This window comes from Lathyrus oleraceus, chromosome 6, assembly GCF_024323335.1.
Source record: "Lathyrus oleraceus cultivar Zhongwan6 chromosome 6, CAAS_Psat_ZW6_1.0, whole genome shotgun sequence".
Classification (NCBI taxonomy): domain Eukaryota; kingdom Viridiplantae; phylum Streptophyta; class Magnoliopsida; order Fabales; family Fabaceae; genus Lathyrus; species Lathyrus oleraceus.
The window spans coordinates 241,634,862-241,779,040 of NC_066584.1; the positions used below are offsets into that span (position 1 = coordinate 241,634,862).

Below are 144,179 nucleotides of genomic sequence, written 5' to 3' on the forward strand. Positions count from 1 at the left end.
AGGTATAAATGATCACAAACTTTGAATCTATGATGATTTATTATTGCAATGGATGCATTTAATGCATATGACATGAATGGGTGAAAATTAATCTTAAACCAAAAGTTAAACAATAGGTGAAAAGGGGAGGATAAATTTTGGGGTATGACACGAGGGTTTTGGTATAATGGTTGTGTTAATTCGGCGTGGAAATATAATGAATTTATCATTCATGTAATGCATTAGACATCAACAGGGAAGAAATACGAGATCCTGTATACAACTTGATTGCTTTCGTATTATTTCAGAACAACTTTTATTTTTCGCATCCAAACTCACCCCCCCCCCCCCTCAATTGTTACTTTTTATACTTGCATAACTATTATTTTGTTAAATAGAAGTCTCTGTGGGATCAATATCTTTTTATTACTACGACACTATCGGTACACTTACCGATAAGTCATCAAGTTTTTGATGTCGTTGTCGAGGACTATTGATAATTTCAACAAGGCAACACTTGTGCAACTTTTGTTTATTTTGTTTTTGTTTTAATTTTTGTTTTCTCGTAAGTTATTTAATTATAATGCTACCAAGGTATTTCTTGTTTGTGTATGCGTAACTCAGGATTGACATTGACACCATTTGACCCAAAAATTAAAAGGACTGCATGTTCCATCAAGATAGCGGTTAGAGAGGTGACTCTAACTCAAAGAACCTTAGTCGAAGACAATTCACTGGTTTCTTTGGACTCTGAAGAGGAAATCTCCATGAAAGCCATACCACCACACACTACGGGGGACTACTGCAAAAGGACCAACGAAAGACAATTTTCTAGAGGGTTTGTACCGGCAAACCCCGCTAACTTTGGCATAAAGAATTATGTGCTTTTAGGTTTGAGATACAATCCGTTTGACAGGAACGTAATTAGAGATTTGTGGGAGCATCTTGCTTGCTTCTATGAAACAACTTTGATGTGTAGGCCAACTGAGGTCTCGGAAGACCAAGTCAAGTTGAGGCTGTTTGGGTTCTTGCTGATTAGAAGGGCTAAAGATTGGTTGCTTTTCTTTCCAAATGAAACTATACAGACATGGAAAGAGTTGGAGGATAATTTCTTGGAGAGATTCTTCACCACCACTCAGTTTGCTGAGCGAAGAGCTGAAATCACAAATTTTGAGTAGTAGGAAATTGAATCGTTGTATGACTCATGGTAAAGGTTTAAACTTTTATTACGCATGTGCCCAAATCATAACATGAATAACATGGAGAAAATGCAGAATTTTATCGAAGGTCTCAAGAGTCAAACACACATGCTTCTAGATGCTTCCGTGGAAGGCATCCGAACCACATGTTAAAGACATGATCAAAAATATGTGCTTGAATGAATATCGTTCAAAGAGTGAAAGGTCAATAAATATTGAAACTGTAGACACACCAAAAGGTGTGTTATCTATTGATACTTGTCGCATTACGCGAAAAACCGGCGGGAGAAAACGAAAACAACAGAGTCGCCACCGTGCGTTATTTATCCCAAAGGAGGGAAAGGAAACGCTCAAAGTAAACCTGGAAAGAACATGGTCTCGCGACCAGAGATTGGTGGGATCGGGAGTCGGTTATGCGAAGGGAAGGTATTATCACCCCTATGCATCCGTCGTACTCGACGGGATCCACGCTCAGAAAGAATAGAAAGAAGGTGCTAAAAGACTGCTCACAAACTGCACACACGCTGGAAACAAACACAGATGAAAGACGGAAGAAACGGGATACGGGGAATGTGCTCGCTAGGATATCGCATCCTATGCATACGTATCTTCTCTAACCAGAGAAGAATCAGAGCACTCGTAGCTCGACTGACGCACGCCAAACAAACACAAACACAGGAAACCGACTGCCAATCGCTAGACTTACGTCAGACTCCAACACAACGCAAACAAGACACCGGAAACCGACTGCCAATCGCTGGACTTATGTCAGACTCCGAACAAACAACCACACACAAGAAACCGACTGCCAATCGCTGGACTTACGTCAGACTCTAACAAACAAACAAGGCACAGGAAACTGACTGCCAATCGCTGGGCTTATGTCAGACTCCAACAAACAAACAAGACACAGGAAACCGACTGCCAATCGCTGGACTTATGTCAGACTCCAAGCAGAGAAACGCAAACAGAAGGGTCTCGATTGCAACTAGGGCAAGAGAAAGGGAAAGTCTCCATCGCAACGAGGGCGAGAGAAAAGAATTAGTGTTAGTTGTTAGTCAAACTCGACAAGACATCGCATCTCGTGCCTACGTATCTCATCTGGACATGAGAATCAGAGTTACCGTAGTTCGGCTAAACTATTCTTGTTGGTTTGTGTTTTTTAAGTGGACGACGTCACTACGCAATCTACCGGATGCTCAACCTTTGGAGACTTACTCGCCTGTAGTAAAAGGAGTTAACGTGTCCTTAAGAGGGGATAATGTTTGTTTGTGTTTTAGGAAAGCTCACGCAAGAAAGGAAGTCCTAGACGAAGGAACCGTGCTACCTTAATTGACATGCAAACGAGACTACGCGGAGTCTAGCAAACCTAGGGGATACAATCACACCACACAAACACATACAGCATTAAGTAAACATACCAACAAGGGGCTTAATCATCACGGTTGGGCTTTAGTCGAGGGGTCATGTCAACCTCGACAAACAAGCCAACTGGAAAATGGTGTTGTTAGCTCTTAACCCTAACATTGAGAGTTAGGGTGAAGCAAATGAAATGGGAATGAGGGGTGTGCCTCATAGCTCTTATCCCTGGCTTGGGAGAGCTTGAATCAAATAGAAAGTGTGGGAGTTCAGAATGAAGGAACTCTTTTATCCACATATGAGTGACACAACAAAGATCTTTGGTTAATATCCACAATGCATCAACACAAGGTGTGTGAGCAAAGTGGATGACACACTGAGTAGCAGGAGATGGATTGCACATCTCTTTTATCTGCCAATTGCCTCATGGAGGTCTTTCCCTGCTTGGCACAAAGATAAACAAACACAAGCATTGCCTCTTAAGGAGGACTTCAGACAGGTGCCTGCCCAAGTAACAGGACAGGTCTTCCAGACTACATGAAGTCAGAGAGTTATACCTCAAATGGTTAAGCAACCAAGCAAAAGCAAAAGCAAGTTCAAAAGAACTTAAGCAACTTATGTACCTCTTGGAGAAAATAGAACTGGAATTGCTTGATCCAAGGCTTGCAAAGCTCAAACAGATCCTCTACAGTGCTTGTATGATTGAATGGATGAAGAATGAAGGCTTAATCGTGCTTGATCTCTCCAAAACCAGCTTTCACCATTGATGTATCAAAGCTCCAAGTATGAACAATGCTACACGATTTGTTGTGGATCTAGCTTCAATAATGCTCCATAACGCTTATAGATGATGAATGAATCAAGAAAAGCGCAAGGTGTTTGAAGAAAATTGATGAAAGTTTGAGAGAAAAATTTCAAGAAAAATGGATCTAGATCTGAAAAAGTGATTATGGTTATGCAAAAACAGTTATGCTTTAGGCTTTATACTCCCTCTTAATCATGCCTCTAATCAGGTTTAAGCAAAATGGCCAATGGATTAGCAACATGAGAGTGTAAGTGCAAAATGGATATTCTCACCCTATGTATGGAATGATCATGAACAGTGCACGAAATGGTGTTGAATTTCACTCAAAATATCCTTTTGGAGCCAATGGAAGTGTTGCCATGTGTAAACAATGCATCATTTTTAAACTTGAAAATTCCCTCCAAAAATCAAGTGAAAAATCAAATGATTATGTGATGAAAATGCATGGCATGTGATGCATGATTTGGATAGTATATGTCAAGACATGAATGTACAAAAAAGAACCACTCCATTTGGCCTTTTGGTTAAGAAGTTATGCATGTTTGAAGTTCAATGTTCACTTGGCCATGATTGATCCATATCTCTTCAACCACACATGAGGAATTCATGATCTTGGACTTTTTGGAAATGGGAGAGCAAGATCTTCAACTTTCATGTTGGACAAAATTTCATTTGAAGCTTTCTTGATGATTTAATCTTAAGGAGAAAACCTTTCCATTTTTGGCAATTTCAAATTACAGGTCACTTACTATTTTTGGAAAGTTTTGATCTGACCTCAAATTCTTAATTGTTGATGTTTGAAATGTCAAATGAGACTTGTATGGACATGAATGAGGTATCTCTAACCATCTCCCACCTTCAAATCCATGGTTGAATTGACAGTTGACTTCTGTTGACTTTCTAGAGTTTCAGATGAACTGGTCATTGACTGATGAGCTTTGAGCCTTCAATGCTTGACCAAACCACTTCAAAATGATCCTTGGGTCACATGAACTCATTGAACCAACCCTAGGGCTTTGGTCTCATGGACAATACGCTTGCTTGCTTGCACAACTGAATCTCCTGACCAGTCTTGACTGATGACTTGATGGACTATGCAATGAACAATGCAATGTTAATGACCTAAACATGAAAATGTATACAAAATGGGAGGTGCAAATTTGAGGTGCTACAGCTGCCCCTATTCAATCAACTGGGAACCTGAACGGATGAGAGCAACGGCTGTCATACCTTCAAGGTACACAGGGATTGAATACCAAAGAACCGTAGAAATTTGCACTCTGCGGGGATCCAAGAAAGGAAAATTCACCAACGGAAGCTTCCACTGGGATCTGATATTTGTCACTGAACCAAACAAGACGTCCACCAACGACTTCACTGGGGATTTTGATTTTTTTCAGAAAAGGAACCACAACCCGTCATCGAAGGACGATGAATGGGAACGAAGATCACAACTAGACGCCAACGGACGACTAGGAAAAACTCGACGTTTACCAAAACCAACGGAGAGGTGACCAGACATCAACGGATGGCTGGAAAAGACTCGACCAGACGTCAACGGACGAACGGGAGAAACTCAACATTTATCGAAACCAACGGAGAGGTGACCAGACATCAACAGATGAATGGAAAGAAAGGAATACAACCATACGCCAACGGACGAATGGGAAAAACTCAACGTTTATCGAAACCAACGGAGAGGTGACCAGACATCAACAGATGAATGGAAAGAAAGGAATACAACCATACGCCAACGGACGAATGGGAAAAACTCAACGTTTATCGAAACCAACGGAGAGGTGACCAGACATCAACGGATGAATGGGAAAGACTCGACCAGACGTCAACGGATGAACGGGAGAAGCTCGACGTTTATCGACACCAACGGAGAAAGGTGACCAGACATCAACGGATGGCTGGGAAAAGGGAATACCACTAGACGTCAACGGACGCATAGGAAAAACTCAACGTTTACCGAAACCAACGGAGAGGTGACCAGACATCAACGGATGAATGGGAAGACTCGACCAGACGTCAACGGACGAAAGGGAGACTCGACCAGACGTCAACGGACGAAAGGGAGAAGCTCGACGTTTATCGACACCAACGGAGAAGGAGACCAGACATCAACGGATGAATGGGAAAGACTCGACCAAACGTCAACGGACGAACGGGAGAAGCTCGACGTTTATCGACACCAACGGAGAAAGGTGACCAAACATCAACGGATGAATGGGAAAGACTCGACGTTTATCGACACCAACGGAGAGGAGAACCTACAGGGGAAAAAGCTAATCACAACCAAACATCAACGGACGGTTGGGAAAAACTCAACGTTTATCGAAACCAACGGAGAGGTGAACAGACATCAACGGATGACCTGTGGGGGAAAATACAACTAGATGTCAACGGACAACTAGGAAAAACTCGATGTTTATCGAAACCAACGGAGAGGTAACCAGACATCAACGGATGAATGGGAGAAAGGTACAACCAAACGTCAACGGACGAATGGGAAAAACTCAACGTTCATCGAAACCAACGGAGAGGTGAATCCTGGGGGAAGAATATATGTTACGAACATCGGACGATGATGTTTACCGACATTAATAAAGGGACGACCAGACATTTACCAATGACTGGGGTGAGACACGATGTTTACCGACACCGAAAGAATGGTGTTTACCGACACCAAAGAAAGGACACACGCGGGTGCTGACATGACACTAATTGGTATCACGGGTACGACATCTACATATGTCAGGGCAAGGCTAAACACTTGCTGGGGATCTCACTAGGGAGAATCAAACTTTCCTTTCACTTGCGAGTGAGGAAATAAACCTCTCTGGGGAGTTATCAATCCTGAATGTTGTCCGGAGCAACTGTAGCAAACGTGCTGTACAGATGTTGAACAGCGATCCGCCTCTGCCGGGGATATGGTCCAATTAGGTTTGACATATGAATGCATATGTTTGAATTTTCTATGGCGTAATGCTCCATATTGAATGGAAATGCTACGCGATTTGAGGATGCAATGATTACTGCATGCAATAATGCAAAATGATGAAAACTCCTGCTGGGGAGCAAAACTGATCAGATACTCCAACTCTGTGGGGAGACTCTGTCTGAGGAATTCTCTGCGGGGGGTAACACCGACTTCTCACTCCTGCTGGAGAATAGCACTGCCGCTGGGGAAAGGATCTCAATCCACTCGGGGACTCCGCTTGGGACACAATCAAAGTAACTTCTCTGGGGAAAGACCAATCCTCAAGTTAAACTCTGCTGGAGATACTTCACCGAACCTGATCCACTCGGAGAATATGTTGGGGAAAACATCAACACAACCTCTGCTCGAGAGATCTGCTAGGGGAACACATCACAACCCTGATGGGGATAGGAATTCACCACTCTGCTGAGGAAAAGCATAACTCTGGTGAGGAAAGTAATATATCAGACCATACTGGAGATAGACATCCACAACCCTGCTGGGGATAAGCGCTCACGACCACGCTGGGGATAACAGTACTTCAAACTAGACTGCTGGGGAATAGAACTACTCCACTGACACCTTTCGTTCGGGATACAACATCCCTCCATCTCAGTGGGGATAATCCATCTTCAAACTCAGCTGGGAACTCAACTGGGGAAATTCTGATCATGATCTTGACATATGCTGGGGAAGACAAGTCTCGAACTTGCTTCATCTGCTGGGGAACATCCCCATCCTCTCATACTGCTGAGGAATCAACCGTGGCTTATCTGCTTCAGCCAGGAAATCAACAAGTAACAACCTGCAAAACAGTACATCATACATGCCCCAGGGGTTGCATGGACAAGATACGCTCAAGTGTCCTCAACATTCAAAATGATTTTCAAATGTTTTATCTTTCTGCGCGTTATTGTTTAACCTTCATGTTTTTATATGCAATATTTATCAAAAATTCGGACGTTTTTGCAAACAAAACAGTAAAAATAAAAACAAGAGAGCAATTTATCTGAATAACGACTTTTATTGATTGAAAATGGGCCTGAAAAGGCGAATACATCGGGAAGCAATTCCTAGAAAGAGGTAATTGCGTACAAAAGGAAAAAATCTATCCTAATGGCAATGTGAACACGGCATCCACTATTTCCCAATTCTGTTATAACTCACAGATCATCAGTTTCCTCCCAAGTTCCTTGCTTTCTGAGAAGAATGACCGGACCGATCACATCTTTCGAGATGGCAGACGACGAAGCGCGATGAAGTACAGATAAACTCAGACTGTAGTCTTCGCTTTAATCCCTCTTTTGGCTGGATCGCCCTTTCGGGTTTTCAATCCACCAGGATACCCATTTTTGCCTAAGCCGCCCTTGCGGGTTTTCGACTTACCGGGTGTACAAATTCTTTTCATTCTTTTATCCCTAACTTTTGCCCGAACCTTTTCTTTCTGTTTTTGGTTCGCCGGGATGCCCTTTTTCGCCTCAACTCTTTTATTCTTTTTGTCCAGCGGGTCAATTTATGCGAAGTATTTTTTGACTACATTTGAGTTAACAGGGGACGGAAAATCTTCACCATCCATAGTTGTAAGCATCAAGGCTCCACCGGAGAAAACCTTCTTCACAACATATGGACCTTCATAATTAGGAGTCCACTTGCCCCTGTTATCTGTACCGGGAGGAAGGATCCTCTTCAAAACTAGCTCACCAGTTTGATAGCTTCGAGGATGCACTTTCTGATCAAAGGCTCTCTTCATCCTTCTCTGATACAACTGCCCATGGCACACTGCCGCTAGCCGTCTCTCTTCGATAAGGCTCAACTCGTTAAACCTTGTTCGAATCCACTCGGCTTTGTCAAGCTTGACATCTAGCAAGACTCTCAGAGAAGGAATCTCCACTTCAACAGGTAGGACAGCTTCCATACCATACACAAGGGAGTACGGGGTTGCCCCGGTCGACGTACGCACTGAGGTACGGTACCCATGCAAAGCGAAAGGCAGCATTTCATGCCAATCCTTGTACGTCACGACCATCTTCTGCACAATCTTCTTGATATTCTTGTTTGCCGCCTCTACAACACCATTCACCTTCGGTCTGTAAGGAGAAGAATTGTGATGTTCAATCTTGAAATCTCTGCAAAGCTCTTTCATCATCCTGTTATTGAGATTCGAACCATTGTTAGTGATAATTCTCTCAGGAACCCCATAACGACAGATGATTTCTTTCTTGATGAACCGGGCAACCACTTGTTTGGTAACATTAGCATAAGAAGTTGCTTCCACCCACTTGGTGAAGTAGTCAATCGCAACCAAGATGAAGCGATGTCCATTAGAAGCAGTAGGCTCAACCTTCCCAATCATATCAATGCCCCACATGGCAAACGGCCAAGGCGAATTCATGACATTCAGAGGGCTTGGTGGTACATGCACCTTATCAGCATAGATCTGACATTTATGGCACTTCCGAGCATACTTGAAACAATCGGATTCCATAGTCATCCAGTAATAACCGGCTCTTAACAATTTCTTGGACATTGCATGACCACCAGCATGGGTACCAAACGAACCCTCGTGCACTTCCCGCATCAACATGTTTGCTTCGTGTCTATCCACGCATCTGAGCAAGACCATGTCAAAGTTCCTCTTGTACAGCACATCATCCTGATTCAAATAAAAGCTTCCAGCTAGCCTTCTTAGGGTTTTCTTATCATTCTTCGACGCACCTTCAGGATACTCCTGGCTCTTGAGGAAGTTCTTGATGTCATAGTACCACGGTTTCTCATCACAACAGACTCTGCTGCAAACACATACGTAGGCCTCTCGAGTCGATTCACCGCAACATGTGGCACATGATTCCACCAATGAACTTTGATCATCGAAGACAAAGTAGCCAAGGCATCAGCCATCTGATTCTCATCCCGGGGGACATGATACAACTTCACCTTCTTGAAGAATGTCAGTATTCTTCTGGTGTAATCTCTATAAGGAATCAAATGTGGCTGATTAGTATTCCAATCTCCATTGACCTGATTGATCACTAGAGCAGAATCTCCATAAATGTCAAGTGTTTTGATCCTCAGATCGATGGCTTCTTCTATCCCCATGATACAAGCCTCATACTCAGCTTCATTGTTGGTCATGTCAAAAGTCAGTCTGGCAGAAAAAGGTATATGAGCACCTTTTGGATTGATAAGCACTGCACCAACACCGTTACCATTCACATTCACAACCCCATCAAACATCAATGTCCACTTGTCATCAGGATCCGGTCCTTCCTCGACAAGAGGCTCTTCACAATCCTTCATCTTAAGATACATGATGTCTTCATCAGGGAATTCAAACATCATCGGCTGATAATCCTCGATCGTTTGCTCAGCGAGGTAGTCTGACAAAATACTACCTTTGATGGCCTTTTGCGACGTGTACTGAATATCATATTCTATTAAAATCATCTGCCAACGGGAAACACGTCCGATGAGAGTCGGCTTCCCAAAGATATATTTTACTGGATCCATCTTAGAAATCAATAAGGTAGTATGGTTCAACATATACTGCCTCAGTCGGCGAGCAGCCCTGGCCAAAGCACAACAAGCTTTCTCGAGCTGTGAATATTTGATTTCACAGTCGATAAACTTTTTGCTAAGGTAGTATATGGCATGCTCTTTTCGACCAGACTCGTCATGATGTCCCAATACACACCCCATCGAGTTCTCAGTCACTGACAGGTACATTATCAGCGGTCTCCCAGGAACTGGAGGAATAAGGATTGGAGGTTTCTGCAAGTACTCTTTTATCTTGTCAAAAGCCTTTTGACAGTCGTCATTCCACCTGATTGCTTGATTATTTCTTAGCAACTTGAATATTGGTTCACACGTGGCAGTTAGGTGAGATACAAACCTTGCAATATAGTTCAATCTCCCTAAACACCCACGAACCTGCTTTTCTATTTTCGGTTCAGGCATTTCTTGAATAGCTTTGACTTTTGCTGGATCAACCTCAATCCCTTTCTCACTGACAATGAAGCCTAACAGCTTCCCGGATCGCACCCCAAACGTACACTTGTTTGGATTCAGCCTCAGTTTGAACTTTCTCAGTCTGTCAAACAACTTCTGCAAATTAACCAGGTGCTCCTCTTCTGTCTGCGACTTCGCAATCATATCATCCACGTACACTTCAATCTCTTTGTGCATCATGTCATGAAAGAGAGTCGTCATAGCCCTCTGATAGGTAGCACCGACATTCTTCAACCCAAATGGCATCACCTTATAGCAGAACGTGCCCCAAGGCGTAATGAATGTCGTCTTTTCCATGTCCTCTGGCGCCATCTTAATCTGATTATACCCAGAAAAACCATCCATGAAAGAGAAAACCGAGGATTGAGCTGTATTATCAACCAATACATCAATGTGAGGTAATGGGAAATCATCTTTCGGACTCGCTCTGTTAAAATCCCGGTAATCGACACACATTCTGACCTTACCGTCATTCTTCGGCACGGGAACAATGTTGGCAACCCACGGGGGGTAAGTCGTCACTGACAAGAAACCCGCATCGAACTGCTTCTGAACCTCTTCCTTGATCTTAACAGCCATATCAGGACTCGTTCTCCGAAGTTTCTGCTTGACTGAAGGACACTCTTCTCTGAGAGGTAGTCTATGCACCACAATATCAGTATCCAACCCAGGCATATCTTGATACGACCAGGCGAATATCTCCACATACTCTCTCAACATCTCAATCAACCTGCTCTTGACATTTGTCTTCAAAGCAGCCCCGATCTTAATATCTCTTCTGGCGTCCTCAGTACCAAGATTAATAATCTCCAACTCCTCCTGATGAGGTTGGATGACCCTTTCCTCCTGCTTCAACAATCTGACCAATTCTTTAGGGAGTTCACAGTCTTCCTCACTCTCCTCTTCATCTTGGTAGATGGGATTATTGAAATCATACTGAGCCATAACAGAACTGTTCATAGTGGAGTCCGTAAGATCACTTCTGCATGTTTAATGCTTTGTTTTAGAAAAAGAGTTCAAGAAAGTCACAAAAAAAAACAAAAACATTGCCATTTTTATTTTTTTGAAAAAAATGAAAACAAAAATAGAAAGACAGGGATCACAAAATTGTTTGCAAAACGTCCTTTATTAATGATATCATTGAAAACATGATGAGGCCCTACAATGAACCACTACGTCTTGGGCAGAACGTAGGGTTTTGTGCAAAATGAAAAACAAAAGAAAATTACCCTATTTGAAGAGTAACTTGGACCACATCTTCTGCTGTCCAGTTGTTGATCGACTCCCCTGGTGCACACGGGCGAACCCAGTTGTCCAGATCACAATCACTGTCACCATCTTCACTACTGGCCGCAAAGACGTCACCGTGATTCATCGACCCAGCGCTGGTAAAGGTACTCGGACCCGTCTGCATACCCTGATCCGCCTGCAGAGGTTGGTAGCCGATTCCGAATTTGTCTTCTTTCACGGGCAAGTCCACCATCTTGCCCCAGCCTTCAGCTTTACCAGAGTCGACAACCTCCTTGGCCTGCTTATACGATGCAATTGAGGCACTTGGCTTCTTCTGCTCAGCAAAAGCCACCCTCTTAAGAGCAACTGTCTCAAATGCCTGGCATAGGGTTTCATGTATCTCGCCATCCACCTCTACATATTTGAAAGAGGATAGGTGACTTACCATAATATCTTCCTCACCGCACACGGTCACAATCTGACCGTTCCAGACATATTTCAACTTTTGGTGTAGAGTTGACGAAACTACCCCAGCTGCGTGAATCCAAGGACGTCCCAACAAACAACTATAAGCTGGCTGGATGTCCATCACATAGAAGACAATGTCAAATACCTCCGGACCTATCTTCACTGGCAATGTGACTTTACCAAAAACAGATCGTTTGGATCCGTCAAATGCACGCACAATCAGGTCACTTGGAGTGAGGATGACTCCTTCCACATCAATCTTGCCCAAAGTCTTCTTAGGCAGCACAGTCAGAGAAGAGCCAGTGTCTACCAGCACATGTGACAACACTGCCCCCTTGCACTCCATGGTGATATGCAAGGCCTTGTTATGGTTACGTCCCTCAGGCGTTAAGTCCAAATCAGTGAACCCCAAACCATGCCTGGTACTCACATTGGCAATCACACCCTCCAGTTGGTTGACAGAAATCTCTTGAGGTACGTAAGCCAGATTCAGCATCTTCAACAGGGCGTTACGATGAGCCTCAGAGCACAGAAGCAACGAGAGAATAGAAATTTTGGACGGAGTCTGATTCAGCTGATCTACAATCTTGTAGTCACTCTTCTTGATTATTTTCATAAACTCCTCCACTTCCTTCTCAAATGAACCCTCAGGCGCCTCCTTCTGAGCCGGTTCTTCATCGACCACTGCCTGTTTGCCTTTAGCCTTGGCAAGAGCCTCGGCATTGCTGTCCCTCAACGGTTGCGGAGCAAACAAGCGACCACTCCTGGTAAACCCTCCCGGTCCTCCAACATTGTCCACAACTGGACTCACAACCACAGGAGTTCTAGCTGGCACACCAAAAGTCACAGGAGCCTGATTCATCGGCCTTGTCTGATTCTCAGCCCTTCGGTTGCTGCGATAAGCGTTGTCATATCTCCACGGCACAGCCCTACTATCACCAGCCCTTCTACCCGAAGCACTGACAGTAGTCGGAGTACTGACGATTACAGGAGCGGAAATAGCAATAGGAGTACCACTAGCTGTAGGCGCATTAACAACCCTCTGACTACGTTCCTCGGACGGTTTGAAGTAGATAGTGACGGTTGACACCATCCCATGATCTCTAACAGCCCGACTGAACTGCAAACAGCCCTCGTCAATCAGATTCTGAACGCCAGCCCGTAACTGATCACAACCATTCTCTGATTCAGCACAGTCTATACAGACCTGGTCACAGCCCGGGTATACGCCCCCATTCAACAAACGGTCTTTTACCACAAACAAAGAAGTCTGAACATCCTCAACACTGACAACCACATCTTCAACTTCTCCCCCTTCCAGATTGTTCACTCTGTGTGCACCATGCGGAGGCATAGGGTTATTCACAACATTCGGCACAGGAGCAAAATTGATAGTTTTAGCGTCAATTAGGTCCTGGACTTTATGATGAAAAGCCCTGCAGTTCTCAATGTGGTTCCCCGGTGCACCAGAATGGAAATCACAACGTACGTTGGCATCATACCCATGTGGTATTTTTGTCAACGGTGCCATGGTTCTCAACTCCACGAATCCCAATCTGAGCAACTCAGGTAGCAACTCAGCATAGGTCATCGGTAAAGGATCAAAACGCCGATCAGGCATCCTCTGTCTCGGCTGATACGGACGTTGTTGTTGTTGTTGTTGTTGTGGCGGTGGTTGAACTCTTTGTTGTTGCTGTTGTTGACGAGGTTGAGGCGCCGGAATGGTTACAGCAGCAACCTGGCGATACTGATTTTTGTTTGTACTCCTTCGATGTTGCACAGCATTGGTTTCCCCCTCTCTCCGGCGAGGTGCCCCAGCAAATGGTTTCTTGGACGATGAGGAACCCACATCCTGAATCTTACCAGCTTTGATCGGGCTCTCTGTCCTCTCTCCGCAAATTACGACATCTGAAAAACTACCGAATGGGCAACTTCCCATCCGGTCCATGAAAACACCCTGCAGTGTCCCAATGAACATATCAGTAAGTTCCCTCTCCAGCATAGGGGGTTGTACTCTCGCAGCCAATTCACGCTACCTCTGGGCGTACTCCTTGAAGCTCTCTCCAGATTTTTGGCAAAGACTCTGCAGTTGAGTCCGGCTCGGCGCCATGTCCATGTTATGTTTATATTGCCTTAAGAAGGCCTCACCCAGATCTCTCCAGCAGCGGATAGAATCTCTCTTAAGCTCCATGTACCAATCCAAGGAAGCCCCAGACAAGCTATCCTGGAAGAAATACATCCGCATTTTCTCATCATCGGTGTAAGCAGAGATTTTCCGATAATAGGCCTGCACGTGGGTGCGAGGGCAGGAAGTACCGTTGTATTTATCAAATGAGGGCGCCTTGAATTTATAGGGAATCCTCAACCCTTCCACCAAACCCATGTTAGTCACATCAAACCCCAGGGAGTTCTGACATTCCATAGCCCTGATTTTCTCAGCAAGGGCATCAACTTTACGGTCCCTCTCTTCAACTCTTCCAACAACCTCATCATCTTCACTGAGCAAAGTGAACATGTCCTCTTGTCTGTCAACAAGCGGAGCAGGATGACGAATCGGAGCCCGGGTAGCTCTGGCATTAACAGTCTCTGCAGCAAGAGGCTGTCCGTTGATTCTGATCCCCCTCAGTTCATCCCCTACAGCGTAATCATTGACGGGAGCATCAGCAACATTCTCATGAACGGGCACACCCACTGGTGAAGCACGGTTGGACGGCGGAATCACAGCTTCCTGTCTCTGGGCTAAGGCACGCAGCTCCTCTTGCCCCTGAACAACCCCTTACATAATCGTCATAAACTGGGCCATGTTTGCCCTCATCTCATCCAATTCTGCTTGAACCTGGTCCATATTCCTCTGATGATTAAGTCTGGTTGAGTAGCGGTGCGGTCGTTGATCAGCTATCCTGCCTGACACAGGAACCAGAGTGAGAAGTCACGAACAAGAACACCTGTTATGCAAAATGATATGTGTATGATACGTGTGATGCGTATGCAGGTTAACTTTTCTTTTTCTATGCATTATTTTTTTTTTTGAAAATAAACATGCTATGATGCAAATGATGGAGCCATGACTGGTCGGCTGAGTATCACGCGGCACGGGATCAAAGCTTCGGCCTGAATTCGGAACCGCAAAGTCATCTGAGACCCAAAATCATCTGAACCCATACTTCTGAACCACGTCACCATCTGAGCAAGCACCCTCAAATTCAACCCAGGGATCCGAAATAAACGGAACCCTCTGATCAATACCAGGGTCAAACCTCCGGCGTCCAGAAATAAAGATCCATAAATCCGGCTTATGGTCACCAACACAGCATCACTGGCAGAAATCTGTACTTGCAAGAATCAAACCCTCCCCTCACAGATGAATTCTAACAAGGTCATCCTAAGGCGGACAATAGTCTCGACAATCGGGCAAAGATACTCAACGGGTTTGCCCTTTCGGGTGTGCCGTTGTAGCTCTCTTAAGATCATCTAAACCAAAGATCCGGGAAAGAACGGTCACCGAAGTCAATAGCTCAGATGAGATAATCCAACCTGAGTGGAATAACTCCAAACGGAAGGACTCTCTCAAATGAACCTCGTCTGGCTGTGGTATGTCACGTCGCAACAACATGCTGATACAGCAAGTGAGGAAACGTGAGACCACGCTAATCCTAGGTGTATACTCGGGCCTGAGTTTTAGCCCCACTCAGAACACCCACCCCAAATCAGAGAAACCACCTCTACAGAAGACAGCACAATGATAGTATGATGCATGCAAACATTTATGCAAATATATACCCAACATAATAATCATAAATGCAATGAATGAAACAGCAAAAGCAACCAAACCTTATCCTAGAGAGCGCTAGGAGAGACTCGCTTAGGGAAGATGGACCAGCAAGAGGTCAACTTCTCAGAATATCCCCAGCAGAGTCGCCAGCTATCGCATTACGCGAAAAACCGGCAGGAGAAAACGAAAACAACAGAGCCGCCACCGTGCGTTATTTATCCCAAAGGAGGGAAAGGAAACGCTCGAAGTAAACCTGGAAAGAACATGGTCTCGCGACCAGAGATTGATGGGATCGGGAGTAGGTTATGCGAAGGGAAGGTATTAGCACCCCTATGCATCCGTCGTACTCGACGGGATCCACGCTCAGAAAGAATAGAAAGAAGGTTGCTAAAAGACTGCTCACAAACTGCACACACGCTGGAAACAAACACAGATGAAAGACGGAAGAAACGGGATACGGGGAATGTGCTCGCTAGGATATCGCATCCTATGCATACGTATCTTCTCTAACCATAGAAGAATCAGAGCACTCGTAGCTCGACTGACGCACGCCAAACAAACACAAACACAGGAAACCGACTGCCAATCGCTGGACTTACGTCAGACTCCAACACAACGCAAACAAGACACCGGAAACCGACTGCCAATCGCTGGACTTATGTCAGACTCCGAACAAACAACCACACACAGGAAACCGACTGCCAATCGCTGGACTTACGTCAGACTCCAACAAACAAACAAGGCACAGGAAACCGACTGCCAATCGATGGGCTTATGTCAGACTCCAACAAACAAACAAGACACAGGAAACCGACTGCCAATCGCTGGACTTATGTCAGACTCCAAGCAGAGAAACGCAAACAGAAGGGTCTCGATTGCAAGTAGGGCAAGAGAAAGGGAAAGTCTCCATCGTAACGAGGGCGAGAGAAAAGAATTAGTGTTAGTTGTTAGTCAAACTCGACAAGACATCGCATCTCGTGCCTACGTATCTCATCTGGACATGAGAATCAGAGTTGCCGTAGTTCGGCTAAACTATTCTTGTTGGTTTGTGTTTTTTAAGTGGACGACGTCACTACGCAATCTACCGGATGCTCAACCTTTGGAGACTTACAGCATTTTTGATCATTACAAAGAGAAAAGGGAAATAAACATCCTATGGATCCCTAGAAGCTCGGGATGCTGGAAGACGAGAAGTACACAGCTTCTTGATCTCTCTCTCATAGGCCGCTTCCATGTCTGCTTTCTCCTTTGCAAGTCGATCGTACCTCCTCTTCCAGAATTTGGAAGACTGAGGAAGCAGAGAGGTCCAAGTGTCGTTCGGATCGTCGATCACTCGATGCTCGAGGAACTCAATCATAGCGTCCTTCTCCTTAAGCTGCTGAAGCAATTCTTCTCTTTCACGGATCCAAGCACGTGAAAGGTCTTCTTCTCTCAACTCCTCTACACGTTGGGTAGGGAGGGTTGAAGGCCCAGACACATCCAACGGTGTAGGTCTCGGGTGATCATATGGCATCAAGTACACGGCAGCTCTCTGTCTGACCCAAGAGGTGTATGGCTCCAAAGCAATGCAGTTCTTTGGACCCAACTCATTCCTACTCTTCTTGTGAATACTGCGCCAAGCACGGACAAATCTGGCTTTCAGGCCTTGGGGATCTTTACCCTCCTGGAAGAACACACCTTCTAACAGAATGTTATGAGGTTTATCCTTTAGGGGGAACCCAAGCTGACGTCGTGCGAGAATGGGATTGTAGCTGATCCCACCACATGTGCCAAGAAGAGGCACATTAGGGAATTCACCACAATAGTCAATGATCTGGACGGTATCATACACGCGATCATACCAGGTGATATCATCATTAGTGAGAGACATAAGTCTCTGAGACCACCGTAGACATCCCTTGTTCTCCTTGAAAGCAACTGTCTGCGGCAAGTGCGAAATAAACCACTTGTATAGCAAAGGTAGACAACAGACAATAACTCCTCCACCCTTTGCGTTCCTCAGATGCAAAGAGACATAGGCATCGCCCAACAAAGTCGGAACGGGATTAAGAACTGAGAAGATCCTAATGGCGTTCATGTCCACGAACTTGTCGAAGTTGGGGAATAACACTAATCCATAGATGAGCAGCACAAACAAAGCCTCAAAGGCATCCTCACTCATGGCCTTCCCATAAAAGGTAGCTTGAGCAATGAGGAACTTGGAGGGAAAACCCTGAATTCCGCCTTTGGTAGTCAGATTAGCCCTAATCAAATCTTCATCTATGTACAACAAGTTGGCAATCTCTCGAGCAGTCGGAATACTCTCTAGGCCACTGAACGGCACTTGATCCAGAATCGGAATCCCATTGAGATGAGAATATTCCTCCAAGGTTGGCAATAGCTGGAAGTCCGGAAATGAGAAGCAATGATACAGAGGATCATAAAACTGGGCTAGAGTACTCATCAGCCCTTCGTCAACCTGAGTAGTCAACAGAGGCAGAAGCTTCCCATAGCGAGCTTTGAAACCCAAGGGATCTAATACATAAGATGTCAGATTCCTTAACTCTTTTACATCGGGCTGCCTAAAGCTGTACTTCTTCGTATGCCTTTTTGGTCTTTCCATGTCTGAAAATTTTGCAAATAAACCCTTTTAAGCTCCTTGAATTTTTTATTTTTTTTTTTGATGACATGAAGTGCAGATGAATGCGTGAATGCATGAATGCAACAATCACACTCAAGGATCAAACAAGTCACACCAAACAAAGGTCATGGGAAAGCTCATTGTATCCCTAATATCAATCATCCATTTTGGTGGATTTAGGTTTTCACCTTATCGACACCCAAGTTCCATTGATATTAACGGTACATGAACCGGCTCAAACATCCTTAATATCAACCATCTGTTTTGGGGGATTTAGGTTTTATACCTGATCAACGCCCAGGTTCCATTGATATTAAGGTTGTTTGAACGACTCAACCACGAATCACGGGTTTGCTGAGAGTCGCGAGCATGGAGTTTTGGTTAAGAACCACCCAAAGGGAGTGTACTAGGTTTTAAACCTGCCAGACATGTTCTACCAGAGGTTCCCATAGTCATCGTTCCATCTTTCGAATATTATCGGAGGAACGAATACTCGTATTCCAAAAATATTCTCAAGAGAAACTCTTATGAGTGTAGTATCGCGTAACAATCGCATCAGAACTTACATCTGGACGACCTTCGCACTACGTCCTAAAAATAGGCCAAGATGGGTTTGGTAAACTACGGTCCTTGGCTTCTGCGGCACATGATTGAAAGAATAATGTCTAACCACAAATAACTTGTGTGACATTATTAAATCAACATGACCTCCACCAAGTGAATGGACTCGCAAGTCAACTGGCTAAGGAATACTCCACACCAGTCAACAAGACTATGCCATTCTCCTATCCTAGAGTGCACTCGAGTTCGGGTATAGAACTCATCTCACAGAGATCACCAAAGCAAACAGCAATTGTATATCAAGCAATTCAAACATTACAATCAATACAGTTATCCCAAATGGTACAAAAATATGTCATATAACAAATAACAATATATCACACAACAAGGGTGAAAAGTAGGCAATACCACCAAGGATTTATTTCTCCCCAGCAGAGTCGCCACTTTTCTGTAGCGGTGTATTCGTCGCTTTATGATTTATTAATTAAACCATAAGCAAAGCATACAATGAATCGAGTCGCCACCGCACTTTTATTTATCCAAAGGACTGGCTAAAAAGCGAACAAAAGCCTAAGAAGTTTTACACATAGAAAACCAATGAAAAGATCAGAGAGTCTGGGTAAGGGGTAAATTACGCAATGGGAAGGTGTTAGGCACCCACTACGTCCTAGGTACTCCTAGGGAGCCCTTTTCACACTTGTTATACTAAATTGTTATTTGTTATGAAATATTTATTGTGCAAACATGGATGGGATGATGAGAAAAGAATATACAAGTTTTATTGTTTTTGTGTTCGAACGGATGAACCCGTTGCCTACGTACCTTCCATCAAAGGTAAGGATCAAAACGCCGTAGTTCGGCTAAAAGATTTCCAAAAGTTAGTGGATTCAATTTTAAACACAAAGCCTAAGGTCTTACGTTATCCACGGGAGAAAACTCAACCTTATACAATCAACGAGTCCACCATGTGAGAAAAGCTTCAACTTGCTAGTGAGGGGTTAACCCTATAATAAGCAAGGAAGACTTACAATTCAATCAACTAAGGACGAATAGGTGAGATTAACATCAACCAACTAGGATAAATCAAACCTATGGCTAGTGTATGAAAACTTAACAAGAATGGACAAAGCCACAAAACAATTGAATGGGTGAGGTTAATTAATTATGAGTATTTACAAAAGGAGGGTCAAAGTATGATTAAGATTGATTCAAAAGAAGTATTATGAAATGGAGTTTGAAAAGCCAAGGACTTAGGGTCCAGGTTTCTAATTTGAAAGCATGAAGATGTTTGCACAATATTTATCTCAAGTTTTAAAAGCAATGTGTGAAAAGGTTTAGGACAAAATGGATGAATGGATGAAGATGGAGTGTAAAACTTCCTAGAAGGTTCACCTCTTGAAATCATATAGAAGATGACTCAAGTGTGTCCTTTGGAATAAGCAATGAGCAATAATAAAAAGCAAAGCAAAGGAAGAAAGTCAACAAAAGCGGATACCGGATGCCAATCACTGGACTTATGCCAATCTCCTAAGACAGAACTGGATATCAGAGGCCACTCTATGGACTTATACCAATCCCCTCAATAAAGAAATAAAAAGTGGATACCGGATGCCAATCTATCTGGACTTATACCAATCTCCAACAACAAAGCAAACACTTGGATGTCAGATGCCAATCTATCTGGGCTTACTCTATCCTCCAACATATGATCATAGGAAAACAAATGCCAAATTACATGGACTTACAATTGCATCCTCACATACAACAAACAAATGCATCAAGCAAAGAGAAGATGAGTGGCCAATGAAATGGTCTTATATTCACTTCCATATCATAGGACCAATGGCCAATGAATGGTCTTACAATTGTCCTCAATGTGCAAACAACAAAGATATGTCACAAAGACAAATGAAATGATCATGCACTAATGGGCAATTAATGATGATAAATGCACAAAGCATGCAAGCAGACATGTATAACTGAACTAAGTAATCAATCAACCAAAGTCATTCAGCACACTCTATAACCAAACAATTAGGCTCATACACAGGGTTAGGCATTGAAGCCAACTGGAATAGGGTTAATGGTGCTCTTAACCTTGACATTGAGAGCCAAGGTGAAGCAGATGAAAGGATATGAGGGGTGTGCCTCATGCTCTTATCCCTGGTCAGGGAGAGCTTCAAATGATAGAAGGTGTGGGAGTTCAGAAAGTAGGAACTCTCTCCACAGATTATTGACTCGATTGATCTTGGGCTTTTACTCACTATGCATCAACACAGGTGATGTGAGCAAGGTGAGTGACACACAGAATAGTAGGAGATAGGCTACATATCTCTTTTGTCTACCAATTGCCTTATTCAAAGGACTTTTCCTGCTTGGGACAAAAGTAAACAAGCACAAATATTGCCTCTTAAGGAGGACTTCAGACAGTTGCCTGGCCAAGTAACAGGCCAGGTCTTCCAGACTACATGAGGACAAGAGATTCTACCTCAATGCAAATGCTATCAAGCAAAGCAATGCAAGTTCTCAAAGAACTAATAGCAACTAATGGTACCTGAAATCAATCAAATAAAATCAGTATACAACTCAAATTCAAAACCAATATAAGATAAGGATCAACAGTCCACACAATCAGTCAAATGTGCAATGCACAAAGCTCAAAGCATATGAGCTAAGCATCCTACAAAACAAACAAGTTAGTTCATGATAATCAATCAAACTCAATCAATTTGCATTAATCCCCTTAAAGCATTTGCTTCTTAACCTGAAAAACAAACTCAAACATGAGAAACAAGACCACTAGGACAAGCCTAGGGTCAAAAGGAGATAAAAAATCCAAAACAGCAAGTTAAAGCTATCCAAAATCAAGTTCAAACAATTAAGAAACAAACCCAAGTGGTTTCATATTCATATCATTCATCATTATCATTTCACAAACAAATTAGGTCAAAGCATGTCATATAGCACCTCAAAGAAGTCAACAGAAAGACTTCACTCAAATCCAGTCACAAACATTTCAATAAATCCTCAAATAATTCATGATCAAACATCATCCATAACATGATAAGCATACCAAATTTCAGCTCATTTGGATCAAGGGAAGTAGGTCAATGAAAATCAGAAAGTCAAAGCAAGTTCAAGCAAACTCATACAAAGCATCAAAACATGCACCAACTTCAATTAATCATAAAACAGAAACAACACATGATAAATGAATGGGACCAAAGCCATGATAAACTTTAAGATGTCTACATTACTCATGCCAAATTTCACATCCATCCAATTAATAACCAGAATTTCACAAACCAAATACAAACATGTATCACAAAAAATCAACAAATGACCAAACAGGGGAGAAAATTCCAATCAAATAGGAAATGCCATCAATAATTCCAGAACAATGCACATGTATTCTCAACATCCATAAGTATATTCATGCAAAAATCCAGACCATTTTGAGTTCAATAAGCATGGTAACAAAAATAAAGAAGTTGGACATGAATGGTGTGACACAAATTGTCACACCTCTATTCAAAAAATCATATCTCATCAACCAGCAATGATAAATTCACAAACTCTATACCAAAATCACCATGAACATGTCTAGTTTAAGCACAAAAAATTTCAGAGTCATTAGATTAAGTATCATTATTTCACAAGCAAAATGGCATGGCATACACAAAATGGACACACATGAACAAACCCTAGGCATTTTTAAAATCTACACGTGCAAAAAATCTGGAAAAATCACCATAATAAACTAGAGATCATGAGGAGCATTTCACAAAAAATTGCATCAAATTTGGACAAGTATTGGCAGAGTTATGAATTTTTGAAGATTGAAGATCAAAATGAAATAAATATTGAAATAAGAAATGATTTAAAAAAGAAATGAAACACGGCAATGGCAATTTGGTAATTACACGGCCACTTAAGTGAAACGCCGCGTTTCACTTAAGGGCGTGTCAGCCAATGATTGGCTTCATGGCCAAAAACACGGGAATGCATGCAGAATTGGTTCAGCGAAGATCAAACACGGGTTTTAGCAAGGAAAATTAGGGTTTTGACCGTATTCTTCAACATTTTTCCAGATTTTTTCAGCAAGAACAAATTGTAACCAAAATCAACAAACAATATATCATTGTGTTCATCTCATCATGTACATCATTAACCCTAATTCGAACTAACAAGGATGAATCGAGCAGAATAACATCTAAACATCAAATTTCATTTCAACATAACTTCCACAATACTCGATGAAATTTCACGATTTAAAGTTCAGTATAACCAGCAAGGCAAGATCTATCCAAAGCATGTCAACATTTTAAGAATAGCAAGATTCGAAAGTTCACCTGATTTGAAGAACAGTGTTGCTTTCGTGGTTCTTTGGCTGTGTATCGTTGAAACAGATGTTCCCTCAAGCTCCAGAAGGTGTATGGATGGTGAATCGTGGCTCAAACTTGCTTGATTGTGTTCAAATCAAAAACTGCCATGTGAGGTGCTTCTTCCAACAGTCCACGAAACAACTCTACAGTTGTAGATTGGTGCTTGCAAAAGCTTCAGAAATGATGGTAGGTGATGCACCAATGAGCAAGGGCACGAGCTCTTTGGAATTTTTCAGAAGAAAAAAAAAACAGATGAAGAATTGAGAGAGTTTTGAGAGAAAAAGTTTGAATCTCAGTTTGGTAAATTGTGGCTAGCGTTTTTCAGTCTGAAAATGTGCAATATATACTCTGATTAACAATGCCTAAGCTTGGTTAGTGGAATGGTAATTGAATTTAGCTTAATGAAGTGTTTTGGTCAATTGGTGAAATCCACTCATGTTGCATGTGCATGGCATGCTACAGTGCGAAAATGGGCCTAAACAATCTCCAAATGTGGTTTTTGATCAGATGTAATTGGTAGAAAGTGTAGGCAAGGCTTAATTTGAAAGTCCATTTTTTACCCCTCTCTTTTTTTAATTCAATGCACTTGAAAAAGGCCATTTTGATTGGATGATTTTTGGTGAAATGTGATGAAGGATTTGGATAGAGCATATCAAATGTGACTTGTAGCAAAAAACCTCACTCAATTTGGCCAAATGGTTTGGAAGTTATCTCACTTTGAAGTTCAAAAATTCTTGAGAATGATTTGATCATAACTTGCCAACCATAAATGAGAAATGAGTGTTCTTGGACTTTTTGGAAATGGGAGAACAAGATCTTCAACTTTCATGTTGGACAAAAATTCATTTGAAGCTTGTATGATGAAGTAATTTTGAGGAGGAGAACTTTCCATTTTTGGCAAATTCCAATTACAGGTCAACTTACTATTTTTGGAAACTTTTCATCTGACCTCAAATTCTTCACTGTGGATGTTTGACATGTTATATGAGGCTTATATGGACATGAATGAGACCTCCCAAACCAATTCCCACCATTAAATCACTGATTAAATGCACAGTTGACCACAGTTGACTTTGCTAGGGTTTTGGTTGACTGAACCATGTTCTGATGAATTCCATGCCCCTACCACTTGAGATCTTGATTCAAAATGATGTCACAACTCATATGAACTCTTGATGAATGATCATGGTGCCCAAATTCTTCAAGAATGGCCACCATCTATTGCTCAATGACTGTTTTGACTGTTTTGACCTAGCTTGCTTCAGCTGCAAGTAACATGGTTAGATGACAATATTTTTGTACTTTTGATTAGTAAACAAATGAAAAGCAATGATATACAAATGCAATACATGCTTGGTGATCAAGAACCACACTCACAAGATAACCCACCCACTAGGAGGGAAGCAAAGGTGCACAAAGATCCTTGAGGCAATGATATGGTATGATATGATGCCATGAGGGATCTTAGGGACAAAATTGGGGTCTTACAGATGCCCCTATTTAAGGTCATTCTAGCCGGAGAAGTGAAGTTTAGAAATCTTCATCTCGACGCGGTAGAATGGGCTTAAATAACAGTAATGAGACAAATTTTGGTCCCTAAGAGACCTCATGATGCAGATGTGTGCATGCAAAAGACACAAACTCTGTGGGGAATATGATTCACACAGAAGAAAAGACGATCCGTCGGAGTAATACACTCACCAGGAATAGAGACTCTAACAAGACTCTTATTGGGGATAGTAAAAGAAAAAGAATGCGTGAGCAGGACACGACTCTGAGTTGGGGAAAACAAAACTGACACAGCGTGAACAAGACACGACTCCGATTGGGGAATAACAGAAATCAGACTGGAGACCTCACTGGGGAGTGAAGGACTCACACTGGGGAACAGAAGATTCCAAAGGAAAAACATCCATTGGAGAGACACAAACTGACTCCTGGGGAGAAGCAATAGGAAATTCCATTGAGGAAGCACCAAAGAATGAGGTGTTACCGGTATAAGGGTAACAAACTCAGGAAGAATGAATATCTAAGACTGGTATAAGGGTGAGAGATATCAATCAATCCAAACATCTGAGAAAGACCTGAAAAAGGTACATAAACTCAGGAAAATCTGACTCCGCAGGGGACCGAGGTCATAATAGGGAGCAGAAAGGTAGGAACACCAGGGATACCGAGGCATATAATAGGTGACCGACCAAAGCGTGAATTGGTATATATGCCAAAACACTCATCATCCGAAAGGAGGGCTTGAAGAAGTAAATTGACTTACAGGATGGACATTCGAATCCACAACGGGAAAACGAACCTTACTCAACTGGGGACATAAACCCAAAGAGTGCATGAGATATAATATCCATTACCGGCAGACCGTGGATAAGAATACTCGCATGAGATATATTATCTATTACCGTCAGAACGTAGATAATAAACTCGCATGGTAAGAAACACCAGAGATACCGAAGCATATAATAGGTGATCTACCGAACACGTGAATTGGTATATATGCCAACACACTCATCATCCGAAACACAAACTGGTTAAAGGATGGATATTCGATTCTACAAAGAATATGAATCTTACTCGACTGGGGAAAATCAACAAAGGACTCCAACCAAAGAGCGCTTGAGATATACTATTCATTACCGGCAAACCGTGAATAATATACTCGAAAGGAAAAGACACCAGAGATACCGAAGTATATAATAGGTGACTAACCAAGAAGAGAGACAATCGATACCAAGCATCCGGGTAAACGAAAGATAACTCAAAGGGATAAATTGCAAGCATCCGGCAATTATCCAACAATAAAAATTCGATTCCGCAAAGGGAAATAACGAAACTTACTCGATCAGGGAAACACAAAAGGCTTCGACTGAAGAGTGTATAAGATATATTATTCATTATCGGCTGACCGTGAATAACATACTCGCATGGAAGATTATCCACAACCGGTTACTGGGTTAATAAAGGATAAATCAACCGAAAAGGAAGGCACCGGGATACCAAACTAGGTATATAATGATGACCAATCAAAGGGAACAACAACATTACCAACACAAGGGTAAATGAAAGGAGACCCGCTGGGGATAAATTGCAAGCATCCGGCAATTATCCAACTGTATCACAAGGCACAAACTCCGCTGGGGAGAAAAATCAACACCTGGGATTTACAACTACCGAATACGGGGTAGAAGACCACAAAGTCAACTGGGGATAGAAATCACCACAGGGAGACATCAACTCTGTTAGGGATAAAACCACAACAACAGAAATCCACTTACAAACAGGACGAACCACAAAGGTTACCCTGTTAGGGGAAAAGAGATAGGACTTACAACTACCGAATACGAGGTAATAGCCATACTCTGGTGGGGATAACCATGAATTAGGGTTTACATCTACCGAATAAGGGGTAGAAAACCAAAAATCTTGTCGAGGAATAAAAGGTATACAACCACCAATTCCGCTGAAAGGGCAAAGAAAATAGGACTTACAACTACCGGTATAAGGGTAGAGTGTAACACCCCGATAATAATAAAATAATTATTTGAATTGAGTTAATAATTTAATTATTAATTTAATTAAATAATTGGAAATTTTATTATTATTATTATTTTTTTGAATTATTATTATTTTGGAATAATAATTATTGGAATAATTATTTATTGGAATATATAAGTTGGAATAAAAAGTCCCAATTTTGGAAAAAGGGTTTTCACGTGAAAAGGAAAAGAGAAGCGGCTGAAGGAGAGAAAGGGCAAAAGGCAGAGCAAGAGAAGAGGAAAAGCTTGAAGCTGCAGAATTTGCCGGATTAACTCAGGTAAGGGGGGTTTATCATCGGTTAAAGGGTATTATGTGATGATATGTCATGGGTAGTATTTACCATTGTTTTACCTCTGATTAGATTGATGCATGATGAATTGCGAACCTTTTTGGATGAACGAAATTGGGGTAGAATTGAGAGGAAATTCGTAGGAATTTGATGTAAACGTGTTAGATTTTGTGTAATCAAATAAGATATGAATTGTGTTGAGAATATGGACGATTTTTCGGTGTAAACTGGACTGTGGAAGGTTGGATCGGATAGGTTTCGTAATAGAGAAATGCCATTTGCAGATCTGGAAATCTGGTCCTGTAGCAGAGGGTTCTGTTTGCGCGCGATTCGCGGCGCGAAGCCCAGTTCGCGGCGCGAACTGGCAAAATCCAGAGGAGTTCTGTAACGCACCGTTCGCGGCGCGAACCCTGCTGCGCGGCGCGAACTGTGCTGTGCAGAAGTTGATGTTGATGAGTTTTGAGTACGTTGGGTTGCGAGGCTCTTAGTAAGTCGCTGTAATTGTATTATAAATAATTAACAGTGATTATAGGATTGTGTATGGCCAGAGTCGTGAATTTTCTGTGCTGTTGTTGTGCAGTGGTTGTTAGGCTGAGTGATGTAACGTAGCTGAGGTATGATGTAGTGGGGATCATTTCCCGTTGTTTTGAGTAGTGTAGGTATTAGTAGAATATGCTAATACTGTGTTGATTTTATGGCATGATGTGATATGCTTTTGTGATAAAATGTGTTGATGATATGTGATGGTATGCATAATGCTGTGGATGTATCAGTTATGTATGTATTGTGAATAGACTGTTTTATGGCTTAGAGTGTGAGCATGTGTCTATTCTTGAATTGTTGTTGTTGTTGCATTGCTAGATGATTAGCATGCATGGCATAGCCTGTGGGGCTGTAGCTAATTCCCATTGTGAGGAATTAGTGAGTAAAACATGGTGGGGTGTTGTTGATGTTCGCATACTAGATGAGTAGTGTGCATAGTCTAGCCTTTGGGGCTGTAGCTAATTCCCATAGTGAGGAATTAGTGAGTGAGTCATTAGATCTCAATGAGTGGGACTAGTGAGCTCAGTAGCCGTATCTGGAGGGATCGGTGAGCTTGAACTGTATGTTCAAGAATAGTCGGTACCGCATGTGTTGAGTCTCATTGCATAATGAATGTATGGCATATAATATGAATGGATGTATTCCAGTATTATATGTGTGTTGAATGTTGTGTGTTGTGTTGTTGATGTTGAGTATGGTTGAGATTATACATACGCTATATGTTATTGTTGAGTATGATGTTTGAGTTGATACTGCAGTTGCTGAGTGTGTAGTCTGGTTAGGGTGAATAGATGCGTATTTACTTAACATTACATAATGTTGTATAATGCTTATTATCTTGATTGAGGAACTCACCCTTACAACTATGTTTTCAGGTAACGAGCAGTGAATGAGTAGAAGCTAGTCCTTGGAGTCTAGTATTGTCCGTAGTGGTCATGCTCTGGTAGATGTAACATCGGGAGGGGATGTTTTAATTATTTTGATGTTGATTGTTGAATAATTTACATGTAATGTGGTACATGTTATTACATGATTGAATTGATTTCTATCCGCTGCGATTTATGCAAAAGTGTCTTACTTTGATTAAATAAATGAGCATGACAGGATATTTTGATGAATGAAGTGAAATGATTGTGTGACACCCTTCGGGGCATAATTACTCTGATTTATACATGTTTATATATTTTTAATTAAATAATTTGGGGTATTTAGAAGGGTGTTACATTAGTGGTATCAGAGCATAGTCGGTCGTGTCGAGTCGTAATTATTCTGTTTTCCCTGTACGGGATAGGTGTTGTGTAACCCTATCAGTACTTATTGTTTTAGTTTGTTGGGTTTTCAGAATAGAGATGGCTGGAAGAGGTAGAGATGATGCTGCGATTGCTGAGGCTCTGGGTATGCTGGCTGGAGTACTTGGAGGGAATCCAAATGTTGTAGGAATGGGAGCTGCTCGTCAACTGAGTGAGTTCCAGAAGAACAATCCTCCAATGTTCAAGGGAGCATACGATCCAGATGGTGCTCAGAAGTGGTTGAAGGAGATCGAGAGGATCTTCAGAGTAACTGAGTGTGCTGATAACCAGAAGGTCAGGTTCGGTACACATATGCTGTCAGAGGAAGCTGATGATTGGTGGGTTGCTACCCGCACTGAGTTGGAATCTGCTGGGAATACTGAGATCACTTGGGCTGTGTTCAGGGAAAGGTTCCTGAGAAAGTATTTTCTAGAAGATGTCAGAGGAAAGAAAGAGATAGAGTTTTTGGAATTGAAGCAGGGTAACAGGTCGGTTACTGAGTATGCTGCGAAGTTCACCGAGCTGTCAAAGTACTATACTCCCTATAATGAGGCTGCTGGAGAATTTTCGAAATGTGTGAAGTTTGAGAACGGGTTGCGTCCTGAGATCAAACAAGCTATTGGATATCAGAGGATCAGGGTGTTTTCTGACTTGGTGGACTGTTGCAGAATTTTTGAACAGGATTCCAAGGCTAGAGCAGAGAGCTATCAGCAGAGGGTTGATAGGAAGGGTAAGAATCAGATGGATCGTGGAAAACCGTATGCAACTGGCAAAGGTTTTCAGAAGCAGAGTGGGATGAAGAGGCCTAGTGGGGGAGACTCTAGTGCTCCTGTTAAGTGTTATAGATGTGGTCGGGCTGGACATCGTGTTCATGAGTGTACCAGTGCTGAGATGAAGTGTTTCAAGTGTGGAAAAGGTGGTCACTTGGCTGCAGAGTGTCGATTGAAGACTGTGACTTGTTTCAACTGTGGAGAGTTGGGTCATATCAGTCCCCAGTGTCCTAAGCCGAAGAAGGAGAATCAGTCAGGAGGCAAGGTTTTTGCTCTATCAGTTTCTGAGACTTCTGCAGATGATCGTTTGATCAGAGGTACGTGTTATATTAATGGCTTTCCTCTTATAGCTATTATTGACACAGGTGCTACTCATTCTTTTATATCTGTGGATTGTGCTGTGAAGCTTAAATTAGAGATATCTGAGATGCGTGGAAGTATGGTGATTGATACTCCTACAAAGGGTTCAGTGACTACTACTTCGGTTTGTTTGAGTTGTCCTTTGAATATTTTTGGTAGAGATTTTGGGATAGACCTTGTGTGTCTTCCATTAGTGCAGATTGACGTTATCTTGGGTATGAACTGGTTGGTGTTTAACCGAGTCTATATCAACTGTTTTGATAAGACGGTGATATTTCCTGAGATTGAGGAAGGGCAGAGTCTGTTTCTATCAGCCAGGCAGGTGAATGAGGAAGTGGCAGATGGGGCAGAGTTGTTTATGCTGTTGGCAACTTTAGAGGCTAAAGATAAACTGGTGATTCGTGATCTAGCAGTGGTGTGTGACTTTCCTGATGTGTTTCCGGAAGAAGTGAATGAGTTACCGCCAGAGCGCGAAGTTGAGTTCTCGATTGAATTGGTACCTGGTACTAGACCGATATCGATGGCTCCGTACCGTATGTCTGCTGTTGAGTTAGCTGAATTGAAAAGTCAGTTGGAAGATTTGTTGGATAAGAAGTTTATTCGTCCAAGTGTGTCACCGTGGGGTGCACCAGTGTTGTTGGTTAAGAAGAAGGAAGGTACTATGAGGTTGTGTGTGGACTACAGACAACTGAATAAAGTGACGATCAAGAATCGGTATCCTTTGCCGAGGATTGATGATTTGATGGATCAGTTGGTTGGTGCGAGTGTGTTCAGCAAGATAGATTTGAGATCTGGGTATCATCAGATACGTGTGAAAACTGAGGATATTCAGAAGACTGCTTTCAGAACGAGGTATGGACATTATGAGTATTCTGTAATGCCTTTGGGTGTGACTAATGCGCCTGGAGTATTTATGGAGTACATGAATAGGATTTTCCATCCGTACTTGGATCAGTTTGTTGTGGTGTTTATCGATGACATTTTGGTGTATTCGAAATCTAAAGAAGAGCATGCTGAGCATTTGAGAGTGGTTTTAGGAGTGCTGCGAGAAAAGCAGTTATTTGCTAAACTGTCTAAGTGTGAATTTTGGTTAGAAGAAGTTAGTTTTCTTGGTCATGTGATTTCAAGAGGTGGTGTTGCTGTTGATCCTTCTAAGATAGAAGCGGTATCTAAGTGGGAAGCTCCGAAGTCTGTTGCTGAGATTCGAAGTTTCCTTGGTTTGGCTGGTTATTATAGGAAGTTCATTGAGGGATTTTCTAAGTTGGCGTTACCGTTGACGATGTTGACTAGAAAGGGGCAAGCGTTTGTTTGGGATTCAAAATGTGAAGAAGGTTTCCAAGAGTTAAAGAGAAGGTTGACTACTGCTCCTATTTTGACGTTACCGAGTTCGTCGGAACCATTTGAAGTTTACTGTGATGCTTCGTTGTTGGGTTTGGGTGGTGTGTTGATGCAGAATAAGCAGGTTATAGCTTATGCTTCGAGACAGCTGAGGGTTCATGAAAGGAACTATCTGACGCACGATTTAGAGTTGGCAGCTGTAGTGTTTGTTTTGAAGTTGTGGAGGCATTACTTGTATGGATCAAGATTTGAGGTTTTCAGTGACCATAAGAGTTTAAAGTATTTGTTTGATCAGAAAGAGCTGAATATGAGACAGAGGAGATGGTTAGAGTTTCTGAAGGATTATGATTTTGGGTTGAATTACCATCCGGGTAAAGCAAATGTAGTGGCTGATGCATTGAGTCGGAAATCATTACATATGTCTATGTTAATGGTTAAGGAATTGGATTTAATTGAGCAGTTTAGAGACTTGAGTTTGGTGTGCGAGAGTACTCACAAAAGTGTTAAATTGGGAATGTTGAAGTTAACGAGTGGTATTCTGGAGGAGATCAGAGAGGGTCAGAAATCCGATATGCATTTGGTTGATAAGTTGACTTTAGTGAATCAAGGTCGAGGTGGTGAATTCAGAGTTGATGAGAATGGTGTTTTGAAATTTGGTAGTCGGGTGTGTATTCCGAATGTTATTGAGCTTAAGAAGAGTATTCTTGAGGAGGGACATCGTAGTGGCTTAAGTATTCATCCTGGAGCTACGAAGATGTATCATGATTTGAAGAAGTTATTTTGGTGGCCGGGAATGAAAAGAGAAATTGCGAGTTTTGTTTATTCTTGTTTGACTTGTCAGAAGTCAAAGATTGAGCATCAGAAGCCGTCTGGACTAATGTAACCGTTGGCTATTCCAGAGTGGAAGTGGGATAGTATCAGTATGGATTTTGTTTCGGGTTTACCGAGGACAAGTAGGAATTTTGAAGCTATCTGGGTGATTGTTGACAGATTGACAAAATCGGCTCATTTCATTCCGATCAGAATGGATTATCCGTTAGAGAGATTTGCTGAATTGTATATTGAGAAAATTGTAAGTTTGCATGGTATTCCGTCTAGTATTGTTTCGGACAGAGATCCTAGATTTACATCGAAGTTCTGGGAAGGTTTGCAGAAGGCTTTGGGAACTAAACTGAGATTGAGTTCTGCATATCACCCGCAGACTGATGGTCAGACTGAGAGGACGATTCAGTCACTGGAGGATCTTTTGAGAGCTTGTGTGTTTTAGAAAAAGGAGGTGCTTGGGATTGTTATTTGCCTTTGATTGAGTTCACCTACAACAATAGTTTTTCATTCGAGCATTGGTATGGCACCGTTTGAAGCTTTGTATGGTAGGAGATGTCGGACACCTTTATGTTGGTATGAGTCCGGTGAGAGTGCTGTGGTTGGACCGGAGATTGTTCAACAAACTACAGAAAAGATTAAGATGATTCAGGAGAAGATGAGAATTGCTCAGAGTCGTCAGAAGAGTTATCACGATAAGAGGAGGAAGTCACTTGAGTTCCAAGAGGGAGATCATGTGTTTCTTCGCGTCACTCCGATAACTGGTGTTGGTCGAGCTTTGAAGTCGAAGAAGTTGACACCTCGATTTATTGGTCCTTATCAGATTTTGGAGAGGATAGGAGAAGTAGCCTATCGTATCGCCTTACCGCCGTCGCTTGCGAATTTGCATCAAGTTTTCATGTGTCTCAGTTGAGGAGGTACATTCATGATCCGTCGCATGTAGTCCAAATAGATGATGTACAGGTGAGAGATAACCTGACTGTTGAAACATCACCTATGAGGATCGAGGATCGAGAGTTGAAGCAGTTGCGGGGTAAAGAGATTGCCTTGGTGAAGGTAACTTGGGGAGGACCAGCAGGTGGCAACGTGACTTGGGAACTGGAGAGTAAGATGAAGGAGTCTTATCCAGAGTTGTTCGCTTGAGGTATGTTTTCGAGGACGAAAACTCTTTTAGTGGGGGAGAGTTGTAACACCCCGATAATAATAAAATAATTATTTGAATTGAGTTAATAATTTAATTATTAATTTAATTAAATAATTGGAAATTTTATTATTATTATTATTATTTTGAATTATTATTATTTTGGAATAATAATTATTGGAATAATTATTTATTGGAATATATAAGTTGGAATAAAAAGTCCCAATTTTGGAAAAAGGGTTTTCACGTGAAAAGGAAAAGAGAAGCGGCTGAAGGAGAGAAAGGGCAAAAGGCAGAGCAAGAGAAGAGGAAAAGCTTGAAGCTGCAGAATTTGCCGGATTAACTCAGGTAAGGGGGGTTTATCATCGGTTAAAGGGTATTATGTGATGATATGTCATGGGTAGTATTTACCATTGTTTTACCTCTGATTAGATTGATGCATGATGAATTGCGAACCTTTTTGGATGAACGAAATTGGGGTAGAATTGAGAGGAAATTCGTAGGAATTTGATGTAAACGTGTTAGATTTTGTGTAATCAAATAAGATATGAATTGTGTTGAGAATATGGACGATTTTCGGTGTAAACTGGACTGTGGAAGGTTGGATCGGATAGGTTTCGTAATAGAGAAATGCCATTTGCAGATCTGGAAATCTGGTCCTGTAGCAGAGGGTTCTGTTTGCGCGCGATTCGCGGCGCGAAGCCCAGTTCGCGGCGCGAACTGGCAAAATCCAGAGGAGTTCTGTAACGCACCGTTCGCGGCGCGAACCCTGCTGCGCGGCGCGAACTGTGCTGTGCAGAAGTTGATGTTGATGAGTTTTGAGTACGTTGGGTTGCGAGGCTCTTAGTAAGTCGCTGTAATTGTATTATAAATAATTAACAGTGATTATAGGATTGTGTATGGCCAGAGTCGTGAATTTTCTGTGCTGTTGTTGTGCAGTTGGTTGTTAGGCTGAGTGATGTAACGTAGCTGAGGTATGATGTAGTGGGGATCATTTCCCGTTGTTTTGAGTAGTGTAGGTATTAGTAGAATATGCTAATACTGTGTTGATTTTATGGCATGATGTGATATGCTTTTGTGATAAAATGTGTTGATGATATGTGATGGTATGCATAATGCTGTGGATGTATCAGTTATGTATGTATTGTGAATAGACTGTTTTATGGCTTAGAGTGTGAGCATGTGTCTATTCTTGAATTGTTGTTGTTGTTGCATTGCTAGATGATTAGCATGCATGGCATAGCCTGTGGGGCTGTAGCTAATTCCCATTGTGAGGAATTAGTGAGTAAAACATGGTGGGGTGTTGTTGATGTTCGCATACTAGATGAGTAGTGTGCATAGTCTAGCCTTTGGGGCTGTAGCTAATTCCCATAGTGAGGAATTAGTGAGTGAGTCATTAGATCTCAATGAGTGGGACTAGTGAGCTCAGTAGCCGTATCTGGAGGGATCGGTGAGCTTGAACTGTATGTTCAAGAATAGTCGGTACCGCATGTGTTGAGTCTCATTGCATAATGAATGTATGGCATATAATATGAATGGATGTATTCCAGTATTATATGTGTGTTGAATGTTGTTGTGTTGTGTTGTTGATGTTGTGGTATGGTTGAGATTATACATACGCTATATGTTATTGTTGAGTATGATGTTTGAGTTGATACTGCAGTTGCTGAGTGTGTAGTCTGGTTAGGGTGAATAGATGCGTATTTACTTAACATTACATAATGTTGTATAATGCTTATTATCTTGATTGAGGAACTCACCCTTACAACTATGTTTTCAGGTAACGAGCAGTGAATGAGTAGAAGCTAGTCCTTGGAGTCTAGTATTGTCCGTAGTGGTCATGCTCTGTTAGATGTAACATCGGGAGGGGATGTTTTAATTATTTTGATGTTGATTGTTGAATAATTTACATGTAATGTGGTACATGTTATTACATGATTGAATTGATTTCTATCCGCTGCGATTTATGCAAAAGTGTCTTACTTTGATTAAATAAATGAGCATGACAGGATATTTTGATGAATGAAGTGAAATGATTGTGTGACACCCTTCGGGGCATAATTACTCTGATTTATACATGTTTATATATTTTTAATTAAATAATTTGGGGTATTTAGAAGGGTGTTACATAGAGGCCCGAAAAACTCCGCTGGGGAACAACCCACTGGGAAGCACAAGACAATTGACAAATAGCCAATCCGGGAATAATCCGAAAAGACAGATTGAATCAAGACACGTCCTAATGAGGATGTAACTCAAATAGGAAAATCCATCCCAATATATATGTTGGGAGGAAACGGAAGAAACCGTCATCCACGAGGATATATCTCAGTGGGGAACTGCAGAAGGAAAGACAACAGACACTTTCTGCTTATGGGGCTGACTCTATATGGAGAGATTTAACACCCGACATCTGCTAGGGGAGATCTATTGGGGATCTGCATCACCATAGCAAGGAACAATCAACAAGAGATATATGGCGAGAAATGCAACATGAATATCTAAATGTTTATGAATATGCATGAATATGCGTGATCTATGTTTGATGTATGCTGACAAAACAGACATATCTAACACAAACAGGTCCAGGAATCAAACGCCCGGTACTATACTTCCAGGGGAGAACCAACTGGAAAGCCAATATGCGGAGATCTCTATGCTATAAAGCAAAGATCTGTGGGTACTGCTGGGGAAGCAGAGGCTTAGAGATATCAGGAAACACCAAATCTCTGAGTGACAGATCAGCAAACAACCCAATCAGGATACAGAAAGTCACAATGGGCAAAACAGCCACCAAGACGAATCTGTTGGGGAACAAGAGAAAGTCTCGAAGATCCGCAGGGGATCTCAGCATCAACTGAGAAACAAAAAGTTCTGCAACTCCAAACAACTCTGGGGAACAACCCACGGGGAGAATAACATCATCCAAGTAGAATCCAACTGCATAAGCAACTCTACTGGGGAAAACTGCTGCTGGAGAAAACTGAGTCTTCAAAAACACTCTGCTTGCAATTATGCTGGGGAACAACCCCATCACAAGATCTGGAGAAAGAAGATACAACCAAACCAGGAATATGAACCAAATGTCTTACCTGTTGGAGATCATGCCACCCTTGGGAGAGCACTGAGATATTCTTGAGTATCCTTTCAACCTTGTGAATATTCACTTTGTTTAAAACAGCAAATTTTGAAAAATTTGATTTGTTTAAAAAACAATGATATTTTATCAATTAAAACATGCAAAACATTTGTTGAATTGAAACAAATAAGAGCGCAAATAATTGGATAAAAGCTCAAATTCATTTGATGGAATGGTAGCCTGCAAATAGCAAGACTCCATAGATCTGTACAAATTTGAAATCAGTGATATATATTGGAAGAGGGCTACATTGAACATAATGATCCTTTCTCTACCAATTTGAATCTCGATGTATTTGAAGCTTCAGTTTGACGACGAATCGAGAATCCTCTGACGAAATGACAGCTGTGGAACAGAAAGTCTTGTCAGGATGCAGTTACTTGCCAAATCCCTAATTTTTGCCTAGATTGCCCCAGGGTGAGGTACTCAATCTAGCGGGATGCAAATATTCTTTTTTTTCAAGTCTCTAATTTTTGCCTGGATTACCCTTGCGGGTTCTCCACCGAGACGCTCATTTTTGCCTAAGCCGCCCTTTCGGGTTTTCAACTTAGCGAGCTATTCTGTTTTTCATTTGCATATACTTTTTTTTTTAGGCAAAGTATTTCTTAACTGCATCTGAATTCACAGGACGAGTGAAATCCTCCCCATCCATTGTTGTAAGCATCAAAGCTCCGCCTGAAAAGGCTCTCTTAACAACATATGGACCCTCGTAGTTTGGAGTCCATTTGCCCCTGGAATCGGGCGCGAAAGACAAGACTTTCTTGAGCACGAGGTCACCTTCTCGGAACACACGAGGCTTGACCTTCTTATCGAATGCTTTCTTCATTCTCTGCTGATATAACTGACCATGACACATGGCAGTTAACCGCTTCTCTTCAATCAAATTCAATTGGTCGTAACGACTCTGAATCCATTCAGCATCAGTCAACTTGGCTTCCATCAAGACTCTCATTGATGGGATCTCCACCTCTACTGGGAGAACAGCTTCCATGCCGTAAACAAGAGAGAAAGGGGTTGCCCCTGTTGAAGTGCGTACAGACGTACGATATCCATGCAAACCAAATGGCAGCATCTCATGCCAATCTTTGTACGTGACAGTCATCTTCTGGATAATCTTCTTGATGTTCTTATTAGCAGCTTCAACAGCCCCATTCATCTTGGGTCTGTAAGGAGAGGAATTATGGTGTGCAATCTTGAATTCAGCGCACAACTCATCCATCATCTTATTATTCAGATTTGATCCATTATCAGTAATGATCCTCTCTGGCACACCATAACGGCAAATCAGCTGGTTTTTGATAAACTTCACAACCACCTGCCTGGTTACGTTCGCGTACGAAGCAGCTTCAACCCATTTGGTGAAGTAATCAATTGCTACGAGAATAAACCTGTGTCCGTTGGACGCTTTCGGCTTAATCATGCCGATCATGTCGATTCCCCACATAGAGAAAGGCCATGGTGATGAAATCACATTCAGAAGTGTCGGAGGAATATGAATCTTATCCGCGTAAATTTGACACTTGTGACATTTCTTCACATACTTGCAACAGTCAGACTCCATTGTCAGCCAATAGTAGCCTGCTCTCAACATCTTCTTAGCCATGGCATGTCCATTGGAATGAGTACCAAATGAACCCTCATGGACCTCAGTCATCAATAGGTTTGCTTCGTGTCTATCCACGCATCTGAGCAAAACCATATCAAAATTTCTCTTATACAGCACTTCACCACTGAGGTAGAAACTGCTTGACAACCTTCTCAAAGTTTTCCTATCCTTCACAGATGCCCTAGGCGGGTAGACCTGGTTCTGGAGGAAATTCTTGATATCAAAATACCAAGGCTTGTCATCTTTCACTTCTTCGATTGCAAATATGTGAGCTGGTCTGTCCAAACGCATCACAGTAATATTGGGGACATCATTCCACCGTCTGACTACAATCATGGAAGCAAGCGTAGCAAGAGCATCTGCCATCCGATTATCCTCTCGAGGAATGTGATAAAATTCAACTTCTGTGAAGAATGTTGAAATTCTCCTTGCATAATCTCTGTATGGGATGAGACTTGGTTGATTCGTCTCCCATTCTCCCTTGATCTGATTAACAACCAGGGCCGAATCACCATACACATCAAGATACTTGATTCTCAAATCAATGCATTCTTCAAGTCCCATAATACAGGCTTCATACTCCGCCATATTATTCGTGCATTTGAAAGTTAGCCTTGCTGTAAACGGAATGTGTGAACCTTGAGGAGTAATGATCACTGCCCCAATTCCATTTCCATATTGATTAACAGCGCCATCAAACACCATCGTCCATCTGGAACCAGGTTCCGGACCTTCATCAAGTGTAGGCTCATCGCAATCTTTCATCTTCAAATACAGAATTTCCTCATCAGGGAAGTCATACTGAATAGACTGATGATCTTCGATCGGATGGTGCGCTAAATAGTCAGCCAAGATACTACCTTTGATAGCTTTTTGAGCTCGATACTCAATATCATACTCAGACAACAACATCTGCCAACGGGCAATCCTCCCAGTTAAAGCAGGCTTCTCGAAGATATACTTAATCAGATCCATTCTGGATATCAACCAAGTTGTATGATTTATCATGTACTGGCGCAAACGCTTAGCAGCCCAAGCCAAAGCACAACACGTCTTCTCAAGCATAGAGTATCGAGACTCACAATCAGTAAACTTCTTACTGAGGTAGTATATAGCAAATTCCTTCTTCCCTGATTCATCTTGTTGACCGAGTACACAACCCATCGAGTCTTCAAGAACTGTCAAATACATAATCAGAGGTCTTCCTTCCACAGGCGGAGACAAGATCGGAGGTTCAGACAGATATTCTTTGATACTGTCGAAACCTTTCTGGCAATCCTCGGTCCAATCATGAGACTGATCTTTCCGGAGGAGCTTGAATATCGGCGCACATGTGGCAGTCATGTGGGATATAAATCTGGAAATGTAATTCAAGCGGCCAAGAAAACCTCGAACTTGCTTCTCAGTTTTGGGTGCAGGCATCTCTTGTATTTCTTTGACCTTTGCGGGATCAACCTCAATACCTCTTTCACTTACCACAAAACCCAACAACTTGCCGGAACGGACTCCAAATGTACATTTGTTCGGATTCAGGCGAAGTTTAAACTTCCTCAAACGCTGAAAAAGCTTCAACAAATGCTCAATATGCTCAACTTCCGTTCGGGACTTAGCAATCATATCATCAACATAGACCTTTATCTCCTTGTGCATCATATCATGAAACAAGGTAGTCATAGCTCGTTGATACGTGGCTCCGGCGTTCTTCAAACCGAAGGGGATCACTCGATAACAGAATGTTCCCCAAGGTGTGATGAATGTTGTCTTCTCCATATCCTCTGGTGCCATCTTGATTTGATTATATCCGGAAAATCCGTCCATAAACGAAAAGACTTTGAATTTAGCTGTATTATCTACCAACATGTCGATGTGTGGTAGAGGAAAATCGTCTTTCGGACTAGCCTTATTCAAATCTCTATAATCAACGCACATACGGACTTTTCCATCCTTCTTAGGAACAAGCACAATATTGGCCACCCATTGAGGATATGTAGAAGTCACCAGAAACCCCGCATCAATTTGCTTCTGAACTTCCTCTTTGATTTTCACTGCCATATCTGGATGAGTTCTTCTGAGCTTCTGCTTCATAGGCACGCACTCAGGCTTTAAAGGCAGGAAATGTTGCACAATATCTGTATCCAAACCCGACATGTCTTCATAGGACCAAGCAAAGATATCTGAATATTCTCGTAGCAAACTGATCAAATCTTCCTTGACAGACCCTTCAAGAAGTGCCCCAATCTTCACCAGGCGAACACAATCCTCAGACCCCAAGTTGACTGTCTCCAAGTCTTCGAGATGCGGCTGAATGATCTTCTCTTCGTGCTCAAGGAGACGGGTAATTTCATCAGGAATCTCCTCAACGTCATCTTCCTCTGCCTCAAATACAGGAAATTCAAAATTGGGAGATGGCGTTAGATCATTATGTTCAATGGGTTTTAGGATCAACCTGCATAATGATTTTGGTTAATGAAAAACTTTTAGAATTTAAACAAGCAAACCATTATGCAGATGAGAAAGATTGCTTTTATTCTTGTTTTTATGGTTTTTTTGTGATCACTGATTTCATGCAAAAGCAAAAAGTGAAAACAAAGGAAAAACAAATGTTTAACAATGCATTAATTGAATGAAAACATCATTGTATATATGCTTTGCCAACAATGTCATCACTTCTCCTTTTGGCATGGGAGAAGGGTTTCAAACAAAGTGAACAATTACTCTGATCTATGGATGACCGTAGGAACATCTACAGCGACCCAATTGTGGCAAACACCACCAAGAATAACGAAGTTGTTCACGTCCTTTGCATCCTCTTCCAAGATAGCAGCAGCTTCCTCCTCAGGTTGATCAGCATGGATGAATCCTCCACTTGTGAACAAACCTTGCTCATTACATGCCCCAGAACAGTAGCCAATGCCAGCCCGGGATCTATTGTCTTCAAGTTCAATCACCTTCCCTAAACCAGCAACTGCACCACACTCAATGGCCAGCTTCGCATCACGGTAGGAAGTGAATGAAGGAGACTTCTTCTCGATTGGTTCATCAATAGATAAAGCTTGGAATGGCATTCCAACTTCATCTTCAGTGTCAATGTACGAGAAAGAGGACAAATGACTAACCAGGAGAGCCTTTTCTCCCCCTACTACAACCAATTTCTTATTTTTGACAAATTTCAGCTTCTGGTGTAGGGTGGATGTCACGGCGCCAACCTCGTGAATCCATGGTCTGCCTAAGAGACAGCTATAAGATGGGTGGATATCCATTACCTGGAAGGTAACTTGGAAATCACTTGGTCCGATTTTGATAGGGAGATCAACTTCCCCAATCACTGTCTTACGCGACCCATTGAATGCTTTTACAACAACCCCACTCTGCCTCATAGGTAGACCTTGATATGACAATCTGGAGAGTGTGGTCTTTGGCAATACATTTAAAGAAGATCCAGTGTCCACCAGCACATTGGACATTGCATCAGATTTGCAATTCATGGAGATATGTAAAGCCATGTTGTGGTCTCTTCCCTCCTCAGGGAGATCAGCGTCACAAAAGCTCAAAGTGTTGCAAGCGGTGATGTTTGCAACAATACTATCAAATTGCTCAATGGTGACGTCGTGATCAACATACGCCAGATCCAAGACTTTCTGCAGAGCCTCCCTATGGGGTTCTGAATTCAGCAGCAGAGAAAGAATGGAAATCTTGGATGGCGTTTGTAGAAGCTGGTCTACAATGTTGTACTCACTCTTTCTGATGAGCCTCAGCATCTCATCAGATTCTTCATCTACAATGCCACTCGGGCCAACTGAAGAAACAGGAGTTTTTTGTACAGAGGAGGATGGTTTGGCAACATCACGTGCCTGATTCTGAATATTCACAGCGGTCCCAACCGGACGCTCAACCGTATCAGAAGCAACAGCCTTAGGAGGCGCGGAAAACACACGACCACTTCGGGTCAACCCACTTACATCAGCGACGTTGGTCACAGAAGTTGAAGGCAAAGGCACTTCTACCCCATCTTGCACAGCGACAGGATTGTATCTGAACGGTACGGCTCGGTCTGAAGAGTAAGGCACAGGGCCTGCAGGTTTAATGACCAAAGAAGGGGAAGCCTTCGGCTTGCTGCTATCATAGCGGATAACAACAGGCTCGGGCAATTTGAACACTCGTGAAATCACATTCACCTCGGGATCGTCTTTATCAACATTGCGATTCTGCAAAATCTCAATGGTACCCTCATCCAACAACTTTTGGAGTTCTCTTCGTACTTGATCGCAACCCAAGCGGTTAACCGAGCAGACGCGGCACTTGTCGTGGTTATGCTCTAAGTAGCTGTACTGACACAGCAAACGATGTAATTCAACCAACGACTGCCTAATGTGGCTTACATATCTGACCTTGTACTTCCCAAGGCATTCCTGAACCATATTAACTGACTTCCCATGCACAGGCAATGGGTTCTTGGTGACATTCGGGCCTGAATCTTCAAAACTCAATATTCCACATCTCATAAGGTCTTGAACCTTAGTCTTGAGTGGGTAGCAATTCTCGATGTTATGGCCCGGAGCACCGGAATGGTAAATACAATGCTGATCTGGTTTATACCACCATTGTGGATTTGCAGGAATGGCAGGAGGATCCCTGGGAGAAACCAATTTCCTTTCCAACAAGGAAGGATAAAGCTCTGCATATGTCATAGGAATTGGATCGAAGCTGATCTTCTTCCTATCATAACTCAAGTTAGCTTGATTGGTTGTACTGCCACGAGGCTGGTAAGCCTGCTGCTGTGGACGATGTTGTTGCTAGTACTGAGGCTGTTGATATTGTTGTTGATGCTGATACTGCTGATGTTGCTGAGCATTGTCTTTAAAGACAGGTGCTATATGAGCCACCTGGTGCTGATGACCGGCACGACGTGCAGGCTTCCTCTGAGAGAGGGTCTTCTGTGCTTGGGATGGGATTGCACAGCATGTGCTTCCCCATCTTTCCTCTTAAACGCCCCATATCGTTTAGAAGAAGAGCTCTCATCTTTCGCCAATCGTCCCTCACGGACACCTTCTTCAAGACGCATCCCCATGTTCACCATCTCGGTGAAATCAGAGGGAGCGCTTGCTACCATCCGCTCATAGTAGAATGAGCCAAGAGTCTTCAAAAAGATCTTGGTCATTTCTTTCTCCTCCAGCGGTGGAGTAATCTGAGCTGCCAGCTCTCGCCACCTCTGGGCGTACTCCTTGAAAGTTTCCTTGTCCTTCTGCGACATGGACCTGAGTTGATCTCGGTCAGGCGCCATATCGACGTTATACTTATACTGCTTGACGAAGGCTTCGCCAAGGTCGTTGAAGGATCTGATATTGGCACTGTCTAAGCTCATGTACCATTTGAGCGCGGCACCGGATAGACTTTCTTGGAAATAATGAATCAGAAGCTGATCATTATCAGTCTGGGTAGACATCTTCCTGGCGTACATGACCAGGTGAGCGAGTGGACAGGTGTTCCCTTTATACTTTTCAAAGTCAGGTACTTTGAATTTAATCGGTATCTTCACACCGGGAACAAGGCACAACTCGGCAGCAGACTTGCCGAATAAATCTTTACCTCGAAGAGTCCTCAATTCCTTTCTCAGCTCAAGGAATTGGTCGTTCATGGCGTCCATCTTTTCATGAACGTCTGAGCCCTCAGATGGCTCAGAGTGATAGATGGTGTCGTCTACCCTTGGCATGGTATGCACGACAGGAGGAGCGGCAACAGGGACCGGGCTAGATGTCGGCATGTGAGCAAAAGTTGGCGCAGGCAGATCAGGCATAAAACCTGGAGGCATTCCCCAAGGGAACCCGGGTGGCATAGCATTGGGCACCTGATGAGCACTGACTGGCACAGTCGAAGTGACGACCTCTGAGATGACCGTCCTCTGGGCAGGAGTTGCAGGCGATTGAGCAGGTTGATTTTGAGCAGCGATGAGTTGCTCCATCAAAGCGCCAAGTCTGGCGACCTCTTCTTTCAGTTCTTTGTTCTCTTGTTCTAGCTGCTCCATAACTCTCGCAGAATTGACTCGAGTATAATACCGGTGAGTCAGCTTGTCTTCAAAATAAATGAAGAACACAGAGTTAGGACAAGAAGACCAGAAACAAAGGGTACCTGCTTATGCAAAAATGATGCATGAAATGCTTGTGCAGATGCTTTGTTTATTTTCAAGGAACCCTTAGGGTATTATTTGCAATATTTTGAATAGTTAAAGCATTTTAATTTCTCATGGAAAATATTTCATTCAATATATTGAGACAAAGGAGTACAGCATTTTTGATCATTACAAAGAGAAAAGGGAAATAAACATCCTATGGATCCCTAGAAGCTCGGGATGCTGGAAGACGAGAAGTACACAGCTTCTTGATCTCTCTCTCATAGGCCGCTTCCATGTCTGCTTTCTCCTTTGCAAGTCGATTGTACCTCCTCTTCCAGAATTTGGAAGACTGAGGAAGCAGAGAGGTCCAAGTGTCGTTCGGATCGTCGATCACTCGATGTTCGAGGAACTCAATCATAGCGTCCTTCTCCTTAAGCTGCTGAAGCAATTCTTCTCTTTCACGGATCCAAGCACGTGAAAGGTCTTCTTCTCTCAACTCCTCTACACGTTGGGTAGGGAGGGTTGAAGGCCCAGCCACATCCAATGGTGTAGGTCTCGGGTGATCATATGGCATCAAGTACACAGCAGCTCTCTGTCTGACCCAAGAGGTGTATGGCTCCAAAGCAATGCAGTTCTTTGGACCCAACTCATTCCTACTCTTCTTGTGAATACTGCGCCAAGCACGGACAAATCTGGCTTTCAGGCCTTGGGGATCTTTACCCTCCTGGAAGAACACACCTTCTAACAGAATGTTATGAGGTTTATCCTTTAGGGGGAACCCAAGCTGACGTCGTGCGAGAATGGGATTGTAGCTGATCCCACCACATGTGCCAAGAAGAGGCACATTAGGGAATTCACCACAATAGTCAATGATCTGGACGGTATCATACACGCGATCATACCAGGTGATATCATCATTAGTGAGAGACATAAGTCTCTGAGACCACCGTAGACATCCCTTGTTCTCCTTGAAAGCAACTGTCTGCGGCAAGTGCGAAATAAACCACTTGTATAGCAAAGGTAGACATCAGACAATAACTCCTCCACCCTTTGCGTTCCTCAGATGCAAAGAGACATAGGCATCGCCCAACAAAGTCGGAACGGGATTAAGAACTGAGAAGATCCTAATGGCGTTCATGTCCACGAACTTGTCGAAGTTGGGGAATAACACTAATCCATAGATGAGCAGCACAAACAAAGCCTCAAAGGCATCCTCACTCATGGCCTTCCCATAAAAGGTAGCTTGAGCAATGAGGAACTTGGAGGGAAAACCCTGAATTCCGCCTTTGGTAGTCAGATTAGCCCTAATCAAATCTTCATCTATGTGCAACAAGTTGGCAATCTCTCGAGCAGTCGGAATACTCTCTAGGCCACTGAACGGCACTTGATCCAAAATCGGAATCCCAATGAGATGAGAATATTCCTCCAAGGTTGGCAACAGCTGGAAGTCCGGAAATGAGAAGCAATGATACAGAGGATCATAAAACTGGGCTAGAGTACTCATCAGCCCTTCGTCAACCTGAGTAGTCAGCAGAGGCAGAAGCTTCCCATAGCGAGCTTTGAAACCCAAGGGATCTAATACATAAGATGTCAGATTCCTTAACTCTTTTACATCGGGCTGCCTAAAGCTGTACTTCTTCGTATGCCTTTTTGGTCTTTCCATGTCTGAAAATTTTGCAAATAAACCCTTTTAAGCTCCTTGAATTTTTTTTTTTTTTTTGATGACATGAAGTGCAGATGAATGCGTGAATGCAACAATCACACTCAAGGATCAAACAAGTCACACCAAACAAAGGTCATGGGAAAGCTCATTGTATCCCTAATATCAATCATCCATTTTGGTGGATTTAGGTTTTCACCTTATCGACACCCAAGTTCCATTGATTTTAACGGTACATGAACCGGCTCAAACATCCTTAATATCAACCATCCGTTTTGGGGGATTTAGGTTTTATACCTGATCAACGCCCAGGTTCCATTGATATTAAGGTTGTTTGAACGACTCAACCACGAATCACGGGTTTGCTGAGAGTCGCGAGCATGGAGTTTTGGTTAAGAACCACCCAAAGGGAGTGTACTAGGTTTTAAACCTGCCAGACATGTTCTACCAGAGGTTCCCATAATCATCGTTCCATCTTTCGAATATTATCGGAGGAACGAATACTCGTATTCCAAAAATATTCTCAAGAGAAACTCTTATGAGTGTAGTATCGCGTAACAATCGCATCAGAACTTACATCTGAACGACCTTCGCACTACGTCCTAAAAATAGGCCAAGAGTGGGTTGGTAAACTACGGTCCTTGGCTTCTGCGGCACATGATTGAAAGAATAATGCCTAACCACAAATAACTTGTGTGACATTATTAAATCAACATGACCTCCACCAAGTGAATGGACTCGCAAGTCAACTGGCTAAGGAATACTCCACACCAGTCAACAAGGACTATGCCATTCTCCTATCCTAGAGTGCACTCGAGTTCGGGTATAGAACTCATCTCACAGAGATCACCAAAGCAAACAGCAATTGTATATCAAGCAATTCAAACATTACAATCAATACAGTTATCCCAAATGGTACAAAAATATGTCATATAACAAATAACAATATATCACACAACAAGGGTGAAAAGTAGGCAATACCACCAAGGATTTATTTCTCCCCAGCAGAGTCGCCACTTTTCTGTAGCGGTGTATTCGTCGCTTTATGATTTATTAATTAAACCATAAGCAAAGCATACAATGAATCGAGTCGCCACCGCATTTTTATTTATCCAAAGGACTGGCTAAAAAGCGAACAAAAGCCTAAGAAGTTTTACACATAGAAAACCAATGAAAAGATCAGAGAGTCTGGGTAAGGGGTAAATTACGCAATGGGAAGGTGTTAGGCACCCACTACGTCCTAGGTACTCCTAGGGAGCCCTTTTCACACTTGTTGTACTAAATTGTTATTTGTTATGAAATATTTATTGTGCAAACATGGATGGGATGATGAGAAAAGAATATACAAGTTTTATTGTTTTTGTGTTCGAACGGATGAACCCGTTGCCTACGTACCTTCCATCAAAGGTAAGGATCAAAACGCCGTAGTTCGGCTAAAAGATTTCCAAAAGTTAGTGGATTCAATTTTAAACACAAACCCTAAGGTCTTACGTTATCCACGGGAGAAAACTCAACCTTATACAATCAACGAGTCCACCATGTGAGAAAAGCTTCAACTTGCTAGTGAGGGGTTAACCCTATAATAAGCAAGGAAGACTTACAATTCAATCAACTAAGGACGAATAGGTGAGATTAACATCAACCAACTAGGATAAATCAAACCTATGGCTAGTGTATGAAAACTTAACAAGAATGGACAAAGCCACAAAACAATTGAATGGGTGAGGTTAATTAATTATGAGTATTTACAAAAGGAGGGTCAAAGTATGATTAAGATTGATTCAAAAGAAGTATTATGAAATGGAGTTTGAAAAGTCAAGGACTTAGGGTCCAGGTTTCTAATTTGAAAGCATGAAGATGTTTGCACAATATTTATCTCAAGTTTTAAAAGCAATGTGTGAAAAGGTTTAGGACAAAATGGATGAATGGATGAAGATGGAGTGTAAAACTTCCTAGAAGGTTCACCTCTTGAAATCATATAGAAGATGACTCAAGTGTGTCCTTTGGAATAAGCAATGAGCAATAATAAACAAGCAAAGCAAAGGAAGAAAGTCAACAAAAGCGGATACCGGATGCCAATCACTGGACTTATGCCAATCTCCTAAGACAGAACTGGATATCAGAGGCCACTCTATGGACTTATACCAATCCCCTCAATAAAGAAATAAAAAGTGGATACCGGATGCCAATCTATCTGGACTTATACCAATCTCCAACAACAAAGCAAACACTTGGATGTCAGATGCCAATCTATCTGGGCTTACTCTATCCTCCAACATATGATCATAGGAAAACAAATGCCAAATTACATGGACTTACAATTGCATCCTCACATACAACAAACAAATGCATCAAGCAAAGAGAAGATGAGTGGCCAATGAAATGGTCTTATATTCACTTCCATATCATAGGACCAATGGCCAATGAATGGTCTTACAACAATGCTCAATGTGTACACACATTGATCACAACCACAAGGACAAATGATCATGTCACTTATATGTGGGCAATTAATGATGATAAATGCACAAAGCATGCAAGCAGACATGTATAACTGAACTAAGTAATCAATCAACCAAAGTCATTCAGCACACTCTATAACCAAACAATTAGGCTCATACACAGGGTTAGGCATTGAAGCCAACTGGAATAGGGTTAATGGTGCTCTTAACCTTGACATTGAGAGCCAAGGTGAAGCAGATGAAAGGATATGAGGGGTGTGCCTCATGCTCTTATCCCTGGTCAGGGAGAGCTTCAAATGATAGAAGGTGTGGGAGTTCAGAAAGTAGGAACTCTCTCCACAGATTATTGACTCGATTGATCTTGGGCTTTTACTCACTATGCATCAACACAGGTGATGTGAGCAAGGTGAGTGACACACAGAATAGTAGGAGATAGGCTACATATCTCTTTTGTCTACCAATTGCCTTATTCAAAGGACTTTTCCTGCTTGGGACAAAAGTAAACAAGCACAAATATTGCCTCTTAAGGAGGACTTCAGACAGTTGCCTGGCCAAGTAACAGGCCAGGTCTTCCAGACTACATGAGGACAAGAGATTCTACCTCAATGCAAATGCTATCAAGCAAAGCAATGCAAGTTCTCAAAGAACTAATAGCAACTAATGGTACCTGAAATCAATCAAATAAAATCAGTATACAACTCAAATTCAAAACCAATATAAGATAAGGATCAACAGTCCACACAATCAGTCAAATGTGCAATGCACAAAGCTCAAAGCATATGAGCTAAGCATCCTACAAAACAAACAAGTTAGTTCATGATAATCAATCAAACTCAATCAATTTGCATTAATCCCCTTAAAGCATTTGCTTCTTAACCTGAAAAACAAACTCAAACATGAGAAACAAGACCACTAGGACAAGCCTAGGGTCAAAAGGAGATAAAAAATCCAAAACAGCAAGTGAAAGCTATCCAAAATCAAGTTCAAACAATTAAGAAACAAACCCAAGTGGTTTCATATTCATATCATTCATCATTATCATTTCACAAACAAATTAGGTCAAAGCATGTCATATAGCACCTCAAAGAAGTCAACAGAAAGACTTCACTCAAATCCAGTCACAAACATTTCAATAAATCCTCAAATAATTCATGATCAAACATCATCCATAACATGATAAGCATACCAAATTTCAGCTCATTTGGATCAAGGGAAGTAGGTCAATGAAAATCAGAAAGTCAAAGCAAGTTCAAGCAAACTCATACAAAGCATCAAAACATGCACCAACTTCAATTAATCATAAAACAGAAACAACACATGATAAATGAATGGGACCAAAGCCATGATAAACTTTAAGATGTCTACATTACTCATGCCAAATTTCACATCCATCCAATTAATAACCAGAATTTCACAAACCAAATACAAACATGTATCACAAAAAATCAACAAATGACCAAACAGGGGAGAAAATTCCAATCAAATAGGAAATGCCATCAATAATTCCAGAACAATGCACATGTATTCTCAACATCCATAAGTATATTCATGCAAAAATCCAGACCATTTTGAGTTCAATAAGCATGGTAACAAAAATAAAGAAGTTGGACATGAATGGTGTGACACAAATTGTCACACCTCTATTCAAAAAATCATATCTCATCAACCAGCAATGATAAATTCACAAACTCTATACCAAAATCACCATGAACATGTCTAGTTTAAGCACAAAAAATTTCAGAGTCATTAGATTAAGTATCATTATTTCACAAGCAAAATGGCATGGCATACACAAAATGGACACACATGAACAAACCCTAGGCATTTTTAAAATCTACACGTGCAAAAAATCTGGAAAAATCACCATAATAAACTAGAGATCATGAGGAGCATTTCACAAAAAATTGCATCAAATTTGGACAAGTATTGGCAGAGTTATGAATTTTTGAAGATTGAAGATCAAAATGAAATAAATATTGAAATAAGAAATGATTTAAAAAAGAAATGAAACACGGCAATGGCAATTTGGTAATTACACGGCCACTTAAGTGAAACGCCGCGTTTCACTTAAGGGCGTGTCAGCCAATGATTGGCTTCATGGCCAAAAACACGGGAATGCATGCAGAATTGGTTCAGCGAAGATCAAACACGGGTTTTAGCAAGGAAAATTAGGGTTTTGACCGTGTTCTTCAACATTTTTCCAGATTTTTTCAGCAAGAACAAATTGTAACCAAAATCAACAAACAATATATCATTGTGTTCATCTCATCATGTACATCATTGACCCTAATTCGAACTAACAAGGATGAATCGAGCAGAATAACATCTAAACATCAAATTTCATTTCAACATAACTTCCACAATACTCGATGAAATTTCACGATTTAAAGTTCAGTATAACCAGCAAGGCAAGATCTATCCAAAGCATGTCAACATTTTAAGAATAGCAAGATTCGAAAGTTCACCTGATTTGAAGAACAGTGTTGCTTTCGTGGTTCTTTGGCTGTGTATCGTTGAAACAGATGTTCCCTCAAGCTCCAGAAGGTGTATGGATGGTGAATCGTGGCTCAAACTTGCTTGATTGTGTTCAAATCAAAAACTGCCATGTGAGGTGCTTCTTCCAACAGTCCACGAAACAGCTCTACAGTTGTAGATTGATGCTTACAAAAGCTTCAGAAATGATGGTAGGTGATGCACCAATGAGCAAGGGCACGAGCTCTTTGGAATTTTTCAGAAAAAAAAAACAGATGAAGAATTGAGAGAGTTTTGAGAGAAAAAGTTTGAATCTCAGTTTGGTAAATTGTGGCTAGCGTTTTTCAATCTGAAAATGTGCAATATATACTCTGATTAACAATGCCTAAGCTTGGTTAGTGGAATGGTAATTGAATTTAGCTTAATGAAGTGGTTTGGTCAATTGGTGAAATCCACTCATGTTGCATGTGCATGGCATGCTACTGTGCGAAAATGGGCCTAAACAATCTCCAAATGTGGTTTTTGATCAGATGTAATTGGTAGAAAGTGTAGGCAAGGCTTAATTTGAAAGTCCATTTTTCACCCTCTCTTTTTTTAATTCAATGCACTTGAAAAAGGCCATTTTGATTGGATGATTTTTGGTGAAATGTGATGAAGGATTTGGATAGAGCATATCAAATGTGACTTGTAGCAAAAAACCTCACTCAATTTGGCCAAATGGTTTGGAAGTTATCTCACTTTGAAGTTCAAAAATTCTTGAGAATGATTTGATCATAACTTGCCAACCATAAATGAGAAATGAGTGTTCTTGGACTTTTTGGAAATGGGAGAACAAGATCTTCAACTTTCATGTTGGACAAAAATTCATTTGAAGCTTGTATGATGAAGTAATTTTGAGGAGGAGAACTTTCCATTTTTGGCAAATTCCAATTACAGGTCAACTTACTATTTTTGGAAACTTTTCATCTGACCTCAAATTCTTCACTGTGGATATTTGACATGTTATATGAGGCTTATATGGACATGAATGAGACCTCCCAAACCAATTCCCACCATTAAATCACTGATTAAATGCACAGTTGACCACAGTTGACTTTGATAGGGTTTTGGTTGACTGAACCATGTTCTGATGAATTCCAAGCCCCTACCACTTGAGATCTTGATTCAAAATGATGTCACAACTCATATGAACTCTTGATGAATGATCATGGTGCCCAAATTCTTCAAGAATGGCCACCATCTATTGCTCAATGACTGTTTTGACTGTTTTGACCTAGCTTGCTTCAGCTGCAAGTAACATGGTTAGATGACAATATTTTTGTACTTTTGGTTAGTAAACAAATGAAAGCAATGATATACAAATGCAATACATGCTTGGTGATCAAGAACCACACTCACAAGATAACCCACCCACTAGGAGGGAAGCAAAGGTGCACAAAGATCCTTGAGGCAATGATATGGTATGATATGATGCCATGAGGGATCTTAGGGACAAAATTGGGGTCTTACAGATACCTTAATTGACATGCAAACGAGACTACGCGGAGTCTAGCAAACCTAGGGGATACAATCACACCACACAAACACATACAACATTAAGTAAACATACCAACAAGGGGCTTAATCATCACGGCTGGGCTTTAGTCGAGGGGTCATGTCAACCTCGACAAACAAGCCAACTGGAAAAGGGTGTTGTTAGCTCTTAACCCTAACATTGAGAGTTAGGGTGAAGCAGATGAAATGGGAATGAGGGGTGTGCCTCATAGCTCTTATCCCTGGCTTGGGAGAGCTTGAATCAAATAGAAAGTGTGGGAGTTCAGAATGAAGGAACTCTTTTATCCACATATGACTGACACAACAAAGATCTTGGGTTAATATCCACAATGCATCAACACAAGGTGTGTGAGCAAAGTGGATGACACACTGAGTAGCAGGAGATGGATTGCACATCTCTTTTATCTGCCAATTGCCTCATGGAGGTCTTTCCCTGCTTGGCACAAAGATAAACAAACACAAGCATTGCCTCTTAAGGAGGACTTCAGACAGGTGCCTGCCCAAGTAACAGGACAGGTCTTCCATACTACATGAAGTCAGAGAGTTATACCTCAAATGGTTAAGCAACCAAGCAAAAGCAAGTTCAAAAGAACTTAAGCAACTTATGTACCTCTTGGAGAAAACAGAACTGGAATTGCTTGATCCAAGGCTTGCAAAGCTCAAACAGATCCTCTACAGTGCTTGTATGATTGAATGGATGAAGAATGAAGGCTTAATCGTGCTTGATCTCTCCAAAACCAGCTTTCACCATTGATGTATCAAAGCTCCAAGTATGAACAATGCTACACAATTTGTTGTGGATCTAGCTTCAATAATGCTCCATAACGCTTATAGATGATTAATGAATCAAGAAAAGCGCAAGGTGTTTGAAGAAAATTGATGAAAGTTTGAGAGAAAAATTTCAAGAAAAATGGATCTAGATCTGAAAAAGTGATTATGGTTATGCAAAAACAGTTATCCTTTAGGCTTTATACTCCCTCTTAATCATGCCTCTAATCAGGTTTAAGCAAAATGGCCAATGGATTAGCAACATGAGAGTGTAAGTGCAAAATGGATATTCTCACCCTATGTATGGAATGATCATGAACAGTGCACGAAATGGTGTTGAATTTCACTCAAAATATCCTTTTGGAGCCAATGGAAGTGTTGCCATGTGTAAACAATGCATCATTTTTAAACTTGAAAATTCCCTCCAAAAATCAAGTGAAAAATCAAATGATTATGTGATGAAAATGCATGGCATGTGATGCATGATTTGGATAGTATATGTCAAGACATGAATGTACAAAAAAGAACCACTCCATCTGGCCTTTTGGTTAAGAAGTTATGCATGTTTGAAGTTCAATGTTCACTTGGCCATGATTGATCCATATCTCTTCAACCACACATGAGGAATTCATGATCTTGGACTTTTTGGAAATGGGAGAGCAAGATCTTCAACTTTCATGTTGGACAAAATTTCATTTGAAGCTTTCTTGATGATGTAATCTTGAGGAGAAAACCTTTCCATTTTTGGCAATTTCAAATTACAGGTCACTTACTATTTTTGGAAAGTTGTGATCTGACCTCAAATTCTTCATTGTTGATGTTTGAAATGTCAAATGAGACTTGTATGGACATGAATGAGGCATCTCTAACCATCTCCCACCTTCAAATCCATGGTTGAATTGACAGTTGACTTCTGTTGACTTTCTAGAGTTTCAGATGAACTGATCATTGACTGATGAGCTTTGAGCCTTCAATGCTTGACCAAACCACTTCAAAATGATCCTTGGGTCACATGAGCTCATTGAACCAACCCTAGGGCTTTGGTCTCATGGACAATGCGCTTGCTTGCTTGCACAACTGAATCTCCTGACCAGTCTTGACTGATGACTTGATGGACTATGCAATGAACAATGCAATGTTAATGACCTAAACATGAAAATGTATACAAAATGTGAGGTGCAAATTTGAGGTGCTACAATACTCATACTGCACTAATAACTCAAATTAAATTATTGAATAAGAAGCTAGCTGAAAGTAACTTGAGTAAAGCTTACGTGACTCAGGTTCAAGCACTGAAGTGTGATTTATATGGAGAGGGACATGAAAATTGAAGGGGTTTGTGGAAGGATAGAGTGAAGAAGATCAATTTGCAAATTTCCAGAAAAATAATCCTTATTCTAACATCTACAATCCCGGATGGAAGGATCACCCAAATTTCAGATGGAGCAATAATCAAAATACAAGTGATAATCAGGGTGTTCAACAAAATCAACAATCTATGATCAAAATGAAACCTTCACCACTTGAAGAGACACTACAAAAATTTATCCAGGCCACCCACAACAGTTTTGAACAAGTAAATAAACAGAATGAAACAATGAGTAAGAACCATGTTGCGTTTATAAAAAATTTAGAGATGCAAATTGGTCAACTATCTCGATAAATAGCCGCGTTACCCAATTCTAGTGGAGGATTTACAAGTAACACCGTGGATAATCCTAAAAATGAGACTTGCAAGGCTTTAGAAACAGATTTTGAGGTAATCACCAACAAGGGCGAGGGTGAAATAGTGGGAGGGGACTTGATTGAAGAGGAAGAAGTAGGGATTAATAAGGAGGAGAGTAAAAATCAGAGGGACCAAGCTGGGAAGGGGGTCACCATTGAGCAATTAATAGACAAAAACTCCCATTGGAGAAAGACTAAGAAACAAATTCTTAATGACCCTAACCTAGAGCTACCCGATTACATAAAACTGCCATACCCAGTCATTAAGAAGAAACCACCACAGAGAGATGAGGCATGGTTGTTTGTCAAGTTTAAAGAGATGTTGACCAAGCTTCAAGTAAGTATTTATTTTCATGAAGTTTTAGAGCTAATGCCCAAGTTTGATAAATTTATGAAGGAATCGTTAAATGGTATAAAGCAGAAGATGGACAAAGAGAAGGTAAACAATACTAAGAAATGTGATATGACAATAGCCCAAACAATGCCACCAAAGTTGAAAGATCCAAGTTTACCACCTCTTTCACCATGTGTGGGGTAAAAATACCACACACTTTATGTGATTTAGGGTTGAGTATCAATGTAACGCCTCTTAATAAGGCTAAAGAATTGAATTTGGGAGAGATCATACCGAGTAATATGACTCTTACCTTGGTTAATTTATCTATTACTCACCCTTATGGTATCTTACAAGACATATTAGTACATGTCGACGGTCTAGTTTTTCCTGCATATTTTATGGTAGTCGACATGAAGGGAGATACATGTGGTTTAGTTATTCTCGGACGTCCATTCTTGGCAACCGAGAATGTATTAATAGATATGGAAACCGAAGAACTTAAATTGAAGTTCAATAAGGAAAAATGGTGTTTAATGTGTATGAATGGACACCGTATGTAGATGATTTGGAAACATGCTAGCAAATTGAAGAAAAAGGTAGCAAGGTTAACAAAGGAAAGAATAAAGGTAAATTATCCGGTGTGAGGGTATCCCTTGCGCCTAACATACCTTAGGCATGGACCGTCAAGCTAATGACGGTAAAGAAGCGTTGGATGAGAGGAAACTCATCAGTAAGTGTTTATATTTTTTAGTTTAATTTTGTTTATGAAAACATGTAGATTTGTGTGTTGTTTTGCAAGAAAAGAGAGAAGGTGAAAGCAAAAAAGGAAAGAAAACAAAATAGAAAAAGAGAAGAATAAAAGGAGGAAGCCCCTATAAAAATCACGCAGGTCATCACACGCATGATAGGGCTATATCGTGCGTGATGGCTGCATAGCTCGCACGATAGAGACGTTGGGGGGAATCTGTAAACCGTTGGTATCACACACACACGATGACGCATAACACGCGCGATATAGACGTTGGCTGAGATATGTTTGGAAGACTTTTAGCATCACACGCGATGAACATGTAATAAGCGCAATGACAATACAAACATGGCCTATAAATAGAGATTTTGAATCTCTTCTCCTCACAGCTCTTTTCCTACTTTTTCTTCATAACAAATTCCCCCTGATCACCAATCTCTACTTAATTTTTCTCTGTGCAGTGTTATTTTGATGTGTTGTTGCAAGTATTATGGCTTTAAAAAGAGGAAGAGTTACAAGAGGTTCATCTTCATAAGTTGCCCCCGCATCGAATGCTCCAACTTTTCCCAGTCTGAAGTTTCTTTCGGAAGCTAATACGGAAAAATATCTAAAGTTGGTAAACTACCACATTGAGAGAGAGAGAGAGAGAGAGAGAGAGAGAGAGAGAGAGAGCATTTGCATGCGAGGACCTGAGATGATTTGAAGAAGTAGTGGAAATGTTGCCACACCGACATTAGGTAAGTTTCAATAATTTAATTCAAGAAACCAATAAAACCATAGGCCTCGAATTTTATGCAAATGCGGATTTTGGGGATGCGGGCACCTATACTTCATATGCGTGAGGTAAGTATATCGATTACTCTACAAGTGACATTAACTATATTTTAAATCTTCAACCTCTTCCTGTCTGTGCACTTATAACCTATATAATTGAGTATCAAGTGATAAATTAAACCATGGCCCAAGAAATACTTGATACTTTATGTGGACCAGTGGCTGAACGAGTGATTGAGCGTGGCTTAGCACTACGAATTAAAATCGGTGAATTTTACCAAATTCCGAGGGTATGGGCCTCACTTTTTGTGTAGTCTTTAGAAGTCGTGTCTAACTAATCAAAATTTATTGTGAAACGGTGTTTAGGACTTTTAGCTCTTTTAAGGGGTGAGCCAATTGATTTGGGGTGTTTAATTTCTAAAAATATTAAATATATGGCTAACGCTACACAACAAACTTGTGGGCATTTTTGTATTATAAATGAATTATGCAGGAGAGCTGGAGTACCCATATACCATGATGACAAGATGATAGGTCCAAAAGCACATATCAATGCTTTAGCAATTAGGAGGTTTCAACATAATCACCCAGCAGGAGCAACTCAACATGATCAAGAGGATAATCCAACAGAGAAGAATGAAAGCTCATGCAATGGGGGTTACAAAGTGGATAACAAAACTTTTATCCACATTGTATGCTGAACCACTAAGATTCGCACCAGTATTCAGAGACTTCTACAATCAGCAAGAAGACCACATGCCTGATCAAAGCCTAAGAGCATGCTTTGCAACCTCCGAAGAGATGGATAATTATTTCACAAATCAAGATTAAGAGCAAGCAAGGAGAACATAGCACATGAGAGCAGAATGGACCCGACAAAATAATGACTTCAACAATACTATGAATGACATACATGATCTTTTCCACAATGATAACATATGAAAATACATGTAACTAGTTTTTTTTTTAATTTTAAAAGTTTTTTTCTTCGAATGTATGTCCAATGAAGAGTAATATCACTTATAAGTACTCTTCCCCATTGTACTATTTTAGTCATGTATGTCTTTAATGAATGAGGCTGCATCTGCTTGTTTCTTTCAGATTTATAAAAATTACAACTTAGCATTGAACAAATGAACCAAAAGCAACATTCGAGGAAACTTGATCATCAGGAAAGTGATTTACGAATTGAAAGCAAATGATGAAAAAGGAATCAAGATACTTGCACTCAACTTTAAGATACCTTAACTAGTAAGGTTTAAGCCAACTAAATCCCATTGTTTACTGTTCCTTTCACTGAGTGTATCCATGCATTATTGCTTTATCAGGTTTGAACTATTTTCGATTTAATTTGTCTAGTTTGATTCACACACACAAAGATAGTTGTTTGCTTTGAACTCTAAGCTTTTTTAACTACCCTGCAGTAATAGGTTACATCCGTTGCTAACCACTTTGAGCTTAGACATTCTTTCGGTGACTTGAACTTATTTATCAGCCATATGACTCGAAAGATTTCATCTTTCCATCCTCTCTTTGGAGTTAGGTAGGAATGTTTATTTCTAAAGTTGTATGAATAAGAATAAGTTTGTGGTTGCTCTTCGAAGTGAGCAAAGTTTAGGTTTGGGTTTGGGGTACTAGAGAAAAAATGGTAAACAAATCAAAATTTGAGAAAATAAGGAGTTAAAAAAACGACTTCTTCAAAAAAAAAGAGAGAAAAAAGAATGCTAGATGAATATTGAGGACCACAATAATAATATCTCTAATACCATTAATAAGGAAAAGAGTAGTATGGTAACAAGATGAGAGCTAGGTACCTAACTCCAAAGGTTTAAACCTACTTTCCCAAAAAAATATCCTACTCGAACATAAGCCAAGATACAATCGAAAAAGCCTTAAATGTGTGTGTTTTTATTTCTTTGACAAATTCTATTAGAACGTGATCAAACTCTGTATAAACTGGTTTGCATGTTGATTGAGAGATTACCCTATCAATTGAGCGAGTAATGGTGAGATGAGAGACATTTTGAGTACTTGTCAAATATTGATGATGTTTTCTGAATTTACTAGATTGAAGTGGGAAGCTAGAATGATGATCAGGTAAAGAAAATTTTATACGGTGATGTTCAATTGTTATGTTGTAACTTGTTTTCTGTTTGGAATTGGCAGTGCAGACAAGTTACTCGAGGACAAACAACGATTAAAGTTTGGGATTGTGATGACACTTTATCATTGCATATTTTCAATCGAGAAAACAAATCAAAATAAGTCAAAGAGGAGAAAAAAATGAAGAATAAAGACCAAAGAAAGATGAAAAATAACTTGAAGAATGAAGAATGAAGAATTTGGTTCCAAAGAATTAAGGAAACTTTTAACTCTATTCCTTAGAGAATATGAAAATAGTCTCAACCTAAAAGCATCATCAGAAACTCCAAGGATCTTGAAATTGCTATCCACCTCCCTAAATTGCCTCAAATGTGAGTGTGGATCATCAGTGACAACGTTCAAATATTGACCAATAACTTAAAGCATTTGGAAAATCATTAGTCTAAACTCAAACAAGGCCACAATGATCTCTGACTTTAGTGTTCATTTATTAAGGTAAAATACAACATAATCTCTAATGCTTCTTACCCTATCATCAACAATGACAATGATATCAGTTTTAGTCATGACTTCCTCTCGTCTTTGTTGATTTCTTCTGAGATCTTCTTCAAGATCTTCAAACAAAAGAACGGGAACAAGGGTTCTTGATAGTTGATTTGCAATTTGTCTGAATATTTTTTCGGACTCAAGATCTTCTATATAAATTAAAGTTAACAACTTCTAGATGCAACACCTACATAATTGTAGTGACACAAGAAAATGAAGAACGTCAATAATGTTGTGATTGTTCATAGCATATTTTTCATCCTAAATGACCTAATTCCATCATCTAATTACTATACACCCCATCATAGGTTAAAAAAAAATCATCAAATTTAAGGTCCATTTACCACATATCTCAAACTAGATATTAGTTTCTATTCCCTTGTATCCATAAATTTCACCCCTTGTTAGCTTGAATTATGGTCTTTGACAAAGAAATCCGTGGTAAAGAATACCATTATAAATAAACTCATTTTCTTTCTAAAGTAAGGTATATAAATATTGTAAAAACATAAAACTACAAAGTATATACATGAATATATACAATATACATACAAAATATTAAAAGCTAACCTAAAAATACAAGAATACATATACAAGAATACACACACTTAAAGATATGAAACATATTAAGCCTTAAAATCGAAATGGCTAACCAAAATCTACCACACGCGTGATTAAGTCTATAAACATCTAATATCACTCCATTATAATACATCATTGAATAACAAAAAATACTCAACAAAGAAGATAGTGCACATGAACCCACCTCAATGAAAAAGATGGAAGACAATCTTTACGATTCCCAACCTTCTCATGCAATTCATTGTTTCCTTCCTCAATCAATAGAATGCACAATTTATAGTTTTAACTTTGGAATCTAATAAAGACAAACCTCTTTATGTTTTTGGGGACAAAATTGTCTATTCTCTTATCTTCTTCTTCTTCAAAATTGTCTTTTCTAAATTCTTAAATTTCTTTTTTAAGTTATATTAAAGAATCAAACATATTTAATTTTAATTAATTAATTAATTTACTCATAATTTATTTTATTATTTAATTATTAACTTTGTAATTCTACACCTACCTTAGTTCAATCAATATCTAAACTATTCATTAGAAAATGGGTTTTCATCAAACATAATAAACAACAACGAAAACTAAAGGTTATGTCATAAAATATTTGAGAGGCTAAAATTTAGTGAAAACATTTATTTAATGTTTTTAAATAAATCTTCAAAATACTTGTTTATGGAGGGAGTATTTTCTTTTTTAAAAAAGAATGGTATACACTAATAAAAAATTCTTAAAAATATTTCTTTGTTTATGGAGGAAACACTTTTAAATGATTAAATTATTTATAAAATTTAAACTCAAATTTGTTTAATTTTATAGAAATTAAATACATTTAGAAACTTTTAAAAATAACTATAAAAAGAGTTATAGAGGTAGATTCTTTTCTTACATAACAATAAATACATAAAAAAAGACATTTTTTTTATCAAGGGGCATCACATATTTTATATGAATTCTTTAACTTTGTGACATGCAATGAGTTTAAAGCAATAAAATAATACCAAAATAATTGATAAGTTTCTATTAAAAAATACTATCTAAGTTGAAAATATCTCATAAAAATTTATAAATATAGATTTTAAAAAATAAAATTAATAACAACAAAACAAGACAGAAAAAGGAGAGAGACATGTCAGAAGAACAGTCCAGTGTATATAAACACAAAACACACAACTTTCTTTTGACTCTTTTGTGTTTATGCTACAGTCCTCAAAACCCAATGAAGCAAGAAGAACAATGATAAAGGTGATGACTTAACCATTTCATAAACATGATAAAAATTCAATCTTTTTGATTAGTTGTAATCTTAGGATCATGGTACTGATTTTTTTGTTTTGTAAGAAAAACACTATAAAAATTCAATCTTTTTGGTTATTTCTTTTTCTATGTCTGTCTGAGTCTAAAATTTGCTTTTGGTTTATTCCTGAATTTCTCTCTCTTGATGTTGTATTTTATCTGTCAGATATTAATGGGTTGCTGTAGATTCCTGTGGTTTATGCAACTTGGGTTGTGGCTTTTTCAACCCAACTTGTCCTATTTGTAGCAAAGCTGTTGTTGAGATGGGACCAAATTGACCCATCTGCACCTCTTTGTGGGTTTTCAGGATAACACATCAATGTCATTTATGATTTTTTTGTGTTCAATTTTACCCCCTTTAACTCAATTTTAGGGTTTTTTTCTTAAACCTTAATTTATCTTGTTTTACTCCAAAGTTTGGATTTTTAATTAGGGTAGAATAAGTTAGGTTTTCCCAAATGGATTTTCAGAAGTATTTTGTGGTTTTATATTTGAAATTGAAAAAAATGTTGGTGGGTCAAATTCTCTTTTACTGTCACACTCACTCTCAGACTTAGGTTTTACTTGACTGTGAATGTATGTGGTAATATGTTAGGTGGAGTGAAAGAAGTCTTTTTTTTTCATATGATGGTTGGTTGATGTGTCAGAAACTTGACAGTTCCTGTGACATTTTGCATCCAATGTTATTTACTAACTTTTCATCTTTTAAGTCGAGATTATTTGCTAATAAATTTTATGGTTTCTTCTTCGGGTTTGAATTGCTGTTTTTTTGTGTGCATGTTTGAATCGACGGTAAATTTGCAGAATCACAATGTGCCACTGTGATTTTGACAAAAGTTACACTTTATAACTTCAACGAAATCAAGGATTCGTAGTGCTACTGCTACCGTTATTTCACCGAACTCATCGCCAATCCAAACAAGCGATTTTAAGTGAAAATGAGGTTTAGAGTAGTTAGTTACTCTTGTGAGTGAAAGTTTTGTGGGCCTGAACTGTGAAAACTGTTCCTATCAGTACTACTATGGTAAACTAAAGTTTGTGTTTTTATTATTGAACGCTCTCTTTATTATCCATTATAATCATATTGGTTTTTCCTTCTTTGTTTGTTACTGAAATGTCTTTTTCTTATATCATAGCTAAGTAATAACCATTTCATTGACAGTGAACTTCACACCATAATTTCTAAAAATTTTCACTTCCCTTAAAGTGTCATCAACTATTGAATCTATGATTTTATTAATTTTGTCAGATTCTGGATATTTCTCATGTTCTAACTGAAACTTTATTGCCTTTTCGTTCATCCGTAGGTCTGGAATTCACAAGTGTCCACCTTTATTGATTTCTGAAGCAAACCCATCTTTGAAACTTTCTTGATTTTCATTGGTATTCAACTCTGTTCACCTCAGAGATTTCAGTTTAGTCTGAACCTTATAGTACAACAAATCTTCTCCCACAGTTTTGCATACCACCAAAGTTAATACTATTGGCAGAGTCACCACCAAAGAAACAATCTAGATCCGGAATTATCTCATAAATCAAACCAGGGAGTTTGTGTTTCGGTGTGGTGTATACGATGTGCTTAACCTAGATTTAGAGCTATTAGGTTGAAACTTGAAATTTGGAACCTTTTTTTCTCTTTTTCGACAAGACTATGACTATGGATGATGTGGATAGTAGCTCTGAGTGGAGCAGAGAGCAAGATAAAGCGTTTGAAAATGCTTTGGCTACTTATCCCGAGGACGCTTCAGATCGATGGGAAAAGATTGCGGCGGATGTACCGGGGAAGACTATGGAAGAAATTACACAGCATTATGAGCTCTTGGTTGACGATGTTGGCCAAATTGAAGCTGGTTGTGTTCCGATACCGTCGTATAATTCTTCTTCTGAGGGATCAACGAGTCATGCTAGCGATGAAGGAGTTGGAGGGAAGAAGGGTGGCCATAGTGGTCACAATAACAACGAGTCTAACCATGGAACTAAGGCTTCAAGATCGGATCAAGAACGGCGAAAGGGTATTGCTTGGACTGAGGAAGAACACAGGCAAGTTTATCTTTTGCTTAAACCCTTATGCTACTATAGACTACTTTTAATTTTTTTTTAATTCTTTCTTTTCAACTTAATTACATTAAACGTATGGTTTTAAGGTTAGTTGTAATTAATTGTTGACTTAATTTCCTATCATGTGAAATCTAAACATTTTGGTGTATTCAAAGTCACAATTTCATTGTGAACCTTAAAAATTTCTTTTGCATGCTGTCTGTAAATTTCATCTGTTTACGATGGATCTGTTAGTCCTTAAAATAGTTGAGGATGAAGTGGTAAAAGATACAAGAGAAAGAGAGGGGAATCTTGATGCACCAAATGTACCCCTCTGCGAGCCACACCCAAAGTTCCATATCCCCTGTGTCTCCTCTCCCAAATCCCACCCTCCTTCATCTTCAATTCATCACCATTCGGAAATCCTTCAAGTCCGTTGTTGGCTGATGAGGTCATTGTGCCTATTACATTGCAGCTGCTGTGTGTTACATTGCAAAGTTTCCTAAAATTTAAAACACGCCGCAATTGCAGTCTGATGCGGATCGTGCAACAACCACAATGTTGCAGTAGCTGCAAACATGTTTTTTTTATTTTTTTTTATATATAAATCAAGAATGAGAAAGTGGATGGGAGGAAATTATTTAATATTCGGATAGCTTTTTAGACAGATGATTCATTGCTCTTTCAGCACCCTATAACGCGTTGCCAAATATGCTATTGAATGATAGAGTATAGTTATTTTAATCTTCATTTCATAATCTTTGAAATGACATTTACGCGGCAAACTACTTGTGATATGATTCTTGAACGTTACGTAGTTACTTTTTCTTCTGCACTGGTTTATGTTATTTGATTCTTATTTCCTGCTAGGTACACTTATCCTAATTGGATACAGTGTTGTCAAATAGCTTCTATAACATAGCAAAGTTTGATCAGAATCGCTATTGTTTTGTGATATGCTTATTAGTAACAAGTGTTGTCAAATAGCGGTGTTGTAATGTAACACTGTGGCACAACAAAATTTGAACAAACCGCTATTATCTGCCATCAACAACATTGGTTGGACGCTTGTTTGAGTGATAACAATTGTCTCAGATGATGAAAAGAAAGTTCTATTTATTGTGTGAATCAATCTCTGAACTGAATATCCAGGTTTTTCGAGAGTACTTAGACTCTCACAAGAATTTCTAAGCATTTACATTGAAAGGCCTCATTACTGATCTTTCTCTATATGTTAATTTCATTTCAACACCATCACTATGTTGATGCCACTACTCATGCAGCTCTTGTGAACGTGTCTACGTCTTCTTGGAAAAAAGAGCCATCTCAGCTTCACATTTCCACCATCACATGTTCCGCATCTCTCTTGGCTATTAGCAGATCTGTCTTTTCCTCCCTTTTCACAATCTCCATCTGATGACGTTCTTTGCAGATTTCTTAGACATATTCAAGCACAGCAAGATGCTTAAACTGTTTTCACATAAACTATAAGCTGTTTAGACAAGTTATCCTAGAGAGGTTATATTAGAAATGAGCTGAAGCAACTCATGGACATGTCATAAGTTGTTTTCATAAGCTCTCTCGCATAGTCTCACAAATGTTTATGTCAGTATAGAATCTCACATAAGTCAATCCAAATAAGCCCTTATCCTTTCTCAGCTCTGACTAACTCAGTCCAGCTAACTTATCTTCTTCACTAACTTCTCAATTAAATAAATTACCAGCGAGGTGGTTAGTGAGAAAGTCAGAAATGGTGTGAGGGAAGTGTGAATTTTGTTGAATATTGGGTTAGTTAGTCTGAGTAACAAAACAGGTTCTTTATAAGCCAGGGTTTATCATTTACTTTTGTTAACTTCCATTATCATGTTCCGAAAGTATCCTCTGGCTGTATGAAAACTTCTCCATTTATCAAGTTAATTTCTCAGTGTAAACTGGGTTTCTAACTCAAATATATTATGTTGAGGTTTTTACTAGATTTTAGATACTCTTATTTTGTGTTTCTTTAGTTTACTTAATACAAATTTTTATATTTCTTTAGAATTACTGTAAGAGGAGACATAATAGTTAAGGGTAAGGTTGTCAAGATCGGGATCTTGCATAAGATCGGGAGGGGATAGTAAGATTGTAAAACATAAGATTGTAACTAAAGATCAGAAGATCCTAACTAATTATTGTTGTAAGATCGGGAGGGGGTAGCAAGATCGTAAAACATAAGGTCGTAAGATATTACTAATTTGAAATATAGTACTATATATTTGAAGTTTTTTTACATGATATTTTGGTAGGCATGTGTATTTGTGGGAAAATGGCCTCCGCCGAACCATAATGGTTGTGCCTTGGCATCTTGTCATCCTTCTCAACTTGTAATGGTGGTAATCAGAAAACGGTTGATCGTGACTGTAACTGGCCAATATCGCACATAATCAATGGTTTTACGATTTTTTTCCCACAATTTGTGTACAACACACAATTCTACTTAAAATCTGAATCGTTGGGGTGAGTGGAATCGTAAAATTTTAAGATCTCGATTGTGATTTTGACAACTTTTGGTTAAGGATGCTCTTAGGATTTGTGTTGGTCCTAAAACTCAACACTACAAAACTGCAGAGCTTGTTGTTTGTAAGATTAGAGATGCCTCCCACTTATTAACTTATTTTAAGATCACATATCATCAAATGTGGGGCTTTTAACACCCCCTTTATGTCCAAGACTGAACAAAATCTTAGATGTTCCATCTTAAGATTGCGCATGACTTGACAAATCTTAAATATTCCATCTTAGGATTTGAGCTGAGCCTAACTTAACCCTACAAAGCCGAGTTGTTAGGGGTAGGATGTCACCACTTATAAACTCATTTTCGTATCATATTTCTTCCAATGTGGGACACTCTTTATCAAAAATCAGATTTGCTAGTTGTGTCAATCATATTTATACCCCACAACATTATTAAAACTTGATACTCTTGTCTTTTGGTGAATCTTTTGTCTCTTGAATGGCTAGCATCTTAAAGTGTTTGTATAAAATGGCATTCTTATGGTGCTAGTTCAAATTTAGATTATCATTCATGCTGGTGAAGTTTCACTGTTAAAAGATGCAGATTCCATGATTTAAGTTGTGGCATACAACATGGTTAATGTTTTTCATTGTAATCTGAGTATCAGTGATTGCAGCAATGTTTGAATTTTGCAATTTTATTGCTACTGTTTCTAAAGAAATGGCTCATTTTTCTGCTTCAAATTTTCAAATTGGTTTAACAGGTTATTTCTTCTGGGCCTAGACAAGTACGGAAAAGGCGACTGGCGAAGTATATCAAGAAACTTTGTGGTAACCCGAACGCCAACACAAGTAGCAAGCCACGCCCAAAAATACTTCATCCGATTGAACTCAATGAACAAAGACAGAAGGCGATCGAGCATACATGATATCACAAGTGTCAACAACGGAGACATCTCAACGCCTCAAGGACCAATCACCGGTCAAACAAACGGTTCCTCCGGAAATTCCGCAAACAAATCAGTCAAACAAGCCGTTCCGTCCACAGCCGGTATACCAGGTGCTGGAATATACGCTGCCCCTTCCATCGGACAACCTATAGGAGGACCTTTAGTATCTGCCGTCGGCACCCCGGTGAACCTTTCCGGATCTCCACATATGGCATACGGTATTCGAGCACCGGTTCCCGGTACCGTTGTTCCCGGTGCACCTATGAACATGGTCCCTATGACATACCCTATGCCTCATACTTCTGGTCCTCACAGGTGAAGTGCTTTTAGAAACCTTAATGTACAAAAAAGTTAGAAGACTAGATTGGCTTCTGCAGTTGATGTAATTTTTTCTTTTTGCTAGACAAAATTGCTTTTTGATTTATTAGCATGCATGCATGAATTTTATTCTTATTCAGTTATTTCAAAAATAAACCATAGCAGGAAGAAATTGAATGTATGTTTCAGTATAGGTTGCCATGAAATGTGACCACTTTGTGACATAGGAGTAAGGTTGTTTTGTAGACATTTGAATTGCTATTTTGCTAAACATTGTTGTTGCAGAGGATGAAGGTTTTGTGGATTTTTAAATAGTGTAAATTATTGTTGAATAATCCTGGTTTTTTTTGTATTAAATAAATTATTGTATTTACCTAAATTTAAGTATGTTTTTGATGAATTTGAGTTAGACTTTGGTACCTATTTAATTAGTGGTTTTGATTTTTGCATATAAATGAAACTAATTCCAAATTTGAATCACTGTTTAGGATTTGACCCTTTACCTATTTATAATGATTTTGAACCATTGTTGAAGGAAAGAAAACAGGTTCCTTATAAGCCATTTACTATGCTGAAAGTGGTATGGGCTGTGATAGGCATCCCCCATCCACTTCTCTCAAACACTGAGCAAACACTTATTTCTAAACCCTATGAAAATTCAAAAATACTCTTGCACCGATCAAAAATTGTAATTCGGACGCATCAAAACACAGTGAATCTCTTTATCAAAAATCATCCCCATCATAGTGAAAAATATGTCTAGATTACAAAATTCAGACATATCCAATGACAATATTGCTTGTGTGTATTTCATGCAAGATAATAAACGGATAAATTTGGATTTGGATTTTCGAAAAACTCCTAAGACTGTATTGGATGTGTATTATGTATATATTAAACTTACATGTCTTTGATATATTAAGGAGGAAACCTCTATGTGGTCTTGTTGCATGTTACTGATACGTTGAGGGGGGACCTTTAATTTGAATTTAGCTTTACATTTAAGTCTTCTTTTACATTGTACATCTTTAGAGATTGAGTTTTGTATCTGTGTTTTAGTATGTATAATTCAAATTGTTTGTGTTTGAGTATGAACATTATGCTTTAAGTTAAATTAGTCGGATTTTTGGAACAAGAATCATAATTGAGATTGATTCAAGTCATGTCTCAAGTATAATCTCAAAACATCTTTGAAAATTTGAATTTTTAAGATTTTGAATGTGTGATTCGAATCACAATCCCTTGAGTCGAATCAAACAATGCATAGAAGAATCATGATTTTGTATGCTTGTGAGTCGAATCACAACTTGCTCTTGATTTAAATCATGCACTATGTGAGTCGAATCACAAGCCCCTTTTCAGCCACTGTCAAGTTTGAGTCGAATCATGACCAAACCATGACTCGAATCATAGTCTGTGTGAGTCGAATCATACTTTATTCTTGACTCGAATCACAAAAAAATGTGTGTCTCTCTCTCTAAGTGTAGATCTTGTTTCACATTATTTTTCAACTAGACTCGAATCACCAAATGTTCTTGACTCGAATCAAAACTGATTTTTTCACTTTTTTTTTATGTTTCATCTCCAGCACCTATAAATCATTTTTAACTCTCAAACCTTTAATATTGTTAGAAAACACATTCTTTCATTGATGATTTGGAAACTCACAAACCACTTGTTCTTTCATTTTTAAAAGAGTTTTAAATCTTTCTTGAACACTTGCAAACATTTTATTTCATCTTCTATCTCATTATTTTTTCATCGTTGCATGAATGTGAATCTTATCTTGGAAGATTCATGATCGATTGAGGATATTCATTTTGGATTTAACGTTTCTTTGAAAATTTATTTGAGATTTCAAAAGCTTGCAAGATTGAGGATTGTTGTAACTGGTTGTGACAATTTCAGTGGAAAATAAGAAGGTTATTCTTTCCAGATTGACCTTGGTAGTACTGTCTGGAAGTCTATGATCAGGGTACGAGTTCTTTTCAATCATCAGAATGACCTACGCTCAAGATACCGACATAATTGTGTGTAAATTTCCACAGACAGAAACTTAGGAGCAGGTTGTTGTGGATGAAAGATTCAAGAAGTAATGTCGAATAAATATTTCACATAGATTTAAGTTCGTGGAGATGTGTACAAGTAAAGATCAAGAAAAAAAGAAATTTAATTTTCAACATTTACTTTTGGACTAGTGATTGTACGAACTCTTGTAATATTGTTGCAAATCATTATGGAAGACCAACGAATTTTCAATGGGCTACAATTGGAGAGTGGATTAAGCACAAAGTGAGGACGAACATGCCAAACCAGTATAAATCCTAGTGTTGTCTCCTCTCTCTCTCTCTCTCTCTCCCTCTCTCATAGTTAATTTTGTAGTTGATCGCATGGTTAGGTTGCTTCTAATGCTTTCTATAATTGCATGTTGATAGGTTTATTTGTTTGTAGTGATTTGTTGCATAAGTTATAGGTTTTGTTAGAATTGATAATTCAATCTTGTCTTAGTGTGGATTAAGTCTGAACACTTTGATAGTAGAATCTTGTACGTGATTAAAAATCATTCGATAATACCTCTTGTAGAATTGAGCGATTTTGCAATACGATTAGTTTTTACTTTGGGGAAATTTAGTAGTTCAATTTGATACATTGTAAACTCATTAAGCACATACGTGGATCTCTCAATATAAGCTTAATCTCTTTTATGAAAAATTGGCTTCCGCCACGTAATATAAACTCTATTTTTGAAATCGTGTTAAAGACCTTTTCAATTGAAATTTTAACTTGGAAGGTCTATTCATCCACCCGTTAGACCGTTCATAATCCATATTCTGACCCAATAATTGGCCTCAAAGCTGGTCTTTTGATCAGGTCTAAGCGGCTCAAAGGTTTGGGAATATGGGTGACGACGATTCGAAAGGAGCGTACAAAAGAGCGCCAGTTTTAAAGGGGAAAATTATGCTTATTGGAAAGATAATATGTATGTTCACTTAATGTCAGTTGACAAGAGTCTATGGGTAACAATTACTGACCAACCTTTTATCCCTAAAAACGAAGTCGATAATACTATTAAAACCCCAAAAGATTTGACTGATGGTGAAACCAAAAAGGCTTTATAGGATTTGAAGGTGATGAATATTCTTATATCATCATTAAGAGCCAAAATATATTAATCTATTTCACATCATAAGAGTGCATAAACTACGCGGAACACTCTTCAAAACCTTTACAAAGGTACTAAATAAATTAAAGATTCTAAAATCAATATGTTCTCAAAGGAATACAGAGTTTTCCATATAGAACCTGGAGAATCTGTGGTATCCATGCATACTCGTTTTCTCCATTTAATCAAGAAACTAGAAAATTTGGGAAAGACCTTTTCTAACAAAGATCATGCTAAAAAAACCCGAGATCTATGTGCAGGAAATGACAACCAAAAGTAATGGCCATAAAATAGTCAAATGATCTTAGTTCTTTGGATATCACAAAACTATTTGGAAAGCTCACCGAACATGATAATGACCTAAAAACGGCTCGCTAAAATAAAATTAAAGTCGAAGAAGAAAAAGAAAGTAAAAGAAGAGAAACATGATATATCCTTGAAATCTTTGTCGTCAAGGACAAAAAAAAGGATGAAAGTGATAATTATGATGAAGATTCTTGTAAAGAAGAAGAGATGGGGTCATTTGTCACACACTAAAATCAATATATGAGGAAGTATAAGCTCAAGCAATCTGACAAAAATTTGATTAACTTCAAAAAGTCTCATTCGCATAAGAAGGAATATAAGAGAAGACAAAAATATGTCACATGCTTCGAATGTGGAAAATTGGGTCACCATAGAAACACGTGTCTGAGTCTTAACAAACATCATAATAAAAAGGATAAGGAATTCTACAAGATGAAGGGAAAACATGCTAAATGTCGTAGAGCCTATATTTCTTAGGCAGAAGAAGATGAGAGCTCCTCTTCATCTTCCGGTTCAAGTTGTGATGATGAATGCGCCAACCTATACTTGATGACACACAAGAAAAGTGAAGACTCTGAGGTATATACTTTTGATCCTAAAGTTAAACCATCTTATAGGAAATTGTTGAAAACTTTTGGTGAAATGCATGCAGATGCTCTAGATGCTTTTAAGAAAATTTCTCTCCAAAGAATAATTATTTCAAAACCTGAAAAGGAGATAAATGATCTTTATAGTGCTTTATATTCCTTAAAGGAAGAACTTGCATCTCTCGTAGATGAGCGTTTTAGTACTTCTAATACTTTAGTTGAAAAGATAGTAAAGATAGATTGTGTTACTTGTCCAATTTTAAAACTTGAAAATGAAAATCTCAAAAGGACGATTGACACAAGCTATTTCTCTATCTACTACTAATTTTATGTCTTCAAGTGAAAGAAAGATTGGTTTTGAGAAAAACCCCCGACTTGCTAGAAGAAATAGAAAGAGTATTTCATCTAAAGTTATATGTCATTATTATGGTGTTAAAGGTTACATTAGGCCCCATTCCCATCTATGGAATGTCAAAGTTCTCAATGGTACCATGACTTGGATACCTAAGTGTTATTTAATTAACCCCTAAAGACCCAACTAAAATTGGGTACCTAGTTCTATCTATTGATGTTTTATGCAGAAGTGTTTAGGAATCTTGATGGATTCTCAAGATAAGTAAAGAAAGTGTATCAAATCATATTTTTGATCGTATTGTATCTTTGCTATATTAGTGTTGTTATTTTCTAACTTTACTTATGCAACAAGCGTAATCCAAGATCATCATAATTGGTATGATTGTTCCTTTCTTCTCTATCTTGTATAGTTGCACTTAATTTATCTTAATCTTTTTTATTGCATCATGGTCATTCATCTATTTTTCATATGCATAAAAATTGTTTTTAACCTGCATCAAACTAGTGATTTCATTGCATTAAAGTATTTTCTCATTAAATGGTTTTTCGCATTACTTTTTTTTCGCATAAGAAGTTGCACATTCATATTAGTTCAAATTTACGTTGATGATATTATAATTGGTGCCACTGATGAATCTCTTTGTAAGATGTCTGCTAGTATCATGTAGGGTGAATTTGAGATGTCTCTAATGGGAGAGCTTACCTATTACCTTGGATTACTTATCAATTAAGCGGAAGATGGAACTTTCATAAGCCAAACAAAGTATTGCTTGAAGCTTCTCAAGAAGTTCGATATGCAAAATTCAAAAAGTGTCTCAACCCCCATGGCGTTAAATGTGCTGATAGACAAAGATGAGTGTGGAGTAGAGATCAACATTACCAAATATTGAGGTATAATATGATCCTTACTCTATTTAACCATGAGCAAGCCATATATTATGTTTAGTGTGTGTATGTGTGCTAGATTTCATGCATGTCCTAGGGAATCCCACTTTAAGAGCGTAAAAAGTTATGTTAACGGAACCTCATATCACAGTCTTAGTTTCCTAAAGGAAGCGAATGTAAATTAGTAGGTTTTTCTGACCCTGCTTTTTCCGGTTGCAATTCGGATAGGAAAAGTACTAGTGGGACTTGTCATCTATTTGGAAACTGTTTAGTTTCTTGGCACAGTAAGAAACAACATATAGTTGCTCTTTCTACCCGCGAGGATGAATATGTAGCCGTTGGTAATTGTTGTGCACCAGTCTTATGGCTAAAGAAATAATTATTGGATTACAATTTAAAACCTGGTTGCTTTCCAATAAAATGCGACAACACTAGCGCAATAAGTCTAACTAAGAATCATGTACTTTATTCACATACTAAACATATATAGATCATGCATCATTTCCTTAGGGATCATATTGAAAAGAGGGATGTTAATTTTGAATATGTGAATTCGAAAAATCAACTTGTTGATACCTTTACAAAACCATTATCCTTCGAACCCTTTCATAAGATACACAGGGAATTGGGAATCCTAGATTTGTCGTACTTTAAATAGATTTGGTTTCCTATTTCATTTGATTTTCTATAAATTTATGTTATACACTAACATTTTCTTATAGTAATTTATTCTAGCCAAAGCTATTGGTATGCTTCTTGAACTATTTGCATACTTTTTACATTCCTTAATTCATTCATTCTTAAGTTATTATATAATTGTTCATCTATTTCATTTAATATATTTTTAAATGCATGCTATTAATTATCTACATTTGAGCATTATTATGTTTGTTCACACATTATTTAAATCTTCCATTCATATTAGTTTTGATCACATTTTGTGTTTTGTTGTATAGTTGCATGTCTATTTTCTTATTTGTTGCAATTAGCATGTCTATCTTCGTATTATGTATTCGATCTTTGATGTTATACATTCTTCTTAGCTATTTTTAGCTCATGAGTTTCTCTAGAATATCGTTTGTGTTGCTGGTTTTGTTTGCATTTAGGCTCATTAACATCTATCTTTTTTTGATTTTGTCAAATGGGGAGAAATTATAATGTGACTCTATATTTGTTTTATGCATTTTATGATGTTGTATATTGTGCAATGTTTCAGGGGGAGCACAAGCAATTGAAGGAATCCACTGATTTTGTTTTTATTTTGCTTGAAGTCGAATTAATTCCAAGTGAAAGCTTACCAAGCATAAAAAAAGGGGAGATTGAAGTTGCATGTCTCAGATAAATTAAGGAGGATACCTCTATGTGGTTTTGTTTCTTGTCTCTTAAGCTTTAATTTGAATTTAGTTTACATTTGAGTATCCTATTCAATTGCACATCTTTAAGGTTCGAGTTTTGGATCCGTGTTTTAGCATGCATAATTCAAACTGTTTGTGTTTGAGTATGAACATTATGCTTTAAGTCAATTATTCGAGTTTTTGGAACAAGAACCATAATTGAGAATGATTTAAGTCATGTCTATGTAGAATTTCAAAACATCTTGGAAAACTTGAATGTTTGAGATTATGGACGTGTGATTCGAATCACACAATCTCTTGAGTCAAATCAAACAAGGCAGAGAAGAATCAAGATTTTTTAAGCTTAAAGTCAAATCAGAACCTGTCCTTGATTCGAATCATGCACTATGTGAATTAAGTCACAGTTGTACACGAGTCGAATCATAAGTCCTTTTTCATCCACTGCCAAGTTTTAGGAGAATCATGACCAAAGCATGACACGAATCATAATATGTGTGAGTCAATTCATGCTTTATTCATTACTCGAATCACAGAAAAATGGGCCTCTCTCTAAGTGTAGATCTTGTTCCACATTACTTTGCCACTTGAATCAAATAACAAAAGTTATTAACTCGAACCAAACATTATTTTTTCACTTCTTTTTGTGTTTCGTTTCCAGCACTTATAAATCATTTTTAACTCTCAAACCTTTCATAATGTTAGAAAACATATTCTTTCATTAATGATTTGAAAACTAACAAACTACTTGTTCTTTCATTTTCAAAAGAGTTTTGAATCTTTCTTGAACACTGTAAAACAAGTTCTTTAATCTTACATCTTATTCTTTTTCCATTGTTGCATGGATCCAAATCTTACCTTGGAATATTCATGGTTGATTGAGCAGTTTCGTTTTGGATTGAATTTTTATTTGAAGATTTGTTTAAGATTTCATAGGCTTGCAAGAGTGTGTGGTGTTGTGTCTGGTTCTGACAATTCTAGTGAAAAAGAAGAAGGTTCTTCTCTCCAGGTTGACCTTGGTAGCATTGTGTGGAAGTCCTCAGATAGGGTAGAAGTTCTTTTTGAATCCTCAGACAAACCAACGCTCAAGATACCAGAGGAATTATATGGATTTTTCGACATAATGAGACTTAAAGGAAGGTTGTTAGGCCTGAAAGATTCAAGAAGCGATCTCGAGTAAAAATTTCGCATAGAGTTTAGTTTGTGGAGCTATGTCTGTTGGAGAAAAATTGGTTTGGCCCATATCCCTTAGGTTTTGATGATAAAAAATTATGTAAAGAACAATTGGGTATACTAATGTTTGTTCAAGTGTGTAGGACCATATACTAAAATTTCATATAAAATCCAAGTATTGGTATTGACTCTGAACATTCAATCAGAAGCATGAAGATCAAATATGATGTGTTAGAAGCTGAAGACCAGAATCTGAAGAAGTCATCTTCCAAAGAGGTGAATGTTCGAAGGTCAGAGTCTGAAGGAGTCAGCCTCTGAAGACCAGACTTTGGATAAATATGCTTCTAATGAATAGAACCTGAGTCAGTCAAAGCGCAAGGACCAAGGTGATATTGATAGGTCATTGTTCATCTCTGAACATGCTTTGTCACGTGAAAACCTAAGTTATATCTTCTTCATAGAGTCTGCTAGGATACAACTTCTAATTCCTTTTGTAGCAAAGGTTTTTCAAACTATCTTTCACATAACTTGACAATTTATTGAAACATACTAACGTCTCTTTTGAAGCTTCTCAAAGGTCTCCATTGTGCTGCATCTTCAACGACTCTTTTTATTCTCTATTTAAGGATCTAAAAGACTTAAAGATACACACGCACACACACACACACACACACACACACACACAACTGCTCATGAACAACTATTGACAACAAAAAGAGAAGTTACTATGTCAAGAAAAACACAAGCTTAACTTAGGATTTATTATCCTTGTATATCTTAGAAATCCTCAAGTCTTAAAGAGTTCATTTATTGTGTATTCTTTATAGACATCTGATTGTATATCAAGTGTATTTTCCCAACAATCATTTATCTGCTAGGTAGATTGTTAGAAGTCTCCTACTAAGTGTTTGGGCAAAGGAAGTCTTTAGCTTACGTGATTGAGCAAGGAAGTCTCTTATTTGTATGTTTGAGCAAAGGAAGTTTCTAGCTTGTGTGCTTGAGCAAGGAAGTCTCTTACTTGTGTGTTTGAGAAAAGGAAGTCTCTTGCTTGTGTGCTTGAGCAAAGAAAGTCTCTTACTTACGTGTTTGAGCAAATGAAGAGTCTTGCTTGTGTGCTTGAGAAAATTGTAATCTTGTGTGATTATAGTGAAAATCTCTTGTAATTATAAAGTGAAAATATCTTGTAATTAGAGAGGAATGCAGTCCCTCTGTAATTACAAAGGGACTGCATTCTTTTTAAACTCTTAAGTCATATTCTAAACACAAGGTTATAGAATCTGATTTAGTTAGGGGAATGAGGATAACTCTGTGTGTTATTCTTATTTATTGCATATTATATTTGTTTCCTATCTCTAACTAAATCATGTTCTATAACATTGTGTTTAGAATATGAGTTAAGAGTTTAAAAAAAAGAAAAAGCCAACATGATTCAACCCCCTTTCTTGTGTTTTTCTCACACCCAATGACAATATTGCTTGCGTGTATTTCATGCAAGATAACAAACATATAAATTTGGATTTCAATATTCAGAAAACCCCTAAGACTGTATTTGATGTGTATTATGTATACATTAAAGTTGCATGTCTTGATACATTAAGGGGGGGGGGGGGGGTACCTTTATGTGGTCTTGTTGCATGTCTCTGATACATAAAGGAAGATACCTTTAATTTTAATTTAGTTTTACATTTGAGTCTTCTTTTCAATTTCATATCTTTAAGGATCGAGTTTTGCATCCGTGTTTTGGTATGCATAATTCAAATTGTTTGTGTTTGAGTACGAACATTATGCTTTTAGTCAATTAGTCGAGTTTCTGGAACAAGAATCATAATTGAGATTAATTCAAGTCATAAGGATAATCTCAAAACATCTTTCAAAAATTGAATTTCTGAGATTTTGGATGTATGATTCAAATCACAATCCCTTAAGTCGAATCAAATAAGGCATAGAAGAATCATGATTTTGTATGCTTGATTCGAATCACAACTTGCTCTTGATTCAAAATATGCATTATGTGAGTTAAACCACAATTTGTACATGAGTCGAATCACAACTCCTTTTTCAGCCACTGTCAAGTTTGAGTCGAATCATGACCAAACCATGACTCTCTGTGTGAGTCGAATGATGCTATATTCTTGACTCAAATCAAACAAAAAATGGGTCTCTCTCTAAGTGTAGATCTTGTTCCATATTATTTTTCCATTAGACTCGAATCACCAAATCTTCTTGACTCGAATCAAAAGAGATGTTTTCACTTCTTTTTCTGTTTCATATCTAACACCTATAAATCATTTTTAACTCTCAAATCTTGCATAATGTTAGAAAATAAATTCTTTCGTTGGTGATTTGAAAACTCACAAACCACATGTTCTTTCATTTTCAAAAGAGTTTTAAATCTTTCTTGAACAACTGCAAACATTTTCTTTCATCTTCTATCTCATTCTTTTTCCATTTTTGCATGGATTTGAATCCTATCTTGGAAGATTCGTGATTGATTAAGGATATTCATTTTAGATTTAACGTTTCTTTGAAGATTTATTTAAGATTTCAGTGGCTTTCAAGATTGGGTGTTGTTGTAACTGGTTGTGACAATTCCAGTGGAAAAGAAGAAGGTTCTTCTTTCCATATTGACCTTAGTAGTACCATGTGGAAGTCTATGAACATGGTAGGAGTTGTTTTAAATCTTCGGACATACCAACGCTCAAGATACCAATGGAATTGTGTGGAAATTTCCACAGACAGAAACTTAGGAGCATGTTGTTAAGGCTGGAAGATTCAAGAAGTAATCTCGTGTAATTTCACATAGAGTTAAGTTCGTGGAGTTGTGGACAAACCAAGATCCAGAAAAGAAGAAATTTAATTTTCAGCATTTACTTTTGGACTAGTGATTATACGAACTCTTGTAATATTGTTGCAAATCATTGTGGAAGACCAACGAATTTTCAATGAGCTACTATTGGAGAGTGGATTAAGCACAAAATAAGGACAAACATGCCAAACCACTAAAAATCATAGTGTTGTATCCCCTCTCTCTCTCTCTCACACACACACACACACAAAAAAAATTGTAGTTAATCGTATGATTAGGTTGTTTCTATTGCTTTCTTGAATTGCATGCTGATAGGTTTATTTGTTTGTAATGATTTGTTTCATAAGTTGTAGGTTTTGTTAGAAGTGATAATTCAACCTTGTCTTAGTGTGGATTAAGTCTGAAGACTTTAATAGTAGAATCTTGTATGTGATTAAAAATCATTCGATAGTACATCTTGTGGAATTGAATGATTTTATAATACGATTAATTTATACTTTGGGGAAATTCAGTAGTTCAATTTGATACATTGTAAACTCATTAAGCACAAATGTGAATCTCTCAATATAAGTGTAATCTATTTTACGCTAAACTTGCTTCCACCATGCAAAATAATCTCTATTTTAGAAACCATGTTCAAAACCTTTTCAAACAAATTTTTAACTTGGGATGTATATTCACCCCCTCTAGACTATTCATAATCCATATTCTGCCCTAACATATACGTGGACACACCTACAAGTTGACAAAGGGATGAATTATAATTTCAATCTCTAGACAAACTCATGGAAAATATTATAAACACTTGGACAATATTATACACAAGTCGTTATTCATACATTAGTCACATAGACATACATTATTCACACTATAAATCATACATAATTCATTCATTCATAATGTTTGTATGAGGCGATACTATTCTTGGCCACCCAAAAGGCTCAATAAGAGAGACTCCAAGATTGAAAGCTAATTGAGAATCACACAATAAAAGGAAGGACCTTTTTACTTTCAAGCATAAATGATACCAACCCCTAGGTTACCACACACCGCCTAGATCAATCAGACAATCCCCAATACTATACACCGCATTTCACATGAAACAGTCATAAGTACATTTGTTATATAAAGAGAAGAGGCACAACTTTTCAGGTATTAAAATCAATCTCTGTTTCTCAATATTTCTCATTCTCTAATTCACTGGGGTCTTGGAGTGCTAACCTTATAGGCACACCTCGCGCCTCTATACCAGAAATCTCAGTGAACCATATCAGAATTATAATCATTGATCCATATCACACTTTTTATTCCCTCGCGGAACAATGGCTCCATTTGTGGTAATCGAATTTGGTTCCTACTAAATTAAACAATAAACCTTCATTCTTTTGTCTAAGATCCAGATCTCAAATATTTGATCATCAAGCTATTGATATTCTCACATGAAGTCCAAAATTCAATAACTCTTAGTATGGTCGATTCCATACCCGCTAGAACCACCAAGGCCACCACCGCTGTAACAACGAAAGTAAGCATGAATCCTCCCCTTCCTCCTTCTCTAAGATCATATGGCCCATTGTTTATGACTTCATCATCAAATCAAACTTTAGGATAAGAGAGAGAGAGAGAGAGAGAGAGAGAGAGAGAGAGAGAGAGAGATATCTGAAGAAGATGATCCAATAGTAGAACTAAGGAGAAACCCTATGCCCGCTCATATTCTTGATTGTAGGATACTCAAAACAATGGAGAATCTCTAAAACTATTTAACTATGAAGGGAATGAGGATCCTGAAGAGCATATCAAGCATGTTAATAATCCTCTTTATTATTATCACGCCGAGGTACATGGAAAGTGAAAACTCTTCACAACAAACCTCACATGAGCTGTTAGGAAGTGGTACAAGTCTCTCTCAAACAAGACTATAAACCCGTGGAGGGACCTTTGTGATGTATCCACCTCTCAATTTACCGCTTGGAAGAAGTATCTAGCTATGATGGCGGTGCTTAGTGGAATTACTCAAGGCAAGAAAAAAACTCGCGAGAATACATTGACAAGTTCACCAAAGTGGTCGTGGTAGTAGGAGGTGGAGAATATGGATTAAGGTGATGGATTTTAAAGAAAAGCTTGAGGACAAATTATAAGTTTCAAGAGAAGTTGAGGCTAGAAGGGGATAACAACATGAGCGAACTACTAAAGAAAGCACGATTGAAGAAAAATTAGGAGGACGAGCTCATAGATGATATGTGACCTCTTGGAAAAACTAAGAGTATGATAGATTCTTTGGGAAATATGTCAATAGTTGAAGGGATGGCGGGGATCATGGGTTCCAATCGAGAGGTTCTTCTTACACCCATTTGGACACTTTCAGGGAAAATATCTGGCATGAGTGCGCTAGTACCAAATTTAAACAGGCCAACATCAAGAATCAGTATCCACTTTAAGAGTCCAACATGAATGAAAAATTGAAATATTGTCATTTCTATAATGTCACGACCATCACACTAATGACTGCATCCAACTGAAGGATGCCATTGAAGAGTTGATAAATAAGGGATGTCTGATCAAGTACACCTGAGAAGGCACTAGGAAATAAAATAGAGGAAGGAAGGGGAAACCTTTAGACCGAGAAGAATAACCTAAGAGTAAATGGTCTCCCAAAAAAGACGAGATATTTCCAAGAAAGGCCATTGAAGTTATGGCCGATGGAGAAGAAGGCAACCGAGGGGGAAAATATATGTACATTACTTCTATAATGGATGGTGTTTTGTGTATGAACAACCATTCAAATGGATCTTCCAAAAGAAAGATAAATGAGATGATGGTCGTTAGTAAAGAACAAAGGGAAACCTTGACAAAAAAGCCAGAGAGGCCCATCCTCAGGTTCATATACAACGAAAAAATAGGGTTTATATACAACGAAAAAAGCCATTTGCATGAAGCAATGACAATCAGTCGTTCTTCAGCAAATCCGACTGAGAGTGATTCTGCTTGGGAAGCTTATAGAAGATGGATGAACTCCAAGATCTCTAGGCTGGAGAATTTAGGGTTCAAAGTTTCTGAAAGAAACTTCCTTTCTGGGTTTATTCCCTTAATGGAAATCTAGAAGTTACCAAACTCCCAGTTATGTCTTCCTGTTCCAGAGGTCAAGGAATTTACTCAAGAAGTTGTGGAAGAGGTAGTCATTCAAGATGTTTTAGTTGTTTTTGGACATCAGGATTGCATAATGAAAGAAGTTGTTGCTCAGATTGTTGGTTTTGAAACTCAACAAGTTAAAGTTTTTGTTTCTCAACCTTCTGTTGGAACATCATCTGGAGATATTCATATTGGACTTATGAAGACAATTGAGGAAATCAAGGCTAATAATGTGTTGGTCAAAGAGCGTCTAGACAAACAGGAATTGATGTTTCAATTGATTTTATCCAAACTTCCTCCACCTCCTCCTCAGAACCCCTAGCCCTTTATTTTTTTTAATGCTAGTTGTATCTTTTTTTCCTTTTGGCATAATCAATGAAAATCATTTTGTTTCTTTCTTATTATTTCGTCTATGTCTTTTTGATTGATGACAAAGAGGGAGAAACATATCTAAGGGGAAGTTTCGTAGTTATTTTGATATACCTAAATCCCTTAAGTAAGAACCCAAACATTGAATAATGTTTTTTTGCTAAGAACTACTTCGAAGAATAGGTTGTTAAATGATTTGCAGGGTTATGTTCAAGAATTAGAATGCTTATGATCAAACATCAGAAGTTCTTAAAGTTCCAAAGATCAGAATACAAGTTTCTGATGAAATGGTCTTTTATCTGAGTTTGTACAACCTTCATGATGATAATTAAGTATCAAATTCAAGTACATGAAAGTTCAAGGAATTAATATCCATGTTCTGAACCTAGAATGTTGAGTACTTGACATCAAAGTTATTCTGAAAGTTCTTTTTTGAAAAACCGTGGCATTGGCATCTTACTATAAGGAAGAGTTTCCTCTATAGCAATCAGACTTGAAAATCAAGTTTCTTTAAGAAGATAACTATCTTCAAAGCGTCTTCAAAAGAACTCAACAAGGCTTCTGAAGTGAAGCTTATCAGAATGTTGATGTTAACAAACCAGTGCTCTGGAAAACATCAATCAAATTCTAAAGATAAACCAGATTCTGACTGAAATTTTACTCTGGTACTTCAAAAACGTTAATCAGGAAAGTGTTCTTTTGTTCTGCTTTTATCTTTTTAGGATTATACATCTCAGGGGGAGCTTTGTGCTTCTGTACGATATATTCTTCTGTGATTACCCTGTACAAAAATGTTCATCAAAATACATGTTTTGTCATCATTAAAAAGGTGGAGATTGTTAGAACAAGATTTAGTTCTGCATCTATACCTTGAGTTTTGATGATAACAACGTTGTATTTGTGTGAGAATAATTTTGGTACCCTAATGGTTTTTTATTGTGTAACTTTAACAGCCAATTCTAATTTTGAATATATGACATGCAACATCATCGTTTTCTGAATAATGTGTTCCAAATACGCTTATGCACCAACTATTAGAAGTTCTTAAAGATGTTCAATATTACTAAAGCAATGATCTTTTTGCTTCTGTGCTGATTCATTTCTGAGAAGCTTCTGAGGAGACATTATGTTGGTGCTGCAATGTTCTCTCAGTTCATGCTTCTGTACGTAACTCTGATCACCAAACTTATGAAGAATGGAAAGCTTTTGAAGTTGTGTTATGTAGCTGAAGATTTTGAAGATCTCAAGGCAGACGATTGATGTTATCAAGGTTCTGACTGAAGATTCTGAAGACTCTGGAGATTCTGAAGATCTCAAGCCAGACTACTGACACTGTCAAGGTTCTGACCAAAGATTCTGAAGTTTTTGAATCCAACTTTATGTTTCTTCATTTCATGCTTCGTCAACTTTCATCAGAATCCAATGAACTTATAAATAAGACCAAATGGGAACATGATCAAATAGTACATGGTACAAATCGAACATCATCTCCACTACCTGATTTAATGGGTAGGGACAGTACTATACATCACACCTATCACTAATTTTATAGCAGAAGGACAGTACGCAGTATCACTCCTCTCCCATCCAACAATGGACAGTTGCTCTATGAGCTTTCCCCCTTTTTCCCTCCAATGGTCTCCTTCTTATGCTATATAAGTGAGACTTAGAGACTTGAAGAAAAACGTCGGTGACATAATATCTTGATAAGTATATTTCTTTTTGAAAATTTGTCATTTGTTTGTACATAGTTTTTATTTAAGAGTTTGTTTATCATTTGTGTAAAATATGCTTGTATAGAAGCATCTTGTAACACATAAAAATTATTATTCAAATTGTTTGTTTGATTCCTTGAGGAGTTTATCCTTAAGAAGACAAAGAAGGTTGTTCTTTGTGAGTCCTTAAGGAGACTAGGTTATAGTTGGATCCTTGAGAAGACAAAGAAGGTTATTCTTTGTGTTTATTGTAATCTGTTGATTATAGTGGATTAAGTCCTTGTGTGTAAGGCAAAATTACCTTGGCGGGTGGACTTGAGTAGTTTTGAGTTTCAAGCAAACCAGGATAAAAATACTTGTGTTTTTATCTATATTTTCTTAATTTGTTAGTGTTTTTCTTGTTTTTGAAAAATATTTTGCTTGTAAAACTCAATTCAAACCCCCCATTTCTTGTGTTTTTCACACCTTCAGAAACTTTCAATTCTATCTTTCCAATACTAAAACTTTTCTCCATCAAACATTGGAGGTCTTGCAGAATAATGATATTTATCATTGTTTGCATGTGCCATATTGTGTTTAAAAAAAGATGGACCTTTATCAGGCACAGTTAAATGTTTGACACACAGAGTAAAAAAAACATAACCAGACTCTAATACAAATTGAAGGTGCAAGAAACACAAGAAAGGGGGGGGGGGGGGTGAATTGGTTTTCTAGATTAAAAAGCTTTTGCAACCCAATATCTCAAACAACAAAGATAATCATAAAGATAAGAACATAAGTATTTTTATCCTTGTTCACCGTTAACGAAGCTACATCCAGTCCACCCGTCTAAGTGATTTTGCCTTCTCAATAAGGACTTAATTTAATAATCAAACTAATTACAACAAATCAAAGACACACAGTCTAATACTTCTTTATAAATTATGACTATACCCTAGTATCTCAAGGAAATATAACTCAAAGACTAACTGCCAATGACTTCTTGAGAATTTTGACTACACTTAGCCTCTCAAAGAATTAACCAAAGGTTTATGTTTACAAGTTGCTTCAAAAAGAAGATACATAACTTTAAATCAAATATTAAACTTAGGAAAGATATTCAAAGAAGATGTTCTAAGTGTATGAGTGTAAAAAACACTTCTTTTATTTTTCTCTTTCACGTATGTTCTTTGAGTGTATGTATTTTCAATGCAAATCGGTTCTCATTTTTCCAACCTTCCAATACGTCGTTTTATAGGAAGAAATAGATTCGTTGGAGGGTAAAGTTGGAATATCCTCAATGTAATACTTGTATGAAGGTCACTTCATATTTCAACATTATAGTGGATCTTGAAGCAGATGGTTGGTGAGGATGATGGGACGTGAAAAACTCCGTTGGTACAGAGTATAGTACTTTACATATAAAGTAGATTTGCTTTTGTACTTCTGTCACATCAATAAGTCGTTAACCTTTGGATTTTTTACCTTCTAGTCAGAGGCTTCATATACAAGTTGATGAAGCTTCAATAGAGTTTGAAATTTGTGTTTAGAACTTTGGTGAAACTTCAGAGTCTTTGGAGTTCAGAATATATCACTTTGCAAGATTTATATACGTATTATATGAGGATTTGTATCCTTTATAGTGGAACGACTGTGTCTTTTGAATACAATTAGCAAGGATGATGTCCCCTCAATATATATGGTGTGATTGTATGGCGTGGTAAGAAATTATAAACCTCACGAGTGGGTCAGAGGCCCATAGAGGAGTAAACCTCATGAGTGGGTTAGAGGCCTACAGAGAAGTAACCTCATAAGTGTGTCCCATAAAAGAATAAAACCCATGATTGGGTTAGAGACTCATAGAGGAGTAAACCTCACGAGTGGGTTAGAGGCCCATAGAGGAGTAAACCTCATAGTGGGATAGAGGCCCATAGAAGATTAAACCTCATAGTGGGTTAGAGGCCCATACAGGAGTAACCTCATAAGTGAGTTAGAGACCCATCGAGTATTAAACCTAACGACTGAATTAGAGGCCCATATATAAGTAAACTTCACGAGTCAGTTAGAGGCCCATAAAGGAGTAAACCTCACAGTGGGTTAGAGGCCCAAAGAGGAGTAAACTCACAGTATGTTAGAGGCCCAAAGAGGAGTAACCTCACAAGTGAGTTAGAGGCCATAGAGGAGTAAAGCTCATAGTGAATTAGAGACCAATGGAGCAGTAAACCTCACTAGTGGGTTACTAGCCATAGAGGAGTAAACCTCACAATGAGTTAGAGGCCCATAGAGGAGTAACCACACAAGTGGGTTAGAGGCCCATAGAAGAGTAAACATCACTAGTGAGTTAGTGTCCCATAGAGGAGTAAATATCACGAGTGGGTTAGAGGATCATAGAGGAGTAACCTCACAAATGGGTTAGAGGCCCATAGATGAGGAACCACAAAAACAAGTTAGAGTCCCATAGAGGAGTTATGATAGGATTTAGCCAACCCATTTGAGGATAAGCTCTTATGTGAGAGATCAGTGTGGTCAAACTTGTGAGTACATATGGTGTACAAGATAGCAATGAGAGCCAACATGGATTAATTATATTTAGCATGAGAAAATATCAAATGTCTTACACTCTTATGTTTGAGTATATTTGTAAGGAGTAGAAGTGGAAGGGCTTACGGGGTGATGACCTCAAGGAGACGTGTATACTTATCTGATTGCCATGCATATAATATATGGATAGATGGTCATAAAATGGATTTGGATGATTCACTTGTGTACATGGCTTCGGATGTGGACCCCCCCATATGAATGGTATCATATGTATACAACACCAAAGTATTCCTTTTGATGTAGGATACGTGAGTTACCCTTTTCTTCATGTTTAAAATTTTTTATGATCCTTGTCTCGACATATAATTCCAATTGTATCCTCTGAAAGAGCGCACTTGAGCTCCCATGAGGTAGAGCAGGATGCTCAGTGATCCATACACCATACTTGGAAGTGAATCCTTTCTGTATAGTCCATGGCCTATGAGCTATATGGGAGGGTTACACTAATGGCTCAATTCTGAACATAGTGGACCATACATGGCTTAGCTCTTGCACGAAGGCATGTGATAAGCCAAATTTTCGATATTATTCTTGTGGGAGGACCTTGAGGGGTCATGGTCGTGTGAGTGACATATGAGTTATACTGTTGGAGGCTTTTTCTTTGCTTCGATAGAGTCTTAGTGAGTCCCAATATGTAAACACATGAATTAGGGTTTACGCATAATCACTACATCTCTATCAGCTCGGTATGTTACCCTATTATCGATTGGGGAACCGTGATAAGATAAATATATTTTATTATGTGCATCAGTAGCCTATAAGGCTAAGTAGATGACCTCGATGAATTGACCATGAAGTGTTAAGTCGGTATTCAGTTATGCGGGATGGATGCGGAATGCCATGATAAATCCATACAAGCATACCAAAAATATTTGAGGACCATGTTTAAGATTGCATGAACCAAGTTTTGAATTTTGCCTTAATCATGTAAGAGATATCATAATAGAATCCACACCAATGAAGTAAAGCACCAGATGAATGTGCTTAAGTAAGCAACAATAGACCCAACTAAGACTAATGAAGTTATCAGGAACCTAAATTGTAGGTTCCATCGCATCATTAAAGAATAACTTAGGGATTTGTGTATCATCAATACAAGTATGCACAAATAATTGAGCGGTGTAACTCACACTACTACAAATAATACATGTTATGATAAAATATTTATCTCACCCAACCAAAAACCGAGGTAAAAGGTCAAGGCGCGTCATGTTTTATATTATTTTTTAATAAATACTACACATTCTTTTAGTTTTTAAATAAAATCGAGGAAAAAATATTTCTGGACATGCTTTGAATCCCAACATCAGCAGTTTATGTTTTTATTTCTTTAAAAGCGGTGTCTTTTTTTTTTAATTTTAAAATTAATTATTTATTCCTTCGATTATATTTAATAATCAAGGGATTAGATTATCATATTTTACTATAAAAGCACTCTTTAATCAGATTTTACCCTAAACCTAACATATACGTAGTCGCTTCAAAGTCTTACGCATCATTCTCTTAGATGGATTGCAAGACAGAAAAAATCTTCAATTTTCTTCAATTTTGAACAAAATATTTTTTCTACCCTTGCAATCTATCTCACATAAATATGTTGTTGTTGTTGTATTTTTGTAATAAACTTTATATGTTGTCAATCAAAGAAAACATTGAGATTTTTTTTGCTTTCCTCGGTTGACAATATTGAGAAATTTATTCCTAAAAACAGTCATTCATTTCTCTTTCACGTTCTTTTTCATGTTCTCTGTCATGTGAAATAATTTTTCATGAAAATATTTGCTCAAGATAATGAGATAAATTGCAAGTACGGGAAAAAAATTCTCTTATTTGAAACAAATAACTTATTAGAAATTTGAAAAGATAGGTTGTTCTCCAAAATCCATTGTCAAACTCTTGATTTGTTTAAACAATTTATTTTAATATTATGTGTAAACAATATAAATATAAATTAAAAAAAAAAGATTTTCCCCCTCGGTTTTTAACATAAATTGAAAGGTATGTGACGCTAGGGTTGGAACATATTTTAGTTATTTTTATTTAAAAAAACATATTTTACATCGACTTTGAGTAATAATTGAGGTAAAATATAAGTGTGTTTATTCAATTTCTTCATCGTCCTTAAACAAATCTTTATCGTCTATTTAATGAGTATCAACGCTCAAGACACTACCATTAGTGATTCTCGTGAAACCTAAAAGCATAATTATAAAAATATTATGAATATTAGTGAATCCATAAGAAACTCAAACCTTGTTGTGAAGCCCTTTATATTTAATTAGAGCGCCATGAGATTTTACAAAGTAAAAGTATCAATGTGATATATTGTAAGAGTAGAAAAAAATTAGGTTTTTAATATGTGGTTTGTGAGAGTGTATTTGCTTTTCCAAATGTTTATGTGATGAATTATAATTGCAGAAAAAAAATTGGTTCAAGGTTTGTGTTCATACATAATCTCTTAACTGAATATTTATTTTATTTATCTAACCTTTTTTTTATATCAGAAACAAATGAATGTAAAAATCATAGAGAATATATTGCATCCAACATTTGATCTTCCACAAGATTCAAAGAAACGAGGATCCAACATTTGTTCTTCCCAAAGATATCTAGCATTTGTTCTTCACTAGCAACGATGACGATGAATTAAATTCAAAAATTGTTATATATTTTTACTTTAATATTGAGTGTAAATAATATATATATATATATATATATATATATATATATATATATATATATATATATATATATATATATATATATATATAATATTATATATATATATTATATATATAATATATATATATATATATATATATATATATTTCTCCTCGGTTTTGTTATTAAACCGAGAGATATATGGTGTTAGTTTGAAAAACATAAAAAAAATTATAGTTGGGGTTCGAACTCATTACCATTTAAACTAACTCATCGGTTATTTTTTAACCGATTGGTAAAGTTCCTATTTTTCATGTCACCCTTTATTACATCGGCATTGTAATCAATGTGAAATTCATTTCGCATCCGACATGACATGTGTTATTTGTAGCAATGTTAAGGTGTGAAGATTGATCAGTGGTCTGACAGGTCTCACAGCATTGTAGATTATACAATTCCAATGCAAAATAAATAAAGAGATACCACTAGAAAAGATGTTATGAGAAGAATCACATCTCGACAAAGTTACATGAGAACTAGAGTTACAAATGCGGAAAAAATGTTCCTGTCTATAAAAAAAAAAAAACTCTAATTTTTTAGGGCAAAATTTTAATTAAGGTGGAAGAGTATAATAACCGTGTGTAGCCTTAACCTTGATTAATAGAATTGTTAGAGATTGTGAGAAAGATTAGTAAATAATAAAACTAAGTCTTTAGTCTCATCTCCTTGATGACATCTTAGTAAATAACTAAAAGAAATAGCTATGGAAAAGACAAGCTTTCCATCGTTAGTTTGGCAAATTCGAAACAATTTGAATATATAATTAGTTTATTTTACACAAAAATATATTGTCATTTCTCACATCTATAAACAATTTAAATTTCAGTTATTCTAACTATTTTTAGACCCATCCCTATGAATATTAAGAAAGATTTTTTAAGTTTAGTTGATAATTTAGCAAGTCTTTTGTATATTTTGGTTTACCAATATATATTTGGCTTCATTATGTAAATGGAAGTGGAGGAAGACTCTTTTATGAGTTATACGTGGCTGCTTGAGAAATTAATGAAGTCACCCATACCTAAGCCATGTGCACAAGGAATTAATAAATTTGTTTTCTTTATCCAAATCTTAATTAAGTGGTAGATGTGGTTGAATTAAATTCTATCTTTTATATTATATCCATTGGTCAATGGAAAGCTAAGCCTAAACAACTTTGTTTCAAAAATTGTAACAAAGATAACAACCTGTCTAACATGATTGTTTTGAATGTCAAACATATCACATCATTCTCAAGAGAGAACATTCATATGAACCTTTGGATTTGTGAGCTATGAAAGAACTAAATAGTGTTCCAGAAAGAGATGTTGCCTATACTGATTCTTTGCAACAGCTTCCAATTATTGACCTTAGCAAATTATTGTCTGAAGATGTGAAGGGGGCTGAATTGGAGAAGCTTGGTGTTGCATGCAAAGAATGGGGTTTCTTTCAGGTTAGTTTTCATCAATCTCCCCTTCTTTTCTATCAAAGTTTTTTTCTTGAAATTTTGTTTCCTCTCATAAATATAATAGGTAGTTAAGATTCTTAAGAATTTTTAAAGGACACACAATCAAAAGCAATTGGATTTAAGTAAACAATTACAAAAGAGAAAATAAAATGTTGATCCATGAAATACGGACACCTCTAAAAATAAACATGTCGCGGTGTCAGACACTTATATGAATTGAAAAAGTTAAACTAAACATGTAGACCGGCCCAACCCAATTAATCTAGAGATCCTAATCTAATTTAAAAAATAGATCTAAACTAAAAAGTGAAATTTTAAAAATTATAATTTTACTATTTTTAAGAAAACAAATTATTGGTTTTGAATACTCATACAACACGTGTTATATTATTTAAAATATAATTTATTTTTTCTTTGTTTTTAACATATCTTATATTTTTTTTAGACAAATTTCACACACATTAAAAAAAGTCAATCGTGTCTTAAAGGAATTTTTTTAATAATAGATGGATCAATGAAGTTCAAACACTATTATATATGTAACGGTGTCTGTGTCTTATATTTTTTATATCATCGATATTGAAGTGTCTATGTATCATCGATATTGAAGTGTCTATGTCGTATCTGTGTAAGAGTCTGTATTTCATAGGATATGACTGGTTTGACGCATATGCTATGCAACTATATAGCATCTCTCACTTTACAATCATAATCGGATTTTATAGAAACTGAGTTAGATAAAATTTATATCTAACAAATAAAAGTGTGTGGTTATGTATAACAGCTGATTAATCATGGACTTAGCTTGGCATTAGTAGAAGACATAAAGTTAGGTGCTGAAGAATTGTTCCATCTTTCAATGGAAGAAAAGAGTAAGCTTTGGCAGAAACCAGGAGATATGGAAGGGTTTGATAAAATGGTTGAAGTGGCTAAAGATGAGCCATCAGATTGGGTAGATTCCTTCTACATTTTCACACTTCCTTCCCAATTAAGGAAGCTTCACTTATTCCCTAATCTACCACTTCCATTCAGGTACTCTTCTCATTTTCCTTAATTCTCTTAATTGATTCAACGACGCTCGTTCGAAACTGCGGCATTCCGTTAATTCGAATCTACAACACTTCATTTATTCATCATTTTGTTACAGGGAAAACTTAGACGCTTATTGTAGAAAGATCAGAGAGCTTTCCATCAACATTATGGTTCTTATCGGGAAATCTCTTGACGTAAAATCACATGATATTAAAGAGTCACTAGGAGAAGGTGGCCAATCAGTTAGGATAAACTACTATCCTCCTTGTCCTCAACCAGACAATGTCATTGGCCTTAAGGCTCACACTGATGGCTCTGCCCTTACAATCCTTTTCCAAAACAACGAAGTCGAAGGACTCCAAATAAAAAAAGACGGAACATGGATCAGCGTTAAGCCTCACCCAAATGCTTTCATCGTTAGTCTTGGAGATGTTATGGAGGTAATTCACTTCATCTTTTATCTTTTATACAAGTTCGTTGTTGTGGAATATATTTGAATGTGAATTTTTATGATAGGTAATGACAAATGGTATATATAAGAGCACTACGCATAGAGCCATAGTAAATTCGGACAAAGAGAGACTATCTGTGGCTACTTTTTATGGTCCAGAATGGTGTGGAAATATAGGTCCATTATCATGCCTTGTAACTCAAGAAACACCACCATTGTTCAAAACTATTGGTGTAGCTGATTTTTACAAGGGATATCTTTCACCTGAGCATAAAGGGAAATCATATATTAATGATGTTTTGAGAATCCAAAATGAAGACATGAAAGACTAGCTTTTTAAGTTGAATCTGTTTGTGATTATGAAGAAAATAATAATGTAATTCTTGACTTGGAGTGTGAGTGGTTTGTAGTAAGAATTCTTGGCATTTCAAATACATGTATTAGTTGATCATCACAAGATTTGGAGTATGAGTGCTTTGAAGTAAGAATTACTCAATATCCTCTTGATGAATACTAATTAAGAATATTAGTGAACTTTATTTACTTTTTTTTTAATATAGATAAAATAATTGTGATTCTTTATCTGTTTTTCTTTTCTTTCTTTCGTCAACATTTTATAAGAACTTGTTTTACAGTTTGGTAAAGAAATCTCAAAATTGAAATCAAGAAAAAGTGGTTACATTTAAAAAATCACAGGTAAATAAGTAGTTTGGTATATATATTTTTAAATTATATAAATAAGGCTCTCTAAAAATATTTAATTGATATGATTTTTTAAAAAAGCCTCTCTAATAAAAAAAAACTATCAATCAGATGCATAAAAGTTCTCTATTAAAAAACCTATAACAAAAAAATCTTATATATATATATATAATATATATATATATATATATAATATATATATATATATATATATATATATATATATATATATATATATATATATATATATATATATATATATATATATATATATATATATATATATATATAAACAAAAACAACCTAAGATCTTTAAGAAAAAACTCGATCAATGTTAGTAAATTTTTTTCAACAATGAATATTATTTGTTAATTTATATTTTTGTTTGTTAAAATGAAATCTCAATATTTACAAAAATTATTTTTGAAATTTTATAATTATTTGAATATTAATTATTATTTAAAGATAATTATTCGACATCACCATAAGAAATCGCCATAGAAAATATAAGCAATCAAGAGGAACATGGAGTATGTCTTTAGGGTCATATTCATGATTGATACAAATAGAGTGCTCTTCTGTTGAAGGTAGCATTCCTCAAGAAGTTAAAAAAAAACAAGTGGCACATGTGTGTCGATTATTCATACTTAAATAGAGCGTATTCCAATAACACCTACCATTTGCTTAGAATAGAAAAATTGTTGGGTAATTTGTTAGGCTTAAAAATGGTCTCGTTCATGGACAAATAGCTAGGGTACAATCAGATTCCAATGCATCCAAATGACATTACTAAGTCAACGTTCATGATTGATGAAGGGAATTTCTGTTAAATGATGATTTCCCTATGTCTCAAAAATGCATAAGCAAGATATCAAAGAATGATGAACTAAATCTTTAATGACCAGATCAGTGACATGCTAATGTTGAATCAAAGTTGTAATTTTTCTAAAAGAACACTAGATCAGAGCAATTAGAAGAAGCGGAACCATTAGATGTGTTTGGAAGGATCCCCGAATATCTTCCCATTCTTACGGTTGTCTAAAACAGAAGTTGTCTAAAGCAGAAGGTTCTAGCCTCTTAAAAAACCCAATAACCATAATACAAAGCCTAAATACCTCTCACTTTTGAGTGTCACTTACGTGGATGTTTGAGTATTTGCAAGTACCTCCTCTCCCGCCGTTAGACCCAATCATTATGATACTTAATGAGTTATCAAAGATTACCTATAGATTTTAGTTGACCCTTTGGCCTATGAACTAAAAAGATACATCTCAAACCACCTTTATTGAGTGATATTTGTAAATACTCTATTAATTATTGGTTTATTTGATTGTATTTCTTCAAAGGGAAAATGTTTAGACAAATTCTTTTAGAAGACAACGAGGCCCAGTTGAGGTGGGTTCTTTGTGATCAAGAAATCAAAGATATAGGTCAATTGGACCAGGAGATATCTTAGTGATATTATAATCAATTAATTATATTGAAAATCTTTCAAGTGTAAGAGGATTGGATGTAATGATAAGTTGTGCTGTGAATCAGGATAAATTTCTTGTATTAATCTTTTTTTTCCTTATCTCTTTTGATTCACCATTTTTATTTAATTGAGTTTTGTTTTAACGAACAAGCAAAAGTTTATAAAAGTCAATATAATTCAAATTCTAATTCCTTATATTTTTCTCTCCTTCGGTTCGGTTGGCATTAGAACTCAAGTAATTTATTTAATCACTTTATCGTGTAAGTGTAAAAGATCATTAAAAGGATCGAACCTTCAGATCGTAATGTTGAAGAGACTAATACTACTTACTCAATTAAACCACGTATGTTTTATGGAGAAAGATTTAATTATTGAAAAATAATTTTTGTAGTTTCTTCATCTCCTAGACTTCGAACAATGTAGTTTAGTTGTGAACGGATATATACATTCTAAATATATACATACATTTAATAAATATATTTAAATACATATATTATGAATATGGAGTTTATTAAAAAAAAATCTTTTTTGGTCAAGTAATTTTGTGTCTAAAATTTAACCCTCTAAAGGTGAATAACTAGGATGTCACATATTCGAACTCGCACCCCTATAATCTGATGTCTCTGCACAACTATCCATTGATGTGATTTAGCGAGACAAAATTTTAAATATTTAACAAATATATTTAGATTTAATTGAAATTTAAATAATATAATTTAGTATTAAATGTACACATTGATACTTAATCCAGGATTATACAAATTTAAGATTTATATTTTAAGAGTTTATCATAATAAATATAAGAGTATTTCAATCTATCTAAGGTACATCAAACTTAGCTTTTGTTACTTTTTTATCAAAATAATCACATTCGATAATCTAAGTCCTGTGAGTTGAGATAAATTTTATCGACTTTTGACTTTCAATTTATTTTATATTTTTTATATTTTAAATTTTAAATTAATAGTCGAATCAAATGAAGGTGTTGAAAAGGACCTGAGGTTGGATTTATGCTCCAAATGTTTATGTTGATCAAGTTCCTCCATATCCTCAAACTCCTATGACTTCTCAACAAGAATATTTAGAAGAATTTGATTATGAAGTTCCTCGAACACCTCATACTGAAGGTTTCCTTCAAACTATACTTGTAAGCACTCAAAATAATAATAAGATGTTTCATCATGTGACTTTTGTAGTCGATTTCATTACATACAACATGAGTGATATAAGGAATGTTGTTCCTCCTGAATTTCAGAGTAGTGATGATGATTATACATATTAGTAGTATTATATAGCTTTTATCTATTTATCGTGTTTATTTTCTTGTTTCATTGTTGCCTTAATTTATCTTTTAATTCATTCTTTAATTTATATATGAGTTTGTTTTGCTATTACATCTATTCTTCTTCTTCTTATTCTACATGTGTTTTATGTATGAATTATGTTTTTCATGCATTCCTATTTTTTTATTATGACAAAGGGGGAAGTATACTCTCAAAGGGAAATACTATCTTTATATGTTATAGAGATTTAACACTTCAAACATTATTTTCTTCTTAAGCTCTATTTAAAAAAAAACTCTTTGAGAGCTGTGTTGAATATGTATAACAAGGTATTAATGATAAATAAGAAATAAAAGCAAATAAAAGTAAACATCTTCAAACGAATTATAAAGTTTAAAAGAAATTATAAAGTTTAAAACAAATCAAAAAGCGATAAGTTTCTAGCGATTGGTGCAAAAGAGTTGATTGCTAAAGAACATCGCCAACAAACGGCGTTAGACGCAAAAAGCTAGCTTGTGATCTTGTGTGTTGTTGTTTTTTTTTATTTTTGTAGGATAAAAATATAATATTAAGTGTGTCACTCTCAAAGTACTAATCTTTTAATCAACATACAAAAGCATTTAACAGTGAATTTGTAAAGTTTCTAATCGAATCAATCAAAGTCATATTTAAACACACACTTTTGAGGTCTTTTCAAGGTTGTAACATGGCTTATGTCAGGGTATGATAATTTAGGATAGTATACTTAAATTTTTGGAGTTAGGTACCTAGTTTATCTGATTCCTTTTATATTACTCTTTTCTTATTCACTTGGTACTAGATAATTCATAAAGTTTGTCCTTTTTTCTCGCAATTGTTTTTGAAGAAGTCATTTTTAACTTCTTGTCTTTTTTATATCTTTTTCTTTCTTTTTTTACCAATTTCTCTAGTACCCCAATCCTAAACTTAAACATTGTTAACTTTCAAGAGCAACCCCAAACTTTTCTCTTTGCATCAGGCAAGTAAAACAAATAATAATACCTAACTCCAAAAAGGGTGGAAAGAATTTATCTTTCAAGTCAAATGGCTATATAATAAGGATTATGTCACCGAAAGAATGGCTAAGGCTCAAAGTGGTTAAAAATGTTTGAAATTCTGATACGCAGATATCAGATGTCGTATGTGATATCACGACATAAATATCAGGACTTCACACAACAATAATAGTAAGCAGATAATATATGTCGTATACGATGTCATGATACCAGGTTCAGGACATGTCATACCAGAAACAATTACAGTGTATAAAGAAGGAAGTAAATAACACAAGGCAATTGTTAACCCAGTTCGCTGCAGCGTCACCTACATCTGGGGACATCCAAGTCAGGAAGGAAATTCACTATAATAGTATTAGTTTGAAAATCTAAACAACCTCTGGTTTTACAACCTTCTCACCTAATCACTACCCTTGGAATTTCTAGACTCTCCTAGATATGAGACCCCTTTCACTTCCCTTCAATCACACAACAGTGATAATAACTGAAAACAATCAAAGAACAAAAGACACACTTCCAATGAAACAAAATACGCTCTTGCTTAAAAGCTCACGAGTGATTCCCAATTATAACTCAATAAACTCAGTCCAATTCAAGTATCAAGGAGATACTATAATGACTCACAAATAACAAAAACAATTAAAACCATAATTTTCCAATGCTCAAGTGTAGCTCTCTCTTCTATTTAATTAGGTTAGCAAAGTTCTCTTTAAATAGCCTTTGGTAAGTGATGCGTTGGAAAACTTGATGTTCGCAAGTATACGAACGCGTCAGAGTAATATAAAAGATTATCGTATCCACAGAGACCAAGTGTTAATCTATCGTTATCTGTCGTTACGGTGTTTATCAAAGGCGGTCAAAATAAGTGTTTTGTAGTGTGCAATAAAAAGTAAAGTGTTGAAATAGATTTAATTAATAAAGACAGGGTCGAATGTAATTCACGTAATCAATTAATAATCCAAGTACTTGCTAATAGAACTACTTATGGGCAATGTTTCCTACTTTGAAAAGAACTAATTTAACAGGAACTGTCGCGTATTCAGAACCGAGTTGTACTCCCTAATCAAACTCTCTTATTGTCACTTATAAAAAGGCGCGCATTGCGTTAGAGTAGTAAACCTATTTTTAAGAAATATAGTATCTTGACTAAGTTGAAAAGTATTATAACATGGATTTCTTAACCAAAAGAGGTTCTCACGAACCAGACTCTAAACTTATAAACGCGTCCGAAAATAGTTTTAAAATCTCTTTTCTTCTTGATGTTAAAAACTCCTAATGAACTAAACAAAGCGCTTTCGCTGTTTTTGAAATAGTTAAAAACAATTAAGTTTATAAAGACGTTGGACGGCTTTCGATCTTACCCAACGGAATTGAAGTGCGGGAAAACTTAAGTTGAAAGTTAAAATAGCCCTTTAAGTGTTTCTACGAACCATTGTACGGATTACTGGTTTAATTAAGATCCTTACATTCTAGCCTTATAAATTTAGTTAGACATGATAAAGTAAAAGTGCATTAAAGTAAATAAAAGTAGTGCGAGTGCGGAAAGTAAATAATTTAAAGCGAGTGCGAGGAAATAAATGATTTAAAGCGAGTGCGAGGAAATAAATAAAGTAAAAGCGAGTGCGGGAAATAAATAAAGTAAAAGCGAGTGCGGGAAATAAATAAAGTAAAAGCGAGTGCGGGAAATAAATAAAGTAAAGGCAAGTGCGGGAAATAAATAAAGTAAAGGCGAGTAATAAAAACCTGCTCCAATCGGAGGGCTGAGTAAATTGCAATGCGGAAATGTAAATGGCGGCAGGATTAACTTCCTTCCAAAGTGCTTCAAACTCGATTACAGACTCTATCACAGACTTGATGACACAATTGTGGTAACACTCCAATGCGAAGCGATTACCACTATAAAATACTGAATATATGCCTAAGTGAAACAAAGTTGCTTCTGAGTTTACCTCTGCTCTAAGTTTGGATGATTGTAAAACTGAATTCACGTTTCTATTTATAGGCAAATAAAAAAGGTGGAATTGACTTGGATGCCCTTCAACTTGAAAATAGAGGAAACCGTTTCCTTCTTGTGGCGCCCGCCACAAGGCTATGGCGCCCGCCACAAGCACAAAGTGGGGCGCCTTAGTGGATGAAGTGGGGAAACGTGGGAGTTGAGAAGTTGGACTTGGACACGTCATGGCTTGGTCTGTGGCGCCCGCCATGGGGTAGGCCATGAGCACAAAATGCTGAATTTTAGGGTTTTTAGCTCTTTTTCACTCCTTTTCTCGATCGAGGCTTCGATTAAAGTAAAAACCTGAAAACAAAGGAAAACACAGTAATAACACAACAAAATGACAATAAAATGACTAGAATGCATGTGAAATCGGAGTCAAAAATACGTAAACTTTAGTGTGATCAAACTCCCCCACACTTAAACCTTTGCTTGTCCTCAAGCAAAACATTATAAAGCTCATAAAAGAAAAACTGGTGTAAACAAGTGCTTCAGGTAGAAATTCTAAGTTCAAGTCGGGATGCAGTGATAGGTACTAACTGAGTGAACTAAGGGTATCATGATAACACTAATCCGCAAATACGGACATAAAATTCATTCCTATATTAACCAACCCATATTATCCCACAATACCTAGGCCTGCCTCTTCATCTCTTTTTGTGTCCTTTTCATTCAGGCGCAATCACATTAAGCCCGTTATCCGTACATGCTTCATAGTAGAGTGGTCTGTTAGTGATTATGATCAGAGCTTGGGGTTTCTGGCACATCAACATGTGTAAACCATTTTATTGGACCCAACTGTAGTTGTGGGGGATCGGATCGTAATCCGCCCTACCGAGTTCAGTGCCAGATACCTCTGAACCAACTAATAGTGAGTACTGCTTTTCTTTTTCTTTTTCTTTTTGTAGCAATTTTTTACAATTCTTTGGTTTAAATGACTTTGTGAGGGTCACCTATATCGGAGTTGCCTTTTTGCTTTCTTTTATTTTTTTGTTTTTCTGGATCATTCACTTATTTGCATCGGTCCCCTACGTAGAGGATGCGTAGGCCGGAGCTGACTGCTGAGATAAACTACTAAGGACTTATACGGAAATGATGATTAAGGCCATGGTATATGGGGTTTCGAGAATGATTCCTATATTTACGAAGCTTATGGTGCTAAAATAGATACTGATGTTTCGCAAAATTCTCCCAAGTCACCGCATCCTTACTCAAAACATGTCCTTAAAACCTGAAAACTTACGAAATAACACTATTTTCTTTTGCAAAAAAAATTTGGTGGGGCTAACGGTATGGGGAGGTAGGATTGTACTAAGGATCTACTATATTTGGTGACTCGTCAGACTCATGCATTATACTAAAAAGAAAAATAAACAACTAAAAGGGAAATAAACAGTCTAAAAAAAACAGCAAATAAAACTGAAAAATAAAAGGAAAACGATAAATGCTCCTCCCACACTTAAATCGAACATTGTCCCCAATGTTTCGAAATAAGATAAGGGAAGAGTTACCTGGCAACCTATTGCTGACCACTAGTGCCCTCGCCATCCTGAGGTGGACGACGTGATCGGGTACGACGACGGTCTCTCTGATCCATCCTCGCCTGCAGGGCATCCTGAGCGGTCCTCACATCTCGAAGGTTACCAATAATGGAACCTTGGGTGGCTTCAATTAGTGCCATGTGTCTCTGGTGGTATTGTTGTTGACGGGCTTGCGTATCGGTGATCACTTGCAGGGACTGTAGGACAGTGTCGTAGGACCTGTCTGTCCTCCGTTGTGATTGTTGCATGAAGTTCATATTATCCGTCATTTGTTGCTGGATGGTAGAGAGTAGGTCGTCACGCCTTTGCTCTCTAGCCAGGTGGTCACGCCACATCTCCTCTATAATATAGAAGCCAGGAGTGGTACCTGCAGAAGAAGAAGATGGTGCGGTGTGTGGTGGTGAAGGATGATGGGGGGACACATGTGGTACGGGAGATCTCTCTCTCCGATCATATTCATCATCAGTGTCTGGTCCCGCCTCATCAGGAATGTTAGGAGGAAGAGGACCCAAAACAGGTGGAGCATCTAAATCGTAGGTCCAATTCCTCTCATCACGTATATCAGTACGTCTAGTGCAAGGTAGAATAATAGATGGGATGGCTACACCATGAATCATAAGTGTATAACCTCCTTCTCTCCTTGAACGACACAATTTCATGTCTCTCAGAAATTTTAAGGTAATTGTGCGAGGAGGTAAGGGGTCTAGGGTAGCCATCTCATTGTTCAGGTTAAGTGCCCGAGCAATAGACGTAATCAATCCACCAAAAGAAATCGGTCCCGCCTTATTCAGAGTTAAAATCATGTGGACGAGCATAAACGGAACCGAATTAATTCTCCTATTGGTGAGGCTTCCTTGCAAATATAGAAGCTCTCTAGCGTTAACCTTATTTGTATTCTCCCGGCCAAAAATAGTGCATGCCAATAGATATCTAAAAACTCTGATGGTCGGGTTATGGATAGTTGAGGCAAGAACTCCTTCAAAAGAGTTGGTGGAAGTGTTTGATAAACGCTCCCAGAAGGAAAATACCTCAACAGACCATTCGGAATCCAAAGGGGCCTCACAAATAGCACCTTCCCCATGAGGGATCCCTAACAAGCTGGCTAGTTCGTCGGTACTGAATTGGTATTCAACAGCAAACATTCTAAATTTGACAGTACCAACTGTGCTAGCAGTGTTAGGGTTGACAATATAAATTAAGGAACTTAAAAATTTGATTGTCAGCCGCTCATAGGTGGGTTCTTTGTTGATAAAGAAATTATGTAAACCTAGGTTGTCTAATAAATGGAAAATGCTATGGTAGATGCCTAAAGTGTAGAGACAATTTTCGTCAACATACCTTGTCGGGAGAATTTCCCGATTTTGCAACCGTTCAATGATTTTTCTTTGTCTCTCCCCTGGTTTCCCTCCTCGAACAATGAATCCGTTGAACTCCATTTGAATGCTCTTGAAATGTGGATGAAGAAGATGAAGTGGTTGGTGAAAAGGTTGGATTTTTACAAAATCCGGCGGATGAAATTGAAAATGGAAAGTGGAATAATGATTTGTGTGGTATGGTGATTAGGAAAGTATGAGCTTTTTGTGGGTTCAAGGGCTTTTTTCCAAGGTGAAAAAATGGGTTTTGGAGGTTGTAAGTTGCAAAAATGGTGAAGAAAAGTGGTCTGCCCCGACCATTTACAGACGCTGTGGCGAGCGCCACAGGTCCTATGGCGGGCACCACAAGGCAAAATCTGGCTGGGCCAGATTTTGGTCCTTTGGTTTGGGCTTCGCTTGTCTTTTGGCTTTGTGGGGCCTGGATAGCATTTGTCTTGTGATTCTCCTAGTTTCTTTGACTTGCATAATTTTATAAAAGTAAAAACGAAAAATAAAAAGTGAAATTGAAACAAAAACAAAAATAGAAATTAAATATAAATAAATAAATAACTGAAAAATTAAAATGCAAATAACATATAAAACATATATAGATATTAATAGAAATACTAATGTATAGTAGTAGTTTATATAATATCCAAATGCGATAATGTAAAATGAGTAATGCAAATACGATAAATATATGAAAGAGAAATAAAGTGAAATAAAATGGTGAAATCAGGTATTAGGGGTGTCGTCTGCCTGAGTGGATCCACGGAGCACGGCTATCTCCTGCCTGAGCTCTGCGATCTCCTGATATAGACAATCGGCTTCAGTAGCATGGGTGAGATCGGACACTCCTATCTGTAAAGTTAGGTCCGCCACTTCCTGTCTAAGCTCTGCAATCTCTCTACGGCACTCAGCAATCTGGATGCGTATGTCAGGTGTCTGCAATGAATGATTATTATAGAGAACAGTGATTCTAGGAGATGGTGGTGTAGGCGTGTATTCAGCAGCGGGTGGTGTTCTCGATGCCTCGACGGTCTCTCCCTGGCCCTCTAGAGCATAACTTCAATTCGCTGGATCATGCACACTGGTCATCATAGGGTCTGGCAATGTGAAGTAATGGATAGCCTCACTGTCGACTAGCAATCGGAACTAACATGGGTGGAAAGAGACTCTCCTCATAAATCCTCTGGTCAAACAGAAATCGATGTCCATGGTAGTGTATCCACAGTAGATCCGAAGATGTGACAGCTTGCGAGACAGACCCAAAGCGACTGCAATCTGTGTGATGATTCCACCAACATGGATGACTCCTTCGGTGGATCTAGAGATACCGCTGAGATTATTCAATAAAAAGTTCCCACATGCTACTGGGCGAGACTGGGATGCGCAAAATAATAGGAAGATCTCCTCTTCACTTAGTAGTGTTTCTGCATTCAGTCTTCCCAAGAAGGAATGTGCTAATATCATCTGAAAATATCTGAAGGCTGGGTTATGTATGACATAAGATAACTATGTAGATGGATCCTGGCTTCCGCCACCTGATATATCACTCCAAAAATTCTCCACTTCCTTATCCAGGAAATATCCCATAGGTGTCTCCGGGATAGCATCAGGAGTAGTCTGGAAACCTAATAAGTCGTCGAACTCTTTCTGGCTGAAGGAGTACTCAACTCCAAAGAGCCTGAAAGCAGCATACCCATCTGATCCAGAATAGGGGTCGTAGTCGAATGAACTCAGGAACTCCAAAGTCAGGTTCCTATATGTGTTACTCAAGTCATCAGCAAATTCGTCCCAGTGGAGTTGGTGGCTAAGGAATCGGATACTAGGCTCGATACCCAGTGCCTCCATACAATGCTAATCAGGGTAACGTGTGGGTGCCATAGGGCGCTGGTATAAAGAAATGTAGCGCTCCCTCTGAGCATTGTCTCTATAGGCAACATGCATGTCATCAAAACCCTACATCTTGTAAAAGTTAGGAAAGTGATCCTGAAAATACAAACCATTCAAACTTTAGTCTCAATGCAAAATAAGATAAAATAAAATATAAATAAAAATAAATATAAATAAATGCGAAAAAAAAGTAAAATGAAAAGAAAAACCATGGGTTGCCTCCCACGCAGCGCTTGTTTAACGTCATTAGCTTGACGGTTAGAATTTATACACCTGTAGTAGTATGAATCAGTGGATCAATCAGGGTGTGGCTCGAGTAGTATGCTGGAATGTCTCCTCCTTCGTAGAGCTTCAGTCTTTGTCCATTTACAATGAATGGACTACAGGTATCGTTCTTGATTTCTACGGCTCCGGATCTCAGAATCTTGGATACTTCGAAAGGACCAGTCCATCTTGAACGTAGCTTCCCAGGGAAGAGTCGTAACCTAGTGTTGAAAAGGAGAACAGAATCGCCTACATTGAAGTTTTTCTTTACTATTCTTTTGTCATGATAGGCTTTTGTTCTCTCTTTATATATTTTTGCATTCTCGTAGGCAGATTGCCTAAGTTCTTCTAATTTATGAATGTCTAGGGTACGCTTTTCTCCAGCGGCTAGGTAGTCTAAATTCAAAGTTTTAATGGCCCAATAGGCTTTATGCTCTAATTCGAATGGTAAGTGACATGATTTTCCATAAACTAGTTGGTAAGGGGTAGTTCCTATAGGGGTTTTGAAAGCGGTTCTATAGGCCCATAATGCTTCTTGAAGCTTCTGAGACCAGTCTCTCCTAGAAATAGAAACAGTTTTCTCTAGGATTTATTTTATCTCCCTATTAGATACTTCTACTTGGCCACTAGTTTGTGGGTGGTACGGTGTTGCTACTCTATGCCTAACTCCATATTTTCTTAAAAGTTTGTCAAATATTCTCGATATAAAGTGTGATCCTCCATCGCTTATGACTAAACGTGGTGTTCCAAATCTAGGGAATATATAGTTTTTAAATAGTTTGATTACTACCCTAGTGTCTTTTGTGGGTGCAGTTATAACTTCAATCCACTTAGACACATAGTCTACAGCTACTAAGATATACCTATTTCCTAAGGATGGTGGAAAAGGTCCCATGAAATCTGTACCCCATACGTCAAAGAGTTCTACTTCCTGAATGTTTCTTAAGGGCATTTCATCACGTCTTGAAATGTTTCCAGTGCGTTGGCATCTATCACACTTGACAATGAAAGCATAGACATCACGCCACATGGTGGGCCAGAATAGGCCAGCTTGAAGAATCTTGGCGTATGTCTTAGAGGTGCTTGCATGTCCACCATAAGGTGCAGAATGACAATGCTCGATAATATTATTTACCTCTTCTTCTGGAACGCAACGGCGAAAAATGCCATCTTTACCCCTTTTGAAAAGGAGCGGTTCGTCCCAATAGAAGTTTCTCACATCGTGGAAGAATTTCTTCTTGCGGTGGTAGTCAAGATCAGGGGGTACTATATCAGCAGCTAGGTAATTAGCGAAATCTGCATACCAGAGTACGTTATTTATTGCTAAGGAATTTTGGGAATGCTCAAAAGGATCTAGGTTATTGTCTTCAATGGTTTCTACTTTAGCGATCAGTCTACCATAGGCGAAATCATCGTTTATGGGTACTAGTTCAGGTTTTAGATGTTCTAGCCTAGAAAGGTGATCGGCTACTACATTCTCAGTGCCTTTTTTATCTCTTATATCTAAATCAAACTCTTGTAGTAATAGAATCCATCGGAGTAACCTGGGCTTGGCATCTTTTTTACTTAATAGGTAACGAATGGTAGCATGATCAGTGTAAACAATAATTTTTGCTCCTACTAGATAAGATCTAAATTTGTCTATAGTGAAAACTACAGCGAGTAATTCTTTTTCGGTTGTTGCGTAATTAAGTTGGGCAGCATCTAGGGTTCTACTGGCATAATAAATGGCATGTAATTTTTTATCTTTCCTTTGTCTTAGAACGGCTCCAACTGCATAATCACTAGCATCGCACATTATCTCAAAAGGTTCCGACCAATCGGGCGGTTTCATAATGGGTGCAGAGATTAATGCTTGCTTTAAAAGATTAAATGGGTCATTACATTTTTCGTCAAAAATGAATTCAGCATCTTTCATTAAAAGTCCGGTTAACGGTTTTGTTATTTTGGAGAAGTCCTTGATAAAACGCCGGTAGAATCCAGCGTGTCCAAGAAAGCTTTGGACTTCTCTGATGGTTTTTGGTGGTTTTAGGTTTTCTATAACTTCTATTTTAGCTTTATCTACCTCTATACCTTTTTCGGAAACTATATGTCCTAAAACTATTCCTTCGGTCACCATGAAATGACATTTTTCCCAATTTAGCACGAGGTTCACCTCCACGCATCTCTCCAGGATTTTCTCAAGGTTAGCAAGACAATTATGAAAATTGAATCCGCAAACCGAGAAATCGTCCATAAACACTTCCATGATACCATCTAGGTAGTCTGCGAAGATTGACATCATGCAGCGTTGGAAAGTAGCTGGGGCATTACAGAGGCCGAAAGGCATTCGTCTATAGGCAAAGGTTCCATAGGGGCATGTAAAGGTAGTTTTTTCTTGATCTTCTGGGTGAATAGGTATTTGGAAGAATCCAGAGTATCCATCTAGATAGCAGAAGTAAGAGTGTCTGGCTAGACGCTCTAACATCTAGTCAATAAATGGTAAAGGGAAATGGTCCTTCCTAGTTGCTTTATTTAATTTTCTATAATCTATACACATCCGCCATCCTCCTTCTAAACGTTTTGCTACATGTTCGCCTTTATCGTTTTGCACGACTGTGATGCCTCCCTTTTTAGGTACTACATGCACAAGGCTCACCCACTTACTATCCGAGATCTGGTAGATTATACCTGCCTCAAGTAACTTAAGAACTTCCTTCTTAACAACATCACTCATTATAGGGTTTATTCTTCTCTGATGCTCCCTAGAGGGTTTTGAATCTTCTTCGAGCGAAATCCGATGCATGCATATGGATGGGCTTATACCTTTCAGGTCAGAGATATTATATCCTAAGGCTGAGGGATATCTTCGTAAAACGTCTAAAAGTTAGTTAGTCTCCTCTTGGCTCAAGGTAGCACTGACTATAACTGGGCGGTTCATCTTTTCATTGAGGAACTCATATCTCAGGTTCTTAGGCAGTACCTTAAGTTCTAAGGTTGGTTTCTTAGGGCATGGCATAGGATCTGGGGTAAGGGATAAACATTCGTAAAGGTTATCATCGATGTAAGGTTCTTTAAAGTCATCATCTTCCTTTATGGGGGTTGATGGTAACTTGATTGTTTTTATAATTTCTTTTTTGTTCTAATTCTCTAACACATTCATCAATGATATCTAAGGCATAACACGAGTCTCCCATCACAGGTGCCATAAGAAATTTCGAAAGTATAAATTCTATTTTCTCGTCACCTACCTCAAATGTCAACTTTCCTTTCTTGACATTTATTATGGCTCCTACAGTCGATAAGAATGGTCTACCTAGAAGAATTGGTATATCATTGTCTTCTTTGATGTCCATGATGACAAAATCAGTAGGGATAAATAGTTGACCTATCCTAACAGGAACATCTTCCAAAATGCCTATCGGATATTTGACAGATCTATCGGCTAACTGAAGTGACATCTTAGTGGGTTGTAATTCTCCTAAGTTTAACCTCTCACAAACTGCTAGAGGCATCAAGCTCACACTAGCTCCTAAGTCTAGAAAAGCTTTTTCGATGACATGATTACCCAAAAGGCAAGGAATGGAGAAATTTCCAGGATCTTTATCTTTCTTTGCTAATTTGTCCTCGGAAATAGCATTACATTCCAAAGGCTTCAGATCGTCAAGTCTACGTTTATTGGTAAGGATGTCTTTCAAAAACTTTGCATAAGAAGGTATTTGGGTGATGGCTTCTGTGAAAGGGATTTCTGAAGGTGAGAAAAACAAGAAAGGGGGGGTTTGAATTGTTTGGAAAAATAAGCGCTTTTTCAAAATGAAAAACACACAATGATTTTATACTGGTTCGCTTATAACACAAAGCTACTCCAGTCCACCCGGCCAAGGTGATTTCGCCTTCAACAAGGACTTAATCCACTAATCTTGAAAGATTACAAACAACGTCTAAGAGAAAAATCTCTTAGTCCTCTCAAGTATACAGACTACACAGAGTCACTTGAGGAAATCAACAAACAAATATATGAAAGATTAATGTAATCTAGAATGCTTCTAAGAAAGCAGATATTACAATAGTAAGAACAAGAGTTTTTCACGTAATAAGCAAAAGCTTCGTGAAGATCTTAGAGAGCAAGAGTGTTTTTCTTGAGTGTTGATGTTTCAGTATAATTTTGGCTTGTTGGCTAATACTTGTGTGTGCTGAATGTTGATTTGCAGTCCTTTATATATAGAAGTGAGGTAGTAATTGAAACTGGTGGATATTAAAATGAATTTACGCCATCACTTAAATAGCTTCTGCAGGATAACTTTCTCTCCTTGAAATGACTACTTACCACAAGTAGTATCTTCTTTATTGAAATTGGAGATTAACGTCTCTTTCTTAATTAGGAAAACCATTTGCAAATCTTTACTTGACTTTAACGTTACTCTTTCATGATTAGCAATACCATGATCAGAGTCTTCAAGTATCTGAGAATCTTGGAATCTTGCTTCTGATGTAGATCTCTTTTGAGTTCTGATGGATTTCTTCAGATAGCGCTGAGAGTTTCTGGAGTTAGACAATCGTTGTTCAGAGTCAGAACTTCTAGAGCGTATTCTTGTTCAGATGCTTCTGATGTATTGCTCAGAGTTAGACTTTCTTGAACGTGTTTCCACTTCAGATGCTTCTGATCATTTGATAATTTGTATCTGATCTGGTTTTGTATCTGATGACATCATCAGATTTCTTCCTTCTTTCTTTAGAACCCTGCACACTTAGAAACTTTTCGTTAGGGTGCCATTTTTGGTTTCATCCTTTGTTATCATCAAAATCAAGGAATCTATTGTAGAACAATTTTTGTTCTTACAATTTCTACATGAAGTTTTTCTATAACTTTAATAAATTTTTGATACTGTTTATTGGTCTGGGTTTGTTTGAGTCTTTGGGGATATGGTATAGGTGGTTTATATGGTGGGGGCGGTACGTAAATTTTATCTTTAGGTTCTTCTCCTTTATCTCGACCTTCCTGATTTTCAGATTCCTCTGGTTCCTTTACTTCGTCCGGGGGTTTGGTACATTCCTTAGAAGTTTCGGGTTCACTTAATCTTGGGTTTGGTGGCTCATCATAAGCGTTCCCACTTCTTAGGGTAATGGCATTGGCTTGTCCTCTCGGATTTTGTTGAGGTTGTCCAGGGAATTGTCCTCCAGGTGTAGTCTGAGGGGCTTGGTTTAAAGCTACCTGAGAGATCTGGGTTTCAAGCATCTTGGTATGAGTAACTATTTGGTCAACCTTGGTTCCTAACTGAGTAATCAATTCGTTAACATGAATGTTTTGGTTCATGAACTCCTTGTTTTGTTGGGTTTGAGCGGTGATAAAATTTTCCATAATTTTCTCAAGGCTCGGCTTTGGTGGTACAGATTGCATAGGTTGATTTGATCTAGGGGCTTGATAACTAGGTCTCGGAGGTGCATTATTTTGAATAGGGTTATTGTTTTTATAGGAGAAGTTAGGGTGATTCCTCCATCCAGGGTTATAGGTATTCGAATATGGGTTCCCTTGGGTGTAGTTCACTTGCTCATAGTGGGTTTCGTTCAATAGACTGCATTCTGCGGATTGGTGTCCTTGGGTTCCACATATCTCACAATCCGACGAAACTGCGGCTACAGTATTCGGGTTCGTGTACATATGCTCGACTTTGAGGGCTAATGCGTCCATTTTAGCTTGCATCATGTCTATAGAGCTTAGTTCATGCACTCCTCCTTGGGCTTCCTTCTTCTCAACTGTCGCTCGTTCGACTCCCCATGATTGATGGTTTTGAGCCATGTCTTCGATGAGGGCACTAGCTTCAGGGGAAGGTTTGTTCATCAGAGCACCACCGGCGGCAGCGTCGATGGTCATCTTTGTGTTATAATGAAGTCCATTATAGAAGGTTTGAATGATTAACCAATTTTCTAAGCCATGATGTGGGCATGCTCGTAACAACTCTTTATATCTCTCCCAAGCTTCGAACAGCGATTCTCCATGGTTTTGGGTAAATCTAGTTATATGGTTTCGAAGAACGGCGGTCTTACTCGGGGGAAAATATCTAGCAAGAAAAACTCTTCTAAGGTTATCCCAAGTCGTAATGGAATTGGGTGGAAGGGAATCTAACCATGATAGGGCTTTATCTCTGAGGGAAAAAGGAAATAATCTTAAACGTATTGCCTCAGGAGAAGCTCCATTGGTTTTAAAAGTATCTGCTATTTGAAGAAATATTTTTAAATGTTGGTTAGGGTTCTCGGTAGCGAGACCCGCGAATTGTCTCTGTTGCACTAATTGTAACAGAGATGGTTTAAGTTCAAAATTATTGGCTGGGATGATTGGGTTTACTATAATAGAACTAGGTTCTTCATTAGATGGTTGAGCGAAGTCCTTAAGAGGTCTTTGGTTTTGATCTTCGGCCATAGCTCTCTTAATTCTATGAAAGAATAAACGTGCGCAAGCGTAACGTTCAGGTTCCGCCAGAGGGTTTACTAAGCTTAAACTTCCGGTGCTGCGAGTTCTTCGCATTGACCGGCGGGAAATAACCTAAGTCTAAACGATATAACAACAGGAAAATGAAATTTGACGAAATTGGTCCCCGGCAACGGCGCCAAAAACTTGATGCGTTGGAAAACTTGATGTTCCCAAGTATACGAACGCATCAGAGTAATATAAAAGATTCTCGTATCCACATAGACCAAGTGTCAATCTATCGTTATCTGTCGTTACGGTGTTTATCAAAGGCGGTCTTTGGCGGTCAAAATAAGTGTTTTGTAGTGTGCAATAAAAAGTAAAGTGTTGAAATAGATTTAATTAATAAAGACAGGGTCGAATGTAATTCACGTAATCAATTGATAATCCAAGTACTTCCTAATAGAACTACTTATGGACAATGTTTCCTACTTTGAAAAGAACTAATTTAACAGGAACTGTCGCTTTCGCGTATTCAGAACCGAGTTGTACTCCCTAATCAAACCCTCTTATTGTCACTTATAAAAAGGCGCGCATTGCGTTAGAGTAGTAAACCTATTTTTAAGAAATATAGTATCTTGACTAAGTTGAAAAGTATTATAACCTGGATTTCTTAACCAAAAGAGGTTCTCACGAACCAGACTCTAAACTTATAAACGCGTCCGAAAATAGTTTTAAAATCTCTTTTCTTCTTGATGTTAAAAACTCCTAATGAACTAAACAAAGCGCTTTCGCTGTTTTTGAAATAGTTAAAAACAATTAAGTTTATAAAGACGTTGGACGGCTTTCGATCTTACCCAACGGAATTGAAGTGCGGGAAAACTTAAGTTGAAAGTTAAAATAGCCCTTTAAGTGTTTCTACGAACCATTGTACGGATTACTGGTTTAATTACGATCCTTACATTCTAGCCTTATAAATTTAGCTAGACATGATAAAGTAAAAGTGCATTAAAGTAAATAAAAGTAGTGCGAGTGCGGAAAGTAAATAATTTAAAGCGAGTGCGAGGAAATAAATGATTTAAAGCGAGTGCGAGGAAATAAATAAAGTAAAAGCGAGTGCGGGAAATAAATAAAGTAAAAGCGAGTGCGGGAAATAAATAAAGTAAAAGCGAGTGCGGGAAATAAATAAAGTAAAGGCGAGTGCGGGAAATAAATAAAGTAAAGGCGAGTAATAAAAACCTGCTCCAATCGGAGGGCTGAGTAAATTGCAATGCGGAAATGTAAATGGCGGCAGGATTAACTTCCTTCCAAAGTGCTCCAAACTCGATTACAGACTCTATCACAGACTTGATGACACAATTGTGGTGACACTCCAATGCGAAGCGATTACCACTATAAAATACTGAATATATGCCTAAGTGAAACAAAGTTGCTTCTGAGTTTACCTCTGCTCTAAGTTTGGATGATTGTAAAACTGAATTCACGTTTCTATTTATAGGCAAATAAAAAAGGTGGAATTGACTTGGATGCCCTTCAACTTGAAAATAGAGGAAACCGTTTCCTTCTTGTGGCGCTTGCCACAAGGCTATGACGCCCGCCACAAGCACAAAGTGGGGCGCCTTAGTGGATGAAGTGGGGAAACATGGGACTTGAGGAAGTTGGACTTGGACACATCATGGCTTGGTCTGTGGCGCCCGCCATGGGGTAGGCCATGAGCACAAAATGCTGGATTTTAGGGTTTTTAGCTCTTTTTCACTCATTTTCTCGATCGGGGCTCCGATTAAAGTAAAAACCTGAAAACAAAGGAAAACACAGTAATAACACAACAAAATGACAATAAAATGACTAGAATGCATGTGAAATCGAAGTCAAAAATACGTAAATTTTAGTGTGATCAGTAAGCATGGGCTTCGGGCTAAAAAAATAGCAGATCAAAACAAACCAAATCAAATCAAATCTGATCAATTAAAATATGATGTCTCCTTAAATATTTTGACATCTATTCTGCAGAATATCTGATCAAATCAAATCCGATGTCTCCTTAAATGTTTCAACATCCAGTCTATACAATCTTTTACAGAATCAAATAAAATCTGATCTAATGTGTCATTAAATATTTTGACATTCATTCTGCAGAATATCTTATCTTATCAAATCTGATATCTCCTTAAATGTTTTGACATCCAGTCTGCAGAATCTTCTACAGAATCAAATCAAATCTGATCTAATGTTTCCTTAAATGTTTTGACAACTATTCTTAGGAAACATTGCGTAGTTGGAACCGATCTTTGAGCTTCTAAAGTACGTACTTTGAACCGTAGAATACGTGAATCAAATCAACAAAGAATCTTCACTAACACACGCTGAAAAACAAATCTTTCAAGAAATTGAAACAATAGCAGGCTGCGATGTCGTACAAGCATGTCAAGACATTGTGTCCAACATCTTCCTATTTCACTTATTTTAACAAAATGTTGCCAATCACAAAACATAAAACCTAACAATCTCCCCCTTTGGCAAATTTTGTCTAAAACAACCTTTGCATCATATAGCTGGAGAAAAGATAAAACAACAACAATAATCACAAGCACAAAATCAAACAACCAAACACTTGGTATGACATCAAGTCATATTAAAGGCACACTTAGCATAAATAAGTAGTAGAAACCCAGCCTCACATAAAACACATAGAGAGAAATAAACCCTCACACTCCAAACAAAATGTCAAGATATTATGTCTGACATTACAGCAAGCACACAACAGCCTAAGGACAAACAAAATTCTCTAAAATAAAATGTCAAGACATATCGTCTGAGATCACAACAAGTACACAATAGCCTAAGCACAAACATAATTCTTCTGAAACAAAATGTCAATACATTCTATCTGACATCACAACAAGAACACAACAACCTAAGCACAAACAAATAAAACTCCCCCTAAATGTCATGATCAGCAACATAGAAATAACTCCCTCTATCACACAGGAAACATACTCCCCCTCAAAGAAACACCTTCATACAGAGAATAAAAAATCAAGAGCATAACTAGCACAACTCTGCACTTTCTACTCCCCCTTTTTAGCCAGAATATGACAAACTAAGAAGACATTCATCAATGGTAAAAAACAATAGAGCAAAGCAGTAGCAGATCATGTGAGTTAGAGGTACATACCATGGCACACCGAGGTGCAATATTCAGGGCAAAGGCCCACAAAAAACATTTAAAAAAAACAAATAGAAAAACAAATGGCTCGGATGTCATAAGAAGCATCTGATTCATTCCTTGCTGGCTCAATATTTGACTCAATGTCTTCCATACTTTCTAAAGCATCAGTCTGCTTGAATGATGTTCCCACATGTTCATTAACATCAGTCTTTTTTACAATAATTGAATCATCAACCACAACATTAATGGATTCCATCATGCCCTTAGTTCTGGAGTTAAATACCCTATAAACCCTACTGTTTGTAGAGTAACCAAGAGATATCCCTTTGAGATTTAGATGTCCAAGCTTCTGGAGCTACAACTTGACTTCTTCTTCCTTGGACAATAGGCATGAGAAAGGACAAGTAGTTTCTTGTGGTATCCATAAATATCAATGTCTTTAGACCTAACTCCTCTCATCAGAACATCATTCTTCTTTTTTTAGACCAAACATTATGACTTGGTGAAATTGACTTTTAAACCTTTATCACATAACAGACTAATGCTGATGAGATTTGCAGGCAGACCTTTCACAAGCAGAACATCATCTAGTCTAGGAAGACCAGTGCAACCTATCTTTCCTATACCCTTGATTTCACTTTTAGCTCCATCACCAAACGTGACAAAACTAGAGGAATAAGAATTAATGTCCAACAAATACTTACTGACCCCTGTCATGTGTCTTGAACAACCACTGTCAAAGTACCAGTCTTGTCTAGATGAAGCTCTAAGAGATATATGGGTTATAAGAATATAGACAAAAACCTTAGGTTTCCACTCCTTTCTAGTTTTAATCATTACATGATTAGCCCTATGATATGTTGGATGTTTTGGATAACCATATAGTTTATAGCAGAACGACTTTATATGTCCATATTTACCATAGTAATGACATTTCCAAGGAAAGAAACTTGACTTTAGTTTGAGTTTCCTGCTGTCTGGAAGGATGTTGTAATCATGGGCTCATACTTCCTTTCTGGAGGAATAAATTTTGTCACATGGGCTTTGTAGCGGTAAATTCATGACCATCAAGCTATGGATAAGCTAGATGTCAATTAAACCAGAGTCGTCACCACACTTTTATTATTTCCAAGGGAAAAGTATGAACAAAACCCAGAAGATAAGAAGTTTTCAAATCAAAACTAATAAAATGTCAGAGATTACAGGTAAGGGGGTTGGTTACACAGAGGGAAGGTGTTAGGCACCCAAAGTGTCTTAGGTACTCCTAGGGAGCCCTTTTTTGTGTGCATATATATTTTTGTACAAAAGATGTTTGAAATAAATAGAGTGGGGGGATGAGAAAAAAATTCATTAATTATATTTTGTGTTTGACAAGACCTTCGGACTTGTGCCTACGTACAATCATAAAATGAGGGATCAAAACCTCGTAGTTCGTGGTAACAATTTCAAAATGAGTGGATTGCTTTTAACAAAAATTTAAGTTTAACAAAGGCACAAAAGGCCTAAAATTTTTTGGATGAGTGTTAGTTCTTTTTGTCTTTTGAAATTTTAAGTCAAGTATAGTTAGGTTCATTTACAAGTTTGATTAAGAAAAAAGTTTTAAAAATGCAACGGCATAAGGCCAAAGTTTCTAATTTGTAAAATGGTCTAAGTTTAGAAAACAAACACAAGTAAAGAAGATTTTTAAAAGGAGGGAGAGATTTGAAATTAAATAAATGGGGGAGGAGATGAAGAGACTAATCCTAAGCACAAATTTAAAAGTTAAGAGTTAAAAAGATCTTACCAATGGGCTGCAATCCAATAGACAAGAATGTCAAATAAAGATATCCACATCCTAGTTTAGCAACTTCATGATCTTCTTCATAATTTCTCATGCATCAGATGAACTCAAAGATAGACACTAGGCACAAGTTCAAAGAAGTTGCTCCAAAAGACCATGTAGAAGATGGACTCAAATGGGATCACAATACTTGCTTCAGATGAAGTTCAAATCACAAGCACTTGGTTTCATGAAAGTTGGCATTGGCAAAGTCCTTTTGCATAGGGAATGTTGCCTAATTCTAAGTCCAGAGTCTCGGAGCAAACCAACAGTTTACACCAAATGTCTTTTAGGGTTTTTGTTGTTATTATCTATATTAAGGTCAAAAGACCACAAACATAAACAAGTATATACAAACATAATATAATCACAAGATATGGCTCAAATGAGCAAAGTGAAAATGACAAGTAAATAAGTTAAATGGTATGCATAATGGTAAATGAATAAAGGCTCAAAATTAAAGTGCATAAAAGTAAATGACTTGAAATTAAATGTTAGTTGTTAGTTGATTAGAAGTTAGTATTGCTTTTGCTTTTGTTTTGTTTAAGTCATTCTTTGGAGAACACTCAACCCACTTGTCACAAGCATGGATCCTTGAACCAAGACATCTTCCAAAGGAAGGAAAAAAGGCCAAGTTTCCACACAATACCATGAAAGATGGGAGACTTACAATCTCACTTACTAGAATGCTATGCCTTTTGTGTCAACAATTTAGCGTTATGTTAAGCAATTGTAATTGGACTTATGTAGAAGTCACAACTATTTGAGGTCGGGCAATAGAAATTTTAGTGTTAATGCATATTAGAGACATGGTATTATGAACCATGCTCCTAAAATATACCACACTTAAAAATAATATGCAAAAGGGTGGACCTAATCTCATCCATACTCATTTTGATTTTACAATCAACTAGCCTTAGGATGTAGAGATGTCATAGGTCTATGACATGAATGAAGAGAGAATGGGATCAAGACGAAAAGGGAGGGGAAATGGAATCAACACAAATTGGTCAAAGGAGGACTTTTATCAAATTAAAATCATTCATTCATTTTGGGAGATGAAATGTAAATTTCATCAATCCCCTAAATCCAATGATTTTAACTCAACAAAGTCAAATCAACCTTGACCAAGGCCCAACAACATAAGTCAAACTCAACAAGTCAATATCAAATGCTCAACATAATTTATTTTGCAATTAAACAATTAAAATCAATAAAATAATGCATTAAATTAAATTATGGTTTATCAAATTCCTAAAACCTCATCAAAACACCAAAGAAATGGCCATGAGATTTATCATAGGTCAAACAAGGTCAAAAGACCTTGGAGAAAAAATTTCATAATTTTTGGAAACTTAAAAGTATTTTTAAACAATTAAAAATATTCACAAAATCAATTAAATAATGAAAAATATTAATAATAATCCAAAAAATGATTTTAATTCAGAAAATGAAAGAGGAATTTATTTTTTTTAAAATGGTGAAATTCTCATATTTTTTGGATCAATATTAAAATTAATATGAATTAATGAAAATAAACCAAATAAAAGGAAAAAACAGAAAATAGAAAAAACGTGGACCACTTGATCTCCCTCATTAATTGAGGTGGCAGATCAAGTGGCTGCTAGTGCGTATTCCACCATGGTCTTGAGTCAGCGTGCAACAAAATGGTAACCAGTTTCAACGCACGTGATTAAAACATTTCAAATGGATGATGTGGTTCTGATGAGTGACAACACATCATCGGAGCCAAAGCTCCGGTCTCCTTCTCCGGTGAGCTTCACCGAACTGGTTCACTCACAACCATCACCAAAATTAAAAATAAGAACATGAATTTAAAGTAAAAATTCCACTGAGCTCGAATATGGCCTCAATTTATCCTAACTCCAAGTATATTGAGAGATACAAGGAGTTGAAATTTGAGGTGCACGATCTGAGTTGCTTTGATTTGACCTCAAAGCAACTCAATCTTGTTGCCTACATTTGTAGGACTTCAGACAACCAAGGATCCAAGAAAATTATGGAGAATTTAGTGAGAATCGAAGAGATGAAAATTTCTGGAAAATACCTTCAATGCAGGTTTGAATTCGATTGATCTTGCTCTTGCTTGTGCTTGATCTTGCTCAGGACACTTGGAGGAGTAGAATTGAATGATCAAAAGGTTCAGGATCCTTGGATATTTGAATCTCAAAACAGTGAGATCCAAACTCAATTTCCAATGGAAATTATCAAGATTATCCTCTGAAATGAAAGGGTTTGAAGGTTTGGAAGCAAAGTTGGCGTGCAGGGTCTTTATTTCTGAGCATAGAGGGCTCTATTTATAGCCAAATGGTTTGATATTTGCACACTTGAAATGGAATCCAAAAATACCAATGTGTATTTGCATGGGTGCATGAGCGTGTACAGGCCCATGAAATCACTTCTTCTGATCCATAATTGAGTACAAGCAATGTTGAGATCATGTCGGAATGCAAGGCAAAGGTGTATGGAAGTTTCAAGTTCAATCTTGCCAAATGATGATCCAATGTTCAAGCCATGTGCATCCCATTCAAATCTTGTCCAAAATGGATGAAATTGGACTTTTTGGAAAGGTTAAATCAAGAGGAACAAATTTCATGTTGGACACTTTTTCATTTGAATATTGGATCATGATGCATTTTGAGGTGGAAGTTGGGAAAATCAAACATGTCAAAAAAAAATCTAAGTGTCAAGCCATATGTTCACTTATTCCACCTTGGCTAACTTTTTGTGTGAGCTTTAAATGAGAAACGTTCCTTCATCAAAGTTGTAGATATCTTAAATTCCTTCAAAATGTTCACAAATTTGACCTCATTTGGATTTAATATGAAGGAGTTATGTATTTTTTAAGTTGAGGAAAAGCACTTGTTCAATGGCATTGGTCCAAAATGACCTATAATGTATCCTCATATCACATGCACATAAAAGTTGAATTAGCTCTTCCTCCAAACATCAAATTTGAAGTAGACATCTTGAATCTGATTGTGCAACTTGGAAATATTTCATCTCATAAAATTTGAACAAGTTATGACCTTGGGAAGATGACCTTCAAATTAGGGTTTAGACAAAATGACATATAATCTTTCACCATAAAAAATGACTTTACATGCAAAACTAGCTCTAGACCTAAACATGAAAGTTGTTTTTAATGTCATTTAGAGTAACATTTATCTTGGAATCATTTTCATAGACAAAATTTGTAGGAGATAGGGTCTAGGGAACCCAGTTTTGATCAGATGAATTCTTCTGGTCAACCACCATCAACCAACTTGCTAACTTGCAATTCTCTTGACTTTTGGGATCCATGGAAGACCATATATGCATAAGATAATGAAATTTTAAGTATCCATTGAATTATTTAATCAATTGTTGAAGAAGCTTGTTGAAGAAGTTACACAAGATGCCCAGATGAACTAGGGTTTCCAAGGCAAACCAATTCCAAACTCTTGATGAATTCTTGACCAAAATAAAATGTGAAGCTCATGGGGATCCATATATGATGTCTAGAGCCATAGTAAACCACTTCTTGATTGAGCTCCTTGCAATGAGGGTCTTAAATCCTAGATGTGAGCTTGATGAATCAAAGGTGAGTACATGCCCTACCTACAAAAGAGTTACAACATACAAAGAAATATTTTTGGTATTTTGGTTAGTAAAGTAGATAAAATACAAAGTATGATATAATAAAATGGTGCTTGGTGATCTCTCCCAATGCAAACCCAATGCATGAGGGGTAAGGAGGATGCCAAGATGTGATCCCAATGCCAATGCATATGATGAGATAGCATGAGGGATCTTAGGGTCAAAATTGGAGTCTTACAGGTTTTTCCTTGTTTATTTTGATATTGGTAATCAAAACCTATACCTTTTAAGTTTCCAGCCCTTTTTCCAACTTGAAGAAATTCATCTAGCATATCAGACCCATTGTTCAACATTCTTATGGATTTGGTCATGTTTTCAAGCTTAGAAGACAATGGAGTTATCTCATTTTCAAGATCAGTGATAGTAGATAAAAGTTTCTCTTTTTCAGCCTGTAGTTGAGCTATGATTCTCTTCTACTCTTCTCCTGTCTTACACACCCCTTAACTTATGACACAAAGCTATTTATAGGAAGCATCCAATTCTTCATAAGAGATATCTTCATCACAATAATCTTCATGAGATTCATATCTACCAGTGAAAGTTGTAACGTGTTTAGCAGTTTCATCATCAGTTTCACCTTTAGAATCATCTGACCAAGAAACAGACAAGCCTTTCTTTTGTTTCTTGAGATACGTGGAACATTCTGATCTAATGTGACCAAAACCCTCACAATCATGACACTGAATACATTTTCCTTAGTTGGGCTTTTCTTCTGTTCTTGCTTTTCTCTGAGAATCATTGTTCTTGATGATGTCATATGAGGTGTTCTTGACATTTGGTCTTGATTTCCTGTCCATTCCCTTTAGCAACTTGTTAAATTGTTTCCTAAGCAGTACAATAGAATTAGACATTCCTCCATCAGTATCCAAGTCACATTGGTCCTCTTCACCTTCCGTGTTTGATACAAAAGTTGTGCTCTTGTTCTTCTTTTCAGATCTATCACTAATACCCAATTCAAAAGTTTGGAGTGACCCAATAAGTTCATATAATCTCATGTTGCTGATGACTTGGGCTTCTTAAATGGTTGTGACCTTCATGTAAAATTTCTTAGGTAGGGACCTGAGAATTTTTCTAACTAGCTTTGCTTCTGACATCTTTTGTTCTAAGGCACTAGATGAATTTTATATTTCAAGAATATTCATGTGAAAATCATGAATACTCTCATCATCTTTCATCTTTAGATTCTCAAATCTGGTAGTGAGAAGCTGAAGTCTAGACATCTTCACTTTAGATGTGCCTTCATGGGTGGTTCTGAGAATTTCCCATGCATATTTGGCCACAGTACAGGTGTTTATTAACCTGAATATGTTTTTGTTAACTCAATTGAATAGAGAATTCAAAGCTTCGAAGTTTCCAAGAGCTAGTTAATATTCTTCCTTAGACCAAACCTCTTCAGGCTTCAAGTCAGTAGTAGCCTTCCCATCTTTGTCCTTCACAACAGGATGCTCCCAACCCTTAATGACAACTTTCCAAGTCTTGTCATCCATAGATTTTAGAAATTCCACCATATGTGCCTTCCAATAGTCATAGTTAGTTCCATCTAAGATGGGTGATCTGTTAACAAATCCTCCTTCCTTGGTGCCAGAAAGCATCTCCCTGGAGCTCACCCAAAGCAGAACAGTGTGTCTTATCTAATGCCAATTGAAATTATGGTACACAGATATCAGATTTCGTATGCGATGTCATAACACTAATATCAGGACTTCACACAAAAATAATAGTAAGCGGATAACAGGTGTCGTATACGATGTCACGACACGGGGTTCAGGACATGTCACACCAGAAACAATTATAGTGTAAAAAGTAGGAAGTAAATAAAACAGGTTAATTGTTAACCCAGTTTAGTGCAACGTCACCTACATCTGGGGGCATCCAAGTCAGGAAGGAAATCCACTATAATAGTATTAGTTTGAAGTTCTAAACAACCTCTGATTTTACAAACTTCTCACTTAATCACTACCCTTGGAATTTCTATCTAAGACTCTCCTAGATATGGGACCCTTCTCACTTCTCTTAAATCATACAATAATGATAACAACTGAAAACAATCAAAGAACAGAAGACACACTTCCAATGAAACAGAATAAACTCTTGCTTAAAAGCCAATGAGTGATTCACAATTACAACTCAATAAACTTAGTCCAATTCAAATATTAAGGAGATACTATAATGGATCAGAAATAACAAAAACAACTAAAACCCCTATTTTCCAATGCTCAAGCATATCTCTCTCTTCTATTTAATTAGGTTAACAAAGTTCTCTTTAAATAGCCTTTAGTAAGCATGGGCTTCGGGCTAAAAAACAGCAGATCAAAACAAACCAAATTAAATCAAATATGATCAAATCAAATCCGATGTCTCCTTAAATATTTTGACATCCATTCTGCAGAATATCTGATCAAATCAAATCTAATGTCTCCTTAAATGTTTCAACATCCAGTCTATACAATCTTCTGCAGAATCAAATAAAATCTGATCTAATGTTTCCTTAAATATTTTGACATTCATTATGCAGAATATCTTATCTTATCAAATTTGATGTCTCCTTAAATGTTTTGACATTCATTCTGCAGAGTATCTGATCAAATCAAATCTAATGTCTCCTTAAATGTTTTGACATCCAGTCTGCACAATCTTCTGTATAATCAAATCAAATATGATCTAATGTTTCCTTAAATGTTTTGACATCCATTCTGCAGAATATATGATCGAATCAAATTTGATGTCTCCTTAAATGTTTCGACATCCAGTCTGCACAATCTTCTGCATAATCAAATCAAATATGGTCTAATGTTTCTTTAAATGTTTTGACAATCATTCTGAGGAAACATTGCATAGCTATAACCGATATTTGAGCTTCTAAAATACGCACTTTGAACCATAGAATATGTGAATAAAATCAACAAAGAATCTTCACTAAATACACGTTGAAAAACAAATCTTCCAAGAAATTGGAACAACAACAGGCTGCGATGTCGTACAAGCATGTCAAGGCATCGTGTCCAACATCTTGCTATTTCACTTGTTTTAACAAAATGTTATGAATCACAAAACACAAAACCTAACAATGTTCATGTTGTATATCTATGTCTAAACATATTCTTGCATTTGAAACTTCATCCACAATCAGATCATCCTCCCTTTGAATTCCTGTTCTTTTCCTAAAGCAATTTTTTACCTCAGATTTATCTATTCTTAATTCAGTCGTTTCATCTGGTGGCTTGAATTTTTCTTCTTCTTTCTCTTTTTAAACTCCTCTCAGATTGACCACTCCTCATTTATTTTAGAATTCTTTCTCTACTTCGTCATCCTTAAGATTGTTCATCATATTCACATCATACTTTCAACTTGCTTTAGCTATCAATGGTTCAAATATCTGCCTCATGTGATTTTCACTATTCTTCAAGGATGCTCTTATGTTCTCTCTGACTTCTTCCATGTTGTTATACCTTGCTTCCCAGTTGCGTTGAGCCGACCTAAATTCGTTCAAAGTCTCTTTTAGAAGGGATGACGTCCTTGGTGGTAAATCTTGATGAGCTTCCTGGTTGAAACTTTGAATTTGATTGTGACTCCAGTTAAGACTTGAATGATCATCCTGCCATGGGTTATAGGTGTTGAAGCAAATGTTTGGCTTTTGATAATGTCATGTATAATGTTTTTCTTCAATGTATGGTATACAACAACCATTGGTGTGACCTCCATCATAGAAATCACACTGTAGGACCGTGACCGTATTGACATTTGCTTGAACTCAAGTATAGGCTGCCAATTGTGTTAATAACGATTCAATTTTTGCTAACAGAGAAAGTTAAGAGTCAACTCCATTATACATGTCTTCCTTTACCTAACATTCACAATCAGAAAAAAATAATATCTCAGTAGCACTTAACTAGATAAAAACTAAATAAAAACAGAATATGAGTAGAAATCAAAAAAATAAAAAATAAATTATAAATTATAAATTAATAACTAAAATCACTAATAAAATAAAAAAATAGAAATTAAATATAAAAATAATAATTAAATTCTAAGTATGTACAACTAAAAATCATAAACTAAAAAAAATAAAGATAAACACCTAATAACTAGCAACAAAGAAAATTCAAATTTAACCTAATAAAATTTATTTAAAAAATAACAAAAGTCGCGCAAAAATTTCCTTGTCAAAATTTAAAATCTCCAGCAATGACGCCAAATACTTGATGACAAACTAGAAAATGTGCTAATATATATCGGAGTAATAATAAAATATTTGTCTCCATGGGGATTGGATTTAACAAGAAAAATGAGTGTGAGTTAACGTAACACAAGGTATTTTTTTATTGTTTGTTTGGTCCGAAAACAAGAGAAAATCAACTTTGGAAAAGATGCGATGATTAAGACGATTAAATCTTTTCATTAGAATCCTCTACTCATATTCTATTGTACATTAACAAACATGCAGAGACATTAACGTTACACGATAGATTAACCCTATGATTGCACTCAATCCTTAGTTAATTAGAGAACCGAACAATTATCCTATTTCCGATAAGAATCCCTACGGTTAATATGTAACTACTTACCTAGATCAAATTGTGAGTCGAAACGCACAATAGGCAATGAACACAAAAGATAATTAAATAGTAATAAATGTGTCAAATAAATAACATTAACATCTGTAAGACCCCAATTTTGACCCTAAGATCCCTCATGCTATCTCATCATATGCATTGGCTTTGGGATCACACCTTGGCATCCTCCTTACCCCTCATTCATTGGGTTTGCATCGGGAGAGATCATCAAGCATATTTGATTGTATCGTAATTTGTTTTTATTTGTTTACTAACCAAAATACCAAAAATATGTCCATGTATAGTTTTATTTCTTTTGAAGGTAGTGTGTGCATCCACTAATGCCTCATCAAGCTCACAACTAGGGTTTGAGACCCTCAGTGCAAGGAAATCAATCATAAGATGATTCACATTGGTTCTAGACATCATATATGGATCCCCATTCTCTTCATTTATCATTTGGATTAAGAAATCGTCAAGAGTTTGAAGCTTGTTTGCCTTGGAAGCCCTAATTTATCTAGGTATCTTGTGTGACTCCCTCAACAAGTTTCTTCAAAAATTGGTCCAATATATAAATAGATACTTCATTTCATATCATCTTATACATATATGATCCTCTATGAGTCCCAAAGATCAACAGAATTTCAAGTTTGCAAGTAGGTTCAAAGAAGTTGACCAGAGAAAGTCAACTAGTCAAAACCGGGGTTCCCTAGACCCTGTCTCCTACCATTTTTGTCATATGAAAATGATTCCAAGAGAAACGTTACTTCTTATGACATTCCAAACAACTTTTATGTTGAGGTCAAGAGCTAGTTTTGATTGGAAAGTCATTTTTTATGGTGAAAGATTATAGGTCATTTTGTATGTACCATAGTTAGGAGGTCAACTTCAAAGGACCATAACTTGCTCAATATTTATGTGATGAAGGGCATCCAAGTTTCATGATCAATTCCAAGATGTCTTCTCTAACTTTTATTCTTTGAGAAATGTCAAATTCAACTTTCAAGGGCGTGTTCCAAGAGGATACATTATAGGTCATTTTGGGCCATTACCATTGAACAAGTATTTTTCCTCAACTTCTAAAATGCATAACTCCTTCATGCCAAATCCAAATTATGTCAAATTTGTGACCAAATTTAATAGGATTTAAAGGGATACAACTTTGATGAAGGAACCTTTTCCATTTGAAGCTCATAGCAAAAGTTATTCAAGATGGAAGTAATGGATATTTGACTTGGTACTTAGAAAATTTTCAATTATGTTTGATTTCTCAAACTTCCACCTCAAAATTCATCATGATCCAAGCTTAAAATGGAAAAGTGTTCAACATTAAAGTTGTTCCCCTTTATGACACCTTTCCAAAAAGTCAAAAATCACTTCATTTAGACAAAGTTTGAATGACTTGCGCATGGTTACTCTTCATGGTTCCATTTGGATGAATCTCATGACCACTTCTCAAATACAAATGCATGGCCTCATGTTAGACTTTCAGCATTACTCATGATAATTTTTTGACATGATTACATTATCTCATGGGCCTATCACACAACCATGCAAGCATGCACTTCACCTTTCCAATTTTGGCCAATTTTTGAAGTGTGTGAAAAGCAATGAGCATGGCTATAAATACATAACCCTGGTGATCAGAAATTGGATCCTCTTGCCCAAGCTTCATCCCCATTCTCTCCCAAACCCCATTGAAAGGATAATCTTGAAGATTTATTGAGAAAATCGAGTTTCAATTCTCATTCTGTTTTAGAATTGAGACTCCAAGAGTCCAAGCTTTTTAATCATCAATATCATATTCTGCAAGCTTCTAGAGTAAAGTCAAGCCAAATCGGAAGCAAGATCAAGCTAATTTGAAGCTCCTCGAAGGTGAGATTTCAGAAACTTTTCTTCTTCGATTCTCCCTCATTTTTCATCCATTTTGATTGATTGTTGGTTTATTGGAGTCCTACCAATGTATGCAACAAGATTGAGTTACTTTTAGGTCAAATAAAAGCAACTCAGTTCATGATCCTTAAAATTCAAATCCCTGTATCTTTTAATATACTTGGAATTGGACAAAATTGAGGCCAGATTCGAGCTCCTAAGCATTTTTTCTTTAAAATCATGTCCCTGTTTTTCATTTTGGTGAGGGTTGGTGGTCATCCAGTCCATTGAGGTTCACCGGAGAAGATGATCGGAGCCCTAGCTCCTGTGGTGCGTTGGCGTGTTCCCAACCCTTTGATCCATTCAAATGTCTTAATTTTGGCCCTTGGTTCTGATTACCATTGGTGTGACGCATTTGACTTGGTCTATCGTGGATAGTGCGTGTGTGGCCATTAGATATGCCACCTCAATTAATGAGGGAGATCTTATGGCCCTTGTTTTTTTTAATTTACTTATATTTTCTGATTTTTCATTTAATCCCTTTATTTTGTTCAATTCATATTAATTTCATTTTTAATCCAAACAATATGGGACTTTCACTAAAAATCTTTAAATATTTTTCTCTTCCATATTTTGAATTAAAATTATTTTTTGGATTAACTTTGGTATTTTTCATGAATTAAATGTTTTTGTGTATATTTTTTATTGTTTAAAAATACTTCTGACTTTCTAAAAATTGTGAACTTTTTTGTCTAAGGTCCTTTGACCTTTTTTGACTTAGGATAAATCCCTTGACCATTTATTTGGTGTTTTGAAGGGAGTTGAGGTTTTGTCCAAATTAAAATGTATTATAATTCATTTTTAATGTGATTTTTAATTGATTAAATGTTTGAAAATTATGTTGAGCCTTTTTTATGGTCTTGTGATGTTTGACTTTCTATTTGGGCCTTGGTCATGATTGATTTGACTTTTGTTGGATCAAAACCATTAGATTTAGGGGATTGATGAAATGTACATTTCATCTCCCAACATGAATGAATGGTTTTGATTTGATGAAATTCCTCTCATGACCATTTCGTGTTTCTATCTTCCCATCTCTCTTCATCTTCATCCCTATTCTTCCATATTCCCTCATTTGACCAATAAAATCTCTAATGTCTAAAGGCTAATTGGTTCATCAATGACTTTGTCTCAGATGAATCAATACAAGTATGACTGAGATAGGTCCCTCCCATTTTCTTTTAGTGTGTGGTATGTTTTAGGAGTTTAGTTCTTTGTACCAAATCTCTAACATACGTTAACACCTATATTTTTATTGTCCGGCCTCATATAGTTATGACTTCTACATAAGTCCAATTACGATTGCTTAACATAGAGCTAAATTTGAACCTCAAGGCATAGCATTCTGGTAAGTGAGATTGTAAGTCTCCCATTCTTCATGGCATTGTGTGGAGACTTAACCTTTTTTCCTTTCATGAGAGCTAGTGGCATACTTATTGAATTATCCAAGTTGGAGCCCTTCTCATGGATGATGTCTTAGTTCAAGGATCCATACTTGTGAATGAATGGTTGAGTGTTCTCCAAGGAATGACTTAATCAATTAAAACTCAACACTAACTCTTGACTAACCATTGACTAACTTTTATTCATTACGCTTTTACTTTCAAGTCATTTACTTTATGCAATTTAAATTTCAGTCATTTATCATTCATTGCTATTTATATTTCATATTACTTGTTTATGTTTAAGTCCTTTTTCACTATGCTCATTTCAGCCATATCTTGTGATTGTATATATATGTTTCTGTGTTTTCATCTTGTTTGTGGTCTTAGGACCTTAGAACACCTAATAACAACAAGAACCCTAAAAAAATTTGGTGGACTATTAGGATTTGATCTGAGCTTTGGACTTAGAATTAGGCAGCTTTTCCTATGCTAAAGGACTTGGCCAATGCCAACATCTGAGACTAAGTTATTCTTGACAAGTGACTTTCATCTGATGTAAGACTTTGGATATTTTTGCTTCATCTGCTATTTTGTCTCTATGCCTAATTGTTACTTTGTTATGATCCTTGTCTGATATTTTGTTCTTAGTTGATCAAGGAAAATTTCATCTGATACATTGGAAGACATTTGAAGACTTCTAGCCATTGGAATGCTTACTTGGATGCGGCTATCTTTATTTGATGCCTTGATCTTTATGATGTCTGGATATTGCTCATTGCTTATGCTTATTGCTTGATCAAAGTCCAAGGGAAAATGAGTTTCTATATGACATTCTTGTTTGTTGGATTGCATCCCATTGGTCAAATCTTTTCAACTCTTAACTTTTAAATTTGTGCTTAGGGTAGCCTCTTCATCTCCCCCCACTTCTTAAATTTCAAAATCTCTCCCTCCTTTCAAAACCTTTCTTTGCTTGTGATTTTAAACTTAGACATGTTTTAACAATTAGAAACTTTGGCCTTATGCCAATGAATTTTTAAAAATCTTTTCTTAATCAAATTTGTAAATAAACTTAACCATATTTACTTAAATTTCAAAAGACAAAAAGAACTAACAACCTCATTCAAAACTTTGGCCTTTTGTGCCTTCTTATTAAATTTTTGATTAAAATCAATTCACCAACTTTCTTTGAAATTAATACCATGAACTACGAGGTTTTGATCCCTCATGTTGGTACGTAGGCACAAGACTGAAGGTCTTGTCAAACACAAAAATATAATTAATGAATTCTTTTCTCATCCCTAAACTCTATTTTTCTCAAACATCTTTTATACCAAAACATATGCACACATAAAAAGGGCTCCATAGGAGTACCTAGGAGACTTTGGGTGCTAACACCTTCCCTCTGTGTAACCAACCCTCTTACCTATGATCTCTGAAATTTTATTAGTTTTGATTTGAAAACTTTTTATCCTTGGGTTTTGTTCGTACTTTTCCCTTTTTCCTTTGGAAACGATAAAAACGCGATGGCGACTCTGGTTTTATTGACGACAAGTTTATCCATAGCTTAATGGTCAGAATTTATCACTACAGAAATTAAGTGGTGACTCTGCTGGGGAGTAGTTCTAAGGGGGTTTAACATACTTTTTATGTGTGTATATTTGTATATTTGATGTTTATATATTTTGTTTGTGTGATATAATCTGTCTGTTGTGCTTGGTGATCTCTGAGTGGTGAGATAAGTTCTAACCTAAACTTGAGTGCAATTAAAATAGGAGGATGGTATATTCATTTTCAACTTGTGTGGAGTAGTCCTTAAAAAGTTAGCTTGAGACCCATCTACTCAGTGGAGACCTCTTTGGAGTTACTGATGTCACACAACTTATTTGTGGATAGGCATTAGTTTCTCTAAATCTAGGGTCCGAGAAGCTGAGAACCGTAGAACATTTAACCCAACTTGGCCTATTTAGGACGTAGTGCGGATACTGTTCAAGTGTAGACTTGATAACAGTTGTTACGCGATACTACACTCAAAGAAATTATTTATTATAAAATTTTGAAGACTTTTTTTTTTAGATATATAAGAGAATTGAAAAATATTTTTAAATACTTTAGATTTGTATATTTAAATATTGAGCGAAGAAAAAAAAAGAAAATATTTGATATATATATATATATATATATATATATATATATATATGGATTTAATTGAAATACACTGACAGTGTAAAAGGATTTTACACCGTCAGTTAATCTTAGACGTTGAATATTAAAATAAGTTTGACTTTTATTTTGAAAACCTATAAAGTAATGCAACCGGGTGATGGTGATGAATCGACAGTGTAAATCTTTTTACATTGACAGTGCATAGTAATTACTCTCTCTCTCTCTCTCTATCTATCTATCTCTCTCTCTCTCTCTATATATATATATATATATATAAGATATTCTTATGAATTTGAAAGACTAAAAAATAATTTTTATAATATAATAAATGAGAGAGGGACAATCTCCATCTAGAATAGATTAATTTGGTCGAATAAAAAATAATTTTTATAATACAATAAATGAGATAGGTAGGATCTCCGTCTAGAATTGATTAATGTGGTCGAATTGAATAAATAAATTATGGTTTTATTTTATTCTTTACTCATGTGATTTTGTTTATACTATTTGACCGATTATTTTTATTTGAATCATTTAATTTTCATTGTCCCTATTTTTTATATTACACGTCAAAGTTATTAACGTGTTTAAATATTTCAATTTTACAACATCAAAATTTTTAACCTAAAAATTTGACCGTCACATACACATGCATCACATATATCATATTATTTAATATCAATAAATAGAGACGTGGATTCGAATCTACGAAACACATTTATTTATCTTTAAATTTGTAAAAAAATTAAAGTTAAAATTTAAAATTGTTTGAACTATAAATCATATAAATTAAAACAAAATCAACTTAAAAATCAATATATAAATTTTGTGTTCATCTACTATCCTAGTAGAAAAAATTTAAAACAGATTAGAAGTGAATAAAGCTGAGTTGTGACCAAAATTTTTGATGACAAACATTTTAGAGATGACTCTACCGACCCATCTAAAAACACTCTCCTTGTTAGATTCATTACTTGAGTTTTGATTATCTTCAATATCTTTGGCCTCCTCTTTCTTCATCTTCATTGTTCTTTTGAACCATTTTTTTATCTTTTGCTTCACATTTTGTTTCTCTTCCTTAAGCTCAAAGGTGCGCCCAAAGCTCATACTTTCAAGAGTTATAGGATTCACACTATCACCCTTCTTTTGTTTTATATTTCTTAAACTCATTATATTCTCTCTCTCTCTCTTGTATCTTGAACTACATTCGAGTTGGTAATTTGATATTTATAGAGTCTTAGTTTGTTGAGATTTAATATCCAATATCCAATAGAAAACTTGGAGACCAATCTTATGGATATCTTTTATAAAACAAATATATATATTTGGTTTTTCTGTTTTTTTTACATCAATTAATATCTATGTATTCACATTGAACACGCCATTAGTATAGTAACGACTCCCTGTTTTAGCGCCACCATTATTTGAAGTGACTGTTATTAATCAGTTGATAATATTAATCGTTTTTTAAAAAAGTTGACCTTATTTTATTAGGATTTTGATTTATATACATGGCGAATGTAAACAAGTTTTTTATAACTATTTAAAGTCATAAGTAAATTCCACATATATTCTCAAAATATTAGTCTTTTATTTTTTATTTTTTACTAATATTTTATTTAAATAAATATTTTTTAAAATTCATATATTACTTGAATTATATCTCAACAAACTATATTATTTTCATCCTAATTGCTAGATACTTCATTTAATTTTTTAATTAATTTCTTTTTTATTTTTATTTAAATAAATTTATTATTTTTATTATTTTCCAAATTATCAATAATATTTTTTAGGTTTAATTACAGTTTTGAGATTATTTTTTTTAAAATAACTATTTTTTCAATTTAAATATCAAAATAACAAAAAATTTAAAATAATTATCAAAATAACCACCTTATTTAACTGATGCGTCAGTTGAACTGGCACATCCAATACCATTCAAAGGAGACGTCATTGGAGTTGTCGCATGCTCCCACTGGCATTGCACTTAGGCACCAAGCTAGCTAGCGCATGCATGTGTGGTTTAGTGTGTGCACCCATGCATCGGGCGCATGCATGTGTCTGCTTGTGCCATGTGTGTGGCGCCTAGGGCATTGGCGCATGCATTCATGATTTCATCTATAAATAATATGCGCATCTCCCATATTTTTTCAGACAACTTCTTACCCTCCAACCCCATTTTCTTTCATTCTACTTCAATCTTCTTCAATTTTTTGTTCTTTAACCATGTCTGAATACATTCACAAGAGAAATATCAATTTAATATTTTCAGCTCCGATAAAGATTCAACTTTGGAATATAGAATCGTTTGAACATCTTTATTGAACATTGAACCATTGGTTAGATGGAGCAATTGCAGATGGTGAAAGGATTAAAAGAATTCAATGGCTTGAGTCCACGTTCAACCAAAATGGAGAAGTGTGTGTGTGGGTGGATATTAAGACTGATAGAGACGTTCACAGGATGATCTATAATATGTTTAAAATTGTTTTAACGGTTGTACTTAGTTATAGTAATTGTATTTTATTTGTTGTAGTCTGTTGTGTTGTTGTTTATGTGTTACTTGTGTGTTGAATGTGTTGTATTTGTTTGTAATGGTACTTCCTCACAAAGTTATCATATGAAATAAATATTGTTTTTAATATAAAGCAAAAGATGTACAATTAAAATTATCTTGTTGTGCTTGTTCCAACACTGGGACAGTTAGTACGATTGTGACCGGGCTGACGACATGAACTACATAATCGAACCATTTTGTTCGCCATATCCATTTCGGTTCGAATACGAGTGTTGTTTGGACGGCTTTTTTCTTTCTTTGCATTACTTCATTGTGCCAGAGAATGCCCCATTGATATTCAGACCGGTAATCCTCTTTTGCAACCACTGAAAAGCTAATTTTGTAAACATTATATATGCTTATGACTTTGTAAACATCGAATAGTAACTAGGGTGGATCCCTTCGAACCTTTGAACATGTCGCACTGACATGGGAGCATGGCATACGAAAGGCTTAGAACTTTTCCAGTCGCACCAAGCTCTATCTAGTTCCACTCTGTATTGTCCCATCGACATGCCTTCATTGTGATCCATGGACTCAACAACATTGTACTAACCTTTAGTACGGTCAAACATTGTGACCACGTGTGTGTTAGCTTTGGTAACTTCGTGTCTAATGAATTTCATTGAAGCATCACTGAAAAACTGTCCAAATTGTAACACTGAACTCCATTTGGAATGTATGATGTCAAACAGCGCCCCTAGCCTGAAATATGTTGCTTGTACTAAAGCGGTTATAGGTAGGTTTCTGATGCTTTGAAGACAGAGTTCATTGATTCCATAAGATTTTTTGTCATGTGGCCCCAACATTAACTGTTGTCGTATGCCCTAGTCCACTTCTCCAATGGAATACTGTTGATTCATCATATTGCATCTGCGTTAGACAATCTGATGTTTTCGCGGTAGTGTTTGAAAGAAGGTTTTGTTAATGCATAACTTGTGTTGACAACCTTCTTCCGTAATGTTTTGTATTTGATCTCTCGCATAAAATTTTGAATGATATGTCTAATGCAGTAGACATGCGTCGACGGAGGATCCTGTCAGCCATTATCAATGTTTTTGTAGGCACTCACTATTGAAGGGTGTCGGTTAGAGATCAAACATAAGTTAGGTTTAGGAGCAACGTGTAATCGGATATTTTTTAGGAAAAAACTTCATCCTTCAGCAGTCTCCCCTTCAATTAGGGCAAAGGCGATTGGAAAAATGTTGTTGTTGCCATCTTGTGCCACTTCCATCAGTAGCGTTCCTTTATATTTCCCGTAAAACCATGTACCATCAATTTGTATAATAGGTTTACATAAAGTAAAACCTTTGATGCATGGTTGATACGCCCAGAAGAGACAGTGGAATATTCCATTTCCAATAGCACAAGTCCCATTTGGATATACGCCGACAACGTTTCCAACTTGACAATAGCCCCTAGAGCATACTGTTTAAGAGCCACCAAGTATTTTGGAAGTTGTTTTTAAGACTCCTCCCAATTGCCATACACTTTTTCAATCGCCTTTGTCCTAGCTACCTAAGCCTTCCTATATGATGGAGTATAGTTGTATTGTGTTACAATATGCGAGATTATTGTACTCACTTTTAACGATGGATTATCGCTAAGGACAGACAAAATTTCATCGCATATTAACTAAGAGCTAAGTTTGTGATGGTCTTGCATTGGATTCGTGAGCATGCATGTGTGAACTAGACCCATGGATCCAATCTCCCAAGAATCACTCCTCTTCCGGTAAGAAGCTGACAACCGGAAAAGGCAGCGCTCATTTCGATAATAAATCTTATACCTCATTGCATTAGTTTAATCAACTTTGTAATCAGCTGATAGTTCCATGTGATACTTTTTTAATGGATTTTACACAGTCTTCTTTTGTGCGAAATGTGTCTCCTTCTTTCAATGATCCTTGAATTTGCACATGCATGCGCCCTAGCCTTACCCATATCACATGCTTCACATGCTACAACACTATCTCATTTATAAATAGGGCAGCAACTCACAACACTCAACATTTATAACACTAACAATCAACCTCTGCAACACTCAACCTTTCCAATACTTAACCTCTGTAACACTCAACCTATACAACATTGAACATTTGCATCATTATGTCTCTATTGACAATGGATGATGAACATCGAGGAACAATCGACAATATCGCGACATTTGTATGTTATTACTTCTTCTTACTTATTCCGTACTTGTTTCTTACTTATGTTTCTATTGTTTATTACTTCTTCTTACTTTATTTCTTACTTGTGTTTTATTAGGACCCAAAACGATTTCGATGTCATGTACATGAATATGTACCCCACGATCCTTTGATAGAACCATATATTCGAGGATGCGGTTTTGGTAATCTCCTCAACATAGTCTCATAGTCGGTTAACTACAAATTTATTCTTGCTTTGTTAGAGAGATGGAGACTCGAGACCAACACATTTCACTTTCCTTTCGGTGAGTGTACCGTCACACTTGAGGACGTCTACATGTTGTTAGGTCTACGTATCAATGGTAAAGTCGTAAATGATAGAGTTAACCAGGATAACTTTATATGCAATGAATTGTTGGATGCCCCTTTGTGTGACGACACAACTACGGGAGAGACTTTTGGTCAAGCTAGGGGTCAAGGTATTAACTTAAAATATCTCAAACAATATTATGTGAGTATAACATTAACCAAAGAATATACCGAGTATGAAAAAATAATTAAAGCTCAGCGTTATATTATGATTTTATTCGGTAATTTTTATTGGTAATACTGTAAATATTATGTATTTACCGTTGTTATGAAACATAAATAAGGTAAGCACATATAGTTGGGATTCAGCTGTTTTGAGCCATCTATATAGTGCAATTGTGTAAAAATGCCAAAAAAAATACTTGTACGTTTTATTCATGCGTGTATTTGCTACAAGCATAGGGTTGGTCAATAATGTCGTCACTCGCCCCGGTAAACGAGAAGTCATTCATATTCCCCTTTGCAACAAAGTAAGTTTAAAACTTTACCATCTAATTTATTAGACTTTATATTACAACTAATTATAAATAATATTTTTTAAATGTTTTCGTTCTAGATGGTCAGTTAAAGGGATGAACTACAACAAGTGTCTAAAACACGTTGTAATAGTATATCACAATCTATTGGACCACATTGGACCAGCCGATGTAATACTACTACACAACTCTACTTTTGATTTAAAAATAATTATCAAATTACATATCATCTAATCATGTCATATTCTTGTACAGTTTATCTGGAGGCCATATATGGGTCTTGATCATCAGGTTAACCATGATGATGATGATGTAGTTTGGACAACAAAAACACCAATTATTTGGTTCACTACTATGGAGATGCACTAGAGTGACCATGTAAAACTGCAGTTCGGCATACAACAACAAATTCCAAAACCTCCGACGTGTTTGGGAGATTGGTATCAACAAAGAGTCGATGTCCAATGGGATTATTCCGATTGGAGAGACTTCCCAAAAGAGATGTGTCGTCATTGGAGGAATCAACGGTAACACATCTTAAACGAATCAGTCATACAGGGTGCTAGATCAACTCAACATTATATGGCATGGTTTAGGTCAGTTACAACGCCACAATTTGTGTTTGGGCCAAGTTATTTGATTGATTCACGCCAACTAGCTTCGTCATCATACTCCCAACAACAAATACTCTTCCAAGAACAATGTCAACCCACCCAAACCCAACGATCAACCTCACACCATTACCCTACCATATACACCTAACAACCAAACATCCAACCTCGCAACCCATTCACGCCACACACCCAAACTCATAACCAAGAGTCAAACCCTAACCACCAACAACCATACACAACCACCACAACAGTCTATAGCCCAAATGATTCATACAATTCAACGTCATGCCATCGTAGCCCCCCACCAATGACCACCCAAACATCCCATCGCCACAACACCCAATCATTATTTGACTATAGTACACCCCATGAACCATTGATTCGTTTCCAAACCGATTCAATGTCCCAATTCAGGAACCCATACCGTCCATAATTCACCCAACCACAACGACCCAACTACGACAACATGGGCACCGAACTCAATTATGGAAGCGTCGTTGGCGGCAACTCCCCCGGCTATTTGGGACAAATGATGACACATCTATCAAATACCGCTGGACCTTCCATCGGACATTGACATCAACCACCATTGGATAATGCTAGCACTCAAAGACCCCAAATACCTCAGGAAAATTGTGGGAGACCTCAAAGACAAACTAGCGCACCTGGATGTGGAATAAGGGGCGTTTCAATCGGGCGGGTCATTGAATTTCTTGTCAATTCTATGTAATTTTTCATTATAATATAAATATAATTTTTATTTTCAATATTTCTTTTAGTTAATTATAAATTTAACATTTAAATTTTTTTTAAAAAGTGAAAGGTGCATGCGCCACATGCATTGGCGGTGTAGTGTATGTATGCGTCAATGCATGTGACAATGCATGTGGCGCTTACATGCATTGGTTTTGCATGCATGCGCATGCACTCTGGGCGCCTCCTATGTACCTTAGTTGTATGCGTCAGTTCAACTGGCACATCAGTTTAAAAAGGTGGTTATTTTGATATATTTTTTGAAAATTTGATTATTTTGGTATTTTATTTAAAAATATTGGTTATTTTTAAAAAACAAATCCAGTTTTGATCCTCTTATTTCATCTGATTCATGAAATTGATCCCTATTTTAAATTTAAATAATTTTGGTCCCCCTCTCTTATTTTTACACTTAAATTTAATAATGTTTCATTTTATTTAAATGATTTTTTTTTTTTGAGAATCAAAGATGAAAGATCATCGCATATAAATCTATTGCAAGCCTTTATAGTTAAAAATATAAATTAAAAGTCTTTGAAAAATTGTGATAGAGAGTATTTAAATGAATTAAGAAATATTTCTAAATATTTTGAATTTATGTATTTCATATTTTGAGGAGAGAAAAATTGACAAACACTTGAGAAGAAAATAGAAGATGTTCTGATAAACTTGAAAGGTTATCTTTTTAATAATTTCTTGCAACAACTACTAAAATATAAAATGTAGTAAATTGAAAAATTGATCTCGGCTGAAGTAGATTAGTTTGATCGAATTAGTTAAACAAAATTGTTTATGTACACATTTTTTATTTTATTTGAAGATATAATATTAAAAAAAATTAATCCAAGAGTTTGACCATCACATACACCACATATCATAGACTTTAATATATTAAAATTGGAATCATAATATAAAATTGTTTGGGAATGAATAGGCCAAAATATCCTTCAAAAAATTTAAACAAAATCAATATATAAATTCTGTCTCAGTATCCAAAATAATTTGAGATGGCTCTACCAACCCATTTGAAAACAAAACTTTTCTTCTTGGAATCCTTCGTTAACTTTTGATTATCTTCAATATCTTTGGCCTCCTTTTCCTCATCTTTCTTCATCTTCATTGTACTATTAAACCAATTTTGTATCTTTTGTTTCACATTTTGTTTCTCTTCCTTACACCCAAAGGTGTTAAAGGGATAGTAATTTATCAAGTATTTCTTCCTAAACTTGTCAAATTCATCATAACTCATAGTTTCAAGAGTTACATGATTCACACTATAACCCTTATTTTCTCTCATATTTCTTGAACACATTTTATTATTTCTTGATATAATAGCCTACTCGTATATTACCTTTATATTTATATAGTCTTAGTTGGGACTTAAGATCTAATGGAAGTAATTCAAATTAACTAGGAGACTATTCTTATGGATAATTTTTGTTAAACTAAATAGATATATCCGTTTTTTTTATTTGACATCATAGATATAGGGCAGTTTGTTTTAACTTTATTCTTTTTAATATATTTAAAAAATGATTTTTTTAAAAATAATTTAATAGAAAAAAATTTAACTCATCTTTTAAAAGTTAAAAGATGAATTTTGACAGTAACATAAATATATATTATTATTGAAAATTAAGATATAATTAAAATTACACAATTTTTAAAAAATATATCTCAAAAATAATTTATACAAAAAATAATTTAAAATAACTTTAAATTTAAGTGATTTTGTAAAATGATATTTAAAAAAATTATAATAAAAGGATGAAATAACTTAAATAATAATTTAATAAGAAAATTATTTAAACAAATTTTTCATTTAACATTCTTTTTAAATTGCAAATTTTTTAATTAATATTATAAAAATTATTTTCTAAAAAAGCTAATAAAAAACATATCAATTTTCTTCTGTTTTTTATTATAAACCGCTTTGACTTTTTCACATATTAAGAAAATCTTTAATTTTTGTTTATTTTGTAAAAACATATAAGATATTCATATCTTACGGTAGTGTTATATTGTGAGAGTTCCAAATAGGAGTGACACAAGGGTCCCTGCCTCGTGAGGTGAGGGGATATCTAGGTGCCGCCTTTGCGTATTATGGGGTTTGCCTCAAAATAAGACAGGTATATAATACCATTATCCCTCCATCAGTCATGTAGACTGAGTCGTGCAACGATTTCAGAGAAAATAGGTTGTCATCAGTCTCTCCTAGTTAAGGAGGAGAGGTTGTCAGGGTTTCCTAAATCTTAGACCCAAGAATATCTATAAATATCTTACCCTTTGAAGATAAGAGACATATCACATTGTATCCAAGTCTAGCGCTTATACATAAAGTCCCTCACCTCATTTTATCGGTCTGGTTTTCAAAATACTGTTTTTTTTAGATTTTTAGAACTTGTGAAATTTAATTTTTAGTTTGACTTTTTTAAACTTATATATTTAAAATCATTAATTTAATTTGCTTTAAAAAAAGGGAAAAGATATGGAACGGTTTCCACCCTTTACTTTTTGTTTTGTTTTCTTATTTTATATTTTATTAATAAGAGTAATTTATTTTTATTGATTGATTTTTTAGGTATATTTGAAAATATGTGTGCATAGTCCGTTTGTATTGTTATATATTGTCTGGGTCTTATAATTTTACAATTGGTAGGTAATTTCTTTTATCTTCTTAATATGGAAATGACACAAAACATAAATCTATATTTTTTTACAATTTTTTTAAATTAATAAAGTTAAATAAAAATTATTTTAAAATAATTAATTATATGGAAATCTATTTAATGTTTGGGCTTCTAGAATATGGGTTTGATAACTTGCTTGTTTTAAATTCATTTTACAGAAAAATAGAAGTCATTTTTAAGTGTGATTAATTAGACATACATTTTCTTAATCTTGAGATTTTGGAACGGTAAATCACTTGATATTTTGAATTTTATCTTTTTCGTAAATAAAATTGGATGAAAAATGATTAATTGGGTGTATGTTTCTTTTTCCCCAAGTTTCAGGATACAAGTCGTATAGCTTGTCTTTCGAATGCTTGTCTTCCTTTCAAAATTTTATAAACGGATCAAATTTAGTTCTTTCTTTTGTGGGAGAAAAATGATTAATTAGATGTATATCATTTTCTTCCTCGTGCATTCAGATACAAATCGTATAACTTATCTTTCGAATGCTTATCTTCCTTTAAATAATCGTGACTCTATTCGTCTCACATGTTTTCTAAATCAAATTGGACGAAAAACTGATTAATTGAATGTATACCCCTTTTCCCCCGAGTATTTTCATACAAGTTGTATATCTTGTCTTTCGGATACTCGTCTTCTGTTCAAATATACAATAATTAATCAAATTTAGTTAATTCTTTAATCAGACGAAAAAGTATTAGTTGGGTGTATGCCTTTTTTTCCTCGAGCATTCGGATACAAGTCGTATAACTTGTCTTTCGAATGCTTGTATTTTGTTAAGGAATTGTGACTCAATTCGCCTCACATATTTTCTAAATAAAATCGGATGAAAAAGAACTAATTGGACGTATATCCCTTTTTTCCCCGAGTATTTTGGATACAAGTCGTATAGGTTGTCTTTCGAATACTCGTCATTCACCTAAAAACAAACTTCAACCAATCAAACTTACTTTTTTCGCCTTGGTGCAACCTAAAAAATTTTCATAAGCGAAAGATGTTTTATCCATTCTGATGCGAAGCACAAACAATATTTTATTCCTCCCATGCGCGAGTAGCAAACAACATTTTTCACTCGAATGTGATCAAGACATGATCCATTATGATGCAAAGTACAAACAACATTGACTTCTCCCATGCGCGAGTAACAAGCAATGTTTAACTGCCTGAATGCGACCTAAACATCTTTCGCTAAAATCAATCAACAAATAAACTTTTGCTTCCCAGAACTACTAGTTTTGAATTCTCCATCGCATCAGGAGATATGTAGGAGAAATGAAATTCTGGTGTAGTCAGTATTCAGATGTTCTACTCCAAGTTATGACATCTGATCTAACATTGTACCTATTACAGCAAGACAGTTATTACACTCTGTACTAATGTGCACCTTTTCACAGTGTCACGACCTCTCCTTCTATGTCATCCTAGAATGGAGGGACACCTAGTTATGTGCACCTTATCATTCACTTCTGTTGTTTTCCTACACAGATATCAGCAAGATGTCTCAATCCTGTTTTGGACATTATCTGTTACATTGTTCCAGTTTGTTGGTCATGTACTTGTATTTCCTAAATTAAAGGTTGTAACAAGTTAAACTAATCTCCACTTATTAAGGAGCTAACAAATAGATTATTTGCCAGGTTCATTAATCGTAGCTTAGTTGTTAGTTTCCTAGATTTTAGATCAGCTGGTGGATTCCTGAAGAATAGCCTGAGAAAAATCCTGAAACAGAAAAACTAACCATCCAACAATTTAGCATATGCAGTCAGGAGTGAATGTCACAACTTTCCGTTTGACATCCAAGTCCAGAACCATATGCTAAGTCTGCTTGGTTTCTGAAAACAGAATGTGCTAAATTTGCTGTACTGTAAAAGACCAACCAGTCTCTACTTCAGTATCAGCTTACTGGAAGAACTGTCAAGACATCCAGTTTGACAGTTTCACAATGATCTTTTGGCCAGGTCTGTTGTGCTTTTGAACTCCAGACTTCACTACATACTGAACTGAAATCATCAGCTTATTAAACAGTATGTGCTGTTGTTGATGAATGTCAAAACATTCTGATTGACATTCCAACAGAGGGCTATGTATCAGGTCTGCTATTATCTTGATGAACAGACTGGAATACATGCTTAGTTATGGCAGACATGATTATATCATACAGAAGGAAAACAAACACAGGAAATTGTTAACCCAGTTCAGTCCAACATGACCTACATCTGGGGGCTACCAAGCCAGGAAGAAGATCCACTATTAGCAGTATCAATTCAGAGTTAAACTCACCCGTTTACAACTCCTCACTTAATCCCTACCCAATGCAATCTATACCTAGGAACTCCTAGATAGAAACCTCCAGTTTCCATTCCTATCACTACAAATACAATGTAATGTTACCACACCTTGAACTTGCTTCACAGCTTCATTCAAGAACAAAATCACTCTTGCCTACAGGCTTCGAGTTACAAACACTCTCAGGTTTACCACTGAGAAACACATGGTAACCTTCCCACAGATTGGGAGGTTTACCTTACACACACCCCTAAAAATTCATTCTAAGAGGCTTCCAAAGACTAGATTACAATCAGCTATTTATAACCTAATCACCCAACTGGATTTGGGCCTTCAGAAAATTGCAGCAGACTTGTTCTTTGCTGTTGCAACTTCAGCAGAAAAATTCTGCTACAAACAAGGTCTTCAAGTTCCTAAACTCTCTCCATATATATCTCCATATTTAGAGCCTATATATATTCTGATTTAGTCTTCAAGACCTCCACAAGGGAGTTAAGATATTCACCAGATATCCTTGCTGATCCCATGAAATATACTGAATTAATTAATTCAGTTTCCTACACATGTGCGATGTCACAGACCTGATGTCGTGACATCGTACATGACATGTTGGTCCAGATGTTGAATTTCTTCAACCCAACATATTAAAACAACAGAGATGATTACATTATTTGTTTTCTAAAATTACTGCCAATCCTAAGGAATCAACAATCTCCCCCTTTGGCAAATTTTAGCTAAAACAAATAAACAAAACACTGGACAAAACATCCCAATTTGGGAATGCTCTTCATCTCCGTCATTGGCTCCACCACCACAAACACCAAAGTTGGTGTACATGGGGAAGAAGAGGGACAATACTCAGTTGTACCAGAACCCTTCCCCTCAACCGGAGAGCTTCCAGAAGAATATGTAATGCTGAGTACATAAACAATGTAACTCAGATCACAAGGCACAACTGTCTTCTTAACTCAGATCACAAGACACAAGTGGAAACCCCAGTTGGTGGATTTTGTGCCTGATGCCAACTTCTGTTTGCTGCCACCTCCACAATTGGCTTTCTTCTGGTACATTCTCAACCCCAGGACTATATTTCTCTCCCCCTTTTTAGCTAAACATTTGTAAAGGCACCCTTCACAAAACCAGATCCAGGCGCAGCTTGCCCAAACCTTAATATACCCCATGATTCTGAGAGTGGAGTGTTTTTCTTGTGAGAGGAAGAGGGCCATTGCATCCTTTAAATAGTCCTGCCCGTGCCTAGGAATTTCCGGTAGAAATAAATGCTTGGTCAAGATGCATTTATTTTTGCTGAGAAACAGTCAGAGAATCACCAACAAAATCTCAGACTATCTTTGAATACCTTTTATAGCTCTTGACTGTTTCTTTTCCAAAACAACCGTTCCAGTGCATGGAGACCATTCCATATATGCAGTCAGACACGTTGCACGCGATGTCTTAACATTCCTGCATTCAGCCAGTATTCAACATTTCCCAAGACCTCTGTCATACCTCCAGTAGAGACTTGACACCTAGCACTGCTACAACCAACTTTTCACACTTCAGTTGATGGTTACTCCCCCTGTACCACACAACTGTAGCCATCAGGCTTATTCTGGTTTATCAGACTTAGCCACATCACCCTCATAATTCCTAATGACTTTAAGATTCAGAAGGAATTAACAGCAATGTCCAGGGCAATGTCATGACATCCGGTCAGACATTCTTCTGCTCACTCAGCCTTGACATACATCACAGCATCCTGATAACTGCCTAGTCATCTGAGAGCACATAGACCACAAGCTTGGTGATTGCTTGCAGCACAAAGGCACAACTCCCCCTGTCATGGACAACCTACTCTCTTGGAGGTCACACATATCCAACCTGGTTGGACCTTCACCTTCTTCCTGATTCAAAAAGAACTCAACCCACTTGATGAATGGAAAACATAAGACTCATCTTCATGTCTTCAAGAGCGCACCCTCTGTTCAACCCTCTTGGTTGAACACATCCACACCCAGTGTCAATCTCTCTTCTAACCAGAACAGAAGGCCACTTCACAAAATGTTCTAACATTCGTTAGGACATCCATCACACATAACAGGGAACACCATCTGATAGTCTTCAGATATCACTGAGTCACCAGCTTGATCAAGAAGAACCCAGACATAAATTGGGACATATACCTTTTCATCCCATTACCTGAGATAATATTCCATAGATGACTCAGAACTCCTACCACAAGCTCCAAGGGATAAATAGAAAACACCTCCTTTAGTCTTCAACTTGTTACTTTTCTGCTCAAAAGTAATTTGTCTCAGACTTTCCTCAAGAATAACCAGCTGCCTTATGTTGATTATCTTGATTCTTCGAACTCACTTCTGAGATAGACCAACTGCCACTGGTTGATTACCTTCTTCATGAATTCTCATATGAAAAGGTCAAATGCTGCTTTTTGACCTCCCCAAGTTTATCAGACTTCTCCCAAAGATATTCTGACCTTCCAAGTGAGACTTGAACTTCAAGCTACATGTTGAACAAACCTTAGCTCTTCTAAGACATGCACATGTACCATCCTTTCTATCCAGCAACTCCAAAGTACTGCTACGAGGACGACCTTTTTGAAGAATCCAATCTACAACCCTGTAGACCCTTCTATCTCAAGTTGATGTGCCACTTCACCAACTAAGAGTCTGATGTTGAGCCAAATGTCATAACATTGTGTTTTGACATCTACCTGTTGAATTTAGCTCCTTCTTCTGCCACTTGAAAGAACTTCCTCCCTTCACAGAACTAGAGTTCAATGTTCTCATAGACTTGATTGTGGAACCAAGTTTGAGTAAACAACCTCCATCCTGCAAGTTTGCAGTTAAGTCATCCAAGCTCACACCTTGATGAATCCCTGCTTCTTTTCCAAAGACATCAGACACTCTGATGCATGAGTCTTCAGAAGGACCAGTTGGAAACTAACCCTTCAGCTCTGCCAAGGATTCCACTTCCTAAAGCAAGGCTGTTTCCATGAGGTTAAGAATGCTGCCACTTGTTCTTAACTCCACAGTGTGCATTAGCCAATGCACTTCCTCACCTAGATCAGAAATAAACTGATCCAAGTAACCACCATCAAGACTATGATGTCTTCTTCTTCTTGTACACATCAAGGCTGAACATGTTTCTTGCCAGGAAACCTTTTCAGAGATCATATGCTTTTGCTGCCACCAAAGAGATAGATCATACCCCAATGTACTATCCTTCCTGTGATTCTGCACAGGGTCTTGAAGAAGAGATGTTCCAACATCTTTAAGAACATCAGTTATCTTGAGCTCCAAGGATAATCAATTAAATACTTGTACTTGACACAAGTAGACATTGATCTTAAATCCTTTCCCAATTATCCTTTCAGATACTTCCACCATAGAATACTTTGAAAATACTCTTCTAGTGTCAACATCTTCTGCTTGCAAGCACCTCAACAGTCTTGAGACTCTTTCCAGATTAGATTCACCCTTAGGAATGAGAGAGATGAATCCTTCCTTGCAAATGTGTCACACAACAACCAGAACCCATGTGACACAGGTCTACAGCCAACCAGACCCTAGGCTGACCAAACGTGAGGAGGTTAACCAAAACTCCCCCTCAAATTAACAATCATGGAAACTCCACACCAATATCCATGCATTGTACACAAATGTCTCAACATGACATTCACCATCCCTTACCAGTGGCAACTAACTCCTCCAATCACACCAATCAGACTTCAGCTGACCATAAGTACTAGTGAGACACACAACACCAGTCAATAGTAGATATGCATTGCCAGAGCATATTACCTCAACCACCATCTGAATCTTCATATTCTCACTCCTAGTAAGAACTGCCACTTCTGAACGTGGTGTTTGAATAACAAGATTCATGGTTCCAACCCCCTTAAATGATATCACAATCAGGTTACCCCATTATTGACTGCTAACATCCAGGAGACTTGTCTTCCAACACACCATAGTACTTCAGGGAACAACTATCCAATCCTGATCAAACTGCAGGAAGATGCCTAACAGCAGGAGATTGCACAATGTCACATCTCAACCAGCTCAACTTCTAGGGATGACCTTCTTGAGCACACACCCAGTTGACCCTGCTCTTGTCAACTTAGCACACACAGATGTCTCCTCTTCCAGGTCAGGAGTAGGTTCCAAACCGAATTATCCCTTTGTTTGAACCCTATAAACATCTGCTCTTCAACCAGTAGCTTCATACTTGTTGAACAACATGTTCTAACATCACATAGAACATTGGTTCCACCTCCTTGGAACAACCCTTCCTTGAAGGTCTTCAAGGTCTTCATATACACTACTCAAGAGAGTAAGAGAATCTGTGATTAAGTGACTCTTACCATCCTGAAGTGAGAACGTCATGATGAGTGGACTTGAGGAGACTCAAGTATCTTTGACATCTTCAGTAGAATCTGATGAG

At 37.3% G+C, this 144,179-nt stretch overlaps 2 protein-coding genes and 1 non-coding gene across 4 annotated transcripts; all 3 read left to right on the plus strand.

Annotated features, from left to right (window-relative positions):
- Positions 1-61,154: 61,154 nt before the first annotated feature.
- On the plus strand, positions 61,155-67,472 carry LOC127091639 (transcription factor SRM1). Of its 2 annotated transcripts, none has more exons than XM_051030327.1 (3): positions 61,155-61,288; positions 62,647-63,379; positions 66,634-67,472. In XM_051030327.1, the coding sequence occupies exons 2-3, from the start codon at positions 62,991-62,993 to the stop codon at positions 67,136-67,138; spliced, it is 894 nt and encodes a 297-aa protein (XP_050886284.1). In that variant the 5' UTR covers positions 61,155-61,288; positions 62,647-62,990; the 3' UTR covers positions 67,139-67,472. The 2 variants fall into 2 exon arrangements, with proteins under 2 accessions (XP_050886284.1, XP_050886285.1); XM_051030328.1 differs by lacking the exon at positions 61,155-61,288 and adding an exon at positions 62,345-62,363.
- Positions 67,473-89,400: 21,928 nt separating this feature from the next.
- On the plus strand, positions 89,401-91,789 carry LOC127097475 (protein SRG1). The gene is made up of 4 exons (XM_051035973.1): positions 89,401-89,709; positions 90,509-90,756; positions 90,872-91,196; positions 91,273-91,789. The coding sequence occupies exons 1-4, from the start codon at positions 89,551-89,553 to the stop codon at positions 91,537-91,539; spliced, it is 999 nt and encodes a 332-aa protein (XP_050891930.1). The 5' UTR covers positions 89,401-89,550; the 3' UTR covers positions 91,540-91,789.
- Positions 91,790-108,652: 16,863 nt separating this feature from the next.
- Positions 108,653-108,759, plus strand: LOC127099674 (small nucleolar RNA R71). The gene has a single exon (XR_007794152.1). It is a non-coding gene; the product is annotated as a small nucleolar RNA R71 (small nucleolar RNA).
- The last annotated feature ends 35,420 nt before the right edge of the window (positions 108,760-144,179 follow it).

Bases quoted from the DNA above. Each gene is read 5' to 3' on its own strand.
- LOC127097475 (XM_051035973.1), top strand. From the start codon at position 89,551: ATGAAAGAACTAAATAGTGTTCCAGAAAGAGATGTTGCCTATACTGAT. The intron at 89,710-90,508 runs GTTAGTTTTCAT...TATGTATAACAG, and splicing joins AAGAATGGGGTTTCTTTCAG to CTGATTAATCATGGACTTAG. The intron at 91,197-91,272 runs GTAATTCACTTC...TTTTTATGATAG, and splicing joins GTCTTGGAGATGTTATGGAG to GTAATGACAAATGGTATATA.
- LOC127091639 (XM_051030327.1), top strand. From the start codon at position 62,991: ATGACTATGGATGATGTGGATAGTAGCTCTGAGTGGAGCAGAGAGCAA. The intron at 63,380-66,633 runs GCAAGTTTATCT...TTGGTTTAACAG, and splicing joins TGGACTGAGGAAGAACACAG to GTTATTTCTTCTGGGCCTAG.